Source organism: Schistocerca serialis, chromosome 2 (assembly GCF_023864345.2).
Source record: "Schistocerca serialis cubense isolate TAMUIC-IGC-003099 chromosome 2, iqSchSeri2.2, whole genome shotgun sequence".
Classification (NCBI taxonomy): Eukaryota; Metazoa; Arthropoda; class Insecta; order Orthoptera; family Acrididae; genus Schistocerca; species Schistocerca serialis.
In genome coordinates this window covers 1,060,413,703-1,060,557,881 of record NC_064639.1, presented here as the reverse complement: position 1 = coordinate 1,060,557,881, position 144,179 = coordinate 1,060,413,703, and the positions used below count along the sequence as shown (strand labels likewise).

Genomic DNA, 144,179 nt, shown 5'->3' with positions numbered 1-144,179 from the left:
ACGACATCCATAGAACACAAGTTGTCTACGGATGAATAAATAAATAAATAAATAAATATAAAATTTCTTAAACACTAAATGATTTCGATAAAAATGTGGTAGGGGAAGGCCCCCACTCTTGGGGATACGAGCATCGCTCGTGGTAGCTGGAGGCACAGAGACTGAACAATAGAATGGCCTGGGTAGTGTTGACGTGATCGGACGTGTGCTCACGCAGAAGTGATTGTGCAAGGGTGAAGAGGCGAATATCGTCGCCGTTTGTGGAGTAAAACGTGACAAATGGTTATCGAAGTCGCCTCTATGCCACTGGGGCTGATTGTAAGAGTTCCTGCCCCCAGATTTTATGGCGAACGTGCAGTAGCTTATACGAGTGTTACGGCTCATGGTTCCAGCCGCCATTACCTAAGGGCATGAGGCGTGAAGAGTTGCGTTATCCACATACATCTCACCACCAGCACCGGCACGTCTACCCAAGGCAAGACTGCTTGTAATTGTTAATTCGAACTTTATAGAAATGTAAAAGGAGCATACCAGTTGTTCTTTTTATGCAAATACAAAGGACAGAATACAGTTATGAGTAAAATTATGACGCATGTTGTTCATTGTAAAGTGTAGTAACCTCAAACATAGTATAGTGAAATCAGACTGACGCCACCATCGCTTCTTTCATTTACAATTCTTTTTGCTGTAGAATATTTTAGCGTATAAGAATGTTGAAAAGAGCAATGGTCACACCAGAATGAGTCGCCATTTTATAGTTAACTTTAAATTTTTCTGGGTAACTTTTTAAGTAACGTCACTTAAGTAATTCTATATCAGTTGTTCAAAGAGTAATATCCAAAATCATTACATAAAGTTGAAGGATAGAATTTTGTCAACCCAAGTTGCATAAATAGCATTGGTAGTAATTACCGAGTCAACACGCAGAAATTGAAAGAGTATTTGCTTTGTTGAATCACCTTGAATGATCAGTAATAGTAATATTCAAAATTAAGTTTAAATTCAACTCAAGCCGTTTCACTTTTAAACGAGCCAAAAATTGATTTATTCTTTTGCTCCTTCAGAGCTGGCGACTGTAGTTATAAGTATTTTCAGGAGGATTCGACGGTAAGTCTGCTGCTCTCGTCATGCTGATAGGTTAAGTGGGTCAGGTAGGCAGGTAGGCAGTGTTACTGTGTGAACTGTAGGCCGTGGATCGAACCCGTTCAATCATCACAGCTCTTTGGGAAATAGTCCGGTTAGGAGTGTGCTTTAATCATTAGGTAAATACTGGCGAGTAACGGTCAAAATGTACACGCAAGTGAATGTAATAGCTTAGCAAGGTGCAAGTAGCACATAGTCAATGTTGTGCAATGGCGAGTGTAGGACCAGAGTAAAAGTGAACTGAGCGTGTGGCAGCTGTGCTGTATTCAAATATTAACAACTTGAATTCACTACTACCTCTTACCATTAGGGCTGAGCTATTTACTGTTAAAATACGTAGCAGTAAGTGCAAAGGCGTGACAGCTACAAGTCCGCACTGGTGATATACATACGGAATTAGGAAGTGGGTCATTCTGTCAGTGGAGGGGGTTAAAACAGCCGAGTCAGTTGAGAACATACCCCATTTACTGACGGAAAGATTCGGCAGTTCGGTCGCAGGTTGTATACATGGGAGAAGCCTGGAGATACTGACAGGTTTCAGATAGATTATATAATGGTAAGACAGAGATTCAGGAACCAGGTTTTAAATTGTAATACATTTCCAGGGGCAGATGTGGACTCTGACCAGAATCTGTTGGTTATGAACTGCAGATTAAAACTGAAGAAACTGCAAAAAGGTGGGAATTTAAGGAGATGGGACCTGGATAAATTGACTAAACCAGAGGTTGTACAGAGTTTCAGGGAGAGCATTAGGGAACAATTGACAGGAATGGGGGAAAGAAATACAGTAGAAGAACAATGGGTAGCTTTGAGGGACGAAGTAGTGACAGCAGCAGAGTGAGGCGTAGCGCCTTCACATCGCTCCTGTCACTTGTTAGGATGATATCGTTATAGGCATGAGTCATTGACAGATGTCACCAGCTGACATAGACCTGAGTTACAAAGCTGCACATAATTGTACTAGTAGGCGGCAGAGGTCAGCAGTTGACGGACAGTGCTAGCAGTCGTAGCCAAAACAATGCTGTAAAGTTATGTTTGATTAATATTTAATGTATTTGCTTAATTATAATTGATTTATATGTGTAGTAATTAGCAGTGTGAGTGTTGTATGAGTGAAGAAGAACAGAAGTAAATGAAAATTGTTTTGTTTTCATGAAGTACCAGTTAAATTATACAGGGGATTTACTATAATTAAATGTGCAGTCAGTTTATGGTATTAATAAATCGTGAGTAGAACACAAATTAATTGGTAATTTCAGAAGGAGTAATTTTATATTCGATACTTTTCTAAATTTATTTATTTAGCAATTGCCATAGAAAGAAATGTTTTACTATGATTGGTCATTGAAGTAAAGTGCGGGTTAATGCAGGATAGTGCTGCAACCTGATTTGCTGTTTGTGATATCAGCCAATCAGAAAAATGCAGGCTCGCGCCAATCTATGCTGGGAACAAAGCCTTTGGTGTGATCTAGGGGGGTCGGGGCTGAGGGTTCGAACTAGTAACATCTCATTGAGAGCAGCTCCGACGAAAGTACTGTAAAATCGCGGTAAAATGCTAATTACGAGTTCACGAAGTAGTGCAAAGTGTATTTAAGTCAACGGTATAGTGGAAGTTGTGTGGAATTTCGGACGGAATATCAAAATTATTGCTTTTGACTGTTAGTTAAAACCACGTGGCGTGTTGTGCAATCTAAGACTGGAACAGGTATTACATGTAGAGCAGAGTGCACAACATTTGAGCGAGCATTTTCATAATTAAACGATCTAGTGAACTCTATTAACTTCGGTAACGGGTGTAAATACCATAAACTGGCTACGTGTGTGATTGTGGTGTGCGTGTGAACTTTACATTGTGTTGCCACTTAGTACGGACTTGGCAGTATTAACTGTGATCTTTATTGTAGAAATACACCTGAAAATTTACACTACCAAGTTAAAACTTTTATTTCAGTAGCTAGCTACATCCCATTTACAGTACAATTCTATGTATGTTGCGACCAGCAACAGACAGTAGTGGTCTAGTATTTTCTACTACAGCTTTTAGCTAGACAAATGAACATTGCTGGACACTGGCAGGGCGGTAAAAAAAGGAACGTGTCATGCCGCAAGAGGATCAAGTAGGTAAAAAGACAAGGGCTAGTAGAAATCCTTGGGTAACAGAAGAGATATTGAATTTAATTGATGAAAGGAGAAAATATAAAAATGCAGAAATGAAGCAGGCAAAAAGGAATACAAACGTCTCAAAAATGAGATCAACAGAAAGTGCAAAATGGCTAAGCAGGCGTGGCTAGAAGACAAATGTAAGGATGTAGAGGCTTATCTCACTAGGGATAAGATAGATACTGCCTACAGGAAAATTAAAGAGACCTCTGGAGAAAAGAGAGCCACTTGTATGAATATCAAGAGCTCAGATGGATATCCAGTTCTAACCAAAGAAGGGAAAGCAGAAAGGTGGAAGGAGTATTCAGAAGGTCTATACAAGGGCGATGTACTTGAGGACAATATTATGGAAATGGAAGAGGATGTAGACCAAGATGAAATGGGAGATATGATACTGTGTGAAGAGTTTGAGAGAGCACTGAAAGACCTAAATCGAAACAAGGCCCCAGAAGTAGACAACATTCCATTAGAACTACTGACAGCCTTGGGAGATCCAGTTCTGACAAATCTCTACCATCTGGTGAGCAAAATGTATGAGCCAGGCGAAATACCCTCAGACTTCAAGAAGAATATAATAATTCCAATCCCAAAGAAAGCAGGTGTTGACAGATGTGAAAATTACCTAACTATCAGTTTAATAAGTCATGGCTGCAAAATACTAACGCGAATTCTTTACAGACGAATGGAAAAAACTGGTAGAAGCCGACCTCGAGGAAGATCAGTTTGGATTCCGTAGAAATATCGGAACACGTGAGGCAATACTGACCCTAAGACTTATCTTAGAAGCTAGCTTTCTCTAAGTATACAAATGCTAGAAACGTAGGTTTCTAGCATTTGTAGACTGAGAGAGCTCTTGACAATGTTGACTGGAATACTCTCTTTCAAATTCTGAAGGTGGCAGGGGTGAAATACAGTGAGCAAAAGGCTATTTACAATTTGTACAGAAACCAGATGGCTGTTATAAGAGTAGAGGGACATGAAAGGGAAGCAGGGGTTCTGAAGGGAGTGAGGCAGGGTTGTAGCCTATCGCCGATGTTATTCAATCTGTATATTGAGCAAGCAGTAAAGGAAACAAAAGAAAAATTCGGAGTAGGTATTAAAATCCATGGAGAAGAAATAAAAGCTTTAAGGTTCGCCGATGACATTGTAATTCTGTCAGAGACAGCAAAGGACTTGGAAGAGCAGTTGAACGGAATGGACAGTGTCTTGAAAGGAGGATATAAGATGAACATTAACAAAAGCAAAACGAGGATAATGGAATGTAGTCGAATTACGTCGGGTGATGCTGAGGGAATTAGATTTGGAAATGAGACACTTAAAGTAGTACAGGAGTTTTGCTATTTGGAGAGCAAAATAACTGATGATGGTCGAAGTAGAGAGGATATAAAATGTAGACTGGCAATGGCAAGGAAAGGAAAGCGTTTCTGAAGAAGAGAAATTTGTTAACTTCGAGTATAGATTTAAGTGTCAGGAAGTTGTTTCTAAAAGTAGTTGTATGGATTGTAGCCATGTTTGGAAGTGAAACGTGGACGATAAATAGTTTGGACAAGAAGAGCATAGACGCTTTCGAAATGTGGTGCTACAGAAGAATGCTCAAGATTAGATGGGTAGATCACATAACTAATGAGGAGGTATTGAATAGAATTGGGGAGAAGTGGAGTTTGTGCCACAACTTGACAAAAAGAAGGGATCGGCTGGTAGGACATGTTCTGAGGCATCAAGGGATCACAAACTTAGCATTGGAGGGCAGCGTGGAGGGTTAAAATCGTAGAGGGAGACCAAGCGATGAATACACTAAGCAGATTCAGAAGGATGTAGGTTGCAGTAGGTACTGGGAGATGAAGAAGCTTGCACAGGGTAGAGTAGCATGGAGAGCTGCATCAAACCAGTCTCAGGACTGAAGACCACAACAAAAACATTTAACTACGCATTGTAATGATGTAATTTGATGATTTACAAGGAAAAATGAATCTAGCACCACTGACAAACCTAAGAAACTATAGACTAATTCAACGCGCATGTAAAAACATCAATATTAAAGACAGACTCTGAAGACATTTGAATATTACAAAAACCAAGTGCGCAACCCATCGTCCACTGCCGGACAATCTTACTCTCTTTTTATCTCCTGTGCAATATGGATGCAACATTACACAGGCGTCATTGTAAGATATGTAATTTGTTTAAATCTATTGAGGAGTACAGTTACTTTGTTGCATGTGAGACTAGTATGTGTGAAAAACAAAGAGTGGTTAATGAATGGACATTTCTACGTGATTTATAAACTTTTATGGACATAACAAACCACTCAAGCTCCGTCATTGTTACTGACATAAGTGTCAACATGTTATATGTATGTTTGGGGAACGAGAACTCCTACTGGATTCTTGTGACCCACAGACTCCAGGAAAAGAAAAAGGAAATGAGACACGTGAAACACAAGGGAGCAGTTCAGGACATCCACCAGAGACTGACACAATAATATCACTACCAGATGATAATTTGAAACTACTGGCATACTTGTGGTCTGTTTAAATAATGCCAGAACATTCGTAATTTCGCGCCAATGGTGTGTGTCAGAGCAAATTGTGGTTAGAATCCCTGCATATGCCTATGTTTAATGTGTAACTGCTGGAAGTTTCATTGTTGTATGTCTGTTAGTTAATGTTCAGCACTGTACTGAGTAGAGTGTTGTGCCACACAGTTTGCGAACTTCAAGGTGGCAAAATGAGAGGAGCAACATGTCTGCATTAAATTCATGTGAAGTTCAACACTCGTTCAGAATGCCCTTCAACATTTACTGATAGCACTGATGTCAGCAACATCAACGAAATTGTGCATGCCAATCAAGGGCTGGCTGTTTGAGAGATTGCAGAAGAATGTACATTTCAATTGGATCGTGTCATGAAATCCTGACGTAGCACCTTGCAAGGCATTGTGTTGTTGGCAAGTTTATCCCACAGCTCAGAAGATCTTCACCTAGCAACCTGTGAAGAGCTTTTGGATTGCGCAAATGAGAACAAGATGTTCCTTACGAGAATCATAACTGTTGATGAGACGTGGGTCTACAGTTACGAGACCAAGGTTCAATCTCCACAATGGGTCCGGGAAGGTTCTCCAAGACGAAACAATGTTCATCAGGTCAGGTCAAATGTCAAACTATGCTAATAGTTTTACTTGACTTTTAAGGATTAGTTCATTCTGGATTCGTGTCACAGGGACAAACTGTTAATCAATGGTACCATTGGGATGTGTTGTGACACCTGTAAAAAAATGTGAGAAGGAGATGGCCTGAAATGTTGCGAAACACTTCATGGCTCTTGTATCAAGCTAAAACAACTGCACATTCATCGGTATCAGTGTATGACTATTGCACAAAAAATGTAATCACTGCACTGCCTTATCCTCCATATTCTCCAGAGCTGGCACCTGTGGTCTTTTTTTCTATTTCCGAAGTTGATTTGCAATGACAGATAAGATAGAAGAAAATTTGCAGACGGCCCTTCGCGTGATCCAGCAAGAAGTATACCGAGACTGCTTACGGAAGTGGAAATGGTGGTGCAACGGTGTATCAGTTGTGGAGAAGATTATTATGAAGGAGACCATGCACAATATCTAAAAGGTAAGCACAAAAAAAAAAAAAAAAAAGAAATTATGGACAAAGTTACAAAAATGGATAAGACCTTCTTGCAAGAGAGACATGAAAGAAAAAGGAATGATGCAAGCTACTGCAGAAAAAGAAAAAGGAATGATGCAAGGAACTCCAGGAGGAGAGAAAGAATGATGCAAGGGAATGCAAAGTACTCCAGGAACAGAAAAGGGAATGATACTGGTGAACCACAAGACCCACCAGAGGTTGGCAGAATAACATCACTATCAGATGACAATTTGTATCTATTGGCATATACAGAGTCGGCATCACAACATATGGATTAGACTCATTGTGAGTCCCTGCCTCCATTTGTTGCAAAGGGCTCCGGGAGAAGACAAAGAAATGATGCCACGGGGTGCAGGAGAAGAAAAGGAATCATACAGGTGAACCACAAGAGATTGGCATGATAGTATCATTATCAGATGATAATTTGTATCTACTTCATATATATAGACAGGGCATCACAACAAATGGATAAGATGCTTTCCGAATGCCTCCTCCAATTGAAGGGCTTGGAGCAAGACAGTGCTAAGCCACATTTTCCTCTTAACTGAATTGGTAGTTTCCTCATTGTCACCAATCTCTGTTAGTTTCTCATATTAGGCTACGGATAGCTGCACAGGTACTCAAGCTTCTTATTGCCTCAAAGAGATCACACTGAATATGTCACCAAGAGCAACAAAAGCTTTTTAAAGATTTCTGTCAAATAACTAAAATTTTATTTGAAGATAAAAAGAATAACATGACTTATGGCGTCAAGGCTGCTCCCAAGAACTGAGACACTGCATTTCTAATGTTTCCAAAATTCCGATTGAACCTGAATGAAAAAAAAATCACCATTATGAAAAGAAAATAGTGAATGGGATGTGTAAGATACAACTTATTTGCAGACAAGAGCATATTTTACTTTATTTCCAGTTTTGTTATTTCACATAAATTAAGTGAATGATCAGTGCTGCAGTAGGTTCCCATGCTGGCTAGCGCAGGCAGTTGACCATCTGGCACTTCCACAGCAACTGAGATGAGGTGCTGATGCAGAAATCTCACATGCCACCAGGAGAGAGAGATGCAGGGAAAGTACATTTATTATGGTGCAAATCAAGTAATTGTTATTAACAAATATTTCATACCAAAAGTTTCCCTTGGCCACTCATGCATTAGGAGGGTCTACGTGTCATAAATACTATCTTCAGTAAGTTTGCAATGGCAGGAAACGTTGATATTAGTAAACAAATGAATAATTTTGGCATAACTGAGGATGTACAATCTTATAGGAACTATACTGCTTGTACGCTCAAGTTGCAGACTGTGCACCATAGTCAGCAGTCATCAATAGGATGGCTTTTGATCTAGTCATGTGGCAGACCATGCTCTCGTACCATTAATAGTTAGCTTACAATCTTTGTGAACAAGTTCATTTTACAGTGTTTCTTAAATAAATGCACCATAATGGCTCCTGTGTAAAAATTATCTGCACAAAAATTTCTTCCCGGTTCATTTCGTAAAGTGGAGAAATCTGAACATTTCTGACGTATTCCTCCGAGTTCAATAGAGGGGTGACAGCAGCGGAGACAGCCAGAAACATTTGTTCTGTGTATGAGTAAAAGCCACTGAACAGAGCATGGTAAGAAAACGATTTTATCATTTTGACACTAGTGGCCCACTGCATTCAGGATTACCTTTGGGGTTTGACAAAGATCGTTTAAATGCATTAATCCACTATCATCCACATTAGTGTGCTCAAAAATGTGATCATTCCACCATTGTCTGATATTTTCATGCTATGGGGAAGGTAAAGAAATTGGGTGTGTGGGTACTGCATACCCTAAGCTAAAATCACAAAAATCAGCAGCTGGTCATATGTGCATCTCTGCTTGCTCATCATCAATTTGTTCGTGACCAACACGGACCATTCCCATCTTGTATCATTACTGGTGATAAGATATGGTTCTCTATGCTAACATAAGAAAAAGAGAGGAATGGTTGAGTCCACACAAAGTAGCAATTCCCCGTACAAAGACTTGCGTGCATCCACAAAAGATAATGCTATGTATCTGGTGGAACCATGACAGTGTTGTGTGCTAAAAATTGCTTCCCCAAGGCACGACCATCACTGCTGACACTTATTGTCAACAACTGTGACCTCTTGCAGATGCAATCCAAGAACAATGACTAGGAAGACAGGGTGAAGTGATGCTACTCCACGATAACACACCCCTGCATTCTGCTAGACTGACAAAAAATACTATACAGGAGTTGTGTTGGGAAGTCACTCCACTCACACCTTATCCACCTGATCTTGCATCCTCAATTTTCACCTTTTCCACTCTCTATCGATCAATCTTCAAAGAACTTCCTTTCTGGATGAAAATGCGCTCCCAACATGGCTCGATGAGTTCTTTGCCTCAAAACCACATTTCTATGGTGACGGAATCGAAAAGTTAACTCAGTGTTGGCAAACTGTTGTCAATAGTGAAGGAGAATTTAAGTCTTTGTTATGTGTATCTGTTGTGTGTATTAAACTTATGGAAAAAATTTTACCAACTAATGGATAAACCCAACAGAAGATGGTTTTAATAATTACTTTTTAGGTTTGGGTCCAAGAGGTATCAGCTTACTGAAAGCTCAGAATGAGTTCAACTTGCATATGCTGTTCCATGATTGTATCTGACTACGAGTGAATTATGGGAGCTATGCCCACTTATTTAACTTTGGGAGCACTTGTTAGTGTTGTAATCAGCTTACTGTAGCCACTCTTTTTCAGAATAATGGTGTGTCTCTCATACAGGAGCAGAATCAAGATGAAGGTAGCAGTGCCACTTCACAATGTTTTATATATTAAGATAGTGGTGATAATGGATTAAAGCTCAGCCATGACATGGTACCCTAACCATCAGATGGCACCCACATGCACTTGCTTTTGTGGTGGCAACATGGCTTGTCACCTGTTGAAATATTACTGTATCTCATTGCTACCTATCAGAACCCCTTGGAGAGCATTAAAGATAAACACCAGTCATAACTGTCCAATGTGAATAACTAAATAACTGTTTCACATGCAGTCATTTCGACATAAAGAACAAAATGTAAAGTGACCTGTTTCTAAATTGCATACATAAATAACCACTGTGATATATAAGACATCGCTGTCATGATAAATGTAAATGTTTAATGTATAATATAGCATTTGTGGAAGGTAGAATTGGCCATATACAACATTTGCAACGCAGAGGTGGATCAGCTGGACTGTGAAATCGACAACGACGTGGTGGTGGAAAATAAACATCGCAATGTGGTGGTTTGAGCTGGAATCGCCTGAAACTGCAACTGATGCTGGCGGCAACCATCTCAACATGGTGGAGGAGCTGGGATCAAGTGGAAGACTGTGCACAGAACGACTCGCAAGAATTCCATGCACAAGAGGCAGACTGCGCCACGGACGACACCAGGAGCATAAGTGAAATTCTGGAAGGACATTGCGAATGGAACAGATAAGCACTCATTTTAATTGTTTTTATTTCAGTCGCAGACAATGTCCTACAATTTTTGTTTTGTTTTTGTTTCATTGCGTGTGTGTGACAATTTCACCTGATAGGCAGGAAAGTGTTTTGTCTAGTGTTTATCCTCTTTGATCAAAATGAGTGAAACTCAATTAAATCGAATAGGCATGACCACGTGGTCAGGCCGTCAATTTCAGGCTTCAACTCCAAATGTACACTTAAACAGTGAAGCAAATCCTGCGAGCAGTAGTTGTTCGCCTTTTCATGGTTTGTAGGGGGCAAATCAGCAACCGAATTTAATTGATCAGATATCTCAATTGTTGAATAATAAACTAGAACAACTGGCAACGCAAAACAACCAATTGGCAACGCAAAACAACCAATCGGCAACGCAAAACAACCAATTGGTAACGCAAAACAACCAATTGGTAACGCAAAATAACCAATTAGGTAGCGACATTAAAGAGGTCACAGAAAAGCTGGATCAAAATTTGAAATCATTGAGAGAAGAAATCAATGCAACAAATAACAAAGTACAAATTGTTGCATCATGTGACACAGAAAGGGTAGAAACCAAAGTTGACTGTTTGGAGGCTTTCACAATCTCCGAATTAAAAGAAACAAACAAAAGCATTGAATTAGTTAACGAACGTGTCAAAAACATGGAAGTAGTCGTTTTAAATGAATTAGTGAACCGAAAAGATGAGTTAAAAATGTTGCAGGAACTCTTTGTTTCAGAAAAAGAATTCGTAGAGGAAAGATTGAAATTAAATTCTGAAGTTGTTTCTGATAAGATATCTTGTATTGACGAGAAAGTAGTAAGTGTAACAATAGAACTGCAAACAGTCAGCTCTGAAGTTTCAAAATTGCAAAATAATATAATGTCCAATTTTGATTCAAACCAGATGTTTGTGCATAGTTGTAACAATGTTAGTTTAAAATGTTAACCAGGTGATGCGAAATTGCATCCAGTTGTCTTTGTGCATCAGTGCAAAGACAGTTTCCAACCTAACATGCCAGAGTATGCTAAAGTTGAACTTGCGAAACCTCTTTTGGATGGTGAAGCCCTTACATGGGCCAACCAAAACATTGACACAAATACTGCATCTTTTGCCGATTTTGAACGCCAATTCTTGGCAAAGTTTTGGTCGGAAAACTAACAAGCAAGAATAAAATCCGAATTTCTTAACGGTAGCAAATATCACAAAGGTCTTGCAATTAGCGTGCCAGAATTTTGTGAAAAATAATTAAGGACATTGTCACATTTGAGCAAACCTTTGGATGAACTGATACAGATTGATGCACTGAAACGGTGCCTACCACACCGTTTTCAGTGGGGACTTGTATATGGACCAGATATCAGTGTTAACGAATTTTTACGTTATGTAGACAAAATTTACCGTGCATGGCAGAATGATGACAGACAGTACAATTAAAACCTCAGAAACACTCACAATAGGAAAGGGGGGTCATAACAATATAATGGACACAGAAATAATAACTGGCGTGGTAACCAAAACAGTAGTTACAACAGACACGAAAACCATCAAGAACAGAGAAACAGTAACCAGCCTCACAATAGCAATTTCCACCAGGGAAACAGGTAACCACCTCATTGGGAGCCTGTCAATTTGAGGTGAATAATTATGGCACAAACCAGGCAAATAGGAGGTTAAAGAGATGGAAACGTAAAAGCAATCATAAATGTAATGTAAATAGGGACTACTACTTAGATGATACTAGTTATAAGCAAAACTTTTGGGATCACATGTTGAGTGAATTGAATAATGCACATACTCAAGCAGAACCTCAGTTTGAACTTAATGGACATGACACATTAACACCTGATTTAGACAGAACTTATGGTATGTATGGTATAACTAGCTTGTTTTCTGATGAAGGTAAGGATAATGAGGTATCTATATTAGCAGAAATTGGTAGCCAAAATGAGGAAATAACACCTGACTTCGATAATGAAACAGGTAGCGATTTCAGTAGTGTAACTTCAGATGTTGAACACTTAGTAGTTAAGGCAGATGTGCAAGCAGAGGCATCACCCTCAGATTATTCTGATGATGATTTTGGTAAAGGTAGTATTGTGAAGGATGATGTATTTGATGATATATGTACACAGGAGGAATTAGATGGCATTATTTGTGTTGAAGTTATTGATAATGGTGTTGCAGCTGAAAGTAACTCTGAATGCGAAGTTGGTTCATGTGAAGATATTAAGAGTGCAAACAATGTATTGGTACCAATTTGTATAAAAGAAATCTTAAGTAAATCTACTAATAAGCAGGAACAAGCTAAGTTGATAGGTGAGAAGATTTTGGAATCTATTATCAGTGAAAATGAAGTTTGTTTAGAAAATAATAAGGAAAGTGAAGTCATCAAATCAGATCCATCCATGAAAGATAATTTTAAGTCTAGTGAAAGTAAGGTATCTGCCTCATGTGTATTTGATTCCAGTCATAATGACACTCAATCTTGTGTTATTCTGACATTGAAACCTGTAGTGAATAAGTATGTAACAACATTGATACAACTGAATTAGAAAGTGACTTGTTGGCAGAGAATGTGAATAGTGACCCAAATATTACCTTAGGTAGCCCTTACGTAGAAATAAGCATTAATAATTGGTCAGGACTTTGTTTGAGTGACACTGGCAGTCCCATTAGTAGTATCTCAGACAAGTTGAGGAACAGGATAAAAGACACTGAACGTTACATCGAACTTCCAATCACAGGTGTACGGATTAAAGGTGCCACTGGCAAGTTTAGTAAGTTAATAAATAAACAAGCTTTAATTACATTTTCTGTTGACAACATTAATTTTGAACATGGTTGTTTAGTTATTCCAGATCTCAATGAGCGAATGATTTTAGGGATGGACTGGATAGTTAAAGCAAAAGTGAGTTTTGATTGGCAAAATTCAGAATTACTGTTCACTGAACCAAAGGCCAGTATTCAAGGAAAAGTAGTGACCCAGTTTAATTCAAGTACAAACAGTAGTAACCATATTAGGGAAATAGTTTATCCAGAGTGTAGCCATTACATGGAGGAAGCAGAAAATAGGGATCACAACAACCAGAATTTGGTTGATGATAGTTACTCCCTAACCATATCAGAAAATGTAAAAGAAGCAAATAACTTGACTGAGTCTGAAAAGCAGGAATTAGAAAATTTTCTCTGGGAAAACTGAAACATTTTTAGTGATCAACCTGGTAGAGTCAAAGATTATGAATGTCATTTGAAGTTAAAGCCACACGAACCCTTTTTCATTAAGCCTTATGGGGTACCCATCTGTAAAAGGAAAGAAGTGGAGAGGGAACTCCAGAAAACGCAAAAATGGAGAATAGTAGAGACAAGTCACAGCCCATATAACAGCCCGATGGTCTGTGTTTCAAAAAAGGATGGTGGTGTTAGGCTGGTATTGGATTCACATCACCTAAATAAGTGTGTAGAAAGAGAAACAGATCATCCTGAATCCATGGAGAAATTCTTGTACAAATTCAATGATACAAAATATTTTTCTAGCCTGGATTTGACCTCAGGTTTTCATCAAATCACGTTAGCACAGGATTCGAGGCAGTACACAGACTTTTTATATAATGGTAAATGTTTTCATTATTGTGTTGTTCCGTTTGGGCTGAATGTGTCTGTAGCTGAGTTTATTCGAGCTTTGGATCATGTGACTGGAAGTGAACTACTATCTAAAATAATTATTTACTTGGATGATATATTAGTAACAGCAAAACTTGGGAGGAACACCTTGATACTTTGTACAAATTAGCCAATAAGTTCAGGCAAGGCGGCATGACTCTTAATTAAAGTAAATGCAAATTTGGAGTATCAGACTTGAAGTTTTTAGGCCACATAATTAACAAAGAACACATTCTACCTGACAGTGATAAAATTTCTGCAATTGTCCAGTTTCCATGTCCAAAGAATAAGAAACAGCTGAGGTCATTTTATGATCTATGTAATTTTTATCGTAAGTATGTCAGCACCCAAGCTTTAAATGCACCGTGTTTGAGAGAGTTATTAAAAAAGAACACCATATGGGAATGGGCAGATCAGTGTCAAGCAGCATTCGATGAGATCAAATAACAACTAAATAACAGTCAATTACTCCACAGACCTGACCTTTCACTACCATTTTGCCTAATGACAGATGGTTCAGATTATGGACTGGGTGTACATTTGTTTCAACAGAAGGAAATTGATGGAAAAATAGAACATCTTTCAATCAGTTTTGCCAGCCGAGGTCTGCAGAAACATGAACGTAATTACACAGTCACTGAGAAGGAACTACTTGCCATTGTATGGGGTTTCACTAAATACAGGAACTATCTAGCAGGCCATAGCCATAAAGTCATAGTTTTCACGAATCACAAAGCTCTATGTAATATTCAAGACTGTAAACTTTTCAATAGCAGATTAACCAGGTGGGCCATATTTTTGCAACAATTTGATTATAGCATTCAGTATATAAAAGTGAATCAGAATATAATTGCTGATGCTTTGTCTAGATTACCTGTGTGTGTGTGTGTGTGTGTGTGTGTGTGTGTGTGTGTGTGTGTGTGTGTGTGTGTGTGGGGGGGGGGGGGGGGGGGTCAGGAAGAAGAACTATTGGATAACGAAGTGTTTAAAATATAATAGAGGGAAACATTCCATGTGGGAAAAATATATCTAAAAACAAAGATGATGTGACTTACCAAACGAAAGCACTGGCAGGTCGATAGACACACAAACAAACACAAACATACACACAAAATTCTAGCTTTCGCAACCAATCGTTGCTTCATCAGGAAAGAGGGAAGGAGAGGGAAAGACGAAAGGATGTGGGTTTTAAGGGAGAGGGTAAGGCGTCATTCCAATCCCGGGAGCGAAAAGACTTACCTTAGGGGGAAAAAAGGACAGGTATACACTCGCATACACACACATATCCATCCGCACATACACAGACACAAGCAGACATTTGTAAAGGCAAAGAGTTTGGGCAGAGATGTCAGTCGAGGCGGAAGTACATAGGCAAAGATGATGTTGAATGACAGGTGAGGTATGAGCGGCGGCAATTTGAAATTAGCGGAGGTTGAGGCCTGGCGGGTAACGAGAAGAGAGGATATACTGAAGGGCAAGTTCCCATCTCCGGAGTTCTGACAGGTTGGTGTTAGTGGGAAGTATCCAGATAACCCGGACGGTGTAACACTGTGCCAAGATGTGCTGGCCGTGCACCAAGGCATGTTTAGCCACAGTGTGATCCTCATTACCAACAAACACTGTCTGCCTGTATCCATTCATGCGAATGGACAGTTTGTTGCTGGTCATTCCCACATAGAAAGCTTCACAGTGTAGGCAGGTCAGTTGGTCAATCACGTGGGTGCTTTCACACTGGGCTTTGCCTTTGATCGTGTACACCTTCCGGGTTACAGGACTGTAGGGCGCTCAGTTCATCCCTATGAAATCCCCAAACCACCTTCCCTACCCTCTGGCTCCTACCGTTGTAACTGCCCCCGGTGTAAAACCTGTCCCATACACCCTCCTACCACCACCTACTCCAGTCCTGTAACCCGGAAGGTGTACACGATCAAAGGCAAAGCCTAGTGTGAAAGCACCCACGTGATTTACCAACTGACCTGCCTACACTGTGAAGCTTTCTATGTGGGAATGACCAGCAACAAACTGTCCATTCACATGAATGGACACAGGCAGACAGTGTTTGTTGGTAATGAGGATCACCCTGTGGCTAAACATGTCTTGGTGCACGGCCAGCACATCTTGGCACAGTGTTACACCATCCGGGTTATCTGGATACTTCCCACTAACACCAACCTGTCAGAACTCCGGAGATGGGAACTTGCCCTTCAGTATATCCTCTCTTCTCGTTACCCGCCAGGCCCACCTCCGCTAATTTCAAGTTGCCGCCGCTCATACCTCACCTGTCATTCAACATCTTTGCCTATGTACTTCCACCTCGACTGACATCTCTGCCCAAACTCTTTGCCTTTACAAATGTCTGCTTGTGTCTGTGTATGTGCGGATGGATATGTGTGTGTATGCGAGTGTATACCTGTCCTTTTTTCCCCCTAAGGTAAGTCTTTCCGCTCCCGGGATTGGAATGATGCCTTACCCTCTCCCTTAAAACCCACTTCCTTTCGTCTTCCCCTCTCCTTCCCTCTTTCCTGATGAAGCAACCTTTGGTTGTGAAAGCTAGTATTTTGTGTGTATCTTTGTGTTTGTTTTGTGTCTATCGACCTGCCAGTGCTTTCGTTTGGTAAGTCACATCATCTTTGTTTTTAGAAGTGTTTAAAATAATTTACATGAGAGGGATTAAGGGTGAAAAGGAAATTACTAACATTTGCAGTCAGCTTAGGAGATACCAGAACCAGGATGATGATTTGAAACTTGTGAAAAGCCTTATTGGTAAACAGGGTTATGAAAAGGTTGGCATGTATTATCAAAATTTTAAAGGTATTTTATTCAGGAGACGTAACACTGACTCTGACATCTGGAAGGTTTGTTGGCCTATAAAATGTGTTGACATTTTAATTAAGTACACACATGAGAGCTATGGACACTGTGGAATCATGAAATGCGCTGACAAGCTTAAGGAAAATGTCTATTTTAATAATATATTTAGAAGAGTAAGACAGGTTATACAAAAATGTGATCGGTGTCAAAGAGTAAAAGTCACAAATCAGAAATACCAAGGTTATTTACAAAGTATTGGGCCAAAAGGCAAATTGGAACTGATAGGGATTGATTTGTTTGGCCAAGTGCCGAGAACTAAAGAGGGTTATACATATTTGTTTGTAGTTGTTGACTGATTCACTAAACTAGTAAAATTGTATCCACTAAAGAAGGCAACAAGCAGGAAAATTTTAAACTGTTTCTGTAATGATTACTTCACACAGATTAGAAAACCAAAACCCATTCTTTCAGACAATGGGAGCCAATTTACATCTAACGTTTGGAAAGATTTCATGAAAGATGAAGACATTAAGCACGTTCTTATTTCCTTTTACTCTCCATTTTGTAACCCAACTGAGCGTTATATGTGTGAAATAGGCAGGCTTTGTAGAACTTACTGCTCTAAAGATCATACAAATTGGTTCAATTTACATATGTGATTTTGAAGAGGTTTTGAACACCTTACAACATACAACAACTGGCTTTACGCCTTATGAAGTCCATTTTAACAAACACCCACCAAACATCTGGTATGAATTGATCAATCCCTGTCTGTAATGAGTTAACACCGGACAAGAGAATGGAAATAGTAAAGAAAAATATTGAAACACACTGTGCCAAGAGAAAGCTTAAACATGATCCAAAAGGAAAGTTTACACAGTACAATGTAGGTGAACTAGTCTTAACCAAAAGTTATGAGACATCCAAGGCAATCAATAGAGAGATCAAGAAATTTTCCGATATTTATATTGGTCCATTTGAAGTTTATGAGAAACCACATCCAAACGCCTACCGACTTATCTATCCCAAATCAAAAAAGCTATTTGGTTTAAGAAATGTCACTCAGTTGAAACCTTATGTGCAATAATTGCAATCTCTCAGGGGAGTACACAATCTTTGTGTACTATGCGTGTGGCTTGCGCAAGGTGCCCTAGCTAATATGACATTTACTTCTCAGAAACACTGATGTCATGTTCAGCAACACTCTTCTAACACACAACTATGAAACACACACACACACACACACACACACACACACACACACACACACACACACATACACTGCAAGTAATTTTTCTTGGATTTGTCATGGCTTGCAATGTAATACCTTTGAGTTTTCTCATGTGCTAATTTAGGTAGAAACCCTCGAGGGGGTACACAATCTTTGTGTACTTTGCGTGTGGCTTATGCAAGGTGCCCTAGCTAATGTGATATTTTCTTCTCAAAAACACTGATGCCACATTCCAAGATACCTTTCTGACACACAAACTTCCAACAATACATACATTTTTTTGGTACCTATGTTTGCTTATATTTGTTATGTAAGATATTTTCATGTGATTTAATTTGTGGTATAAGACAAAGAAAAAAAAGAAACTGAGAAAAAAATAACACCAAAAAATAAAAAAGTAAAAAACTAAATAAAAAAAAAGTAAAATAAAAAAACAAAAAAGAAGATAAAAATTTGAATTTATTAAAAAAGTAAAAAGAAGAAAAAAGTAATTGTCCAATGTAAAAAAAAAAGCAAATAAATTCCAAACCACAGTGCAGTTTTAATACCAATATATTTCCAGGACTCTGGTGTCCGAGCCTGGTGAACTGTACCCGTTACATCCATCACATGTACACCAAAAGTTGACATCAAACGACACAGAGTTCACGCCACAAGTCAACAAACGAGTGAGCCTACAATACATGTGATCGTAACCATAGCCAAAAAACGAGTGCAAACCCCCCCCCCCCCCCAACTGGCGCCTGCGTGACCTGTATTTATACTTTTGTTAACAATTACATACAATGAAAATTACAGCTTTATGTAAAATCATAATTAGAAGTTAAACAGAATATGAGATACATATTGCTAAAAATTTACAATCTCAGTGCTGAACAAGGTGAACATATTTTCAACTTAGTTACGAGTTAATATAACATTTTCTGACCAATTATGTTACAGATAACAACTACATTTCTAAATTTGTTTATAACAAATCAGCTAGTGCCTAAATTTTAGTGCTAACATATATCGGAGATTCAATTAACGTGCTTTATTTATATGTTCTATTTAATTTGCTGTAGTAATTTTATAATTATAGGTTTACTGGTACATCCTGACCATGTGCTCGATTTCTTTTGATTAGTTACACTATTAATTTCACATTTATATTGTGTTTCTCACAAAAGAACAATGTTAAATGCTTCTGGCACATTCAAAATACACACGGTGGCTTTTACACACATGGTTTCAGCAAAGCATCGTTTTCGAATTATATGTATACTGAAATAGAATGTTGTATCTGGTCAATTCTACCTTCCACAAATGCTATATTACACATTAAACATTTACATTTATCATGACAGCATGTTTTATATATCACAGTGGTTATTTATGTATGTAATTTGGAAACAATGATTTCCAGATAAGATAAACTGCGAAAAACCTTATGTGGCTTCAAAGCAACAGTGGAATTGAGTGGAAATTCCGTAATATAATGCCTCGCTTTACAAATCTACTGATGTAGGTGTTTGAAATTTTGCTTTGCAGGTATAAAATCACATTCTAGACATTTTTTAAATATTGCGTCACTATGTCTGGCTTTTTGACTGATGCTGACCTAGAATATATTATGAATTTATCCGACAATGAGTCCAATGCATACATTGATGTCCCTGATGGGGATATATCAGATGTTGGGGACGAAGATAAAGATGAAACTGTCGAAATTGATGAAAGTTCTCAAGCTATTTCCAAAGCAGCTATCATGAATTTCATTCAGATGGTGGAAAAGGAGGATGGAGCTGAAATTTCGGCAATTAGAGAGGAGCAAGAGATAGAATATGAATTTCCAAAGGTAGGGATCACTAACAGAAGTAACAATATTGAGAAAGTACATAAGTATAACTATAATTACGTATTTTAGACGTCAATATCTTTAAATTTCAGGCTGATGCAGTCAGGAGTGGTAAAGTTATTGATTCTCAGCCAAAATCAGATGTAAGTGACAACAATACAAATGAAGGAACACCATCTACACGTGAGCAGCAGCAGCAGCAGCAGCAGCAGCAGCAAGTAAAACATAGATGCAAGCGTAGTGATTATAAATTTAGAAAAACTGATTTTGTGGTACAAGACACAGAATGGAAAGGATCGCTTCCACCACCACCAGTACAGGAAATGCACCTTTGCAATATTATAAAATATTTATGAATGATGACGTATTTGAACTCATTGCTGAGGAGTCCAATATCTATGCTTTGCAGAAAGATTCAGTTTCTTTGCAGACGAGCAAAAATGAAATGGAGCAGTTTGTTGGTATTTTACTGCACATGGGCATAATCAAAATGCCTTCCATGGATTTATACTGGTTGAATGAGTGCAGGTATTCTCCAATAGCTGATGTGATGAGCAGAACTCGCTTCTTCCAGCTACTGTGGTATTTTCATGTTGTCAATAATCAAGACTTGCCTGAAGCTAATAGTAATCGTGACAAACTCTTCAAGATTCGCCCACTTTTATCTGCATTGCAGTCATAATTGAAGACACTCCCTCCAGAAGAATACCAGGCTGTTGATGAACAGATAATACCATTCAAGGGTAGAAGCGGTTTGAAACAGTACGTAAGAAATAAGCCTCACAAGTGGGGCTACAAATCTTTTACGAGACCTGGTGCTTCAGGCATGATGTATGATTTTGAAATTTATGTTTGCAAAAACACCTGCAGTGATAGAGGATTAGGTTTGTCTGGGGATATTGTTTTGGCATTGCTAGAAACACTGCCAGAGAAACAGCTTTTCAAAGTGTTTGCTGATAGTTGGTTTTCGTCTATACCATTAGCAATTGCCCTGAAAGAAAGGGTCATTGAATTCTGTGGTACTATCAGGACAGACAGGATGGGGAAATGTTCCTTGAAAACTGAAGTGGAACTCAAGAAAACTGGACGTGGCTCCTGTGACTAGAGAGTGGAGACAACAAACAATGTAGCTTTAGTACGCTGGTTTGACAGAAAATGCATAAATTTCGTGTCAACATATGCTTGTGTTGAGCCCATGGCAACATGTAGACACTATTCTGCATCTGAAAAGAAATTCATTGATGTACCTAGACCTTACATAGTGGAAAAGAACAACAAACATATGGGGGGGTGTGGACCTTGGTGCCATGTTGATAGAACTATACCATATCAACTTGAGGTCACGGAAGTGGTATATGCACATTGTGTACTGGTGTTTGTAGCAGTTGTCAATGGATGGCTACTCCACCGACGTCATATGGTCCAACGTGGCAAAACCTCAAAGACATCACTCCTGCAGTTCCAAGGTAATATTGCTGCAGGTCTACTGCTTGCGGTGAAATCAGCTTCCCAAAAGAAGAGAGGAAGACCAAGTTCTGAAATGTTGACAAGGTCTCCTGCAGCAAAAAGGACTGTATGTGCAGCTCCAGTTATGGATGTGCGTTTTGATGGGTTCGAACACTTTGCAGATATGGTAGAGAAGAAAGGTCGATGTAAAATTTGCATTAAGTCTACTACACAAATTTTTTGCACCAAGTGTAAAGTGCATCAGTGTCTAACAGTAAATAAGAAGTGTTTCCACATCTTTCATGGAATATAATAACTTCATAAGGAGAAGATTCAACACACACTGATGTCTGACAAGATATGTGAAAGTAAAACAGTGAAATGTTTGCAGTACAAAAATTTCATATTTTTAATAATACACAGAGTAGAATTTGTTAATTACTCAAAGGAAAATTAGTCATCATCACACTGTCAATAATAAAAATGCTGTGCATAGACTTCTAAGATGTAAAATGTGATGTATAAACCAATATTTTGCTTAAATGAACCCATGTTTATTGAATTTTGTTTCTATGATGTCACTTCCTGTAAGAACCACTGTTGCTTAAAAGCAACATTCAAAAATTTTTGGAATAAAACATATATAAAAAAAGATTATATCATATTTTACATTTATGCACCTAAATAAGTGTAAAAACGAATGTGTGTGTGTGTGTGTGTGTCTATATATATATATATATATATATATATATATATATATATATATATATATATATATAATGGAAGGAAACATTCCACGTGGGAAAAATTATATATAAAAACAAAGATGAGGTGACTTACCGAACAAAAGCGCTGGCAGGTCGATAGACACACAAACAAACACAAACATACACACAAAATTCAAGCTTTCGCAACAAACTGTTGCCTCATCAGGAAAGACTCCCGGGATTGGAATGACTCCTTACCCTCTCCCTTAAAACCCACTTCCTTTCGTCTTCCCCTCTCCTTCCCTCTTTCCTGATGAGGCAACAGTTTGTTGCGAAAGCTTGAATTTTGTGTGTATGTTTGTGTTTGTTTGTGTGTCTATCGACCTGCCAGCGCTTTTGTTCGGTAAGTCACCTCATCTTTGTTTTTATATATATATATATATATATATATATATATATATATATATATATATATATATATATATATATATATATAATGGAAGGAAACATTCCACGTGGGAAAAATGAGTGGGAAAATGAGTCTTTAAATATGTCTGCTTGTGTCTGTATGTGTGGATGGATATGTGCGTGTGCGCGAGTGTATACCTGTCCTTTTTTCCCCCTAAGGTAAGTCTTTCCGCTCCCGGGATTGGAATGACTCCTTACCCTCTCCCTTAAAACCCACTTCCTTTCGTCTTCCCCTCTCCTTCCCTCTTTCCTGATGAGGCAACAGTTTGTTGCGAAAGCTTGAATTTTGTGTGTATGTGTTTGTTTGTGTGTCTATCGACCTGCCAGCGCTTTTGTTCGGTAAGTCACCTCATATATATATATATATATATATATGTGTGTGTGTGTGTGTGTGTGTGTGTGTGTGTGTGTGTGTGTGTGTGTGTGTGTGTGTGTGTGTGTCTGCCTGTGTCTGTATGTGTGGATGGATATGTGTGTGTGTGTGTGTGTGTGTGCGCGCGCGAGTGTATACCTGTCCTTTTTTCCCCCTAAGGTAAGTCTTTCCGCTCCCGGGATTGGAATGACTCCTTACCCTCTCCCTTAAAACCCACATCCTATATATATATTTTTCTCCTTAAAACTTCTAAATTCGGTAAAGAAAGGGTTAAACAGCTTGTGAGACTTCTATTACTCCTAACAAACACAAATATCATACTTGTGAACTTCAGCCACAGCGTCAACCTGCCTGAATACTCACCCACAAACAAAGAAATTCGTAGAATAAATGATAAACTCAAGAGCACATGTAAGATGTTCAGTAATGTGGAACTAATAGATGTCAGCTCACCTAACAGAACATGCTTCACCAGACATGGACTTCACTTGAATAGTAAAGGAAATTGCAAATTAGGAAAACTGATAAGTGAACTAATTAAAAGTAAGTCCCAAAAGACAGTCAGAGAACTAGGGTGGTATGAACCTTGTGTACGATCAACAACAGCAGCCCCTTCAACAGAGGACAACAGCAGTGCACCAGCTAGAACTGCTGATACAGCCACATCAACAGCCACGAGGAACGATAGAGCTGTCACTTGCTTATCTACAAGTAGTAAGAATGTGAGTAGCTGCAGTGAAGATTTTTTTATGGACTATCATCCCTCAGCCAGTGCCACAAAAACTGTAAATATAGAAGCATCTAATTCTTTGCCTATCCTTCTCAAAAACAGAACTTTAATTATGCACCTAAATGTACAATCAATCAAAAACAAAATAGATGAAATCGATGTGTTCCTAAGTTCAAAGCCAGGCCATGTTTTCTGTGTAAATGAACACTGGTTCACACCAGCTGAAATTGCTCTGTATAACCCAGAAGGATTTGAATTAGCAAGCTCATATTGTAGAACCAAAAGTAGTCATGGAGGAGTCGCTATTTTTATAAAGAGAAACTCTAACATTGAATATGTAGCACAAAAAGTTGATCATTTTTGCAAAGAGCAACTTTTTGAAATTGCTGCATTATTGCTTCCCAAACTTAAATTAGTGATCATCTCTATTTATCACATCCCTAGCTCTGATATTCATCAGTTTATTGACCAAATGGAGACTTTAAATAAGTACCTGCTGGTAAAATACAGACACCATAAGATAGCATATATTGGTGACATTAATATAGACATACGACTAAAAACACCAACTGTCACCCACTTTCAAAACATGTTAAGGTCTAACAACTTGTACTGTATAAATAACAAGCCAACCAGATTAGATGCCTGCCTAGATAACAATCTCCAATTTGACAGAAGACAAGTGTCAGTACGGAGTGATAAATCCAGTATTATCTGACCATGACAGCCTATGGCTAATGGTCAACTGTGAAAACTATCCTACTCAGCAACCTGAACACATTAAGATGATCAGATTATTATATCTGACAGCATTACAAAGTTAAGGCAAAAATTATCAGAACCTGAGTGGGACAGAGTATATAATTGTAATAACAATGATAATGCTTTTAACTTGTTCACGAACATACTAATGAGCTTAGTTCAAAACTGTTGCCCACAAATAATCAAAAACATGAAAATAGATGGTGCACCAAATAGAAAAAAGAAGCACAACTGGTTCACTCCTGAAATGCATGACCTGAGAAACACACTTATTGCCCTACATAAAATGGTTAAAACTGGTAACCTAGAATCGAAGCAGAGGTATAAAGAAGCCATGGAAGAAATATAGGACTGAAATACAGACAGCAAAGCAGAGATGCTTTCATTGAAAACTCCAGCAACAAATGCAAAGCAGCGTGGCAGGTAATAAACAAAATAGCAGGGAAGCATAAAAACAGGCGAGAAATTCCAATAGTGCCTGAAAAATTAAATGAATTTTTTGTTAAAAGTACTAAGTTCGAAGCTACTGCTACCTCTGCACAAGATGATGCAACTTCTGAAAGTTTTACCTACAACATTACTGACCTAAGTAACTTATCCTTTAAATGGAAACAGGTGACCTGCCAAACTGTAAACAAAGTCGTCACAAACCTATATGGCTCATACAGTGAAGACCTCTATGGCATCTCCAAAACTGAAACAAATAATTGACATTATTGTTGCCCCTCTTACCTTTCTGATCAATAGTACTTTTACAGCTGGAAAATTTCCCAATCCATAAAAAAGGAGGAAAAAACACCTGAAAGTTACCGTCCAATATCCCCCATACCTATATTACCCAAGATAATAGAATGCTGCATTAAAACACAACTTTGCAACTACTTTGCTGAACAAAATCTTTTTTCCTCCTCACTCTTTGGTTTTAAGCCAGGATTGTCTACAATAAATGCAGTAGAAACTCTTGTGACAGACATACTTGATGGCTTCGAGAACAATTCCATCACTTGTGCTGCACTACTAAATCTGAGTAAAGCATTTGATACTGTATCCGATGAAATACTAATAAATAAACTAAAGTGCTAGGCTGTCAAAAATAACGAACTGGCACTAATCAGATCATACCTGACAAACAGAATTCAGGTAATTATAGTAAATAGCCAGCAATCAAATGCTCTACCAGTTGTAAGAGGCATGCCACAAGGCTCAGTGCTTGGACCTTTTCTCTTCCTGGTATACGTGAATGACGCCTACTTTCATGCTTCACAAGTCAATAATATATGCTGACGACACAACCCTGATTACCTCAGATAACAAATTGGAGTAAGTGAAGAAACAAACAAAAGTAATGCTTGAAAAGACTGTCATATGGCTCCACAGTAACAAGACTGAAACTATGTATTTTTTCTTGCACAATCTACAGGAAAAATTAAATGAGTCTGACTCTGTAAGACTTCTAGGAATCCACCTGGACCCGAAATTAACATGGAACACCCACACGGAACTGTTATGTACCAGACTATCTAGAGTAGTCTTTTTGTTAAGGAAACTAAAAACATTAGTTAGCAGAAAACTACTTTTATCTTCTTACTATGCCTTCTTTGAATCTCACTTGCAGTACGGAATAAAATTATGGGGCAACTAATCTGGTGCTCAGACAGTGTTCACGTGTCAGAAGAAAGCAATTAGAGCAATTACAGGTATTAAAAGCCAAGAATCATGTCGAAAGCACTTTAAGGAATTTAACATCTTAACATTACCTTCTCTGTATATAAAAATGTGTCTTCTTTCCATAAGAAAACAAATACATACCTTACCTTACAGAACAGATGTTCATTCACATGATACCATGTAGGGAAGCAGCCTACTCACACCTTATAAAATTCACATCAGTCTTTCCATTGTGTGCCAGCCCAGTCCGCTGTAACTAGCTCTGACGTCATAAATATTGCGCAATACTTTAAAATGAAGTAAATAACCTGAAACGTTTCTAGCATGTCAGGAGTAATACAAAATCAATATGTGTTGAATATCAGCTCAATAACTTCAACCATTTTCGAAATTTGGACTTTTTCTGTAAAAATCATTGGCGCAACAGAAAAAAGCTAGAAACTTAAAAATTTATATTTAGATTCTTTTGCATAATAATTTAGTATAAACAGTATTCTGGATCTCACAAATTAAAATTTTAGTTGAAATTCATGATTTTCTGGTTTTTATCTTAAAAATTAAGGAAGCAAGTTAGATTAAGTAGGCGAATAAATAAAGCTAGGATGTTTAAATTTAAGTAGAAGGGAGGTCCGCTATAATCATAAAGATGTGAGAAGTTTCAACTGAATAACTATAAAACTATAGCGATAGCGTATCTCCAAAGGGCAAGTTCAGAGCTCGTCTACTGCGTGTAGTGTAATTAAATTAATTCTCTCGCCCAAAATATTTGACTTAGGCACATCAGACTTTTATTATGATTACTTACTTGTGTGCTGATTGCACAATTAAATTGAAAGCTTCATCGGCCATCAGCAAAGGAAGCAATGATTTATTCGATAACTTAAAGTGGTGCATTACTAGCCCAGCGGCTAGTCGGGAGAGCAGATTCGATCAGGCGTTCCCTTAGCCGTCTGGACCGCGGCTTTATATGTAAGAATGCTGCGCGAGAGAAAGGAAGGCCCCAGTTCTCTCCAGACGCTGATTAGCGCACCACCTGTGCCGGGAGTCGCGTCGCGTCGGTATCATTGATATAAACAGCCTCAGATGCAGTAATAAGTTACTCGGGATACGCGTAACCATGAAATCGTTTTCGAGTGAAGTGTTGCTTTTGGGAGGACGTTAATGATCTATCTTTAGTTTGCGTATGTCGTATTTTCACGTGCCGCCGCAGGACAGACATTCTACCATTATTAGCCTGGCATTTGATGAACATTATCATCAAATTATGGCGAGCATTCACTTAAACATTTAATTTGAACAGTTATAGTGGTATCAGCGCATTAGACTATGAACTGCTCTGGTAGTTGGATTGTGTGGATTCTTTTTGGTCTGTGACTTTCAGAATATAGTGAACATTTTAGAGAGAATGGTTTTTGATTATGAATCCCAGACAATCTCCTAATTCCTCAGAGCTATAAGCTGTAGCTATAAATGTATTTCTCAGATGAAGTGGGCACTAGGAATTCTAATTACAGGCTTCACGTTTTGCTAATCATTTTCTGGTTGCCAATATTGTAGTTAGAGCGCCAGTGTTGAGAACGGCAAACAACAGCGTTAAATAAATAATAGGAACATTAACAATTATGCCACCTGCCGCCCCACAACCAGATATAAAAACAATCTTGATGTAGACTTTACTAGGCTGTCTAAGGTCCAAAATAGGTTTAAACAAACAGGATTAAAATTATATAACAAGTTACCACCATCACTGAAAGACCTACAAGGTGATGCCTTCAAGAAGCAGCTGCACAAATTGTTCATTGATAAGTGTATCTATGATGTAAAGGAATTGGAATGTAGTAGAGAGTGAGAGTAGCTATGATGTTAAGGAATTGGAAAGTAGTAGAGAGTAACTATGATGTTAAGGAATTATAATGTAGAGAATAACTCTTCTATCCTCATGTAATGTAATCTGAATGAACATAGTTTCGCAATTTTAGATTCACTATCAAATGTAATGTCAAAACTGTCTATTTCAACAAATGTTGGCTAATGACAAGTAAATAAATAAATAAATAAATAAATTCTGGAGAATCACTATATTATTCCTTTTTAGTTGATTTGTATGGATATTCTGTACATATTGTGGTATCCTCTTTAAAATGTTACTAATGTTCTATTGGTTTCTTTACGGTTTAACAATATGTATAGTTATCACATTTGGCTGTAATTTTTCAGATGCACCTGAAGATGGGATGTTGTCCTGAAACCTGGGGGGGTTGTGCTCTCTTTTTATTGGAAAATAACGTTGAGTATAACTGTGTGTGGATCTTATCAGTCGTGAACAACATATTTTATGAATTAGGAGGAACTTTTGTTATCTGTTTGTAAAAAATTTACACTTAAAAGTTGTTTCTTAACACTCACTTCAGAGCTTTAAGAGCTTTCTCCCCAATTTTACGAGCCACAGTTTTATGCTCAGCCAAAACAGCTGCAAGATATTCTCGTTTATTAATAGACAATGAAGGACCAATTTTCTGTATAACAGTAATCAGCAACTGTCCAAATTTTGCACTAGATGACAATCCACTACCAGCCTTTAAAAGAAGTGTAATTATTTTCTCATTTAGTATCTCATCTGTTGAAGGAACAATTGCTACCTGTAGAAGTGTTGCTTGCCACTCAGTTAACTGCATGGAACCACTCTCAACAACAGCCCTGAAAAGAAGAGGAGGAAAAAATATGTTTCAGAAGTAATAGAAAAGTGTTTGTATATGACAGAATATCACATCAAATTAACCACACTGAGACTTCGGCACCCACTGGAAGTTAACCATATGATGAAATGAGACACATCTGACACAAAAATATAAATGAGAACAGCATTAAAAAAGAATCACATTAATATGTTGCATGAATACCATTAGTTACCAATACATGTTGAAAGGTAGCCAGTTAACGTATTCCTTAACATAATTCATACAGGGATAATGCTGCAAATCTACAAACAAATATGTAACATAGAGCTGAGTACATACAACAGTTAAAATACTTAAATTAACAAGCAACAGTTCCCAAATTATTAGCATGCTTTCAGTTGTCCAACAGACTTGTCAATTCCACTGTTCTGGTGAGGGAGGGGTGAACACTTGGCTGGGTAACCGAAAGTACACTATGAATCAATCTTGCTGAGGAAAACCGAGAAACCACAGTGGTAAGCAAGTTATTCTTTTGTGCTACCTGTGCTTCAAGCTTACAAATACAAATTCATCGACAGAACAGGAATAATGACCAAGGAAAATTTTTTTTAAAGCTAACAAAGTTAACTTGCTGACAGTCATGCAATTTGCACCACCACGAGGCAAATGTTCATAAATTTTATCGTAGCAAAATTCAGTCATTTCTGAATAAATAACAGCTTCAATACACAGTAATGAAGATTATTTCTTTATTTAATATTTGATTACAGATACTGCTGTTAATTTCGAGCACAAACGTACTTCGAGTACACAGTTTTCCACAAATTGCTTACACCAGCATATTACTCCCCAAAACATTAACAAATTACAACAGGCAAATTTGTTAAATTAGTGATTTGACTTCCTCACAGATATCCAATGACACTAAATACAAAGGTTGTCAAACCTAGTTAGTCAAAAAATTTCAGAATGTGTTTCTTTCAGTTTAAGTTCTTCCTTTACCTAAAAAGGGATGACACTCTTTGCAGGAAACTGTCAGCTCTTTAAAAAGTATTATTTACTCTTTTCTTCGCTGCAGCACATCTTGAAAGAGTCCCCTACAAAAAGTCTGTTTTATTTTTATTTTTTCAATTTTTATAATAAACGTAGTCATTCAAATGTATAGGTACCAGTAGATCTACTGTCCATCCATCTGGAACATTACCGAAGACTTCACTCCATTCAGAGAACTCTCCAGTGCCCATTAACAGACTTACATTGCGCAATTTTTCAACTCTTTTTGTTTAAAATGACGCAAATCAGTTATTTTCTACGAAATTAGTACTACAAAACTCTGATTTTTAAAAAAAAGGCACAACTTATACAGGTAAAAACTTTATAAATTTAATGTTATATGTATTTGACATACATATAACACAATCAGCATCATGTTACATTAGTAGTACAGTAGCTGATTACAGCAAATTTATGTTACTGTCATAGCCTGATAGACTAGACAGGTTACTGACATGAACCACTTAGCATGTGAAACCCAGATGAACATAAAGTTCAGCACCAAAAACACAGTAGCGAGAAAACTATAAAGCTGCAAATAACATGAGCAGTTCAAATCAGTACCAATGAACAAAGCAAGAATCAACATAAATCAACACATACAATCAAGAGTTCCAAGATCACAGCAAAGCAACAGTCATATTTGTATATCAGCTTAAAAAGGCTTCACTGGTGAGATACAAACTGCTAATTCTGCTGCTGGATTGAGATGTTGTAGAGGATCAATGGGTATACTCAAGTGACATTTTTACAATGACCTCTGGAGTCACACCCCTTAGAAGCAGAACAATCTTCTACGCAGAAAATATCTACCCCACTCTCATTCAGTTTCCACTTTGCTTGAGTGGCAGGATATAAGAGAAAGTAAATACAGGCCATATGGAAGTTGGTAATTATGTGTGTGCTTTTAGAAAGTCAATGGTTATTCACTGCATTTTCTGATGTAATATGTTAGGAAACTGGTGTTTCAATTTGCTTAATTTCTCTAAGTTATTTGCCAAATACCATACCTGCCATGGAAGGAAAAAAATGTTATGTAAATCACCTTCTAGCATCACATGAACAAGATGGGGGAGTCTCTAATGGATTTGTTATACAAGTGACAGTGGAAATTTCTGATACTTTTGGGGAGGTCACAAAAAAAGTTTTGTGATAATATTCTGTTTTTGATTATTGTAGTATTTAGGGAATAAAGCGTGAATGGTATTCTTCAGTTATCTGTCCTCCTCTAATCTCAACAATGACTTACTACATAATACATCATTATTATTAAGGTGCGATACTATTTTTTAGAAATGTTACTTTGTCAAATATTTTTAAAAATTTCAGTACTGAAGATGTTTACATACTTTAAGGTTCTACGGAGTGAGCAAGAGATTGTTTTCATCAGCTAGTACATTATTTGTTAAGTGAGAGCACTTTCTGAACATTCTGTTGGAAGTACCATGCACAGCATATGAGCTGTATGTGTGGGACTAAGAAAACAATGCAAAAAGTAAACCAGTGAAATAGAAAACACGCATGTTTAACTCTGGACTGTAAACTAAAAAATTAAAAATCTAAGGTGTGCAATATCGATGTTACGTGTAAATGAATAATAGATTACAGACAAACAGACAAAGCCTCTGACTACTGACAGAATAAAAGCAGTCTGGCGTAAGGAGGTTTTCAAACTTGGATTTAAAAATCTGTGGATTATCAGTAAAATTTTTCAGTTCTGTTGGAAATATCTTGAAAATGAAAGTTGTGAAGCAGTGTCTTTATGACAGTGGTTAAAGGAAGTTCTATGCAGATTCAAACTGTTGCTCTGTTGAGCATCTATGCAAAAGGGGGGGGGGGGGGGGGGAGAAGAATCACAATGCAATGAACTGTCTCTCAAATCAGTTTTAGATATCAAAAGGACAGAAAGGTAGAGAAACGTGAGTATCCAACTATGACACTGCTCATATAATTTAGGAACTATTTATTGGGGCACATTAATACAGCTTTCTAATACTTTTTTCTGCCCTTTAATTCTTTTTGTACGATATGAAAAGTTTGTACAATATTATTCAATTGACGTTTTGGCAGTGGTGGAAAAGCTGTTTACCACATAAGTGTTCTAGTAATATGCCTGATATCTACACCCATATCTACACTCAGAAAGCCCCCTTACAGTGAACTCCCTGCACAGACTAATGCAAAATAAGGAGCAGAAATGCTTTGGGGCAGTGCGAGCATTAAATCCAAATGTGTGTGGACCATACTTTGAATGTAACTATTATTAACGGATCGTATTTGGGAAGGGTACACATTTGCAGCACCAGTTTCATATTTTTTATGTTGACTTCTTACAACACATTTTATTGCAGACCACAAAACATCTTGTACAGTACATTGCTCTTCCTCTGTCAATGAGTTGTTCAAACATGTTGAAACTTCTTACAAAGTAAGAACATGATTCAAATATGTAAACAGTTGTGCACCAACACCTCATGACTAAAAGTTCCATAGTAATGTGAGACTGTTTAGTACCTTTGTGTTGATGTCATGGGACAACAGCTGAATACGTTAAGTTAAGAAGAAATGTTATAGATTATGAAAACAAGTGGTGAAACAATGCACAATTATTGCACCAGGAAAGATGGACCTCAAGGAATTTTCATCACCAGCTGGAAGGAGAAAGAGTAGCTCTCATACCAGAAGAACACAGTTTTCAGGAGGAGAAGACAAAATAAATTGATCAGTTACAGAATATCACCAAGTTCAGTCTCAGTTTGAGCCAAGACACCGAAAGTATCTTGATTAGAAGGTTTCAGTCCTGACATTCCACACTAGCTCACTCTCCCGTGAGAAATTCTACATGATGTAGGAATTAAGATTTTCGGATAGTTGGCACTTATGCTTGCTCAAATTGCATGGAGCATGTACTTTTTTTGTGAAACCCAGCTTTTCCACTTTTCAAAGGATTTAAAAAAAATGGTGTAAAATTCAGCAAAATGTAAAATGAGGGAAATAACATTTTAAACAGTAAAAGTTATGTGTAGGAAACCCCCTTTCACTTTTGCATTTTACGTATGTGCACATAATAGACATCAAAATACTCATGTCAGGGACTTGTTTATCATCTAATAATGGTTTATTATCTAATAAAAACTACTAATATCATGGGAAGCAGAAACATTTGACTCAATTTCATACATTATTATTGATGTTTTTGGAATGCCTGCAGCAGTCACTCATTACTCAAATAACGAAACACTGTGTCAGTTATATATTTTTTCATGCTTAGCACAGTGCGTTTCCAGAATTTTTTCTCGATATCAATAGCAAAAATATACATAAGTATTTTGTTTGGTGTTTGCACATGCATTGTTATGCGTCTCTTGAACTGTAGTCGTCTTCTCGAGGTACTGTGCTTCCTCAGTTATGTAGAAAACCACACATACGCAAACTATCACTCAATTTTTTTTTTTTTTTTTTTTTTTTGTGTAACATCACAATAAATACATAAGTAAATATTGCACTTAACAATGACAATAAATCTTTCAAACACATTTTGCTCAGCATGACAATACATAATTCTCACTGTGTTTAAACCAAAAACATGTCAACAACGCAAACTGAATGAAGGTGTCAACTAGCACTACGATCGGCCCAAAGATGAAACACACTAAATATGATTCAACAGAGGTGTGACGACGATTACAACAATCACATAACTGCACATGTGCTGCAGAGGCAGTTTGGAAATGGTTGTGATTCATCATGATACTTTATTCGTACGAACCTAGTTACTCCTAGCAGTCAACATGCAGAGTAGAGTCTGGCAGTGACAGGAGATACAGCACGAATTGTTCCAACTTTTACATGTTTACCAGTTTAAATCCGCTTAGTAGAGCACCCTGGTGTCAAGAAGCCTAACCACATAATCTTTGTAAACACTACTTGATGGCCAACATCATTTTATGTCAGATATTTTTTCCACAAACATTTTTTCACAAAGTGTAAATCTCAGGAAAATTATAAATATATTGGTGCAAAATAGGGTGTGAATTAACATTGTGGACATACGAAATTTGACAGGAGTGATAAAAAAATGTCCTAAATGGCAGGAAAATGTTAAGTCCAGAAATGTAAAAGTGGGTTATCCTGTAGTTACATAGAAGTCAGGCAGATGTCAATGTAAGTGTTTGGGACACAGTGAGGAACTTCTTCCTTTCTTACCTCTTAGAGCATCCCGATGCTCAAATGGCCCAACTGTCTTATCTCTTTTCCCAATCACCATTCAGTCGCCTGGCACCAGATCATGGTACAGGAAAATAAGGAGAGAGCTAAAGTGAAGGTTGATTTGATAGAACATATCCTGAGTGCGAAAGACAATGGCCATAGCAGTTTCTGGCAGAAATGTTCATTAGCGACTGATCAGGAGAGAAACTGTGTTGGCTACTTGCACTGTGGCAGCTGTTGTACATTCTTCTTACATAGATCCAAATCTGAAGGCAAGTCTGTAGAACATGACAAAGTGCTAAGTTCAGAGGCATTACCATCTACAGTAAAAGATGAAAGTCTTTTTAGTTACCTGAAACATGCATAAAAAAAGTGTGCCAGAGACCTTTGCTCATTCATATTAATATCACATGGAGGATTTCCGAGTTTATGTCAGGAGCCTGTAAACAACGTTTCAGAGTTTGAACAAGTCGATATCCCTAACGTTCTGCCTCATTCTACAACAGTATCGTGAAACACTGAAAGACAAGTCAATAAAATATGAGCAAATATGATGCCCAGTGTTGTGCACGCCATAGATGTGAATGCATGTGTATGTACACTAGCATTATACTTGCCTGTCGTCTACATAACAGCCACCGACTGCAGCAAAATGGATCCGTCACCTCCTCCACAGGAGAGAGATGTCACCTATGGTCGAGCCATCAACCTCACAGCGGTGTACCATAGGTTGCCACCAGTAACTCAACTGAAGATGATCACACCACCAGCAGCTACCACAATACCAGGTAGTGCTATGTTCACTGCACTTAGTGTTGCTATCATTCGCACTAGGCCGCCTCTTCCATATTACATGCCCCCACCACAGTTTCCCATTGTTGTTCTGCTGGAGGGCTTTATAGGTTGCCACCTACTTACTATCCAGGAGTCGACATCAGAAGTTCACAGTTTGTGGTTCTCTGGGCTTAATGACAAGCACGCAAGTTCTCTGTGCTTAATGTCAACCACACAAGTGGTCCCTCAATCAAAGTTTCATTCACTAAGGGCACAATACACTCATGGATTTATGTGGGCCGAATCCACGGTTCACCAGTCTGAACCCCTCTGAATCGCATGCCACATTCAAAACCACTAAGTTATCACAGCTGCATCAACAATGGACGATGTCCATGTGCAAAACTTTCCTGGCCAAGTCAATGATACCCTGTTAGAACAGACAGCAAACTTACTATAGTGACAACAGTTAGTATAAATGAAACAGCTTGTATCTTCAAAGAAACTGTTACTGTCCAATGTTTTATCCATATCAGATCATTACTTTGAACTTGCTTGATATGTAGTGTAAATAATGTTCCACTGTTCTTTGGCTGTGTGGGCACACCCATTCATTAGTAGTGTTCAGCACCCACAATGGGACTTACCACAGCAGGTATGTGGACCAATCCGTATAAGAAAAAGTGCTGCCTATTTATTAGTGCACAGTTTGTTGATCAAGATCGGTCTCTACAAAAGATAGTACCAGCAACAACTCACTTTCCTAAGAAGTTGAGGAAGAAGAAGAAGAAGAAGAAGAAGAAGAAAGGAGGGGAGGGGGGGAATTTATTAAGGACCTTCTTGAGGAAATATTGTTTAATTTAGAAGTCCTCAGAATTTTAATAAGATATTAATTGTCACTAGCTGTGGTGCTAGTATATGTAAAACATTGCTATTATTCCAGCATTATTCATGCATTACACATTTTGAATACATTTCTGCACATATTTTCAATGACGATTATTTGAAAAACGAGGTTTTAGTGGTTTATCCCATTATTTACACTGGATTCCAGGAAGAAGAATAGTCACATGAATTTTTATGGATAACTTTAAAACAATAAATTGTGACTAGGTGGTACAGCTTGTTTAGTACGCTACAGTGCGATTTAGGCAGTAGGATAAATTCATGGAAATACTTGTGCAGAAAGGTGTCACTGAAAAACTTACCTGTTATGACAGCAAGACTTCAAAGGGCTCTTGACTTTGTAGAGCCATTAGAAGATGCAATACAAGTGTTTGAAGGCAATCCTATAATACATATCCTATCCTATAATACATTGAAATTAATTCACTGACTGCAAATTCCTTGACATCAGCTGAATTAGGTATAGATCTACTACCCAATAGTGACACATGAAAATTTGTGCTGTACTAGGACTCAAACCCGGATTTCCTGCTCATCATGAGCTATCACCTTAACCACTTAGACTACCAATGCATTCTCTCTGGACCAGCCGAAACATTCACATGTCACATTGTCTCTGTCCTTATGTCAGCACCTTTCGAAGTATTTCCTGCAATTATGGCTCATCAACAGTGTCTGTTCTTTCAGACATGCATGTAAGTTGCACAATGTCGTTGGTTTTGTTATAGATGCATAAACTGAAAAATCATTACAACACAAAGACAGGTGATATATATGTACATTTATTTAAAAGACTGTTAATCCAGTTTTCTCAGTCAATTAGTGTTTCATGTCCTATGGATCATCTGCACGATCAATCACTATGATTTGGAACAAGTCATTTTATATTCACATCACAAATTATTATTATTATTATTATTATTATTATTATTATTATTATTATTATTATTATTCTCCCTCCATATGTCCGGTAAATGAAAATTGTATTTAGTTAAAAAAAGACTAGTTTTAGTATCACTGGTGTTTGACAGCAAAGCAAAACTGTTGTATTATTGTCTGGTAACTGTAGGTAATGAAAGTGCTGTGTGTGTATCTCATGGAGAAGGCCCAAAATTAGACATTGCACAAAATAACATTTATGCAGCTGCCCTTCTAGCTGCTAAAAATGATGTCCATTGCTAACAAAAATGGGATGTTAAATACTGTGCATCAAATTTATGATGAAATATCAGTTTGAGGTAAGCTAGAATAAAATTTTAATATGACAATGATCCCTCTTTCTTCCCCCCCCCCCCCCTTTCTCTGATAATATTTTTTTTATGCTGCTTACAGTACGCCAGAGTACAGCAGCTGCACTCCTCAGGCAAAAAAAGGAAGTCTGTTTTCAGAGTGGCTTGACTGTGTGTCACATGATACTCAATCTACCAATGAGGTTGACCTGCAGTTGGCCCGAGCACATGGTGATGAAGATGAGTATATGTGGCCCACAGTCAAGCCACTCTGAAAACAGAGACTTCATTTTTTGCCTCAGGAGTGGATCTGACGTACTCTGACATACTCTAGGCAGCCTGAAATAAATATTTTCAGAGAGAGAGAGAAAGAGAGAAAAGGGAGGGGGGGCAGGGGGGAGGGTTATCGTCATATTAAAATTTTATTCTAGCTTACCTTGAACTGATATTTCATCATAAATTTGATGCACAGCATTTAACATCTTGCCTTTTTCAGCAATGGGTATCATTTTAGTAACTGGAAGGGTGGCCACAGAAATGATGTTATTTTGTGCAATGTCTGAAACTGAGTCTTCAACTCCATGAGACGGAGACATTATTATTGATCGTGCAGATGATCCATGGAACATGAAACTGCCTAATTAACTAAGAAAACTGATTTCACACTCATTTAAAGAAATGTATTTACATGTCATCGGTCTCTGTGTTGTAATGGGTTTTCAGTTTATGCATCTATAACAAAACTAACAGCATTGTACAACTTACACGCATGTCTGAAAGAACAGGCACTGTTGATGATCCATAACTATACAAAATATTTCAACAGGTGTTGAATTTAGTGGACTACAATACAAGGACAGAGACAGTGTGACATGTTGAAGTTTGGGTTGGTCCAGGGTGCTGATAGTGGTTAAGATGACAGCTCATGATAAGCACAAAATGCGGATTTGAGTCTTGGCCCTGCATAAATTTCATGTGTCACTATTTGGTAGTAGATCTATATCTAATTCAGCTGATATCAAGGAACTCACAGTCAGTGAATTAATTTTGATGTATTGTGGGGTACTTCTTGCTTTCAAATACTTGTGTTGCATCTTTGAACAGCTCTAAAAAGAGAGAGTCCTTTTGAAGTTTTGCTGTCATAACTGGTAACTTTTTCTGCAACACCTTTCTGCACAAATATTTACATGGATTTATCATAACTACACACTGTAGCATTCTAAACAAGCTCTACCAGCCAGGCACCATCTATTGCTTCAAAGTTGTCTATAACAAATTCATGAAACCAGCTACCTTCCTGAAACACAGCATAAATAATGGAATAAACCACTACAAGCTCATTTTTCACATAATCGTCATCCCAAATGTGTGAAGAAATGTATTCAAAATGTGTAATGCATGAGTAATGTTGGAAGGATTGTGATGTCTTATATCTTTAGTGCAGGGTCATAAGGGTATAAGTCACTTTTTGGTCATTTTTGGTTTATTAAACAACATTGAAAAGGAAAACACAAGCTTTAGTGGTGGTCACTGTGCCTTAAGTCATATTTGCTAACGTTTGTTTTGTATTAAAGGCTTACGTCGACTCATGCCCTGTGTGTGATAAACTGAACAAGTTTTATGTTGACTTATGCCCTTAGTAGCACTAAACATTTTAAACTTATATTTGTTATTCTGTAATCTTTCCCAGGGTTGGCAATATTGTATTATTAAGGAAGCTTGTGCTATAAATATGTGCATTGTTGTCGCATTGTGAAAGAGGCAAGATTAACATTCACTGATTATTGAACATGTTTGAAAATGTTTACTGCTGGAAGGAAATGGTTCATTCACTGCAGGAACAGACTGGCATTAACACAAGTAAGTGGATCTTTAAACTGATTTACAAGACTAAATAAAATGTAGTCATCTAGGCCTCTTTATAAATCTTGTGTCAAATTGCACTTCTTGTAAAACTACAGAGACAATAATTAAGGATACTGAATATGAAACCCTATTACTTTCTACAAAACATTTTATTGTTTATTTTTAGATGAATGCAGTGATAACAATTTAATATTGTCTCCACCACTATCCGAACAAGATAAAATACAGGAGATATTGGAGGGAGCCCCTGACAAACCATCAATGAACAAACTAGCATCTTCACTGTCAGATATTTTGGATTATGATAATGACGTGATCAAGAAGAGATATATGCACCAGGTTCAGAAAAGGCAACAGCCTAGATGATGAAATAATAATGAGAAGAAAAAGTCATGTTATTAAAAAACTAAAAGTCCCTCTTGATGATTCAGATTAGCAGCAAGAATACATTGCGCAAAATGTTCCTGCAGACCCTGTGGTGGAGACATCTCTTTCAAGAGATGGAACTGAGCAGCCTTCCACATCTGTAGTGCTTCAAGAATTTTGGGGTAAATGCTAGAAACACTTGACTCTCCACCGTCTCGAACACCCGGTATTTTAATGACGAGGGTGAGAGCGCCTTTTTACTTCACCACACATATCTGTGTGTGCAGGGGGAACAGCTGTCACGAGAAGCCAGGAGCTGCATCAGACAAGCGGCCCTGACAAGTGGTTACCAGCAGCACCTTGGAATTTATATCAAAAAGTCAAATAGTGTTTGCATAATTGTGGTATCGATAGCTAAGATGCCACGGCGTAGGGGCAAGTTCATAGGTTGGCACTTCAACACCGATGACAATGCCCTCTAGTGGCGCTGTTCAGCTCTACGAGCGCCGCTGCAGATTCAGCCTATTGGACCACGAGCAGATGGCTGGGACACTTTGCTTCATATATAGACTTTGCACTACTTATGACGGGTCTAAGACCTCGCACCTATGTGCTCATCTGAACAAAGTTATGTATGCCTCTGTATATATTCAAGCACCAGTAAACCACTTTTACGAGGTGCATTCAAGTTCTAAGGCCTCCGATTTTTTTTCTAATTAACTACTCACCTGAAATCGATGAAACTGGTGTTACTTCTCGACGTAATCGCCCTGCAGACGTACACATTTTTCACAACGCTGATGCCATGATTCCATGGCAGCGGCGAAGGCTTCTTTAGGAGTCTGTTTTGACCACTGGAAAATCGCTGAGGCAATAGCAGCACGGCTGGTGAACGTGCGGCCACGGAGAGTGTCTTCCATTGTTGGAAAAAGCCAAAAGTCACTAGGAGCCAGGTCAGGTGAGTAGGGAGCATGAGGAATCACTTCAAAGTTGTTATCACGAAGAAACTGTTGCGTAACGTTAGCTCGATGTGCAGGTGCGTTGTCTTGGTGAAACAGCACACGCGCAGCCCTTCCCGGACATTTTTGTTGCAGTGCAGGAAGGAATTTGTTCTTCAAAACATTTTTGTAGGATGCACCTGTTACCGTAGTGCCCTTTGGAACGCAATGGGTAAGGATTACGCCCTCGCTGTCCCAGAACATGGACACCATCATTTTTTCAGCACTGGCGGTTACCCGAAAATTTTTTGGTGGTGGTGAATCTGTGTGCTTCCATTGAGCTGACTGGCACTTTGTTTCTGGATTTAAAAATGGCATTCACATCTCATCCATTGTCACAACCGCCGAAAAGAAAGTCCCATTCATGCTGTCGTTGCGCGTCAACATTGCTTGGCAACATGTCACACGGGCAGCCATGTGGTCGTCCGTCAGCATTCGTGACACCCACCTGGATGACACTTTTCGCATTTTCAGGTCATCATGCTGGATTATGTGCACAGAACCCACAGAAATGCCAACTCTGGAGGCGATCTGTTCAACAGTCATTCGGCAATCCCCCAAAACAATTCTCTCCACTTTCTCGATCATGTCGTCAGACCGACTTGTGCGAGCCCGAGGTTGTTTCGCTTTGTTGTCACACGATGTTCTGCCTTCATTAAACTGTCGCACCCACGAACGCACTTTCGACACATCCATAACTCCATCACCACATGTCTCCTTCAACTGTCGATGAATTTCAATTGGTTTCACACCAAGCAAATTCAGAAAACGAATGATTGCACGCTGTTCAAGTAAGGAAAACGTCGCCATTTTAAGTATTTAAAACAGTTCTCATTCTCGCCGCTGGCGGTAAAATTCCATCTGCCGTACAGTGCTGCCATCTCTGGGACGTATTGACAATGAACGCGGCCTCATTTTAAAACAATGCGCATGTTTCTCTCTCTTTCCAGTCCGGAGAAAAAAAATCGGAGGCCTTAGAACTTGAATGCACCTTGTACTTACTTGCAGTACTAACGTGTTTTACCTCACCTGCTCCTACTTGCTTTCTTCATTCAGCCAAACTTTCAGCTTTCAGGGGCAGACCCACACGCTGCCTTCCAGTTAGAATACAAAAATAATGTTCCGAGGTTTTTGGTGTCATGAGGATTGTTACACAGAAATATGAAGTGTGTATTGTATAGAGACTATTGGCTCTGCACGAGGCAGCATGTATGAAATTGTATGGATGTTTTGTTGATTCTGACATTTATCTTGAAACCAGTTGGCTTGCTGAAGCTTGTACAGAATAATTGTTACTTTTGGGATGAGAGTTGAAAATATATTGTTTTTGAATGGAAAATATTCTATGAGTACACGATTTATTTCAAGACTAGAGAGCTGGTTGATACTACTCCCTTTAATCTGATACAGTTTTCGGAGAAGAATTAAACAGTGAGAGCGACATAGCTGATGACCCAAAGAAGAGGACTGGCTGCACACACAACGTATGAGTCAACTGGAAGATAAAATTAAGGATATGTTGGAGGGAGCCCCTGACAAACCATCAATGAACAAACTAGCATCTTCACTGTCAGATATTTTGGATTATGATGATGACAGTGATCAAGAAAAGACATATGTACCAGGTTCAGAAAGTGAAAGCAGCCTAGATGATGAAATAATAATGAGAAGAAAAAGTCACATTATTAAAAAACTAAAAGTCCCTCTTGATGATTCAGATCAGCAGCAAGAATACATTGTGCAAAATGTTCCTGCAGACCCTGTGGTGGAGACATCTCTTTCAAGAGATGGAATTGCACAGCCTTCTACAAGCAATGGCAATTGTGAAGGTACAGTTATTCAACAAGGTTGGGCTACAGCATTGCGCAAAGAATGAACTGTTCTTTTGCATACTCGACAGTCATACATTAATGTTAATGTGAAGGAAGTAGATGCTAGAAAGATGAAACCTCTTAAACAGTGCAAAAAGAAATTTTTTCTCATTCTGGAAAATGATATTTGCAAAACTATTTTTTCAGAACACTAGGGATTCGACACACATGATGAAAGAGTTGCGTTTATAGCAAAGCATGTGGCAACCGGGAGACACAGAAAAGAAACACGTTACAGAATTAAACCAAGATCAGTTTAATGACTATGCTAGACTGCTCAAATCTAGTTTGATTTCTAGAAAGAAAAACACAGATGGAGAACATTACTCATGGCATGCTGTTCAATGGCTCCAGTATACTGACAATGAAGGAATGATCAACTATAAGAATTCCTTGGGTGACGAACCTTTCAAGATGCTGAGTTTCAGTAGAAGGGGCAGGCCATCAATGGACCAAGTGGAAAGGAAAAACAAATCACTTATGCCTACATCTAACGAAAAGAAGAAGGATTTACTTGACCTGCTGCCTCTTATACCACCAGTGTTTTACAACTTTAAGCGTCTTCCTACAGAACCTGATGCAACTGCGCAAGATCCAGATCTAACTGAAACTGAGTTAGAGTAGCATTCTTATTGTATCCTGTTTGGTTTATTTATAACATCAGACTGATTTCTGGAATAATTGAATCCACAATATTGTCTTGTTCATAACATTAATAATGTGTTGTTATATAAATATTTACACAGTATGTACTTTCTTGTTTAATATTTAGTGCTACTCATATAATGTTGCCTGAATGTAGTAATTATTTGCAAATAAAGTTGTTTCATGTAATACTCATTTAGGTCATAAAATTATTATGCAAATGAGCTGGAGCACATATCTACGTTTATGGGATGAAATGGTGGGGAAAAATAAATTTAAGAAACCAAGAAAATTTGGGCCGTAAAATAGCGAATATTTACTATGTAATAATGTACTGTTAATTTAAATATACACACATTTGGATTTCAGAGGGAGAGCAGCTGGGTGGCGACCTGTAAAGCAATCCACGAGAAGAATACTGGGAAAACATGGTGATGGCAAGTAACTCAAAGAGGTGAGCTAGTGCGAATGGTAGCAGCACTGAATACCTGGTACCACGAGGGCTGGTGGTGGTGTGATGATCTTCCAATTGTGTTACTGGTGCATTGGAAGAGGGTAACCCATGGTAAATTGCTGTGAGGTTGATGGCTCGACCATAGGTGACGTCTGTCTTCTATGGAGGAGGTGGCGGAGCCAATTTGCTGCAGCTGGCAGCTGTGACACAGGCAACAGCCAAGTATAATGCTAGTGTACATGCACATTGATCCACATCTATGGTCTGCACAATACTGGGCATCATATTTGCTCACATTTTATTGACTTGTCTTTCAGTGTTTCATGCTATTGTTGTAGTGTTAGGAATATCCACTTGTTGAAACTCTGAAATGTTGTTTACAGGCTCCTGACAAATTCTGACATTCTCCACCTGATATTAGTATAAATGAGCAAAGACCTCTGGCACATCTTTTCTACGCATATTTTAGGCAACTAAAAGGACTTATTTTTTACTGATGCTGGTAATGCTTCAGAACTCACACTGTCATGTTCTGCAGATGTGCATTCAGATGCCCCATCATGGGTGTGTGAAACAGAAGAGAACAACACCTGACAGTACATACAGCCAACAAAATTTCTATCCTGACCAGTCACAAATGAAAATTTCTCTCTGAAATTGCTACAACCGCACTGTTTTGCACTTAGAATACATTCTATCAAATCAATCTTCACTTTAACACTCTCCTGATTTTCATGTTCTTGAGCAACAATCTTGTGCCACGTGACTGAGTGGCGACTGAGTAATAAGATCAGATGGTTGGGCAACTTGACCATGGGATGCTCTAACAGGTAAGAAAGAATCTAGTTGCCTGCTGTGCCCCATGCAGTTACATTCACGTCTACCTCACTTCTGTGGAACAACATGCTTAGAGCAAGCATAAGTGCCAGATGCAGACCTCTACTTACACCAAGTATCCGAAAATCCCTGCATCATGTGTAGAATTTTTCACGGGAGAGTGAGCTAGTGTGGAAAGTCAGGACTGAAACCTTCTAATCAAGATACTTTCGGTGTCTTGGCTCAAACTGAGACTGAACTTGGTGATATTCTGTAACTGATCAGTTTCTTTGTCTTCTCCACCTGAAAACCGTCTCCTTCTGGTATGAGAGCTTCTCTTGTCCTCCCAACTCGTGATAAAGAGTTCTTGAGGTCAGTCTTTCCTCGTGCAATAATTGTGCATTGTTTCACCATTTGTTTCCACAATCTAAAAGATTTCCTCCTAACTTCACGTATTCAGTTGTTGTCCCATGATATCAACACAAAGGTACTAAACAGTCTCACATTACTATGGAACTTTTAGTCTTGAGGTGTTGGTGCACAACTGTTTACAAATTTGAATCATGTTCTTACTTTGTAAGAAGTTTCAACATGTTTGAACAACTCAGTGGCAGAGGAAGAGCAATGTACTGTACAAGATGTTTTGTGGTCTGCAATAAAATGTGTTGTAAGAAGTCAACATAAAAAATATGAAACTGGTGCTGCAAATGTGTAACCTTCCCAAATACGACCCGTTAATAATAGTTACATTCAAAGTATGGTCCACACACATTTGGATTTAATTCTTGCACTGCCCCAAAGCATTTCTGCTCCTTATTTTGCGTTAGTCTGTGCAGGAAGTTCACTGTAAGGGGCTTTCTGAGTAGATGTGGGTGTAGATATCAGGCATATTACTAGAACACTTATGTGGTAAACAGCTTTGCCACCACTGCCAAACCATCAATTGAATAATATTGTACAAACTTGTCATATCGTACAAACAGAGTTAAAGGGAGAAAACAGTAAAATATGTGCCCAATAAATAGCTCCTAAATTATATGAACAGTGTCATTTCTACTGTGTCATAGTTGGACACTCATGTTTCTCTACCTTTCTCTTCTTTTGACACCTAAAACTGATTCCAGAAACTTCATGCTGTAAAACTAGTTCCCTCTTGTGGTGCTTGCAGAAACTGGTGTCTAGAGGAAGAATCCAGATGGCACATGTGGTGTAACAGGCATCAAGGTCATGACTGTAATGTTGTGTAGCATGCTCTGCAACAGGATTTTGTGTTGCCTTTACGCAGCCTCTGCCTATACCCATTCATCCTAACTGATAATCTAATGGTAGCGTTTACATTACACAAATAGCTCTCAAATATATGTGTAGTTTCACCGGTGGCTCTCCCTTTGATAGCAAATGTTCTGCCAGTAACGGGACTGGCATAGGTGGTGGTAGGTGGGTGCATCTTAGTGCAAGTCTTACAGTGCAGACAGTAATAGATACAAGAGCCATAGGTACAGAAATGGGCACAAAAGGAGCAGAGGGTTTGACCAGAATACTGTGGAGATGGGAAGGGCAACGGAAAGCCATTCTAGGTGTGGTGGGCAAAGTCTCTGACAGAATAGACCTCATTTCAGGGCATCATTTTAGGAAGTCATATCCTTGTTGAAGTAGCCACACCTAGGATCACTTTCTGTCACCCACCCAATCTCTACAATATCATTATTAGACCCTATGGCTCCTTATGCACTTACTTCCTTACCCTATTGCCCCTACTCCTGAGACCATCCCCAGAGTAAGATTTGCCCTATGCATCCTCCTATCAACTTTACCATCTCTGTAATTCGCAAAACATATACTATCAAAGGCAGAGCCGTCTATGAAATGACACGTCTTGAACAAGCTGTTATGTAAACACTGTTCGGACTTCTACATTGCTGCTACAATGTGACAGTCGGGAACTCAGTGCCTGTTTCACCACACATGCCACCTGGTTCATAAATTTGAAAGGTAATAATTTCACTATGAAAGAAACAATATATGTGGCAGGTATAAACTGAGAATGTGCAAGGCAAAATTGTCTTGTTCCAGCCTTGAACTGACTTACCCAGACAGCTACAGGGGTATGGATTCTGACCCATTGTGCAGTTTGATATTTTTCATGCTAACATTGTCAGATGTGAAAGAAATAGTAAGTGACAGACAAATATCCCAAGACTGGCTGGTAATCGAACCTGTGACCTATTATGGATCCATCGTCTGTCACCTTACAGCTGAATAACCAAGCCACACAATAGTAAGATAAGTACCTTTGTTCATTTGTTTTACTTCGTTTGAATTTGTGGTGAAATTATTTCGTGTGGTCACAATAATAACAACAGAAGTAAAAATAGAACTAGATGTGAATGGACAGGACAAGTGTGTATCAGATTTGGACTAATCGATGTACCTAATATTGTAGTAGCTGTAGGCTCGGCTAAATCTGTAAACCTGCCAACAGAGCAGGAATGCACGGTTCTTGCACTATAGGCAAGGGGATTTCTGCACCGAAGGGTTTCAGTAGTATTGTTGAAAACGTGATAAAACGGTGCACTCACAGCAGCACTGCTATCCTGTATAAATAGTTGCCATTGTGATGGCACACGCATTCCCAATCCAACAATTCTACCAGGATGTGGGGGTTATGCAAGAGAAGGAAGCAGCATGGAGCCACCACCAGCAGCAATCACGAGCACAGGTCTCCGTGATGGTACCTGCCTCCTGGACTGCCACACCACAGGCCAATGGCTGTTTGGTGCAGTCATTCCTCACAGAGCTGAGTACCATACCACAACAACGTCGTTATATGCTGCTGATCCAAAGTGCTTGTTGCATGACTCATGCAATGGCGCTGCATGCTACACACTGAGCACAGGTAACAGCAAAACTGGATGCGCATGTTGCAGCAAGCTGACTGGACAGAGGCTATCATCTTGCGAGGTCACCCGGCCCCTTCCATGTGCAGTGGGGGAAGGCATAGTCGCTACCCCACACCAAAAAGCACAGATGTATGAATATAATAAAAGTGTTAATTTTGACAGCTGAATCTCTTTGGGCCATCTCTGGCCTGCAATCGTGCATCAACCTTCCAGTGCCGGTCATACTGCACAGCAGTTACTACCCCCCCCCCCCCCCCCCACCCCCACCTTTCCATCTGCCCTAGGGTTGGCTATGCAAGGAAAAAAATTAGGGGTTTAACCTCCTATCTACAATGAGATAGAGATGGAGCAATAGCTCAGATTGTTTCAAAGATTGGGGAGGAAATCAGCTATGCCATTTCAGAGGAACAATCCTGTCATCCTGTCATTATCCAGGAGCAATTTAGGGAAATCATAGAAAATCTAAATCTGGATGGCTGGACAAAGATCTGAACCACTGTCCTCTCATATGCATGTCCAGTGTGCTAATCACTGGCTACTTCACTTTTAATGATACTTGTCAGATATTTTGACATTAGAAGGTTTTTGCAAACATGCTGTTTCTCTCATGTGTAAATGTTTCATGCACTAATTAACTGTTGCCCACAGCCTTTGCTTTTGTCTTCGTCTATCTGTAAATATAATTCTCTAGTTTACTGCAATATGAAAATCTGCCTGTGAAAATTTACTTTGCTCCTTTTGGGAGTTGTTCACTAAATATGCTTATTTTTCAGGTCCTTACTCAGAATTGTGGAGTTAACGTCTCTTTTAAAAAAGTGGCCTGAAAGAATTTTATCCTCACCAACTACTAATGTCAAAAAACCATTCTTTGTAAAACCAGAAAAATACTGTGCTAAGAAAAGATGTACTTGACAATAAGTTGAAAATTGTTATTCTGAATCGAATGAAGTATTTGCCTGTTCTTTGTATATTAAAAGATTGCAGTAATATATCTAAAAACACAGATGATGTGACTTACCGAACGAAAGTGCTGGCAGGTCGATAGACACACAAACAAACACAAACATACACATGAAATTCAAGCTTTCGCAACAAACTGTTGCCTCATCAGGAAAGAGGGAAGGAGAGGGAAAGACGAAAGGATGTGGGTTTTAAGGGAGAGGGTAAGGAGTCATTCCAATCCCGGGAGCGGAAAGACTTACCTTAGGGAAAAAAAAGGGGTATACACTCGCGCACACACACACGCATCCATCCGCACATACACAGACACAAGCAGACATTTGTAAAGGCAAAGAGTTTGGACAGAGATGTCAGGCGAGGCGGAAGAACAGAGGCAAAGATGTTGTTGAAAGACAGGTGAGGTATGAGCGGCGGCAAATTGAAATTAGCGGAGATTGAGGCCTGGCGGGTAACGAGAAGAGAGAATATACTGAAGGGCAAGTTCCCATTTCCGGAGTTCTGACAGGTTGGTGTTAGTGGGAAGTATCCAGATAACCTGGACGGTGTAACACTGTGCCAAGACGTGCTGGCCGTGCACCAAGGCATGTTTAGCCACAGGGTGATCCTCACTACCAACAAACACTGTCTGCCTGCGTCCATTCATGCGAGTGGACAGTTTGTTGCTGGTCATTCCCACATAGAAAGCTTCACAGTGTAGGCAGGTCAGTTGGTAAATCACGTGGGTGCTTTCACACGTGGCTCTGCCTTTGATTGTGTACACCTTCCGGGTTACAGGACTGGAGTAGGTGGTGGTGGGAGGGTGCATGGGACAGGTTTTACACCGGCAGCAGTTACAAGGGTAGGAGCCAGAGGGTAGGGAAGGTGGTTTGGGGATTTCATAGGGATGAACTAAGAGGTTACGAAGGTTAGGTGGACGGCGGAAAGACACCCTTGGTGGAGTGGGGAGGATTTCATGAAGGATGGATCTCATTTCAGGGCAGGATTTGAGGAAGTCGTATCCCTGCTGGAGAGCCACATTCAGAGTCTGATCCAGTCCCGGAAAGTATCCTGTCACAAGTGGGGCACTTTTGGGGTTCTTCTGTGGGAGGTTCTGGGTTTGAGGAGATGAGGAAGTGGCTCTGGTTATTTGCTTCTGTACCAGGTCGGGAGGGTAGTTGCGGGATGCGAAAGCTGTTTTCAGGTTGTTGGTGTAATGGTTCAGGGATTCCGGACTGGAGCAGATTCGTTTGCCACGAAGACCTAGGCTGTAGGGAAGGGACCGTTTCATGTGGAATGGGTGGCAGCTGTCATAATGGGGGTACTGTTGCTTGTTGGTGGGTTTGATGTGGACGGACGTGTGAAGCTGGCCATTGGACAGGTGGAGGTCAACGTCAAGGAAAGTGGCATGGGATTTGGAGTAGGACCAGGTGAATCTGATGGAACCAAAGGAGTTGAGGCTGGAGAGGAAATTCTGGAGTTCTTCTTCACTGTGCGTCCAGATCATGAAGATGTCATCAATAAATCTGTACCAAACTTTGGGTTGGCAGGCCTGGGTAACCAAGAAGGCTTCCTCTAAGCAACCAATGAATTGGTTGGCGTACGAGGGAGCCATCCTGGTGCCCATGGCTGTTCCCTTTAATTGTTGGTATGTCTGGCCTTCGAAAGTGAAGAAGTTGTGGGTCAGGATGAGGAAAGAGGTTTTCGGTAGGGTGGCAGGTGATCGGTGTGAAAGGAAGTGCTCCATTGCAGCGAGGCCCTGGACGTGCGGAATATTTGTGTATAAGGAAGTGGCATCAATGGTTACAAGGATGGTTTCCGGGGGTAACAGACTGGGTAGGGTTTCCAGGCGTTCGAGAAAGTGGTTGGTGTCTTTGATGAAGGATGGGAGACTGCATGTAATGGGTTGAAGGTGTTGATCTACGTAGGCAGAGACACGTTCTGTGGGGGCTTGGTAGCCAGCTACAATGGGACGGCTGGGATGATTGGGTTTGTGAATTTTAGGAAGAAGGTAGAAGGTAGGGGTGTGGGGTGTTGGTGGGGTCAGGAGGTTGATGGAGTCAGGTGAAAGGTTTTGTAGGGGGCCTAAGGTTCTGAGGATTCCTTGAAGCTCTGCCTGGACATCAGGAATGGGATTACCTTGGCAAACTTTGTATGTAGTGTCGTCTGAAAGCTGACGCAGTCCCTCAGCCACATACTCCCGACGATCAAGTACCACAGTTGTGGAACCCTTGTCCGCCGGAAGAATGACGATGGATCGGTCAGCCTTCAGATCACGGATAGCTTGGGCTTCAGCAGTGGTGATGTTGGGAGTACAATTAAGGTTTTTCAAGAAGGATTGAGAGGCAAGGCTGGAAGTCAGAAATTCTTGGAAAGTTTGGAGAGAGTGATTTTGAGGAAGAGGAGGTGGGTCCCGCTGTGACGGAGGACGGAACTGTTCCAGGCAGGGTTCAATTTGGATAGTGTCTTGGGGAGTTGGACCATTAGGAGTAGGATTAGGATCATTTTTCTTCGTGGCAAAGTGATACTTCCAGCAGAGAGTACGGGTGTAGGACAGTATGACAAGGGCTGTTTGGTTGAATCTGGGAGTGGGGCTGAAGGTGAGGCCTTTGGGTAGGACGGAGGTTTCGGATTGGGAGAGAGGTTTGGAGGAAAGGTTAACTACTGAATTAGGGTGTTGTGGTTCCAGATTGCGTTGATTGGACTGTCCTACACCCGTACTCTCTGCTGGAAATATCACTTTGCCACGAAGAAAAATGATCCTAATCCTACTCCTAATGGTCCAACTCCCCAAGACACTATCCAAATTGAACCCTGCCTGGAACAGTTCCATCCTCCGTCACAGCGGGACCCACATCCTCTTCCTCAAAATCACCCTCTCCAAACTTTCCAAGAATTTCTGACTTCCAGCCTTGCCTCTCAATCCTTCTTGAAAAACCTTAATCCTACTCCCAACATCACCACTGCTGAAGCCCAGGCTATCCGTGATCTGAAGGCTGACCGATCCATCGTCATTCTTCCGGCAGACAAGGGTTCCACAACCGTGGTACTTGATCGTCGGGAGTATGTGGCTGAGGGACTGCGTCAGCTTTCAGACGACACTACATACAAAGTTTGCCAAGGTAATCCCATTCCTGATGTCCAGGCAGAGCTTCAAGGAATCCTCAGAACCTTAGGCCCCCTACAAAACTTTTCACCTGACTCCATCAACCTCCTGACCCCACCAACACCCCACACCCCTACCTTCTACCTTCTTCCTAAAATTCACAAACCCAATCATCCCAGCCGTCCCATTGTAGCTGGCTACCAAGCCCCCACAGAACGTGTCTCTGCCTACGTAGATCAACACCTTCAACCCATTACATGCAGTCTCCCATCCTTCATCAAAGACACCAACCACTTTCTCGAACGCCTGGAAACCCTACCCAGTCTGTTACCCCCGGAAACCATCCTTGTAACCATTGATGCCACTTCCTTATACACAAATATTCCGCACGTCCAGGGCCTCGCTGCAATGGAGCACTTCCTTTCACACCGATCACCTGCCACCCTACCAAAAACCTCTTTCTTCATCCTGACCCACAACTTCTTCACTTTCGAAGGCCAGACATACCAACAATTAAAGGGAACAGCCATGGGCACCAGGATGGCCCCCTCGTACGCCAACCAATTCATGGGTTGCTTAGAGGAAGCCTTCTTGGTTACCCAGGCCTGCCAACCCAAAGTTTGGTACAGATTTATTGATGACATCTTCATGATCTGGACGCACAGTGAAGAAGAACTCCAGAATTTCCTCTCCAGCCTCAACTCCTTTGGTTCCATCAGATTCACCTGGTCCTACTCCAAATCCCATGCCACTTTCCTTGACGTTGACCTCCACCTGTCCAATGGCCAGCTTCACACGTCCGTCCACATCAAACCCACCAACAAGCAACAGTACCCCCATTATGACAGCTGCCACCCATTCCACATGAAACGGTCCCTTCCCTACAGCCTCGGTCTTCGTGGCAAACTAATCTGCTCCAGTCCGCAATCCCTGAACCATTACACCAACAACCTGAAAACAGCTTTCGCATCCCGCAACTACCCTCCCGACCTGGTACAGAAGCAAATACCCAGAGCCACTTCCTCATCTCCTCAAACCCAGAACCTCCCACAGAAGAACCCCAAAAGTGCCCCACTTGTGACAGGATACTTTCCGGGACTGGATCAGACTCTGAATGTGGCTCTCCAGCAGGGATACGACTTCCTCAAATCCTGCCCTGAAATGAGATCCATCCTTCATGAAATCCTCCCCACTCCACCAAGGGTGTCTTTCCGCCGTCCACCTAACCTTCGTAACCTCTTAGTTCATCCCTATGAAATCCCCAAACCACCTTCCCTACCCTCTGGCTCCTACCCTTGTAACCGCTGCCGGTGTAAAACCTGTCCCATGCACCCTCCCACCACCACCTACTCCAGTCCTGTAACCCGGAAGGTGTACACAATCAAAGGCAGAGCCACGTGTGAAAGCACCCACGTGATTTACCAACTGACCTGCCTACACTGTGAAGCTTTCTATGTGGGAATGACCAGCAACAAACTGTCCACTCGCATGAATGGACACAGGCAGACAGTGTTTGTTGGTAGTGAGGATCACCCTGTGGCTAAACATGCCTTGGTGCACGGCCAGCACGTCTTGGCACAGTGTTACACCGTCCAGGTTATCTGGATACTTCCCACTAACACCAACCTGTCAGAACTCTGGAGATGGGAACTTGCTCTTCAGTATATCCTCTCTTCTCGTTACCCGCCAGGCCTCAATCTCCGCTAATTTCAATTTGCCGCCGCTCATACCTCACCTGTCTTTCAACAACATCTTTGCCTCTGTACTTCCGCCTCGCCTGACATCTCTGCCCAAACTCTTTGCCTTTACAAATGTCTGCTTGTGTCTGTGTATGTGCGGATGGATGCGTGTGTGTGTGCGCGAGTGTATACCCCTTTTTTTCCCTAAGGTAAGTCTTTCCGCTCCCGGGATTGGAATGACTCCTTACACTCTCCCTTAAAACCCACAGCCTTTCGTCTTTCCCTCTCCTTCCCTCTCTCCTGATGAGGCAACAGTTTGTTGCGAAAGCTTGAATTTCATGTGTATGTTTGTGTTTGTTTGTGTGTCTATCGACCTGCCAGCACTTTCGTTCGGTAAGTCACATCATCTGTGTTTTTAGATATATTTTTCCCACGTGGAATGTTTCCCTCTATTATATTCAAAAGATTGTAGTAACAGTAACAGTGCAAGTTTGTCATTGTAACAATTATGTTACCTGGGCAATGTTAGGGATGAGAATAGAATTCTGTGCATAATGTTGTATTAAGCAACAAAGAGGTTCATTGAGATGCTGAGGAATGAAGTAGTACTGAAGATATTATATGGTATGAAGCATTGGTATGTTGCTGTTCTAATTTGTGGGCATCTTAAAATGGCTGCTATGTACTACTGGGAAAAGAGAGAGAGGACAGTGTCTATAATCCTTAGGTCTCTACTACCTAGTTTAATTATAACTGTAGATTATTAAATTAACAATATTATGAAAAGAAACTTGCCACTCAGCATATAGCGGAGATGCTGAGTCACAGATAGGCACAACAAAAAGGCTCTCACAAATAAAGCTTTCAGTCCATGAGGCCATTGTCAAAAATATATAGACGCGCGCACACACACACACACACACACACACACACACACACACACACACACAAACACACACGCGCGGCTGCAGTCTCAGAGAAGAGTAGCCACACTGCCAGTGTGGATTTTTGTCAGTGTGACTACAGTTGCCTGAGACTGCAGTCATGTGTGTGCAGGGTGTATAGGGGGACAAGGAAAAAAAATTCCCAGATTATTCCCGGATCTCCCGTTTAAAAAATATGCTTTTTTCCCGGGCGAAAATACACTTTTTCTGTGCTAAGTGACAGTAGGTTTTCCGTAGATTTTCCCTCGGAACTGTAAAACTTATCAATCCTTTGAATGGTTAACATTTTATACAATCGTGCAGAACTTCCCGGAAAAAAAAAAGAAAAGACGGGGCAGAGAAGTTTCGGACAGACTTTTAATTTAAAAAAAAGGAGAGAAGTTTTGGAAAGACCTTTGATTTGCAGCAACATATACGCTGCACATTTTCGTATTACGAAAGTATAAATTCGAATTGCACCAAACACAGCGCGTTAGTTTCCGGAGCGTTGAAACCGAGGTTGCGATGTCCTTTTGTAAGCTAGTCATATCTCAAGCCACGAGATCTCGCCAGCCGATGACAGCAGCTATTCAGAGCATAGGACACATGTTATACAGTCAGCCAATAGCAAGATCACTGGTTACATAGCGCGAACACGCAAGAGGAAAAGTTAACGGTATACATTAATGTACACAGTACCGTATAAGCTTTCACATATAATTTTGGTCTCTAAGATTAACACGCTACAACAGAAGCTAAGTTTTCACATGTAATATTGATTATACACTCCTGGAAATTGAAATAAGAACACCGTGAATTCATTGTCACAGGAAGGGGAAACTTTATTGACACATTCCTGGGGTCAGATACATCACATGATCACACTGACAGAACCACAGGCACATAGACACAGGCAACAGAGCATGCACAATGTCGGCACTAGTACAGTGTATATCCACCTTTCGCAGCAATGCAGGCTGCTATTCTCCCATGGAGACGATCGTAGAGATGCTGGATGTAGTCCTGTGGAATGGCTTGCCATGCCATTTCCACCTGGCGCCTCAGTTAGACCAGCGTTCGTGCTGGACGTGCAGACCGCGTGAGACGACGCTTCATCCAGTCCCAAACATGCTCAATGGGGGACAGATCCGGAGATCTTGCTGGCCAGGGTAGTTGACTTACACCTTCTAGAACACGTTGGGTGGCACGGGATACATGCGGACGTGCATTGTCCTGTTGGAACAGCAAGTTCCCTTGCCGGTCTAGGAATGGTAGAACGATGGGTTCGATGACGGTTTGGATGTACCGTGCACTATTCAGTGTCCCCTCGACGATCACCAGTGGTGTACGGCCAGTGTAGGAGATCGCTCCCCACACCATGATGCCGGGTGTTGGCCCTGTGTGCCTCGGTCGTATGCAGTCCTTATTGTGGCGCTCACCTGCATGGCGCCAAACACACATACGACCATCATTGGCACCAAGGCAGAAGCGACTCTCATCGCTGAAGACGACACGTCTCCATTCGTCCCTCCATTCACGCCTGTCGCGACACCACTGGAGGCGGGCTGCACGATGTTGGGGTTGTGAGCGGAAGACGGCCTAACGGTGTGCGGGACCGTAGCCCAGCTTCATGGAGACGGTTGCGAATGGTCCTCGCTGATACCCCAGGAGCAACAGTGTCCCTAATTTGCTGGGAAGTGGCGGTGCGGTCCCCTACGGCACTGCATAGGATCCTACGGACTTGGCGTGCATCCGTGCGTCGCTGCGGTCCGGTCCCAGGTCGACGGGCACGTGCACCTTCCGCCGACCACTGGCGACAACATCGATGTACTGTGGAGACCTCACGCCCCACGTGTTGAGCAATTCGGCGGTACGTCCACCCGGCCTCTCGCATGCCCACTATACGCCCTCGCTCAAAGTCCGTCAACTGCACATACTGTTCACGTCCACGCTGTCGCGGCATGCTACCAGTGTTAAAGACTGCGATGGAGCTCCGTATGCCACGGCAAACTGGCTGACACTGACGGCGGCGGTGCACAAATGCTGCGCAGCTAGCGCCATTCGACGGCCAACACCGCGGTTCCTGGTGTGTCCGCTGTGCCGTGTGTGTGATCATTGCTTGTACAGCCCTCTCGCAGTGTCTGGAGCAAGTATGGTGGGTCTGACACACTGGTGTCAATGTGTTCTTTTTTCCATTTGCAGGAGTATATATATATATATATATATATATATATATATATATATATATATATATATAAAAAACAAAGATGAGGTGACTTACCGAACGAAAGCGCTGGCAGGTTGATAGACACACAAACAAACACAAACACACACACAAAATTCAAGCTTTCGCAACACACTGTTGCCTCATCAGGAAAGAGGGAAGGAGAGGGGAAGACGAAAGGAAGTGGGTTTTAAAGGAGAGGGTAAGGAGTCATTCCAATCCCGGGAGCGGAAAGACTTACCTTTGGGGGAAAAAAGGACAGGTATACACTCGCACACACGCACATATCCATCCACACATACAGATGGATATGTGCGTGTGTGCGAGTGTATACCTGTCCTTTTTTCCCCCAAAGGTAAGTCTTTCCGCTCCCGGGATTGGAATGACTCCTTACCCTCTCCCTTAAAACCCACTTCCTTTCGTCTTCCCCTCTCCTTCCCTCTTTCCTGATGAGGCAACAGTGTGTTGCGAAAGCTTGAATTTTGTGTGTGTGTTTGTGTTTGTGTGTCTATCGACCTGCCAGCGCTTTCGTTCGGTAAGTCACCTCATCTTTGTTTTTATATATAATTTTTTCCCACGTGGAATGTTTCCTTCTATTATATATATATATATATATATATATATATATATATATATATATATATATATATATATATATATATATATATATATATATATATATATATATATATTTTTTTTTTGCGTGTGTTATATTGCGTGTGTTATACTTTAAGATACATCACACAAATGTGCCAGTAAATTTAAAATTCTGACATTCATGTCTCGGCTAGAAATTCTTGTAAGTGACTGGTCCTCAAACTGTTCAGTTTCGAATGCTTTGTGATTTAGATATCCATCCCACTTTCTCACACGTAACATAATTCATCTTGCGTAAAAAGAAATTTACTTTGAAAGTAACGCTTTTCTAACCACCGTTCGCAATACTATCCGGAGACTGTTAGAAATAGGTTCGATTTACCAGTTGCCAGAGAGCGCCAGAAAAACAGGCATTATTGTGCGTGTGCAACTGTATTGGTGTAGGAAGCCCGCATGTTCGTGTGTATTAAGCTTGTCAGTGTGGTTTTTGGGATGTAAATTTTCTTAGTGTGCCAGTACTCTGCGCTTTCACTTTCGGTTCTTTATTATGGCATAATGCCATATATGGCAGAAGATGATAACGTGCACTTGAAATTCAGCTTCGCTTGGAACTAGGCAATACTGTAGAATGAAACACTTCGTTTCAAATAAAATGACTGCCTCAGCGGAAAGATTAATAAAGCCAAATTTCTTTAGCGAACTTGCAAAATTAACTTCACTGTTCTGCAAGGGGATTAATGCTTGACTGCTACAAACTTGGAAATAAAATAAAATCAGAAAACTGAAATTAATAATATATTTTTGCCCTCCGTAATTATGTGAATGTATTTTAATTCACTTGATAACTTCCTGCCACATAAATCCGTTTTGTTTTCATTTGATGTGGGAGCTGTACACGAAGAGAAGCAGCGAAATCACTTAACGTAAACACGGGTCACGTGGAGAACCCCCTCCCCACTACAACTCTGTGCAAGCGTGAATCTGGCAGCTAGGGCGCGGGAGAAAAATTTTTCTCGTTTGCATCTGGCTGCTTGCTGCTACTACCGATGCAGCTAACAGCCAAACTTCAAGTAGCGGGAGAAGGTACTGCTTATACGCGAGTCAAATGCGCATGCGCAACAGACCGCTGGCAATTGGTCAAACGAACCTTACGTGAACAGTTGTGACGTCATGCTCAAAGCAAGCCGTTTATTGTTACGAAGAATTAGTCTGCGCCCTATGGCCTTTGACATATTTTTGCTATTTGCAGATGCTTGTGCGTGCACGGTGTTTTGTTGTTGTAAATTGCACATTTCCTTTGCCACTTAAGTTTTATTTTTTCCCTCTCGTTTATATTTTCTTGCTGCAGTATCATTCTCCAGTAGCAGGATACAATAACATTCTTTGCTAGAGAATCAATTCTGCAGTCAAAATTACAAAAATTTAACTGAAAGCTAAAACAATGAAAATTCCCGGAATTCCGAAAAATTCCCAGGTTTTTCCCTGTTTTCTCCCGGATGAAAAAATTCCCGGGTTTTTCCCAGATTTTCTGGTCGTAGACACCCTGGTGTGACGTGTGTGTGTGTGTGTGTGTGTGTGTGTGTGTGTGTGTGTGTGTGTGACGAAGGCCTTTTGGGCCAAAAACTTTATTTGTGACACTCTTTTTGTTGTGCCTATCTGTGACTCAGCATCTCCGCTATATGGTGAGTGTCAACTTTCCTTTTCATAATACTGTTACATTCCATTCTGGATTTTCCATTGATTGATTATTAAATTAATGTTGTTGTTTCCTTTATGCAGCTAAAATGAATTGCAACAAGTAATGAAAGCTGAAACCACTGGAGAAAATTATTTTACCAAACTGAAGAGATGCATTTAAGAATACAGAAAAGGCCAAGAGACAAATCGTTTGTCAGCTTTACAGGAAGAAAATAGTGATTCACTACAAAAAAGGTCACATTCACTATTAGTATTATTACAAATGAAAAAAATGTTAAAAAATGGCATACCATGCATGGAATTCCCCTTCCAGACAATTCAATGTAACAAGGGGACCACACATCAAACAGATTTTTGTAATTTTTTTATATTTATGGTACATGAAGTTCAGAACTCAAATACCAATCTTGGAAAGCAGTCTGATGCACCTCTCAAAAATTGTTGAGGAAAAAATTCTGAAATTCTCCCAGTGACTTTAGTTCACTAAATGTAGCTATTATTGACCGTAGCGCTCAACACAAGTAAACGCTGGATCACTGGTTCGCGTCTCGTTCCTGTCTCCTTTTTTTTCCACGTGATTCAACTCGAATACCTATGTCATTTACAAATAAAATTCATCACATATATGCCAATTAACATGTATCTAATTATGTTATATGAAAATGCAGAACTTCATATTTCTATTTATGGTACACGTCATCAAAAACATTTTCTTTGTCCACACTGTTGAACATAATGAACTCATCGTATGTTACAACATATTAAGTCTTCTATTAGTAGCATTGCTACTTCAGGAATACTGCCAATGGTGTTACTTTGATGAGTTTATTTCCTGTGAGAATTTGCTCGTAATGTACAAGGGCATCAATAATGCATATATTGAAGCTTCACTGCATAAGGAATCTTCAACACCATCATCCTGTAACATTGAAGGACCTGGCAAATTGTCATTGTCCACATCTGACATTACAGTCTTTCTGCTGTATAAGAGGCCTTTCATGCACAATACCACAAAACACTATCTGCTGCTTCAGCAATGCTGAAAACCTATTACAGCCACAACTGTCTCTTGCAACAGACATCATATCCCTTCCAAATATTGCGGAATTCGCTGAAAGAAGCTGTGGTCCGCTCCACAGTGCGAGTGTGTGTGTGTGCGACTGTTGAGCCGGTGGCATGGGACCCCAGTTTCAGCAACTGTTATCAACATTGACAACTAATTTTAACATGCATGCTGCAAAGTTTCTAAACACTCACTGATAACAAGTACTGTTAAATCTCCCCATAACCTAGTATCACCTTTGTCCTCAGCTCACAAGCAATCTCCATAAAAATGATAATCAAATATGCATTAACTATCATGTATTTAATGAATTATATATTTAAATGACATAAGTTTCTGAAATGAACAGAAAATAATCTAACGACTGAAACAAGATGCAATCCAGCAATTACCACTCTCGAGCATTACTGACAGCATGCCAAAAACTGCCCTATCTTCAGTGGAATTCAAATTGCTGAAAGAACTTAAAACTTGATTTTCTCGAGAATTTTTGAGAGTCGCATTTAACAAGTTTGGAATATTGATATTTTTCTCTGAACTTCATGTACTGTAGATATTAAAAAATTATAAAAATTAGACTGCTGTGTGGCCCCCTAGGAAGATGATATTACTAATAATAGAAGTTACAGACTGAAAACAACAAAAATAAAGTTGTACATGGGCAAATACTCTTGTGGACAGCCACAGGTGACGCTCTTGTTGTCGTCTGTTGTTGTGTTGTTCAGTCAAAAGGCTGGTTTGATGCAACTCTCCATGCTACTCTATCCTGTGCAAGCCTCACCATCTCCGAGTAACTACTGCAACCTATGTTCTTCTGAATCTGCTTGCTGTATTCATCTATTGGTCTCCATCTACAATTTTTACCCTTCACACTTCCCTCCAGTACTAAATTGGTAATCCCTTGATGCCTCAGAATGTGTCCTGCCAACCATTCCCTTCTTCTAGTAAAGCTGTGCCACAAATTCCTCTTTTTCCAAATTCTATTTGGCACTTCCTCATTAGTTACATTATCTACCAATCTAATCTTCAGCATTCTTCTGTAGAACCACATTTCGAAAGCTTCTATTCTCTCCTTGTCTACACAGTTTATCATCCATGTTTCGCACCCATACATGGCTACACTCCACACAAGTACTTTCAAAAAAGACTTTCTGACACTTAAATCTACATTTGATGTTAACATCTCTCTCTTCTTCAGGAACGCTTTTCTTGCTGTAGCCAGTCTACATTGTTTATCCTCCCAACTTTGACCATCATCAGTTACTTTGTTTCTGAAATGGCAAATTTCATCTACTACTAAAGTGTCTCATTTCCTAATATAGTTCCCTCAACATCACCTGATTTAATTCAACTACATTCCGTTATCCACGTTTTGCTTTCATTGATGTTCATCTTATATTCTTCTTTTAAGACACTGTCCATTCCATTCAACTGCTCTTCCAAGTCCTTTGCTGCCTCTGGCAGAATTACAATGTCATTGGCAAACCTCAAAAGTTTTTATTTATTCTTCCTGGACTTTAATTCCTACACCAAATTGTTCTTTTGTTTCCTTTACTGCTGTGCAATGTACAAATTGAATAACATAGGGGATAGGCTACATCCCTGTCTCACTTCCTTCTCAACCACTGCTTCCCTTTCCTGCCCCTCAACTCCTACAACTGCCATCTGGTTTCCGTACAAATTGTAAATACCCCTCCCACCTTTAGAATTTGAAAGAGAATATTCTGGTCAACACTGTCGAAAGCTTTCTCTAAATCTTACAAATGCTATGAATGTAGGTTTGCCTTTCCTTAACCTATCTTCTACGAGAAGTCATGGGGGTTAGTATTGCCTCATGTGTTCCCACATTTCTCTGGAATCCAAACTGATCTTCCCTTTGGTTGACTTCTACCAGTTTTCCCATTCATCTGTCAAGACTTCATGTTAGTATTTATGAAACTGATAGTTCGGTAATTTTCACATCTGTCATCACCTGCTTTCATTGCAATTGGTATTATTATATTCTTCTTGAAGTATGAGGGTATTTCACCTGTCTCATACATCTTGCTCACCAGATGCAAGAGCTTTGTCATGGCTGGCTCTTGCAAGGCTATCAGTAGTTCTAAAAGAACGTTATCTATTCTGGTGGCCTTGTTTTGACTTGGATCTTTCAGTGTTCTGTCAAATTCTTCACAAATTATCATATCTCCCATTTCATCTTCATCTACATCCTCTTCCATTTCCATAATATTGCCCTCAAGTACAATCTCTATATACCCCTTCCACCTTCCTGTTTTCCCTTCTTTGCTTAGGACTCATTTTCCATTTGAGTTCTTGATATTCACACAGGTGGTTCTCCTTTGTCCAAAGGTGTCTCTAATTTTCCTGTAGGCGGCATCTTTCTTATCCCTAGTGATATATGTTTCCGCATCATTACACTTGTCCTCTAGCCATTCCTGCTTAGCCATTTTGCACTTCTTGTTGATCTCATTTTTGAGACATTTGTATTCCCTTTCACCTGTACATTAACTGCAGTTTTACATTTTCTCCTTTCATCAATTAAATTAAATATCTCTTGTCTTACCCAAGGATTTCTACTAGCCCTTGTCTTTTCACCTACTTGATCCTCTGCTGTCTTCAGTATTTCATCTCTCAAAGCTAGCTGTTCTTCTTCTACTGTATTCCTTTCACCTGTTCTTGTCAATCGTACCTAATGGTCTCTCTGAAGCTCTCTACAATCTCTGGTTCTTTCAGTTTATTCAGGTACCATCTCCTAAATTCCTACCTTTTTGCAGTTTCTTCATTGTTAATCTACGGTTCATAACCAATAAATTGTGGTTAGAGTCCACATCTGCCCCTGGAAATGTCTTACAATTTGAAACCTTGTTCCTAAATCTCTGTCTAACATCACATAATCAATCTGAAACCTTCCAGTGTCTCCAGATCTCTTCCACATATACAACCTCCTTTCATGATTTTTAAACCAAGTGTTAGCTATGATTAAATCATACTCTGTGCTTTTGTAGAAGTGCATATAATTCAGCAAGAAAAGATATAGTCACTCACTTGAAATTTCATGCCTTTTTATGTTATTCAATATGTATATGCATCCCACAAGTTTCAGATTAGATTAGATGTACTTTTCATTCCAATGGATCGATAGAAAGGAGATTCTACAGGATGCAGAGCTTGTCAGAAAAACAAGAATACACAAATATTCCCAAAGAAAACCAAATCTGATAATGTACCTTCCACATATCCCAAGTGAAATGGTCCTCACAGATAAAAAATAAATAAAAAACTTGAGCATATTTTAATTTCAAAGGTAATAAGAAACTTGTTAAACACACAAATGTTCAATACACGAGGAGCACATGATAATTCTCAGACTATTTTGTGGCCACATATCTCCAACTAAAAAAATCTTTTTCACCTTTTTACAATGATTGCATTGCTAGACCAAACTGAGAAATCTGAATGTATTAATACTGACATTATTAACAACATATACCCACCAGTTGGTTCCCCTAAGAAATTCATCAGTGCAGTGGATGATGTTGACCTCCAATAAATCCTTTTGGATCCTCTTAAACTGAACTTTATTAGTGGTTAAACTTTTTATTGCTGCTGGTCAGTTATTGAAAATGTCTTCCCCTGAGTAATGAACACCATTCTGGACCAGAGTCAATAACTTTGAATCTCTTATTTCTAGTACCGATTCCATGAACTGAGTTATTTGTTTGAGAAAGAGAGGTACTTTTAATGACAAATTTCATTATGGAAGAAATATATTGGGAAGCAATAGTTAATATCTCTAGCTGGCGACAGAGGTCTCTGCAGGATGTTCTTGAGTTCACACCACAAATAATGCTTAGTATACATTTTTGGATGTGGAAGACTTTAGCTTGGCTTGATGATTACCACAGAACATAATCCTGTATGACAATATGGAATGAAAGTAAGCATAGTACGCTAGCTTTTTTATTTTTATATCCCCTACATCAGACAAGGTAAATATTGCAAATACAGATCTGTTTAGGTGCCTCAGCAGTTCCGTGGTATGCTCCTCCCAGCTGAATTTATTATCAAGTTGTAATCTCAAGAATTTAACACTGTCAGTAGACTACTTCAGTCTGTTTATCCTTAACTTTGGGCACATATTGGTGGGAAACCACTTCCAAGTTCTGAACGGCATGCAGTGTGTTTTTTAAACGTTTCATGACAAAGAACTTGTTAGGAAACATTTACTAATGTCCATAACAATTTCATTAACTCATCTTTCCAAAACTATACTTGATATGTAATTTATTGTTTGTATCATCCGCAAACAAAATAAACTTGGTTACTGGTAATGTTGCAGATAAAGAGGGTCATTAACACACCCAAGAAAAAGTAGTGACTGTAAGATGGAACCTTATGGGAAACCAAATATAACTAGTTCCCAGTTGGATGACGCACAACTGGTATAATGGGGCATATCCTCTGCCATACTCCTTGTGGTGGTTTGCAAAGTACAGATAGTGTAATACATGTCTCTTTCCCAATGATACCCCTTATTTCCTATCAGTGATGTAGGATTTCAACCAATTTGCAGTACTTCCTGTTACCCTCAATACTAATTTATTTCAAAGGATTTTGTGATTTATAATGAATATCAACAATGTAGCAAAAGATATATTGCTACTTGCCACAAAGAAGACAAGTTAAGTTGCAGACAGGCAGAATTAAAAGACACTTTCATAAAGCTTTTGGCCACAGCCTTCATCGGCAAAAGAGAAACACACACCATTCATAAAAACAACATACATTCCGGCCCAAGATGCTGGAGTTGGTGGTCACAGGTGCATGAGGTGTGTGTTTCTCTTTTCCTGGTGAAGACTGTGGCCAAAAGCTTAATGTGTCTTAATTGTGCCTGTCTGCAACTTTCCTTATTTTTGTTTATTTACAATATTACGATGGTATTCCTGTCAGCATAATTATATCACTAACAAAAAAATGACTACGTAATAACATATTTTGTGAGGTGCTGTACCTGATGACACTGGTCTTATGTTGTGGAGCTAAAGTCACAATTATTGGTGAAAGTATCTGCTGGTGGTCCACTGTACCAATGATGAGGGGGCCCAATAAATGAGTGCTAACTTCTGCTGGATATGTGCTTGTCAACTGTTTCATAGCCTCCAGGATACTTCGTGAGCATGATCTTGTAGTATCGTTTAACTAAAACATGGAAAAGAGAAGAAAAACAGTTAATCTTTTTAATTCCTGATTGCTCAACTCTAAAATTACTGCTCTGAGGATATTATAAAACCCAAATCTGGCAACATTTACAAACAAACACAAATAAAACTGTTCCACAATAAATTACAGGTAATCATCTGCAACTATTAAATAACTGAACAACACATGGATGAATTTAAAGAGAGAAAATTTGAATATAAACATATCCTGAATAGACAGAATGTAGAAATTGTAAAACATAATGGATGTTTGTGGAGAGGTCAAAGGATGCTGACAGCTATCAAATGTACAAAAGAAAGAGGGTAGTCAATAAGAAAGACAGGTCAAACAGAGAAGAAGAGAAGCTAAATAGTGGAATGGAACTGATCATTGGTTTTCCTTCCCAACTACCTGAAAAGACACTCTTAGTTCAATAACAGAAACCTTTCGCTTTCCACTAAGATTTCCTTCGCACTTACTACTTTCTCTGGTGCTATTTGTTGGAAAGACACACTTTGGCATGACATCAAAATGTGCTGGCATTATTTTTAAGAGCAAGTGACTGGCACGATGGTCACTCGCCTGTTTGGAGATTAATTTCTTGATTACATGCTTATCTCATAAAACAATACAGTGCCTGATGGCTTGTGATTGGCAGTGATTATAAACAGCTGATGACATTAGATAAATTGCGAAGTGGATTAAGACACTTTCACATAGGGAGCAAAAATACTAAATTTCGAATGTACTATGTCAAACAGCAAAATATTTTTGTCCAGGAGGTTGTATCTTCTGCAATTGTCCGTGGGATGGTACAATACATCAACTGAGTTATGTGAAGAGTAGATATATCTAAAGTAGTAGAGGAAGTATTGTACCTTCAATACAAGTTTCACCAGGAAAGCATGGTGCACAATATTATATCTCAGAATCAGGAGTGGTACTTATTATTTGTTTAAACAGGCACCTTTACATAGATCTAGCTCTCATGGAAGTATTACCAACATTTATAAAGAACTATCCACCACAGATTGTTTTAAAATTTAGATTACACCAGAGGTAGCTTTGATGAATAATAGATTGCATTTCACATCAAAATCATAGAAGATGATGCATTTGCAGTCTATCAAACAAATGGTGTAGGGATTATGGGGGTTATACTAACCATTCTGCAGCCAACAGTACAAAATGTGGTCAGAAAAATTACTACAGTCCAAGTAAATTATACACATTTTGAATCAATGTGGTATGAGAATGGCTTATCCTGAAATGAGTGCGACCATGACAAAAGTTTGGATTCTGTTCTGAACATGACATAAGATGAAGCTAATCATTCGCCATGTATATGAGTACGAACTAGTGAAATCAGAGCTTCAAAAGTAAGTTAATTTGTTTTAAAAATAAATGATCTCTCTTATCAATCATTTTCACTTACATAGGAATTTGTACACACTTCACACATTATCAATAACACAACTTTTTAAGAAAGAGAAAGAATTACACATTTTACACAGGTGCTTACCCACGGCAAAAATACATCCGTACACATAAGAACGGCAAGTTCTCCATTTCTCAGCTTGCAAACAATTTCAGACATGTTAAGTAGGGCAAAGTCTGAGAGTAGTGGTAGAAATTTTTTTATTTTATTTTTTGGAATTTCCTTCAGACACTCAGGATTTAGTTTTCCATCTTCCAGTGCCTGGATTACATCTTGAGCAGCCAAACCTTTCATCATAAAATAAGAATGTGAGTACTTCATTTATTTGACTCATAAAATTACTTACTAAGGTCTACTTACTAAGGTCTATGCCAGCTGTCTGACACCTCTACATACAGAGTCTGCCATCAAGATCCCATCCCTGTGACTCAAACTGACCTGTAGTCCCTCCTTAAAACCTCAGGCTCCTCACAGGGTCTAACACCTAAATCCTTAGAATTTCTTACCCCACCCAAACCATGCACGCCCACTTTTACCTTCTTCCTATGATCCATAAACCCAATCATCTTGACCGTCCTATAGCTGCTGGCTTCAAAGCATCCACTGAACGTATATCTGTGTTTGTTGATCAACACCTGCAACCCATAGTACAAAAACTCCCCTCCTAGATTGTCTGAAATCAGTGCCCGTCCCACTCCCATCACACACCTTGATGGTCACCATTGATACCACTTCCCTCTATACCAACATTCCCCGCATACATGGTCTGTCTGCTGCTGAAAATTTCCTGTCAGTGCCCACCTGATTCCAAACCTATGACATCCTTCCTACTCACCTTAATCAACTTTATACTTACAAACAACTACTTCATCTTTGATGGGCAGATAAACAAACACATCAGAGGTACAGCCATGGGAGCCGGCCGGAGTGGCCGCGCGGTTCTAGGTGCTTCATTCTGGAACCGCGCGACTACTACGGTCGCAGGTTCGAATCCTGCCTTGGGCATGGATGTGTGTGATGTCCTTAGGTTAGTTAGGTTTAAGTAGTTCTAAGTTCTAGGGGACTGATGACCTCAGATGTTAAGTCCCATAGTGCTCAGAGCCAGCCATGGGAACCAGGATGGCTGCTTCCTATGCCAACCTTTTCATGGGTCACTAGGAGATGCTTTCCCAGGATCCATATGTCTTCAACCAGTTTTGATTTAGATACATTGATGACATCTTTACCATATGGACTTATAGTGAGGCTGACCTCCTAAAATTCCTGGAATCTCTGAATCTCTCCTCCCAATTAAATTTCAGGTGGTCCTATTCCGAATCCCACCCCCCTTTCCTTGATGTTGATCTTGTCCTCACTGAAGGCCAGCTACACACTCCCGTCCACATTAAACCTACGAACAAACAACAGTACTTACATTTTGACAGTTGCCATCCTTTCCATGTCAAACATTCTCTCCCATACAGCCTTGGCATCTGAGGCAAACATATTTGTTTGGATGCAGACACTCTACAGCAATACACCACCATTCTCACCTCAGCCTTCACTGCATGTAATTACCCCACCAGTCTAGTTAAAAAGCAGATTTCCCAGGCCATCACATCCAATCCTGATACTGCTTGATCCTTCCACAAAACAGCTTCAGAGCACACCATTGGTGACTCAGTATTATCCTGGTCTGGAATGTGTTAATCAGCTACTTCTATAGGGCCATGACTTCCTAAAATTATGCCCTGGAAAGAGATCCATTCTGTCTGAAATTTTGCCCACTTCACCTAGAATAGCTTTCCATCGCCCTCCCAATCTTCGCAATATTCTTGTCAGATCCTCTGCTCCTTCTGCACCCATCTCGCTACCATATGGCTCCTACCTCTGTGACCGTCCCTGCTGCAAGACTTGCCCCATGCACCCTCCTACCACCACCTATGATAGCTCTGTAACTGGTAAAAGACATACTATTAAAGGGACAGCCACCTGTGAAACGACACGTCATATACCAGCTATTACGTAAACACTATTCAGCCTTCTCCATTGGCATGATTACCCGCAAATTATAAATTAGGATAAATGGACATCGGCATGACAGCCAACAAATTATCAATTAGGATGAATGGGCAAAGGCAGAGGGTACATACTGGCAAACTCGCAATATCCTGTTGCAGAGCATGCTCTATAACATGACATTCGTGACCTTGGTGCTTGTTTCACCACACGCGCCATCTGGATTCTTCCCCCAGACACCAGTTTCCCAGAACTCTGCAGGTAGGAACTAGCACTACAACATGTCCAACATGTCCTTGTTTCTCGCCACTCACCTGGCCTCAATTTACATTAATTTATTCCATCTCAGCTTTTCTTCACTGTAACTACTCTCTGCTTCACTCCATTTTAGTTTTCTACATCTTTCATTGTCTTTCCTATCTACTTTTCATCACCGCCTCCCACCTCTGTTACGTACACACCACTCAGCTTCTCACACTTATTAACTCATGCAGGATGTTTTGGTAGTAATCTATGTCTTGCATAATAACCTGTCTTCCACCTTTAAGCTATCAGGTTTTCAAATCTCATCTGATGCAGTCCCCAACAACCAGTCTTTCCTTCTCATCCTGTACGCTAAGTCTCCCCTGACCCACAGCTCTGGGTGACTTTCCCAAAATCTGCCCCTTTTCCTAGACCTCTCCAGTATTTTTGATTCACCCTCCTTCCTTCCACTTCAATTCTTCTGCCTGAAGGAGCCACTGGCTTTGAAAGCTTGCCAATCACAACAGTGTTTTATCCGCGTGTTCTGCCGCTGCTTGGTGAGTAGATTTTTTATCCATCCAATTAAATAATTTTATCAATAATTGATTGTTTTAATTATTATGTTTGCTATATTAATGGTAATTTCATTAGAGTGAGAGATAATGAAACAACAAAGTACAGGATATTTTATATAGATTCATCCAACTTCACAAAACTGTACCTTCGACATGAATAAAGATAGAATCCTGGGGTGAATTTTCATACACACATCGAAACTAAAAATTTACCTGGGCATCAGCTGTGATTTACTGGTTCACATGGTAGCTGGTAAGGGTCTCTCTGGTGCAGCTAGCTTGCTTGCTCATTATCCAGTGCATACCGAGTCGACATGGCAACAACACAGCAATAAAAAGTGTTTAGTGTTTTCCAGACCTGCAGGAGCAATTAAGTTACAACTGAGCGGTGTGATTTTTGTCAAGAGTTTGGCACTGTAGCTTCAACAGCTCAAAGCTTTCAACAATCACACCAGTATTGCTTTTGAGGTCACCTGATCTGATGTACAAGATTTTATTTTATTTTTTTATTTTTATTTTTTATGTGAAAGAGTATCTACATGCTTCCCCTTTCAGCAACTTTTGGTGAACTGCAATGCTGCATAGTAACATCAGTGAATTCAGTAACTGTAGACATGATCTCAAAAGTATGATATGAGTTTGACTATAGTCTAGTTGTTAGTTGTATGTCCAGTAGAGGCCACATTGAACACTTCTGAAAGGCTAATCAAAATTTTTACCCTAAATGCAATTGTATAGAAGGTATCACAAATTTTTATGTGCATGCTCTCATGAAATGGAATGAATCTTTTTGACATAGCTTGAGTTTAGTTATCTTCTCCCTTATGAGAAACAACAATATCTTCACAATGAAGCTATATGTACTGCAGCTTGACAATCTGATTAATAGTTATGTAAAAACTATATTTTGCTACATAAATTAATTGAAAAAGCAGAACAAAGTAAGATGATGTAATAATATGACACAGGAAACAAATCTCAGTAACTGCTGCATCTGGAGGACTGATCGAGGGGTTCAAAAGAAACTGTCCTGAATGTGAGTTTAGTGTACTATTACTTTGCACAGTTACAGGTGTCTACTAAGTTGGTTCACATGATTACTAACAGCATTCAATGCCGTTATTCTGTTTGTGACAATCTGTTCCACAGACCTCGACTGAAACTTTGTACCTCCATTTTTGTGTCAATTTCTTACTGGTATATGGTCATACACTAATCTTATCTGACTATTTTATTTTATTCACCAAACAAACCTATAACTGTAACACTCATTCATACAGACGTGAAAAATGTGCCCCCCCCCCCCTCTTTCTTTTACCGATTTTTAAGAAATTGAGGAATGATAAGCTAGTAGGTAAATGTAAGAATAAAGGCCCAAAACACCTGACAATGTTAGAATTTTTTTTTGAGATTTGTGTGTAAACCAAATTTTGAAAGCAGATTGAAAGGGAAAAAGTGTCCGGAAAACACACAGATGAACTAGTTTAACGCAGGAACTGGAAAATCTGTGATCAGATTTTTTACTTATTTGTATACCAACAAAAAATATTGCAGGAATGTAGAAAAAAAATACTCCGATTCATTACTAATTTTGAAAAACTAAATGTATTTTTTTTTTTAAATTGGCTCACTCATCCATCTCAAAATAGTTCTATTTACTTTATATATGTATTCCATAGATGCATTAGTGCATGTTGATGCAACAATGTCGAATGATTCAAAACATGTATTTTATTACCTTCACGTCACATACATAACATTAATTTAAGTACAAATTATTTTGTAGTCATTAATAAACAGGGACCTGATGATGGGTTATAGAACCTAATTAAGTGATCACATAAACATCCAGATTCATTTATTTGCATTTAAGAATACATAGTAATGGCTATGATTCATTTTCAACTTACTCTGAGAGGACTGTGACATCTGGGAAGGTTGGATATCTGGCACAATGACATCTTGGTGACTGGACTCCTCGAAGACATCAATATCCATTTCTTCGAGACCAGAATTTTGTGGCTGATAATGGGCGACACACTTCATTTAATGTAGCCAAGTATTTAAAAACATACTTTATTATGTCACTAAACAAACTTCCCTTTTCAACAAAGATTTCAAGCCCTCTGTTTCTGTTCACACTACTATGACACAACACCAAGGTTGGTTACAACCCCCCCCCCCCCTCCCCCCTCTTTTCCAGCTAGGAACAGGATCAATATAAAACAGCACCACCTAGGCTTTTCTACAGCCAAACTAATTTCAACTAATTTTTTCAGAAAAAATGTGATCAAATTATGTAACAGTAACAAGAAAGCACAATATGTCTCTGATGTACAGTGTATTGCATGATGAAGAGTACTCAGTACTCCAAAAGTTTACATTCTTCCTGCAGCAAGCACATAAAAATAATTTGCAAAAGGATTTGCCAATCTTTTGTACACCGGGCAGCTGATTTATCATGTAATTATGTTACAATATGATTACATACTTAAAAACTAAAATAAACTTGAAACTGAATTTGAAGATCTGTGAAAATTTCCTGATTTTCTTACAAAATCATTATATATGAGGGCAAAGCACAACCAGAAAAGCAAAAACCAGTTATAAGTGTGCAGATCACAAAATTCCAAAGAGAATGATACTGCAAATACCAGTCATAGACATAAAACTATGATCCATAGTGCCATAAGTGTAGGTAACCCAAGTACACTTGGACTTACCATGTGAATCAGGATGAAGTATAGGTGTCACTGCTGATGAGATGGAGTGTACAAAGAAAATAGACCCAGATCCACTGGACCTACTTGGCAATTCCCATACAGGCTGACAACTAGTTATAAATGCTCATTTTCAATATACCTTAACAAATTGATATATTTAAGGAAAAAATGCAGCAGTATCAAAACCCCCTATATTTTATGTTTTAAAGCACCGTTTTTGTGATGGCCATGAACATCCAGTCTATCTCTGTTACATCTCCATATGGTGCCTTCTGCCTGTCTGGAAAGCTGTGCCTTCTGCCTGTCTGGAAAGCTGTCTGTGAGGGAGATGTTGAGCTCACAAAAATTGTGACAGTAGTATTATGCATCACCAAACTTCAGTTTAAGACTTTCTCATTGCAGTATAAACATATATCATAATATGACGGCTTTGGGAAACAAGTACAATGGATAGCTAACAGCAGGTGTGAGTCAAAACCAGAAGCTGGAGATAGTGGGACTGTTTATAAACCAAGCTCGTGAACCACCTATCTGGGCAAGCTGTCATACTTTTATGCAACAGCCATCAAAAAAGTTTTGATGATTTAAAATACTTTGTTACCTAGATGTGTCAAAATGTATAAAAATAATTAACCTTGAGTTTGAACTTCCTCAGTTCAATTGTTTCATAAAAATTTAAGTTTTAAGAAAGTTTTAAATACTCTGAAATCTGAACATACAAAGTTGAAATTTTGATAGGGTAGTGTTTTGATATACTAGATAAGGTTTCTGTAGAGTTATTTTAAATATTTTCCAAGTTATTGATGATTTACTGAAATTTCACATCTACTGAAATTTGAAGCTACAGAGCTGAAATTGTAATAGTATGTGTGTTGCAAAAAAAAAAAAAAAAAAAAAAAAAAAAAAAAAAAAAAAAAAAAAGAATCATTTCGAAGTTTGTTGTGTTACGGGCAATATTTTTCAGGTTTTCCCAAAGTTGTTAAATTTGGCCTAGAATACCATAAACTGAAACAAATGATGTACCCTTTAGAATTAAATAATAACATAGCTATTACTGCACCGTATTCTAGCTGTAAAATGATAAGAATGTACCAAATTTCAAGTGAATTGATCTGTACAGCGAAAACTGAAAGCACACTTCTAGATCGAAAGTTATATAAGCCATATTCATTAAAATAGAGAAAAAATTTAAAGACAGTATATCCTTTAAGCATCTGTCTATTGTAGGAAAAATTAGGAAGCAGATATTATTACAACTGGGAGAGCTTATTAGAAATTTAATGGAGCAAGTATGGTGCATTCCAAGCATGTTCTGTTTGTTGCATGCACTGCTGGAATATAATTATATAAGCAATCCCAGTAGAGTATTAAGGGACAGTGTGTCACATTCAGTCATGGAATCAGTGTTGGTCAGTTGGAGCCTTGCAATGTATTTGTTTGTGACAGGGGTTGCAACTGCGAGTGTGAGTCTCGAATAGCTCTGTACAACAGAACTTTGTCAAAGACTATGGTAGTATTTAACTGGGACTGAATCTTTGTGAGTACATTACACAAATATTTGCCTCATTCACTGTAGTTTAGCACGATGTTGTGTGCCATTCATATCCAGAAACCAAGTGGTGAGTAGAGCATTAAACTTCCCACTTTTAGAAAAATTAAACATTTGCCTCTCAACAAAGCGTTCTGATATTTTATCAATGACAACAATGTTGCTATCATACGCAGCAAGAAATTTTTTCTCTCCTTGTCTTGAGTTGGGAAGGTTGGACCAACTTACTAGAAAGGCTAAGTGTACTGCCTTACAGAATGGAAGTGATCATCTCATAAAATCTGTTTACTGTATATTAAAGCCTCAAGTCAGGCATCCTTAGGCTGCAATACATAATAAAAAGCAATTTAATAGAGTAATTCATAGTCTGTACTGTGATTTCATGGGTATTTACACATCTACAATCAGTGTATATTAAAAAAAAAAAATCATCAAAGCATACCCTTTAGAACAGTATTTTCAAGGGCCTACGACACACATACTGAATCTAGTTCTGTTCCCAGAGTCCAAACTACTTCGGAACAATATTGCCTTTAAAAGTGTAAAGTGACGGAGAATGCTCTTAGACCAACTGAATGCAGGCTAGTGAGGAGTTGTACAATAATTTCTGAATGATTGAGTATTTCAGACACTTGAGAATGATGCTTGATACACAAGCACACATTGTATTCCATCACCATCGAGGTACGAAGCACCCTGAGCAGAAAGATAGAGAGTTTTGCAGCATTCAGTCATATGACTGGTTTGATGTGACCCGCCATGAATTCCTCACCTGTGTCAACCTCTTCATCTCAGAGTAGCACTTGAAACCTACGTCCTCAATTACTTGCTGAATATACTCCAGTCTCTGTCATCCTCTATAGTTATTACCCTCTACACCCCCCTCTAGTACCATGGAAGTTATTCCACGATGTCTTACCAGATGCCCTACCATCTTGTCTTTTCTTCCTACCAGTGTTTCCATTTATTCCTTTCCTCACTGACACTGCAAAGAACCTCCAGACTGCATATCTTATCAGTCCACTTCACTTTCAACATTCTTTTCTTAGCACAACATCTCAAATGCTTCGATTCTCTTCTTTTAAGTTTTTCCCACAGTCCATGTTTCACTACCATACAATGCTGTACTCCAAACATATATTCTCAGAAATTTCTTCCTCAAATGAAGGCCTATGTTTCATATTAGCAGACTTCTCTTGGCCAGGAATGCCTTTACTCCCAGTGATAGTCTGCTTTTTATGTCCTCCTTGCTCTGTCCATTTTGGGTTATTTTGCTGCCAAAGTAGCAAAATTCCTTAATTTCATCTGCTTCATGGTCATCAATCCTGATCTCAAGATTCTCACTGTTCTCATTACTTTCACCTTTATTTGATTTACTCTCAATCCACAATCTTAAGACAGTTCATTCCATTCAGCAGATCCGGTATTTCTTCTTCACTTACACTGAGCATAGCAATGTCATCAGTGAATCTTATCACTGATAGATATTCTTTCACCTTGAATTTTAATTCCACTCTTGATCCTTTCTTTTATTTACACCTTTGCCTCTTTGATGTATAGATTGAACAGAAGGGGCGAAAGACTACATCCCTGTCTTACAGCCTATCTAATCTGAGCATTTCTTCTTGCTCTTCCACTCTTATTGTTCCCTCTTGGCTCTTGTACATCCTGAGTATTACGCATCATTCCCTGTAGCTTATGCCTATTTTTCTCAGAATTTCAAACATCTTACACCATTGTTGAAGGCGTTTTCCTGGTTGACAAATCCTATGAACGTGACTTGACTTCTGTTTAGTCTTGCTTCCATTATCGAACGCACTGTCAGAACTGCCTCTCTGGGGTCCTTACCTTTGCTGAAGCCAAGCTGATCATCTAACATATCCTCAGTTTTCTTTTTCATTCTTCTGTATATTATTCTTGTCAGCAACTTGGATAAGTGACTATAAAGCTGACTGGACAATAATTCTTGCACTTGTCAGCTCTTGCAGTCTTTAGAACTGTGTGGATGATGTTTTTACGAAAGTCAGATGGTGTATTGCCAGACTCATACATTCCACACACCAAACTGAAAACTTATTTTGCTGTCATTTGCCTCAGTGATTTTAGAAATTCCGATGGAATGTAACCTGCCTCTTCTGTCTTATATGATGCTAAGTCTTCCAAAGATTTTTGAAATTCTGATTCTAATACTGGATTCACTAGGTCTTCTGTATTGAATCTTGTTCCTTCTTCTATCATGTCACCAGGCAAATCTTCTCCCTCATAGAGACCTTTAATGTACTCTTTCCACCTGTCCTCTCTCTCTTCTGCATTTAACAGTGGAATTCCCATTGCACTCTTAACGTTATCACCCTTACTTTTAATTTCACTGAATGCTGAACTCATTTTCCTATATGCTGCATTGGTCCTTGCAATAATCATTTCTTTTTTTTATTTCTTCACATTTTTCATGCAGCCATGTCACTTTAGCTTCCCTGCACTTCCGATTTACGTAATTCCTAAGTGAGTTGCATTTCTGTATCCCTGAATCTCCCTGAACATTTTTGTATTTCCTTCTTTCAATCAATAAACTCAAGAATTTCTTCTGTTACCCACTGTTCTTCGCAATTACCTTCTTTGTTCCCGTTTTTCTGTCCAACTTCTGTGCTTGCTCTTTTTAGAGATGTCCATTTCTCTTCAACTGAACTGCCTCCTGAGCTATTCCTTATCACAGTATCTATAGCCTTAGAGAACATCAAGCGTATCTCTTCATTCCGTAGTACCTTCGTATCCCACTTTGTGTAATGATTCCTTCATTCTAGTCTCAAACTCCAACCCTGTCCTCATCATTACTAAACTGTGATCCGAGTCTATACCTGCTTCTGGGTATGCCTTACAATTCAGTATCTGATTTCAGAATCTCTGTCTGACTATGATGTAATCTAACTGAACTCTTCCCATATCCTCTGGCCTTTTCTAAGTATACTTCCTACTCTTGTCATTCAGAGTATTCGCTATTACTAGCTGATATTTACTGCAGAACTCAGCCTTTCTCATGTCTCATCCCTAGTACCAAGCCCATATTCTTCTGTCACCCATTATTCTACTAGTTCCCCTATGACAGAATTCCAGTCCCCCATGACTATTAGATTTTCATCTCCCTTTATGTATCAATTCACCCTTCCAATATCCGCATAAACTTTCTCCATCTCCTCATCTTTTGCTTGCAAGATTGGCATGTATATCTGAACTATTGTTGGTCATTGGACTGTTCATAGTAACACACACTCTGCCCCATCTTTCGATTCATACCAAATCCTACTCCCGTTGCACCATTTTCTACGGCTGTTGATATTACCCTATAGTTGTCCAACGAGAAATTCTTTTCTTCTTCCCATTTTACTTCAATGATCCCCTCCCCCCCATTATATATCGACTGAGTCACTTCACTCCCCTTTACAGATTTTCTAGCTTCCCTACCACATTCAAACTGCTGGCATTGCATGCCCCAACTTGTAGAACATTAGCATTTTGTTGGTTATTTAATCTTTTTTCTCATGGTCATCTCCCTCTTGACAGTCCCTTCCTGGAGATCTGAGTGGGGAACAGAGTGATCATCATGACACTTTTCCAATTACAGGTCACAGGTCCTGTGGATACACAATATGTGTCTTTAAAGCTGTGGCTTCCATTGCCTTCTGCATCCTCATGCCATTAATCACTGCTGATTCTTGTGCCTTTTAGGGACAGTTTCCCAACCGAAGGGCAAGAGAGTGCTCTGAACCTCCGTCCGCTCCTTCGTCCTCTCTGACACAGTCACTGGCTGAATGAGAGTGACTTCTTATGCAGGAAGCCTTTGGCCACCGTTGCTGATGATTTTTTAATCAAAATTTAAGCAGTGGCAGGATTGAACCACGGACTGAGGATGTTTTGATTATGAATAAAAGACGCTACCGTTAGATCATGAGTTACACACATAATGAATTGGTAATTACTCACGGTCAACTAGTTCCATATTTTCTGTTAAATCAATGTTTATCTGGTACATAGTTTACAAGTTGCAACTCTAACATCCAGATTACACTTTAAATAGTAATGTGGAAAGCAATTTTCTGTGCCACTTCCTGGTTAACACGTGGTATTATCAATGACTAACACACTGCATACTTATTATGTAACACCATCTTATGGGAGTATGACTTTTCATATGTTGATGGAGTACTTTGAGAATGTTCCTTTGGCACCAAGACCAGATTATATCTAGGCCTACTTGCAATTAACTGGAGCTTCCACACATTCCTCACAATCAGCAATAATTTTCCTCAGTAGAGGTTATATGTGTGATGGTGTTGCGTAGCCACCAGTCACTCAACTCAACTAGACTATTGGCCATGGGGTTGGTGACCCAAGCCTATACACAAAAAGTACAGAGTAGCAGTTGGATTCTAATGTTTCACATGAAAATTCTCAAGTTAAAGGTGAATTCAGAGCCCACTCAAACATCTGAGAATGAATTCTCTTATTCTGTACAGAGTATACACCACAATGATTGTGTGTACTATATACAACTGTAGTTTATAGGATCAAATATCATTTTATAATAATAAATTCAGTGTTGTTTTACATCAGTCAACATTTCACTCAGTATCCACAAACTAAACAGGGGACAACCAGCACACCATGCATCTTGATCTTTTTGCAGCTTAATAAATCATCCATCAAATTTAAAGAGTGCAGCCACAAAACTTTTATTCTCCTTTTGCTAGTATTTTGGCTGTATATCTTCTGGTCATCTTCAGGGTGTGTCAAATGAAGCTACAGTAGTTGTTCCATCATTTTAAACCAAAGAAAACACAAGTGCCAGAAACGTTGATTGACAGCAAAGAATATGTATCAATTGAGTCTATGGCTATGTGGTCAATCTATGCCGGGATATTGATGTGTCACTATTAGCTGCATTGTAGTGACATCTTTGTACGATTATGAAAGAAAGTGCTGGATTCCATGATTTATCTACATTGAATCTTTGTTAATAAAAGCTTTCGCCAAAGACATTACTACAGTGCAGCTAATAATGACAAACTGATATTCCAGCATGGACTGACCGCACAGCCACAGATTGAATTTATGCATTCTCTTTGCTGCCAATCGACATCTCTGGCACTCATGTTTTCTATGGTTTAAAATGACAGAACAAGTACTGTAGCTTCAGTTGTCACATTGAAGTTGGCTGGCAGATGTGTGGTTGAAATACAAGAAAAAGAAGAAATAAAGTTGCTGCGCTTGCACTCCCAAAATTTAATATATGGATTATTACAAGGTGAAAAAATCAAGATGCATATCAAGTACCTCTTTGATGAGGAGACAGAGTCAAGATTTCGATGACTGGCTACGTTATGACATTCGCAAGTGAGATTATGGAGCTCTAAGTTTTGAATTAAGATGCCAGAACCATGGCATAATTTCAAAATTTGCCAGATTAGTATATTTTAGAAAATCAGTCTCTATGAATAAGATTTTAAGAAAGGCTAGTTCTGTTGTTACAAAGAGGATACAGTTATGCAACAGAGAGGAGTGTGGTTTAAGTAATCAGCAAGGCATGATGCTGAATAAATGTCTTCACCTGCTGTGGGTGCTGCCTTTTATGTTTTGACATTGTGGCTTGCAATGTCTTGATTGTCAAGGAGCAGACAATCTCCCCAAGAATGTAAACACCAATGAACAAAGGAACATATATAATGAAGTGTCACTCACTTCTTGTCGAGCCTCCAATGCTGATGTTCTATATAATGTATACTGTATCTAATCCAAGTTACAAAGTAACTATGATCTGTACACCCACTGAACCAAATACAATACAGTCAATGATGAAATGCTGATGCCATTTCATAATTGGAGTAGATATCATTTTCCCTTCCACCAATAACAGCTGCAAAGGAGAAGAGTTCATGTCTCCCCAGGGCTGTAAATGGTTTTATGGAGATACTGCTTTGCAAGACCTCCACAGAAAGAAGACAATTAAAAGCAACTGAGTTACATTAAAGGTAAATTAACACACAATACATCAGGTGACAGATCAAATGTGAGACTCAGCACCCAACACATAAGCAGAGGGTCAAAAACACTTCAAGGGGTACACTACATAAACTTTGTCAGAATACTCAGATGGTGGTTCTTCCAGCTGATAAAGATAATGTTACTGTTTTATTGTCTCGTGACGGCAATCATGATAAAATGAACAGTTTATCAAGTGATAGTACTCATCATAAAATCGGTGAAGTTGCCACCAACCCTGTGGTAAGGAAGAATGTGTTTCTGAATGCTTCCCCCTTTCTGATATAAATTGTGTGAAGATTGAATCACGTGAAATGGTTCCTCGTGGGCTTTACAGGTTTCCAGAAATCCATACAAAAGATGTTCCTAAGCAAAAAATACTGAGTAACATTGGCTCTTCAAATTACGACATTGCCAAACAAAGACCTCTTGTGGGAAAATGTGCTCATGACACATGCAATTCTATGGACTTAACTCCCTGAGACTAAACAGAATGTGGATTTATTCGTCAGCTTTGATACAGATTCCTTATCCACCAGCTTTCCCACTTTAGAATCTTTATCTCTTATTTCCAAAGTCAATTACGATGTGCTTTCTATTTAATAACAAAATTTTTTAACAAGAGTGATGGTGTTGCATCCGTTGTCACTTGGTGGTCCATACATTCGTGGAGGACTCCGAGGAAAAGGCACTGGTGTCTGTCTGTTTGAAACCAACAGTAATTTTGGAAATATGATTATGACTGTTTGTAGTGTAGCCACATGGTGTCAAATTACAAAAATTTTCAAACCATGTAAATTCTACCATGAAAAATTTCAGTTTACAGTGGAAATCAAAAAGGAGGAATGTGTTCTATTTCTGTATTTTTTAGTTTGTCACAATGATGATGGTACCTTAGACATGCAGTTTACTGGAAGCCAAATCATGTACCTTAATATTTACATGCAAATAACTGACACCATTTATTCCAGGCAATGAGTATCCTCGGAACTTTAGCTTGTAAAACACACAGCACTGCTAATGAGAACAGTCTGTAGTACAACATCCTATACTTACTGTTTTTGAAGCAAAGTGGTATTGTCAATAGCGGACACACAAGACACTATGAATAAAACAGAAAATGGAAATAAAGAATGAACAAGAAGTCACAGAAAGATTTAAATGCATGGCTTTCTTGCTGTATTTAGAAACATGTCATTAAAAGTATGTCGGACCATGACCAAATACGAAGTTAAAGTGATTTTTCACCCTCCGTTGAAGACAGCAGCACTTTTGGGTTCAGTCAAAGATGATTTGCTGTTCTGCAAGGCTGGGGTTTACAAGATTCCCTATGAGCATTGCCTTTTGTATATTGGGCACAAGATCCATGTACGTCAGAATCCTATAGCCCAATAAAATAGCTGAAGCAGAACAGAGCACTGATACTGGTCAAGGAAAAAGTAGTTGTTTGAGTCCTAGTTTAGCACTTAGTTTCTATCTGTCATGGCTTCATAATGTTATATCTGCTATGGCACAGTAAGACACTGTTTGCCTACATACTTTTCATAGTCTGATGATAGTGGCATATACATACTTCCTTAATAAAAGATCTTTGTTTTATATATACAAGGCAGTTCAGAAAAGTTGTTTCAAATGGTTATGAAAAAATTACAAGTATATAAGAATACAAAACTGGGGCAGCAATTATTTTCTAGTTTTTTGAAGTGAAAGAAGTAATGAAAAACAGGTGTAGCTCAACATACTTTCAAATAGTCAATATTAACTTTCAGATAAGTGGATATAAATGTACAAAGTCAACACATATGTACAGGTTTGTGTATGGTGATCATGTCACTATGGTCAGCAGATGAAGAGTACCATTAGAAAGAACCAAGACTCTTTTGGAATAAGCAGCTAAGCTCAGGACAATCTAAGACAATGAGGATGAATAATAACTATGATAAGACTCTCAGTAGCAGATTTCAATTCTGATAAAGTACACAGTTTTCAATACTTTACATTCCCATAGCAATAACCATAAGTGAAATAAATGCCTATATATTAAGTACAAAAACATGCCAGTATTCCTTTAGAAAATTAATGTCTTGCATGATTTTACATCAAAAAATTAAATTTATGATTAGGCCTCCTGCCACCTCAGGAAGTGAACCATGGATGTTCCACAGCTGTTTCACAGAGGAGGACCGCACTGCAGTCCCTTCTCTAAATCCTCGCACAAACGAAAAAATGGCCGACATCGAAATAAGTGTCCAAGGAATAGAAAAGCAACTGAAATCACTCAACAGAGGAAAGTCCACTGGACCTGACGGGATATCAATTCGATTCTACACAGAGTACGTGAAAGAACTTGCCCCCCTTCTAACAGCCATGTACCGCAAGCCTCTAGAGGAACGGAAGGTTCCAAATGATTGGAAAAGAGCACAGGGAGCACAGGTAGTCCCAGTTTTCAAGAAGGGTTGTCAAGCAGATGTGCAAAACTATAGGCCTATATCTCTGACATCGATCTGTTGTAGAATTTTAGAACATGTTTTTTGCTCGCGTATCGTGTCATTTCTGGAAACCCAGAATCTACTCTGTAGGAATCAACACGGATTCCGGAAACAGCAATCGTGTGAGACCCAACTCTCTTTATTTATTCATGAGACCCAGAAAATATTAGATACAGGCTCCCAGGTAGATGCTATTTTCCTTGACTTCCGGAAGGCGTTCGATACAGTTCCACACTGTCGCCTGATAAAGTAAGAGCCTACGGAATATCAGACCAGCTGTGTGCCTGGATTGAAGAGTTTGTAGCAAACAGAACACAGCATGTTGTTCTCAATGCAGAGACGTCTACAGATGTTAAAGTAACCTTTGGCGTGCCCCAGGGGAGTGTTATGGGACCATTGTTTTTCACGATATATATAAATGACCTAGTAGATAGTGCCAGAAGTTCCATGCGACTTTTTGCGGATGATGCTGTTGTATACAGAGAAGTTGCAGCATTAGAAAATTGCAGCGAAATTCAGGAAGATCTGCAGCAGATAGGCACTTGGTGCAGGGAGTGGCAACTGACCCTTAAAATAGACAAATGTAATGTATTGCGAATACATAGAAAGAAGGGTCCTTTATTGTATGATTATATGATAGCAGAACAAACACTGGTAGCAGTTACTTCTGTAAAATATCTGGGAGTATGCTTGCGGTACGATTTGAAGTGAAATGATCATATAAAATTAATTGTTGGTAAGGCGGGTACCAGGTTGAGTTTCATTGGGAGAGTCCTTAGAAAATGTAGTCCATCAACAAAGGAGGTGGCTTACAAAACACTCGTTTGACCTATACTTAAGTATTGCTCATCAGTGTGGGATCTGTACCAGGTTGGGTTGACAGAGGAGATAGAGAAGATCCAAAGAAGAATGGCGCGTTTCGTCACAGGGTTATTTGGTAAGCGTGATAGTGTTATGGAGATGTTTAGCAAACTCAAGTAGCAGACTCTGCAAGAGAGACGCTCTGCATCGCGGTGTAGCTTGCTGTCCAGGTTTTGAGAGGGTGCGTTTCTGGATGAGGTATCTAACATATTGCTTCCCCCTACTTATACCTCCCAAGGAGATCACGAATGTAAAATTAGAGAGATTAGAGCGTGCACGGAGGCTTTCAGACAGTCGTTCTTCCCGCGAACCATATGCGACTGGAACAGGAAAGGGAGGTAATGACAGTGGCACGTAAAGTGCCCTCCGCCACACAAACTATATAAGCTGATAAAATGAGCAGACAGTACAAGGTTAATGAAGAGCAGGAGAACAGCACATACAGGGTGATTCAGGAGGAATGTCACATAATTTGTGATGTGATTCTACATGTGAAAATAAACTGAAAAAGTCCTATGAACATGTCCGATTTTTGATCAGTATGGAACTGGAATAGATTGAAGAATAAACACACCCACAAATAAATATGAAGAAAAGTGTGATTATTACTTACCAAAATGCTGTGTAGGTGCTGTGGTGGACAGAATAATGGAAAGACAGATGAGTGATCCATCTTATAAGAGGTGTGAGAGTTCTCCAACAGATGGCAGCACTGTGATGTCACACTGAAGCAACAGTGTGCAATTTGATTAGTGACCAGTCATGAGGACTGTGTGTATACTTGAGTGTTGTATATTTGATAAGTCCATTGTATCTGTGAATGCCAACATGCCAGACACACATACCTATGCAGAATATTAAGACATGTGTTCATGCACGGTACTGTAATGGCAGTGCCTCTGCATCTGTGACAGAATACCAGGGACCTTCCCCTGATTGATAAACCCCCTGTTCAAAGGTATTTCCCAGTGTTTTACAAACTATGTGAATCCTGAACGCTACCCAGTGTACACATAACATCACAATGTTGGGGAAAGGGATGACATTATTGCAATGGTACAACAGAGTCCCACCACGAGCACACAAATTTTCAATTATTACTTTATGACTACTCCAATTAGAAGTAAGTTAAACATGAATATTTTGAGACAGATCTGTTTTAACTAAATTATCCATGATTGTTTAGTTAAAACCATCTACATTAAACATACCTTCTCTTTAGAGTATACTAGTGGTATTTTTGAGGCATATTCCTCTGGAAGGGGTTCCGTCTCCAAGCAAGTCTTCTCAAATTTTTCTAAGGCATCTCTCAGTTGAGGACTGAACTCCCATTTGCCCCAAGGCTGTTTCTTGACATTGTTCTGGTGAATGGAAGTTAAGAAAACACCGAAATTAACAAAACTTGATTGAAATAATCATCCAAACACATCAATACATAAACTGCACTAGAAAGTAAAGCCATGTGGATTGTTCAGCAGACTAATGGGGAAGGTTTTCTTTCTTAGCACAGTATAGAAACTTTGCTTTTGTGAACTGTGTTTTGTATTATTGTATTCGTCCATTGTAGTTGACTCTGATGACTGCTTGTCGAGTTTAGTGTCATATTATGTTGTTGGTGACAGAGGGAAATGGGGTGGGTGACACCTGTTGCTGGCTTATAGCCTAACCCACTTAAATACTGCCAAGGGGGCCATCAAAATTAACATTTTCATCTAATGGATTTATCACCACAAATAGTTTAATATCTCACTACTCTACAAATCACGAATGAGAGATTTGTAATTTAACCCTTATGATAGTTTAAAGTCTAGTAATTAGGAACAGTCAGACATCTCCTCTCCTCCCCTTGTTGGCCACATGTTGGTGATGAAAATTTCTTTCACTTATCTCTCAGACGATCACCTTTGTAATAAGTTGCTCATTGTATATTACTTGGCAGAAGCAGAATACTGAGCACTCTTATAAGAAATTTGCTCTCTATTTTAAAGAAACTACTGTAGGTCAAGAAGATGAGTTCACTCACTTTAATTACACATTCATATGGTGCTGTGCAATAAGAAATTTCAGTGTACAGAACACCGAAATAATTATGCCCACCATTTTTATGATACAAAACATTATGAAGAAGCCCACAGCTCTCATGTCCATGAACTATTAGCAAATTTGGGCACATAGCATACTTTTGCACTGATAATACACAACTGTTGTGATGTGAGAAACATTTCTTCTTTTTCATACTCCATTGCCTCAAAGACAAAGGTGTTTTACAATAGTATGAGTTAAATTTACTATTTCAAAATAATCATTGAGCATGATGAAACTACAGTATTCACGGCAAGCAATCAAAATGTTTTGGTGTCCACAGATAAGAACAAGAGGGCTGTGGAGTGCCTGGAGCCGGAAACATACAACTATTGCAATGAAGAAGTATGATTACAAGCACAGAGGAGTGCTCTTATGGATTCATCTGGGTTCAAGGTAGCCCTGTGGGTCATCTACAACAACAACAACAACAACTGTACAGTATGGCAGTTGAAAGTCTTCACTATTTAGCAAGCACTGGACTGAAAGCGAAGAAGCATAATCCGGTAAATCCAGGTTTTATTCTATGTGGTTTAACATTTCTTTACTGAACAGACTACATGGTGGGTAACTACAAGTAAGCAGAAAATATTTAAATTTTCATATAATGACTGTTTTCAATGTGTACAGCATTTCACTGAAGACATTTCTGAAGGATTCTGAAAATTAATGTCATAATGCAAACTTTTCCTATTGGTGTCTGCTAGACATGTTGAGAACTAAACAACAGTACAAAAGGAATAGATACTGTAAGAACAACAGTGCAAGTGTAGCTGAGTACAAAATCTCTAAGCAATATAAATTCTCAAAATCCTTGAAATTACAGATGCTAAATTAAGCTTAAACACTGACCAGCCAGAACATATGACCATTGACCTACCATCAATACAAACCTGTTCAGGTAAAAGCAGCATCACCGGGCAAGGAATGGCTGCTATTAATACACATGCATGATGTATCAGTGAGCATGCTGGCCATGTGCAGAATGGAGCAGATGTTACAATCTGACTTTGACTGAGGGCAGATTGTGATGGCCCAGAGACTTGGTACAGGACAGGAAGCGAACTGTGGCATAACTAACATCAGACTTCAATGCTGGGTAAAGTAAATGTTTCTCTGAACATGCAGTGCACTAAACACCCCTAATGATGGGCCTCCACAGCCAACCACAAATGTGTGTGCCAATGTTAACACTATGACATCAGCATCTATGACTGAAATGGGCACATGACCATCGGCACTGGACATTGGTGCACTGGCAGAGCCTTGCATGGTCTGATGAATGTCGATACTTTATTCGTCGTGCTGATGGGAGGGTGCAAACCCGTTTTCTTCCAGGGGAACAGCTCCTAGACACCTGCACTGTGGGACAGAGACAAGCTTGCAGCCACTCCATAATGCTCTGGAGAATATTCAAGTGTGCATCCATCAGTCCAGTCACACTTGTGCAAGGCACCATGATGGCCAGGGAGTATCATACACTGGTTGGAATCCACATACACCCCCTCATGATGATCATGTTTCCAAAGGGAGTGGCATTTTTCACCAAGATAATGCGTCAGGCCGGGAGTGTGATGGAGTGGTTCAAGAAACACAATGGTGAGTTCTGACTGATGTACTGGACCACCCCTCCCCCCCACCCCCCAACTCACTAGAGCTTAACTCGACTGAACACATCTGGGATGTGATATAACATGGCATCAGAGCTCATCATCCCTCTCCCCAGAAGTTATGGGAATTAGGTGAATTGTTTGTGCAGATGTGATGTTAACTCCCTCCAGCGACCTACCAAGACCTCATTGCTTCCATGCCACAACGTGTTGCTACTGTTATCTGTGCCGAAGGTGGGCATACTAGCTATTAGGTAGGTTGTCATTATGTTCTAACTGATCAGTGCATATTATTGACATTGTAAAACACCAAAACTGTATATTAACTTACATATAACTATTGATAACTGGAACTGGGCACTTCTGAAATATCTTTTTATTTCCATGAAATAGTTTTCAAGCCTCTTCAGGCTCAGATTCAGATGAGATTGTGAGATGATTTGCAACAGATTTACCTTGATGAACCCCATTTCAGTTTGCTACAAGAGCGGCTGCTTATTACAGACAATACTGATCACCACCTACAGCAGGGTATTAGCTATTACCATGATGCAGTTTCTACCCCAATGAACCATGGACCTTGCCATTGGTTGGGAGGCTTGCGTGTCTAAACGCTACAGATAGCCGTACCGTAGGTGCAACCACAACGGAGGGTTATCTGTTGAGAGGCCAGACAAATGTGTGGTTTCTGAAGAGGGGCAGCAGCCTTTTCAGTAGTTGCAGGGGCAACAGTCTGGATGATTGACTGATCTGGCCTTGTAACACTAACCAAAATGACCTTGCTGTGCTGGTACTGTGAACGGCTGAAAGCAAGGGGAAACTACAGCCGTAATTTTTCCCGAGGGCATGCAGCTTTACTGTACGGTTAAATGATGATGGCGTCCTCTTGGGTAAAACATTCCGGAGGTAAAATAGTCCCCCATTCGGATCTCCGGGCAGGGACTATTCAGGAGGATGTCATTATCAGGAGAAAGAAAACTGGCGTTCTACGGATCGGAGCGTGGAATGTCAGATCACTTAATCGGGCAGGTATGTTAGGAAATTTAAAAATGGAAATGGATAGGTTAAAGTTAGATATAGTGGGAATTAGTGATTTTCGGTGGCAGGAGGAACAAGACTTCTGGTCAGGTGACTACAGGGTTATAAACACAAAATCAAATAGGTGTAATGCAGCAGTAGATTTAATAATGAATAGGAAAATCGGAATGCAGGTAAGCTACTACAAACAGCATAGTGAACGCATTATTGTGGCCAAGATAGATAAGAAGCCCACGCCTCACACAGTAGTACAAGTTTATATGCCAACTAACTCTGCAGATGACGAAGAAACTGAAGAAATGTATGATGAAATAAGGGAGATGAAAATTTAATAGTGATGGGTGACTGGAATTCGTCAGTAGGAAAAGGGAGAGAAGGAAACATAGTAGGTGAATATGGATTGGGGGTAAGAAATGAAAGAGGAAGCTGCCTGGTAGATTTTGCACAGAGCACAACCTAATTATAGCTAACACTTGGTTCAAGAATCATAAAAGAAGATTGTATACATGGGAGAAGCCTAGAGATACTGACAGGTTTCAGATAGATTATATAATGGTATGACAGATTTAGGAACCGGGTTTTAAATTGTAGGACATTTCCAGGGGCAGATGTGGACTCTGACCACAATCTATTGGTTATGAACTGTAGATTAAAACTGAAGAAACTGCAAAAAGGTGGGAATTTAAGGAGATGGGACATGGATAAACTGAAAGAACCAGAGGTTGTACAGAGTTTCAGGGAGAGCATAAGGGTACAATTGACAAGAATGGGGGTAAGAAATACAGTAGAAGAAGAATGGGTAGCTTTGAGGGATGAAGTGGTGAAGGCAGCATAGGATCAAGTAGGTAAAAAGACGAGGGCTAGTAGAAATCCTTGGGTAACAGAAGAAATATTGAATTTAATTGATTAAAGGAGGAAATATAAAAATGCAGTAAATGAAGCAGGCAAAAAGGAATACAAACGTCTCAAAAATGGGATCGACAGGAAGTGCAAAACGGCTAAGCAGGCATGGCTAGAGGACAAATGTAAGGATGTAGAGGCTTATCTCACTAGAGGTAAGATAGATACTGCCTACAGGAAAATTAATGAGACCTTTTGGAGAAAAGAGAGCCATTTGTATGAATATCAAGAGCTCAGATGGAAACCCAGTTCTACGCAAAGAAGGGAAAGCACAAAATTGGAAGGAGTATATAGAGGGTCTATACAAGGGCGATGTTCTTGAGGACAATATTATGGAAATGGAAGAGGATGTAGATGAAGACGAAATGGGAGATATGATACTGCGTGAAGAGTTTGACAGAGCACTGAAAGACCCGAGTTGAAACAAAGCTCCGGGAGTAGACAACATTCTATTAGAACTACTGACAGCCTTGGGAGAGCCAGTCCTGACAAGACTATACCATCTGGTGAGCAAGATGTATGAGACAGGCGAAATACCCTCAGACTTCAAGAAGAATATAATAATTCCAATCCCAAAGAAAGCAGGTGTTGACAGATGTGAAAATTACCGATCTATCAGTTTAATAAGTCACGGCTGCAAAATACTAACACGAATTCTTTACAGACGAATGGAAAAACTAGTAGAAGCCGACCTCGGGGAAGATCAGTTTGGATTCTGTAGAAATGTTGGAACACGTGAGGCAATACTGACCCTACGACTTACTTTAGAAGCTAGATTAAGGAAAGGCAAACCTACGTTTCTAGCATTTGTAGATGTAGAGAAAGCTTTTGACAATGTTGACTGGAATACTCTCTTTCAAATTCTGAAGGTGGCAGGGGTAAAATACAGGGAGCGAAAAGCTATTTACAATTTGTACCGAAACCAGATGGCAGTTTTAAGAGTCGAGGGGCATGAAAGGGAAGCAGTGGTTGGGAAGGGAGTGAGACAGGGTTGTAGCCTATCCCCAGTATTATTCAGTCTGTATTTTGAGCAAGCAGTAAAGGAAACAAAAGAAAAATTCGGAGTAGGAATTCAAGTCCATGGAGGAGAAATAAAAACTTTGAGGTTCGCCGATGACATTGTAATTCTGTCAGAGACAACAAAGGACTTGGAAGAGCAGTTGAACGGAATGGATAGTGTCTTGAAAGGAGGATATAAGATGAACATCAACAAAAGCAAAACAAGGATAATGGAATGTAGTCGAATTAAGTCGGGTGATGCTGAGGGAATTAGATTAGGAAATGAGACACTTAAATTAGTAAAGGAGTTTTGCTATTTGGGGAGCAAAATAACTGATGATGGTCGAAGTAGAGATGATATCAAATGTAGATTGGCAATGGCAAGGAAAGCATTTCTGAAGAAGAGAAATTTGTTAACATCGAGTATAGATTTAAGTGTCAGGAAGTTGTTTCTGAAAGTATTTGTATGGAGTGTAGCCATGTATGGAAGTGAAACATGGACGATAACTAGTTTAGACAAGAAGAGAATAGAAGCTTTCGAAATGTGGTGCTACAGAAGAATGCTGAAGATTAGATGGGTAGATTACATAACTAATGAGGAAGTATTGAATAGGATTGGGGAGAAGAGAAATTTGTGGCACAACTTGACTAGAAGAAGGGATCGGTTGGTAGGACATGTTCTGAGTCATCGAGGGATCACCAGTTTAGTATTGGAGGGCAGTGTGGAGGGTAAAAATCATAGAGGGAGACCAAGAGATGAATACACTACGCAGATTCAGAAGGATGTAGGTTGCAGTAGGTACTGGGAGATGATGAAGCTTGCACAGGATAGAGTAGCATGGAGAGCTGCATCAAACCAGTCTCAGGACTGAAGACCAAAACAACAACAACAACAACAACAACATGATGCAGTTCATCAGTAAAGCCCACAGTGGTGGTCTGCCTTGAAGCCATTCTAGTGTTTATATATGTCAGGAGAACTACACTTGCCCACACCTCGTAAGTAAAATTCTAAATCTGTACCTATGTTCAGCAAGATACCTTACACCTGTGAGTGGTGGAGAGTACTTTGTGTACCAGTGTCCGCATATGTAAGAGGAAGCAATACACTGTTTGACTGCCCTAAAAATAAACTTTCTTGGAATTTTAGCAGTGAACATGCCTCTATTGTAACTCTTTATTGGCTGTATTTTATCTGCCAATACTACCGGATAACAGACCAGATTGAGGACCAATGCTCGAGAATCAGTCAACAATGGTTTAATAAGCTATACCCTTCATGGGTGGACAACTGGAACAGGAAAGGGATTTATTACTGACACAGGTACTCTCCACCATATACAGTAAGGTGACTTGCTGAATAAAGGTAGAGATTTCAAACTTGTGACGAGTGGATAAGTGTAGTCATCCTGGGGATTCTTTCAATGAATCTCACACTTTTCCAAAACTAGTTTTACACAGTTGTGTCACATTAAAGTTTCATCCCTAAATGACAAACATCATTCCAGTAACCTACCCATTCACTAAATATGTTGCTTCATGAACAAATTTAGATTCTGAGATAGTTGTTTAATATCTAGTACTGCTGACCATTGTCTTCAGATACAAGATATCTGCAATTTCTCATTTACACATTCAAAGAATGAGCAATTCAGTGCCAAAGCTCTTATTACTGTCAATTTCAGACTGAGAAAATAGTGACAGCAGACCAGTTATCTTAATCTTAATCACTTCATTGCATTACTTATAGTCTTTTCAAAATTACTTTAGGGATCAAAAGCTAAGAAGGAAATAGTGGGGGTGAGGCTCACATAGCAGGTATGGCACACATTCAGCCCACATAAGGAGAATATGTGTCCAGCCAGCACTATGTAACAGCAGGTGTGTGCATGCGTGCTTGCGTGTGTGCGTAAAGCTGGCAAGTTTTCTTTCTTTCGTGTCTCCTTGTCAGTAACTACGACTTTTCTTTTTCAATGAGTGGACTCCCTTATCCCTGAAGTATTTGTGTTAATTTTTTTTATCTTTAAAATGATTCTGTAAACTGAGAAGCATTAAACAACTGTGATGATAATCATCACCCACAACCCTTATAATGAACAGTAATTCAGTGTGAAATGGTTCTTAGGATAGACATTATTTACCACTAATGAATGAAAAATCTACATGAAGACTTAATCAGAACTGTCAGTGGAAAAGAAGTTGATTCTACAGAAACACAACACATAGGGTACAATACTCTCAGTGGCAGCACATACCAAACGGGTTGGAGAAATTATTCAGAAGAAACTATTCTTCTTTTCACTGACCACTTAGAAAATTCTGATACCCAGCTCACAGTAAAGTATGCAAGTCAACATTAAGTGTGCAATAAAGAGGCATTTTACCATTTCATAGATTCAATTGTCAAGTAAGACAGATGGAAATGAGTATTCATATACAGGTACTGCAATTTTTAATGATTACAAGAAGGTCAGTTAATGAGTCTATGTTAGTTCAACTGAAATCTGAGAAATTTTTGACCAAAATTATTGTCCTGCTGGAGAATGTCATGTCCAATCAGGAAGATATACATCTCAAAGGAATGTACACAATTAAAAACAGCATGATGAAACTCATAGCTTTTATTGTATCTTCTGTTGCGACAGCAACCATTGTGTACAGGAAGAAGACCCACACAAACCTGTGCCTGCTTGCAACAAACTGCTACTATCTAGCACAGTGGCAGACAGTTTTAATCACCCAGGTAGATTGTGCAAACATTGTGTGTGACAAGGTAAGCCTCGCAGCCGAAGTTTTCCATAAAAATTGCTACAGTGGAGCACTGACTAGAAGGGCATTCAAGGAAAGAGGCAGGAAGACGGAGAGAGGAGAAAGGAGGCAAGAGACTCACTCTCCTTTGTTACTCTGGACCAATCTCAGTCAAAAGTTGCAGGGTTGCTTGGAAAATACACCATCAGAACCATCTTTGAACCGCCGCCTAAGATGAAAGAGTTTTTTTGGCTCTGTGAAATGTATGGGGAGATACAGTATTCCTACTGAATGCAGACTAATATATTGACCAAATGCATCACTGTATCTTCAGATGCCCTAACGAACAACTCAAATGTGTATGACTGAGACACAAAGTGAGAGAGCATAGACAATCAAAACTTTCATTTTCAGAACACCAAGCCAACGTGCCAAGCAACTGGCTATTTGGCCAGCATTATAGAGGAATCCATAAAAATTAGGATTTACAAGAATAGGGATAGAAAGTTACCAACTTAGTTTGTTGTGGAATCCTGTGATAGCAGAATCTGATGACAGCGCACCCAGCATGTCAAGCACACACCTGGAATGCCCAGGAAGAGACTCGAGTGCGTCCTCCACGCCACCAACCATCCCCACCACTGCAGTCCCACCCCCTCTCTGCGGAACACCCAGCTGGTCACAGCCAGGTGGAGGGGCACACCACTAGTACACACACTGGAAAATCTACAGTATCTCATTACTTCACCAGAAGATGACGGGTATGCCACTTGCAAAAATGTGGTATTTTAGATTTGCCTCATGGCTAGAAACCCAAGAACTTTTTATTAACAAGGACTAGGTTTTTACACATAACCTGAAAATTATATAAAAAAATTAGTCACAAATTTAATACTACTTATGAGTGATTTGGACTACACAACATACAATAAAATAACAAAATAGAATGAAAATATCATTGTAAAATGTTTGCATGTATCAACAAACTTTTAACCTCAACCATCATGCACAATTACAAGTTTTTACAAAGTTTTTTCTCTGGAGCCAAATACCTATAAACCTCCCTTTGTTAACAAGTATTGTTTTAAACTGTATTTATAAATCCTTCAGTTGAGGAAAACTCCTGTCTTGAAACACTGTCACAAAAACACACAATTTAATAAGCAGATTAAGTAACAATAGCATGAAGGTACATTTTGTTTCACAAGATAAGTATTTTAATGGTTCTAATTCTTTAACAATTCAGTGACTCAAATCTCTATTTGCAGTTAATTCTAAAAGTTCAAACAAATCAAATTACTTAAAAAATTTGCTTCCTTGTTTGCCTGAAAGAAAAATATCTGAATTCACACATAATTTTTCAAATTTCTTCTTCAATCATATTCAGGATATGTAAAGAAATTTTGTAAATTGTCAAACTTCACTATGTTGAATTTAATACCGGCTGGAGAGTTAGAAAATTAAAAAGGGAAATGGATAAGTCGACATTAGATATAGTGGGAATTAGTGAAATGTGGTGGTGGGAAGAACATGACTTAGTCATTGCAGGGTTACAAACCACAAAATCAAATAGGGTACTGCAAGAAAGATGTATAAGAAAACCGGAATTCATGTACAATACTACGAACAGTACAATGAACACATTACTGTAGCCAAGGTAAACACAAAGCCAAAAACCACCACAGCAGTACAAGTTTATGTGCCAACTAGCTCTGCAGACGATGAAGAGATTGAAAGAATGTACAATGAGATAAAGGAAATTAGCCACTGTGATTGGTGACTGGATTTCGGCAGTAGGAAAATGAAGAGTAGGAAAGATAACAGAACATGGACAGGCGGAAACATATGAAAGTTTGTGTCTCTTTGTAGAATTTTGTGCAGAGTGTAATTTCATCATTGCTAACACTTGGGCTAAGGATCATGAAAGGAGGTGCCATACATGAAGGAGACTTAGCAACACTGAAAGGTTTCAGACTGATCACGTAATGGTAAAACAGATTTTAAAACCAGATTTACATTGCAAGACATTTCCAGGGGCAGATATGGCTGTAAATAATTGACTGGTTACTGACTGCAAATTAAAGCTAGAGAAATTGCGAAAAGGTAAGAAATCAAGGAGATGGGACCTGAATAAATTGTAAGAACCAGAGGTCACTGAGAGTTTCGGTGGGAGCATTCGGCAATGTTGGACTGAGGGAAAGGAACATAACAGAAGAGTTATGACTAACTTTGAGAGATGAAATAATGAAGGAAGCAAAGGATCACACAGATAAAGGGAAAGATAAAGGCCTAGTAGATATCTGTGGTTTACACGGGAGACATTGAATTTAACTGACAAAAAGAGAAAACACAAAAACGCAGCAAATGAAGCTGATGAAAGAGTTCTTCTTCTTCTTCTTCTTCTTCCTGTAGGTCTGTCCTCAGGCAGGTATCAGCTGCGCATCATCCGTATCTCTCTGCCCTAAGCATCCTCTTTCATTTGCTTGCTCTTAACATCTGTTAGCATTCCAAATTTTCTTCTTCCTCTTCTTCTTCTCCACGTTTTTGCTTCTATTTTTCCCTTCACAATCCCCTTTAGTAGACACTACCTCCATGATGTGTGTCCCATCCAAGATGTTTTCCTCTTCTGTATTGTCTTCAAGAAGTTCCTCCCCTCTCCTACCCTGATCAGCATAATCTCATTTCTCATTCTGTTTACCATTTCACTTTCTCCACAACCGTATTTCAAAACTTCCTAAATATCTTTGTTATTTGTCTGACTGTCCACATTTCAGAACCACAGGACACCACACAAAATATTTGGTGAACCTATTCCTTAGCGTAATCGGGATGGCTTCTGGCTGTCAGCAAACCTTTCGCACTCTAAAAAGCTCCCTGTCGCATGGAAATGCCACATCTCACTTCCTCTGTACAACTTCCACTGGACTTTATCAAGCTCCCCAAGTACTGCAATGACTGAATCTGTTCTAATACCATTCCATCCAGTGACATATTAAGTGTATCATCACCTTTTCTGATTCTCACCACCTTGGTCTTGCCAATGTTCAGTTTCTTTCCAATCTCTTTAATCACACTTGCAACATTCTCCATTATTACCTTGAGCCCTCCCTCTGTTTCTGCTAGCACATTGATATCATCAATGTACTTAATAGTTTTATTATTTCTCCTCCAACTGCAAGTTCTTTTGACTTTACCAAGACCTTAGTGATTACTTAAAGTGCTGGCGATGTACAGCAACCCTGTCTCACATCCAACATCATCTCCTACCCCAAGTACCACTTTCTACTTTATTAACTTCCTATCCTTACAATCTATACCAGTATCTTTCAAAATCTTCAACAGCACACACAAATCAATTATGTCAAATGTCTTTTCCCAGTTGACAAAACAGATGTACATACATACATTCCTCTATCAACTTCCAAAAATCTTTCTGCCATCATCCTCAGGCACCTAATTGAATCTCTGGCCCTATTCCTTTTCTAAATCTGAACTCATCTTCTCCTATATTCCCCTTTATTTTCCTTTTAGATTAGATTAGATTAGTTTTTCGTTCCATAGATCCATGCTGAGGAGATCCTCGTTCGTCAATGGAGTAAAAGGAGTTGGCCACTAGTAAGTCTTTCGGGCTCCTTTTAAACTGATCTTTATTTGTAACTAAATTTTTTATGTTTGCTGGCAAATTATTGAAGATGAGTGTTCCTGAGTAGTGGACCCTTTTATGAATTTAAGTAAGTGCTTTTAAGTCCTTGTGCAGATCATTTTTGTTCCTGGTATTGTATGTATGAACTGAACTGTTTGTTGGAAAAAGAGATATATTATTTAGGACGGATTTCATTAAGGAGTAAATATACTGAGAGGCAGTAGTTAGTATACCCAGTTCTTTGAAGAAGTTTCTAGAGGACGTCCGTGAATTTACTCCACAAATAATACGTATTACACGCTTTTGGACTCTGAAAACTTTTGTTTGGCTTGAAGAATTACCCCAAAATATTATAGCATATGACATTATGGAATGAAAGTAGGTAAAGTATGCAAGCTTTTTCATTTTTATGTCATCTATGTCAGCTAACACTCGAATTGCAAATACAGATTTGTTAAGGTGTTTCTGCAGTTCTGTGGTGTGCTCCTCCCAACTGAATTTATTATCAAGTTGTAATCCCAGGAATTTAAGACTGTCAACCTTTTCTATCTGCTCTTCTTCATACTTTATGCATATGCTGGGTGGAAATCTCTTACAGGCTCTAAATTGCATATAGTGAGTCTTTTCGACGTTTAATGTCCGTGAGTTGGCTATAAACCACTTACTAATATCCATGAAAATATCATTAGCAGATCTTTCTAGAACTACACTTGACATACTATTTATTGTAATACTTGTGTCATCTGCAAACAAAACGAACTCTGCTTCTGGCAGTGTAACTGATGAGAGATCATTAATGTACACAAGAAAAAGCAATGGCCCTAAGAGAGATCCTTGTGGGACACCACATGTAATTTCTTCCCATTCTGATGACTTAATTCACTAGTCCCTTGCACTGACCCCTTTGTTTCCTGTTAGCGAGGTATGACTTGAACCATTTTGCAGCCCATGACACCACAGAATTCTAATTTATTTAAAATGATGTTGTGGTCCACACAATCAAATGCCTTTGACAAATCACGGAAAATACCTGCTGCTTCTAATTCGTTATTTAATGAATTAAGTACATTTTCACTGTAGGTGTAAATAGCCTTCTCGATATCAGAACCCTTCATAAATCCAAACAGTGTTCTTGATAATATGTTATTTGCGGTCAGATGGTTGAGAAGCTGCCTGTACATTACTTTTTCTAAAAATTTTGAGAATGCCGGCAAAAGTGAAATCGGTCTGTAGTTTGATGGTATCTCTTTATCCTCTTTCTTGAATAGAGGCTTAACATCTGCATATTTTAGCCAGTCAGGAAATGTCCCAGTTATAACTGATTGGTTACACAAGTACCTTAGAATTGTACTAAACTCACAAGAACATGCCTTAATTAACTTTCTTGATATTTCATCATAACCACTAGAATGCTTTGTTTTTAAAGATTTTATTATGGAAGTTATTTCTTTTGGTGAAGTGAGTGATATACTCATGTACTTGAAGCTATTTGTGAATGCTAGTTTCAGATATTCAAGGGCATTATTTACTGATCCTGACAATCCCATTCTACCAGTAACTTGTTAAATAGATTTGCCACACTATACCCATCAGTTACTAATGTGTCATCTACCCTTAATGCTATTTGCTCCTTTTCCTTTCTGGTTCTACCAGTCTCCTCTTTCACTATATCCCATATTGCTTTTATTTTGTTCCCTGACATTGCTATCTTCTTCTCATAGTGCATTTGTTTAGATGTTTGAATTACTTTTTTTTTACATTTTACAGTATTCCTTGTATTTAGCTAAATCACCAGCATTGGAGCTACTCTTGGTCGACAGATACATTTTCCTTTTTATATTACAGGAAATCTTTATTCCTTGTGTAATCCATGGTTTTATCATAGACTTCTGTTTAATTTGAGTAACTTTTAGAGGAAAACAGTTTTCAAACATGGTACTCACATTGTTCATGAATGTGTTATTTTTTTCATTCATGTCATGAGCACTATAAACATCTTTCCAGTTCATATCTTGGAGCAGTTTTGTAAAATACTCAATTTTTGGTTGATTGACTACTCTCCTGTACTCAGATTTAGCAGTCTTGATAATCTGCTTAGAATTTACATCTAAAACAAGGAGCTACATGTCATGAACTGATAGCCCATTTATTACAGGTTTTATGATTGGATTTTGTTCCTTTGATTTGTCTATAAAAATGTTATCAATGGCTGTCCTTGAGGATTTAGTGATCCTAGTTGGAAAGTTTACAGTTTGACTGAGACTGAAAGATTGCATTAGAAAATCTGTATTAAAGTCACCAGCAATCAAAATTTCTTTGTTTCTTCCTGTTAAGTAACCAAAAAGAGCTTCTACATGATTTATGAATAGATTATAATTTCCTGCAGGTGCTTGGTAAACAGTTACTATTATATAGGATCTGTTATGGAACTCTACTTCTGTTGCACATACTTCTAGATGCTGCTCTAAACAGAATTTATTAATGTCAATGTTCTTGAATTTATGGCAGTTTTTAATAAATGTGGCAACTCCTCCTCCATCCATACCTACTCTGCAGAAGTAGGAAGCTAGCTTAAATCCTGAAATGTCTAACATATCTATACCAGGGGTCACTTGATGTTCAGAGAGGCAGATTATGTAAATTTGGTTAGATGAATTCATTTCAATACAAATGAGTGGTTCATCAACTTTATTTCTGAGTCCCGGAATGTTCTGGTGTAATAAAGATAACTGATATTGCATACTAATGGGATTATAACTGCTTTGGCGAAGATGAACTGACAGTTTCTGATTACTTTCTGTTAAACATTGTTTAAATGGAGGCTGTATGCTAAAATCTGACTCCTGTTCATCTGTCTTCTCAAACTGAATGTGTCTGCCAATCTCTCTTAAAACTTGTTTTCTTTCCCTCTTCCCTATCCTAAAAGAGGCATTCCTCTGACACCTGTGACCACTGGTATTTTACCACTTGTGACAGAGTTCCCACAAGTTTTCTGCCATCAACCCAGACAGTTTTCCCTTCCCTTTCCTATTGAGGTGAAGGCCATGCCTCGTGTACTCCCACCTATCAATAGCATCCACAGGAATCAAACCAATATGGGACCCTATATCCGTCCTAAGCAGCCACTCCAACTCCAAGTTCACCCTCCCGACGGTAGAGTTCAAATGAGGCTGAACATGGCGTCTCAACACAGACACAAATTCCACACTCGTATGCTTCATTGCTGATGCTATCTTCACCAGGTCACTCTCTATGGAATATTCAGAGTCTCTGTCAATGCTATTTCCCAGACCACCCACTATAACCATGGCATCTTCCTTTGTGAAATCCTTGCATGAAGAACCTACATCCTCTGTTACCTGACCCAGATCTGCACTAGGCTTGAAAAAGTTTGTGACCTGGTACTCTGGACCTAGATTTTGCTGCAGTAGTTGGCCAACACTTCTACCATGGGAGCTCCCTAACAACAGAACTTTCTTTCTCTTTACGAATTTCCCTACCTTTTTCAAGTCCTTGAAAGCTTGTTGTGCCCCTTCTACAGCTTCAGCTACATGAGGCTCATCTGATTCTGACTGAGGCAACAGGTCAAATCTATTTTCAAGATTTATGATAAAGCTGTCTGATGCTCTCCTTTGCCTGTTTCCCTATTACCTGTTGCCACTTCCCACCTCTGTTCACCCTTCTCCCTCTTTAACCTGTCCAGATCCTCCCTTGCCTTGTCTAAGTCAGCTTGAAGAGCTGCAATTTTCCCTTCCTGTTCCAGTATTTTCCTATTTCTACTGCAGACCCTACAATACCACTGGTGCGCCTCATTTATGTCCTCATTTCCCACGCCACTACATTCGCCCCAATGAAAGAAACTATAGCACCCATCACACCACATCCCGGAACTAACGATCCTATGGCATGTCACACACTTCTCACTCATGGTAGAAACAGAAATCGTATAAACTGATTTAAGTACTGACTAAAACGTAAACAAAGGACCCTAGAAACTATTCAGGCAGATATAAATAGATTGAAAGAGTACTGAATAAAAAACTGATGATTACATATAAGTTTAAGTCACTGTTTACTTATGATACGTGCATGTGAAATTAAGCCTAAAATCCGTGCTATATGTGCGAGAAGGAAAATGCGCTTCTTACCCCGTTTAATCTTATTTTGTACTTCACTAACACTTCCACTAATTTAAAAACACTTAGATTATATTTATAACAGCTCTAAAAGTTTAAAAACAGCTTAATAACAACACTTCTTATAATTATTTATTGCAGCAAATACTCGAAGAGTCCACGTCGGCGCAGTTTATTCTTTTCAGCACAATTGTGGTCACAGCCTTGGTAACATAGCTGTCTAATTATGTTTACACAGAAGGCAATGCATTTCCTTGGTAAGGGAACCATTATGGTCTTAAGGAGATCTTCAGGCCAAATACATTTATCATATATTCCATGGATCAGATTTGTAATTCTACTTATGGCATCATTTCCTAAGGTCTTCAGTGCTTCAGACAGTATTGGATCACAGCCAATTGCTTTTGTTTCCATAGGATCCTGGATCATTTTCTCCGTCTCCCATTTTTCTATTATTGGTCACCAGAGAGTTTTATCATGTATTTTTGTTCATCCTCTCAGGCTAAGCTTTCATGATCAGCCACTGGATTATAGAGGTCTTCTATGTAGACCTTCCAGACATGTTTGTTTTCTTCGGTATTCATTGTAACCTTTCCTGCTTGTTTGGCATTCCTTACTTGCTGCAGTTCCTTCATTATTATAAACTTTGCAACTCTGTATATTTCATCTGTTTTTCCTTGCCTTGTTCTATTTCCTCACACTGCTTTTTCATCGAGTCTTGTCTTACTTTGTCAGTAGACCACCTGAAATCATTGTTCAGTTTTCTATATTGTCATTTTCCTTCTTCTAAAGAGTAATTTTCCGTTTTCTCCACTCATCATTTTATCTAACACATTCTGTGTGATCCATTCCTTTTTATTCCTCCTTTTTTCCACTCTTCCAACTTCTTTCTCTAAAGTATCCAGCACTGCATCTTTGATCATAGCCCAATCTTCTGATGCATCCAGACTGTCTCACCCTTACCAAGTTTTCATCCATACTATTTGTAAGAGGTTGGCATTTTCATTTCTCAGTTTTGTCACAGTCCACTTCTTTGCAAGCTGTTTCTTTTTAATATGCTCTCCTAGTTCTTATGTCTGCTATAAGAAAGTTGTGATCTGTATTGGTATCTGTTCCAGGGAAAGTTTTGGACATCCTGATGCCATTTCTGAATCTTTGCTTGGTTAAAATTTAATCTACATCTATACTCTGCAAACCACCATGAGGTGCATGGCAGAGGATATATCCCATTGTACCAGTTATTAGGGTCCCTTCCCATTCCATTCATATGTGGAACACAGGAAGAACGATTGAATGTGTGTGTGTGTGTGTGTGTGTGTGTGTGTGTGTGTGTGTGTGCAGTAATTATTCTAGTCTTAACCTCACAATCCCTATGTGAGAGATATGTAGGGGACTGTAGCATATTCCTCGCTTTATCATTTAAAGCTGGTTCTTGAAACTTTGTTAACAGATTTTCCTGGGATAGTTTATGTCTATCATCAACAGTCTTCCAGTTCAGTTCCTTCAGTATCTCTGTAACACTCTCCCATGGATTAAACAAACCTGTGACCATTCATTTTGGCTTCCTCTGTATATATTCAATATCTCCCATTAGTCCTATTTGGTACGGGTTCCATACACTTGAGCATTATTCTAGAACCAACTGCATGAGTGATTTGTAAGCAATTTCCTTTGTAGACTGATTGCATGTCCCCAGTATTCTACCAATAAACCATAGTCTACCACCTGTTTTACCCACAATTGAGCCTATGTGATCATTCCACTTTCATATTCCTACAAAGTGTTACACCCAAGTATTTGTACGAGTTGGCCAACTCGAACAGTGATTCATTGATATTATAGTCACAGGATACTATGTTTCTTTTCTATTTTTTTGTTAAGCGCTAATTTTACAATTCTGTGCATTTTAACAAGCTGTGAACTTTCATACCACTTGAAATCTTATCAAGATCTGACTTAATATTTTTCAGACAATACTTCATTATAGATAACTGCTTCATTTGTGAATAGTCTGAGGTTACTATTAATATTGTCTGCAAGGTCTTTAATATACAACATGAACAGCAATGGTCCCAACACACTTTCCTGGGACACACCTGAAGTTACTTCTACACCTGACGATGACTCTCCATCCATGATAACATGATGTGTCCTCCCTACCAAGAAGTCCTCAATCCAGCTGCAAATTTCACTTGGTACCCCATATGATCATACTTTTGACAATTTATCTGTTATCTGGCTACACGACCAGGTCTTTTCCATGTCTACAGTCTTTGTGATTCTGAAGCAGGTGTTGGCAATCCAAAAGCCAAGACTCTCACAACACCCTACCAGTTTATCTACTATTTCATTCCATTGTCTTAGTTCATAATCTACAACATTTCCATGCCTACACCTCCCCACCATGAAGGTCCATTCTCCCATCACCACTGTCCTTATTTGATCTTTTCCATGTTCTTCAAACACCTGTTCTATCTGTTCATGTATCTTATTCACCTCTTCCTCATCCGCTTCCGATGTAGGCCTGTACACATAAAAACATAAGGTATCCAAAGGATCACTCAATATTTTCATTGGTGTCACCCTATCATTGAGCGGCATTATCTCGATGATGTTCATATCCTGATTCTTCTTGAACAAAAAGCCACCTTCTCCTCCTCCTCTGCTACCTCCGCCCTTATTATATTCTCCTTCTACTTCCTATCACTCTTCAAAAATTCCTAAACATGATGATGTAACTCTTCATCTGATTCTTCACATTTTCTAGTTTACATTTCTCATTCAATGTTCTCACATTCCAAGTGCCCATCCTCAATCCAGAAATTTCAGTCTTCTTCTTTTTTAATCTTTCAGCATACTTTCTCTGGGATAGTGCCCACCAGGAGCTTTTATTATGGGAATATTACTCTGGAATATTTCTCCTCATTCCATGAAGGGTTTTGTCCAGTGGGTCTAGGGATACCACAAGGGTATTTAATGCAGTGGTCTGCCCTTGCTTTCCACATCCTATGCCATTGACAACCAATAGGTTCTTCCGTTTTCAGAAGTGATTTTTCGTTTCAAGAGTATTAGGGTGCCTTGGATTTCCACCCACTCATCCACGCTCCATAAGGCTGTTGGCGCTTGATGGAGTGCGACTGTTTACACTGGTGGAAATACAAATGTCTAAAAAGTGAGTCCAACAAAAAATACAAAATGGCCAAGCAGGAATGGCTACAGGACAAATGCAAGACTGTAGAAACATGCATGACTAGGGAAAAGAGATATGCCATTTACAGGAAAATTAAAGAATCTTTGGAGAAGAGAAAAGCAGCTGCAGGAGTGTCAATAGCTAAGATGGCAAGCCAGAAGCAAGCAAAGAAGGTAAAACTAAAAGGTAGAAGGAATACACAGAGGATCTATATAAGGAAAACAAAGTTGAAGAAAATGCTACAACAAGAGAAGAGGAAGAGAGTGCGGATGGGACGGAAGATATGATATCATGTGAAGAGTTTGACAGAGCATTGAAAACTTCATGTTGAAACAAGGCCCCTGGAGTAGATGCCTAAGATCCCTGGAAGACGCAGCCATGACAAAATTACTCCACCTTGTGTGCAAGATATGTAAGACAGGCGAAATACCAACAAACTTCAACAAAAATGTAATTATTCCAATTCCAGAGAAGGTAGACACTGGGTACTAATTATTTCCCAAAGAATGGAAAAATTAGTAGAAGCCTACTTCAGGGAAGATCAATTTGATTTCTGGAGAAATGTAGGAACATGTGAGGCAATACTGACGCTAAAGCTTGTCCTAGAGGATAGGTTGAATAAAGGTGAACCTACATTTGTAGAAGTTGTGGAGTCAGCGGAAGCTTTTGACAATGCTGACTGGACTAAACTCTTTGAAATCCTTAAAGTGGCAGTGATAAAATACATGAAGTGAAACATTTGTAACTGAAGTCTGGTTTCTGTACAGATTGTAAATAGAGTCAAAAGCCATGAAATGGAAGCAATAGTTGAGAAAGGAATGAGACAGGGTTGTAGTCAACACCCTAAGTTATTCAATCTGTCATTGAGGTAGATGTGAAGGAGACCAAGGAGACATCTGGGAGCAGAGTTAAAGTTCAGGGAAAGAAATACAAACTTTGAAATTTGCTGATGATGTCTGAATTCTGTCAGAGATGGTAAAGGACTTTAAGAGAAGTTGAATGGAATGGTACAGTAAAGGATTTGAAAGAGAAGTTGAATGGAATGGAAATTGTCTTTTAAAAATAGGTTGTAAGATAAACATCAACAAAAATAAAACAAAGGTAATGGAATGTAGTCACATGTGCTGACTCCATGGGGCCTGAGGGAGCCCGAGCCCCTCAAAAATTTGTTTGGGCGGGGTGGGGTGGGGGGAGTGGGGGTGGGGGGGGGGGAGTGGGCCCCCCCCCCATAATTTAAGAAAATTATTATATTATGCTTTGTAAAATCACAAAATTATGTTGGAATTTTTTGTTTTCCTCATTTGACAACAGTTACCTTTTCAAATACATTCAGTAATGAGTTGAAACAAATAATTATTACAGTAGTAAGCAGGTTAACTGAAAACGAATGGTGTGAATCATGATAGTGTTACGGTGCTGCGGACACACTTAGAATTTGTCCCGATGCATGAGCCTTAGGGTAAAGTCTGGCACCGGTGGGCCAGCATTACGGCCGCGGCAACATCAAAAGGACAGGAGCAGAAGCGCCTGGAACCCTCTGCCTCGCGTTGCCTTGACACTTCGAGATGTTACGACGCCACGGCTATATAAAGCCCACCCAGCTATCGCAGTCATTCAGTATGGATAGTTTCGTTCAGTGCAATGCTGCAGAACAGTTTAGTGTTCCGACTTTAGTGTCCAGTGGACTATTTTATATGACTATATTTTATTCGTTTACTTTAGTCTCTTAGTGTATTGTGAATTAAGTTTGCAATGGATAAATTTGCTACCAAAAAAAGGCGCACTGGGACGTTGATGATACTGCAAGTCAACCTCCAACAATTACTGTTGTCAACTGCTTCTTCGTCTTCAGCCGAGAACCATTCACAGCCGAAACCTGGACAATCCGCAAGGGAAGATCATTTCACAAGTCTTGGTTGATCAAATATACATGGCTAGAAAATGAAGCATCTACTGAAAAAGTTTTTTGCAAAACTTGCAGAGAGGAAAATGATAAAAATCTACTACAATTTTCTTCAAAAAAGAAGAAGAAGAAGAAGAAGATGCATTTACTTCCGTACGGTTTTCCAACTGGAAAAAGGCTTTGGAAAAATTCTGTCTTCATGACAATACATTTACACATAAAGAAGGTGTTCGGAAACTAAATTTTATCACTAACTGAAGTGTGGCCTCCCAATTGAATGAAGTTAGATAGCGATATGAAGAAATGCTGTTTAGCTCTTGAGACAATGTTTACTACCATGCAATTTCTGTGCCGCCAAGGGCTAGCAATTAGAGGGCACAAAGACGTAAACTCAAATTTTTTTCAATTGTTGGAACTCCGAAAGAATAACATACCCGAGTTTAAAGACGTCCCACAATATTCAAAACAAGATCATTGATCTACTAGGAAAGTATGTGTTGAAAAAGGTATTAGCTTCAATCAAGAAGACTGAACATTTTTCTATTATGGTTGACAAAATAAGCGATCCTTCAATTCATGAACAAGTGTCATTTTGTTGTTTGTTTTGTCATGGTTTTAGGGCACAAAACTGCTACAGTCATCAGCGCCTGTTCTGTGGCTTAGGGAAGGGTTTTTTTAAAAAAAAAAAAAAAAAAAAAAAAAAAAAAAAAAAAAAAAAAAATGGAAATCAGCGGCAATGGGAGTAAAACTCAAAAAGCGGGGAAACTAAAAAAACAGAAGGGAAGCTTAGAAAACCACTATAGAAGGTGGGGTTGTTTTCTCCAAAAAGAGCTTCAAAGGACCAACGTCATCTCACCAACACTGATAAACTCGAGGATGCGATTGGCTGAGCCTGTGTCATCTGCTAAAATGGAAGATATATCAGGCGACAGCTGTAAACGGGTGTGTAGCGGAGTAAAATAGGGGCACTGAAATAAAAGGTGTCTCACCGTCCACAGTTGAGAACAGTGGGGACAAAGGGGGGAAAATCGCCACTTAAAAGATGTCGATGGCTAAAAAGACAGTGTCCTATCTGGAGTCCATTTAAAATTACCTCCTCCCGACGAGTTCGGGAGGAAGAGGTCCTAGCACAGGGAAAAGCTGTCATGTCCCACACTTTATTATTGGGAAGTGTAGACCAATGTGCATGCCAAAAAAGAGCAACACAACGACATAAAACACAATGAAGATCGGCAAAGGGAATCATGCGAACAGCAGACTGAGGAAGAGAGACTGTAGCCCTGGCCGCTACATTGGCCACCTCGTTTCCACGGATACCAACGTGTCCTGGGATCCAGAGGAATGCCACAGAGACGCCCCCCAATTGGAGCAAGTGGCGGCAGCCCTTAATCTGGTGGACCAGAGGGTGGACAGGGTAAAGAGCTTGGAGCCTGAGGAGAGCTGAGCGAACCTGAGCATATAACACACTGTATCCGCTGATGGCGATGGACGTATAGGACAGCCTGGAGAACAGCGTAAAGCTCCGCAGTAAAAACTGAACACTGGTCGGGAAGCCGAAATCTATTAGGGGTGTTGCCAACAATATAGGCACTCCCAACACCAAATGATGTTTTTGAGCCGTCAGTGTAAATAAATGTGGCATCCTTCATTTGTGCGCATAGAGCAGCAAATGCCCGACGATAAACGAGAGAAGGGGTACCATCCTTGGGAAGCTGACAAAGGTCATGGAGCAGGCAGGTCTGGGGGCGGAGCCAAGGCGGTGCTGTACCCCCAGTTGACAAGAAAGTTTTGGGAAAGTGGAAGGAAAGAGAACGTAGCAGCTGACGGAAGCAGACTCCCGGTGGTAGTAGAGAGGAAGGGCTGCCTACATACCCTAAATCCAAGGAAGCGTAAAAAAAAGGTCACGAGCCAGATTAGCAGGCATGGAAGACAGATGGCTAGCATAATGACTCAGAAGGACACCTCGCCGACTGGACGGTGGAGGTTCAGCAGCCTCAGCATAAAGGCTTTCCACAGGGCTGGTGTAAAAAGCTCCAGACACTAAACGCAATCCACGGTGGTGGACAGAGTCGAGGCACCGAAGAATAGACGGTCGAGCAGGGGAATGAACTATACTTCCATAGTCCAATTTCGAGCACAATAAGGCGTGAATAGGTGGAGGAGGACCACCCGGTCCGCTCCCCAGGAGGTACCATTCAGAACACGGAGGGTGTTGACGGATCACAGACAGCGAGCCAAAAGATATGAAACGTGGGAGGACCAGCACAGTTTTCTGTCAATCATAAGTACCAAGAATTTAGCGACATCCGTGAACGGAAGGTCGACAGGTCCTAGATGTAGGGAAGGTGGATGAAACTCCGTATGACACCAAAAATTGACACAAACAGTCATACTGGGAGAAAAGCGGAAGACGGTTTCGATGCTTCAAGAGTGGAGGCGATCGAGACATCCTTGAAGACATCGTTCAAGGAGACTGGTCCGTTAAGAGCTGTAGTAGATCACAAAATCGTCCACAAAGAGGGAGCCCGAGACATCGGGAAGGAGACAATCCATAACAGGATTTATGGCGATGGCAAACAGCACAACACTTAGCACAGAGCCCTGGGGCACCCCGTTTTCTTGGGAGAAAGTACGGGAGAGAATAGTGTTCACCCACACGTGTGCTCTGTCATAAATTCATGAATAACAAGGGGTAGCCGACCCTGAAGAGAACAGTGTGCGGAGGATGCCTGTCCTCCAACAGGTATCGTATGCTCTCTGCAGATCGAAAAATATTGCTACTGTTTGGCATTTCCTGAGAAAATTGGTTCATGATATAAGTGGAGAGAGCAACAAAATGGTCAACTGCAGAACGATGCTTTTGGAAACTGCATTGGGCAGGTGTTAAAAGGCTTCGGGACTCCAGCCACCAGGTTAAACGGCAATTCACCATACGCTCCAAAACCTTACATACACTACTTGTGAGAGAGATGGAGCGATAGCTAGAGGGGAGATGTTTGTCCTCTCTGGGTTTTGGAACAGGAACGATGATAGCTTCCTGCCATCTTCTGAGGAAAGTACTGTCGGTCCAAATTCGATTATAAAGGCAAAGGAGGTAACACAGACTATGGTATGATAAATGCAGCAACATTTGGACATGGACACCATCCCGTCCTGGTGCGGAAGAGCAAGAAGAGGAGAGTGAGTGTTGGAGTTCCCGCATAGAGAAAACAGTATTATAGCTTTTGCTATTTTGAGAGGAGAAAGCAAGAGGTCGCACTTCTGCCACATGTTTCTTCGGGAGAAAGGGTGGTGGGTAATTTGAAGAGCTCGAAATCTCAGCAAAGTGTTGACCCAAAGAGTTAGAAATTTCGACTGGGTCCACTAAGGTATCATGCGAGTCCGTGAGCCCAGAGATTGGGGAGAAACTAGGCGCACCAGATAACTGTCGAATTCGACTCCAAACTTCTGAGGAGGGAGTGAAGGTGTTAAAAGAGCTAGTAAAGAAGTCCCAGCTTGCCTTCTTGCTATCGCAGGTGACATGACGGCATTGCGCACGTAACTGCTTATAGCGGATACAGTTGGCCAAAGTAGGATGGTGGCGGACAAAGCGAAGAGCATGTCTCCGCTCGCGTATTGCGTCACGGCACGCCTCGTTCCATTAAGGAACTGGGGGTACCGCGGCAAATCGGAGGTGCGAGGTATTGAACGTTCCACGGCTGTAAGAATAACTTCTGTAAAATGAGTGACCTGATCGTCGACGCTAGGAAAGTGATGGTCATTGAATGTCGCTAGAGACGAAAAAAGTGTCAATTCGGCTTGGGCAAACTTTCAGCATCTCGGGCGCATAGATGGTAGTTGTAGCTGCAATCGAAGGACACATGAAAAATGATCACTCGAATGTGTATCAGCAAGAGCGAACCATTCAAAGCACCGAGCTAGCTGAACTGTACTGACCGAAAGGTCCAAATGAGAGAAATTTGTCATGGAGGCAGACAAAAATGTAGGTTCCCCAGTGTTGAGGCAAACAAGACCTGCTTGTTGGAAGAGGGCAATAAATAGAGACCCTCGCGGACAAGGACGCGGAGATCCCCAAAGCGGGTGGTGGGCATTGAAGTCCCCAACCAGCAAATAGGGTGGCGGGAGCTGACCAAGGAGATGAAGAAGATCAGCTCTTGCCATCGGTGTGGACGATGGAATGTATACGGTACAAAGAGAGAAGGTGTATCCAGAAAGGGAAAGACAGACAGCAACAGCTTGGGAGGAACTGTTTAAGGCTATTGGGTGATAACGGACAGTATCATGGAGAAGATTCATAAGTCCCCTGTCTGCTAGAGGGGAGATCAAACCAGACTGACTGGGAATGAGGGAAAACAAAGCGATCGTGGGGACGCAGTATTGTTTCCTATAGACAGAAGATGACCAGCGAGTAGGAACGTAAGAGGATCGACAATTCATCCCGATTGGCTCTAATACCACGGATATTCTATGGATAATGGACATAGGGTGGACAGAAAAGGGAAGAATCTTACCACGGTTGCTCTCAACTCAATGACTGCTGAAAGCCGGCGGTCGACAGTGTGGAACAGCATTCAGCCAAAGGCAGAAGATCCTGATCCATAGGTTGTTCAGGGGCAGCTCCTGCCACCAGTGATTGGCTGGTTGATCAACTGCCAGCAGTGCGCCTCGCCAACACAGAAGACGGCCGAGGGTGGTTACCGCCAGATGGCGCTGTAGATGAGACATGCCGGGGCGGAAAAGGAGAGGAACTTTGTTTCTTATGAGCCTTCTTGGAAACAGTATGTTGAGATGACGGAGGAATCGATGGTTGTGAAGTCGGGGTACGTACAAAATCTTTGCGAGTAGGCTCTTTTATGGAAGTCCGGGTGTGAGTCATTCCATGTCAAATCAACACACTTTAAATAAAAATTTTACCTCACCCTCTTAGATTTTGCTGAAAGTTGGTACACTTATAGACGGTGCTGAAACTAAGAAAAATACCAAATTTCAATTTTTTACCTCAAACCATTCCTGAAATATGGTCGTGTAAACATTTCAAAAACTGGACAAAAATGTGTGAACGGACTTTTTTAAAATTGCCCTTGGAGCTGCCCTAATTGAGCTAGAGAACTGGGAAAGGTGTCATTTTTCATGCTCTTTCCAGTGATAGACAAAAAACAAAGCTTCTAATTAATAACCTTTTTCAAAATGGTAATTAATATTTTGATTTAATTTTTTTACGAAAAGTACATAATTGAAAATTTTCAAAATATTTCCATAACTACTTCACACTGTTGTAAATCACATGGAAAAAAATAAATGTGGGATGATGATGGTTCATTGTTAAAAAAAATTATTCCGGACTCTTGTTTTTCACTAACGGCCCTAGTTTGACCAAACTGACCTTTAAGGTAGTACGTCAGTAGAGAACCGTATACATAGGGCTTGATATCTGTAAAATAATTCAGAGACTGGAGCCATTGTTGAGATGATGTAGTCTGCATTATTACCTTATAAGGCTTTGTGTGCCTACAGCATTATTGTGCACTGTGGTTTTAGTGCAAATCAATTGTTACCTCTGTATTGACCAGTCTGTATCTATTATATTTAATAGTTCATTTTCAAGTAAATCTATACATTGAATGACAGTTTATAAGTGGTTTTTGTATAAAAATGGAACCAAGTAAAAAGTGTAGTGCTGTAAGAGTGCAGTGTTGTAATCCATTGAAGAAGTCAAATCATTTTATTAGAGACAGAAAAAAACTGAGAAATGTCACAACATGGATGCCCAATTATTTCCTCAAATACCAAGTGGTGCCAAGATTTGTGATAAATGTAGGAAAGATGTAACCAAATTGAAAAATACACCAAGCCCATCAGTGATGAAAGTGTTGAAGCAGAATCTTCTGGATCAGAGATAATCATCTGAAACCAAGACCCTGACTTCACTCCAACTTCAGTAGCTGTTAAAACATTTAACACAACACTTCAAGAACTAGGTGAGTCCCCAATTGACAAGAGAAAACTAACATCTAGGCATTACGCCAAATCGAAAGTGAAGAAATCTCATCAATGACATGTAAACTTTTTGTTGCTCCTGAAACTTCATCAGATACTGATACTGATGAATCTGTTCTTGAAAATCTTAAAAGAAACTTTAAAAATTCTATAAGTACAGCTAAAAACTAATGATTCTTACAAGTTTACCTGAAAAGTGGAGTGTCAGGAAAATAATGAGGGAATTTAATGCTCCTAATTACATTGTTCGGCAGTCCAAAAAAAATTTGAAAGAGAAAGGATTCATGGAAGGTCCAAACCCAAAACCAGGGAAGTGTTTACCAACAGAAACTGTCAAAACTGTACATTCATTTTATGAAAATGATGAAGTTAGCAGGGCAATGCCAGGTATTAAAGATTGTGTGACAGTTACAGAAACAAGTGGAAATAAAACAAAAATATCAAAAAGACTTATTTTGTGTAACCTTAAAGAAGCTTACAAGCATTTTAAAGACAAGTTTCCTAACATAAAAATGGGTTTCTCTGAATTTGCTGAGTTGAGACCAAAACATTGTGTATTAGCTGGCCGGAGTGGCACACACACTGTCTGTGTGTGCACAACTCACCAAAACATAAAATTAATGATAGAAAATGCCAAACTAAATACAGTAACAAAAAACAGCAACTAAAACAATTATAAGCAGTGCATTGCAAAAATGCTTTGCAACCCATCAACAGTTGATTGCAACATGGGAAACTGTGAATACTGCCCAGGAGAAACGGTCATACGTAAAATTTTAAAAGACTCTTTTCATGAAAACTTAATTGAACAAGTTCAGTTCCAACTGTGGATGTCAGTTGACCAATGTAATCTGGAGATTGTTCAGAAAACTTCTGAAGAATTCATAGATTTATTTTGTAGTAAGATGTAGACTTTGATTCGGCATGACTTCATTGCCAAGCAACAACGAACATTCCTTAACTCCACAACAGAAAACCTTATGGAATCTGAACTTGTTATCATATGTGATTTTTCAGAAAATTATAGTATAGATCTACAGGATGAAACTCAGAGTTTCCACTGGACAAGACAACCGATTACCATTCATCCTTTTGTTATATATTACAAACAGGAAGAAAAAATTGAGCATGTGAGCTTTGTCATTGTTTCTGATTGCCTGGAGCACATACAACTGCGGTTTACACCTTTCAAAAGAAGCTAATTTCATATCTAACAAATAAATTTCAAAAGATTCCAAAAAAGATATACTATTATTCTGACGCTTCTGTCGCTCAGTATAAAAATAAGAAAAACTTCCTGAACCTTTGCCTTCATGAGGAAGACTTCAACATAAAAGCTGAGTGGCACTTTTCAGCCACAGCACATGGGAAAGGGCCTTGTGATGGAGTAGGGGGTTCAGTAAAGAGAATGGCAGCTCGTGCAAGTTTGCAAAGGCCATACCAAAATGAGATCCAAACCGCACGAGATCTATTTGAGAGGGCAGTAGATATCACAAATGTTGATTTTGCATATTCCACTCAAGAAGACTATGCCGCTTCAGAAATATTCTTAAAAAGCCGACTTGAAGAGGCATTGACAATCACAGGAACACAGCAATTTCACACTTTCATTCCCAACACTACATCAAAATTAATAGTCAAATACTTCTCAGGTGATATGCAGAGTTGGGAGAGGGAAGTCAGCTAAGTCATTCTCTTATCCTGCACATGCAGATGTCCTGTGGGTGTCAGTTGTGGATGTTCTCACAAAAGTGAATCCATTTACTCCATCACGGAGAACATACATTCTTAATGAAAGTGATGTAAATCAAACCCGGTCAGCTTTATTAAAACGCCATATGTGAAGTTCCAAGACAATTTATTAGGAAACTGCTTTCAACTCAAAACTTAATTTTTGTCTCAGGTTAGTGTTAATGTATATTTTATAGAAAGTTGTTTCAAAATTATTGTTAGTACCTATTGTGTTAAATTTAGCTATGCACAGATACCTGTTACTCAAAAACAAGCATTACGTATTTAATTTGTTTAATAGTTCCATTTCAAACATCATGGACCAGAACTATTATGTAAATACTTGTACTTATTCATACTTTATTTCAGTTTGTAGTTAAATGCTCAATTTCTTGTTTTTGTTATATTGGTTAATATACTGTTAGTGAAGTTGTATGAAATTAAATTAAGGAATCAACTTAATTATAAAATATGCTGATTAGTTTTGGTTTAATAAGGTGATGTTTTGATATTTTTAATACTTTTTTTACTTACCTTTCAGTATATTTTAAAGAAATTCCTGTTTGTTAAAGGTCAATTTGGCCAAACTAGGGCCGTTAGTGAAAAACATGAGTCTGGAATAATTTTTTTTAACAATGAACCCATCATCATCCCAGACTTATATTTTGCCATGTGATTTACAATAGTATGAAGTAGTTACAGAAATATTTTGAAAATTTTCAATTATGTACTTTTTGTAATAAAATTAAATCAAAATATTAATTAGTATTTTGAAAAAGGTTATTAATTAGAAGATATGTTTTGTTGTATATCCCTGGAAAGAGCATGCAAAATGCTGCAAAATGACACCTTTCTCAGTTCTCTAGCTCAATTAGGGCAGCTCCTAGGACAATTTAAAGAAAGTCCATTCACACATTTTTGGCTGGTTTTTGAAAAGTTTATATAGCCATATTTCAGGAATGGTTTGAGATAAAAAATTGAAATTTGGTATTTTTCTTAGTCTCAGTGCCCACTATAAGTATACCAACTTTCAGCAAAATCTAAGAGGGTGAGGTAAAATAGGTGTGTTGATTTGACTTGGAATGACTCGTGTCTGATTTTGGGGCTCGTGATTTAGCAGGAGCCGGTGAAGGGTGAGCTGTAGAGTGAGCAGGTGATAGTGGGGAGGTTGAACGGGCAATCTTGGCGCTGGCCAATCTGAGAGCCATGACACTAAAGGTGAGATCACAAGTCTGCGTGGCTGCCTCCTTAGTAGGCTGAGGAGATGCAAGGACAGTGCTATATTTACCTGCTGGGGGCACAGTGGGCTTCCGACTGGCAAATAACTTACGGGCAGCAAATGTAGACACCTTTTCCTTCACTCTGATTTCCTGAATAAGCCATTCATCTTTGAAAATGGGGCAATCTCTAGAGGAAGCAGCATGGTCACCCATACAGTTGATGCAACGAGGAGATGGAGGTGGACAAGCACCCTCATGGGCATCCTTGGCACACGTAACGCATTTGGCCGGATCGGTATGATTAAACCGCTGACACCGATAGCAACGCATAGGCTTGGGGATGTAAGGGCAAACTGAAATTATCTCATAGCCCACTTTAATGTTCGATGGAAGTTGAACTCTGTCAAATGTCAAGAAGATAGTACGGGTTGGTACCAAGTCCTTGTCAACCCTTTTCATGACTCGATGTACAGCTGTTACGCCCAGCTCAGACAGGTAGTTTTGAATTTCCTCGTTGGACAATCCGTAGAGTGAGTGTGTATAAACCACCCCGTGTGATGAATTTAAAGTGCGGTGAAATTCCACCCGGACAGGGAAGATGTGTAGCAGTGGAGTTCGCAGAAATTTGTACCTGAACGGCACTGACTGTTTCTAACAACAAGGTGCCATTTCGTAATCGGGAACTAGACTTTACAGGACCTGCAACTTCATCGACACCTTTCTGAATAATGAAAGGATTGACTGTGGAGAAGTCTTGACCTTCATCCAACCGAGAAACAACAAGGAACTGTGGCACTGATAGAAAAATTGTCCGTGGCTGAGACTCATTTAATTTTCGCTTGTGAGCAGAAATTGTAGATGTAGAGGAAACCATTGTGGAGGTATCCCCCACGAATACTGGTGTCTCCAATGGTGCACTCCTTCCTTGTGGGTGCCCTCTCTGAGGGCACTCCCGCCTTAGGTGATTGTTCACACCTCGGGTCACACCTCCTGAGAAACGGATGGAGGGACCAATTGGCACGCTCGGAAGGTACCAGCTCGGGTAATCACCCCTCCCTGGGCCTGGCCATTACAAGGAGGTATGTACGTGTCCTACCTGTCTACCTGGGGCGGGGAATTATGTGTTACCCTGTCACCAGCTATGCGTGGGAACGGGTGGGTCGGCCTTCAGACACACACAGGGAGGAAAGAAACAGAAAGGGAGCAAGAAAGAAGAGAGGTCTCAAACGCTGCAGCGGAGAAGAGGGTAAAGAGAAGAGGCAAGGAAAAGAGAAGGACAAAGGGAGGACAGGGACTGTCAAGCATAGATAGCAAAGAAGAGAGACTATGAATTAGTTACAAGCGTCCGTCTCCGGACATAGGCACGAAACATACTCCCATATGGGGAGAAGGGGAAGGGAAGAGGTGGAGGTGGGAGAGAGGGGGGGAGGAGGATGGGGGATGGGGAAGGATATGGAAAAGAAAAGTATGCAGCCCGGAAAGGAAAGAGAGCCGCACTAGCTCGGGGTTCTGTGCTCGCCACGCACGTATCCACAAAAGAGTTATGGACCCCCTGGGGGAAGTATCATTTTGTGTTCGTACTTTCAATGATTCCTTAATCATAAACAAAGACTTTATTGGCTTATATGAGACTCCCAACACTGAATAACCAACTCTGTTTAGTATTTTAAAAGACGTTTTTGCTCGTCTTCATTTGTCAATGGATAATTTAAGAGGACAGTGCTATGATGGTGCCTCGAATATGAGAGGTAAGTTCAAAGGAGGAAAAAGTTAGTTTTGGATGTACAACCAAAAGCACGTTCTGTGCACTGCACAGCACTGCTCACAGTTTAGACTTGGCAGTTGTAGACAGTCTCCGCCATATTATGTCTACGAGGGACATTATGGCTTTAGCCAAGGACTTAATAAACACCGGAAGGGAATCCAACAAAAGGATAGACTTTTCAGAAGCATTCGCTGCGAGAGCGTCAATGACCAAGCTGGTCTATGACCCCTTTGTCCGACTCGATGGACTATGTGAGCTTCCAGTATCTTGAGAATATTGAAAAACTTTGAAGAACTTCTAGAGTTCTTTGAAACACTTTCTGCAGAGGACAAAACAGAGGCAGGTTACAAATGTGCAGGCTATTTTTGAGTCAATGTTACAATTCAAGACTTATTTCTTTTTGCATCTTTATTGCCATGCAATGAACCCAGTAGAGGATGTCAATGAAAAAATTCAGTGCCCTCATCCAAGTGTTGCTGATCTGGAAAAAAATATAAGAAGGCTCGATTTGTATATTGAATGGAAGGCGTGATAATTTTGAACACTTTTGGGAATTGTGTTTAAAAGAAGAACCTTAACAAGCTGATGATCCTTCGCTTCCTCGGAATCGAAGTATACCAAATAAATATGAAAACAACAAAGCCAGCTCACCGCACACTTTCAAAACCCCAAAGGAATACTACAAAGCTATTTACATTGAAGTTTGTGAAATGGTGCAATCTTGCATTACTGAGTTGTTTGCTTCAACTGGACTCACACAGGTCATTGCAGTTGAACAAGAGTGCTTGCTTTTAGTAAACAGAGGTCATAAGACATTTTTGAGGGGCTCGGGTTCCCTCAGGCCCCATGGAGTCGGCGCCTGCGACTACATTCCATTACCTTTGTTATATTTTCGTTGAAGTCTATCTTACAACCTATTTTTAAAAGACAATAATATCCTCAGTCAACAATCTTATAGAGCTGCTGATCCTGTCTGCAGTTGGAGAAATGTTATGTGAAGTAGAGAAGTCCATTAAACTTCTCCAAGTAGTTCCAATCAAGACAGCAACAGCAGAACAGTCATTTAGTGCCCTTGGACGTCTGTAGTTGTATCATATTCCAAACCAACAACCTCCTTCCTAGTCTCAATGACCAACTATATCCACACCCACAATTACTTCTCCTTTGAAGGCATTACATACAAACAAATCCATGGTAGGGCTATGGGCACCCGCATAGCACCATCCTATGCTAACCTATTCATGGGCCATCTAGAGGAACCCTTCCTAAAAACCCGGAATCCTAAACCCCTCACCTGGTTCAGATTCATTGATGACATCTTTGCTATTTGGATTGAAGGCGAGGACACCTTATTCACAGTCCTCCAGAACCTCAACCACTTCTCCCCCATTTGCTTCACTTGGTCCTACTCAACCCAACAAGCCACCTTTCTAGATGCTGGCCTCCCACCTCAAGAGATGGCTACCTCAGTACCTCCGTCCATATCAAACCTACTAACCACCGGCAATACCTCCACTTCCACAGCTGCCACCCATTCCATACCAAGAAGTCCCTTCCGTACAGCCTAGCCACCAGTGGTCATCGCATCTGCAGTGACGAGCAGTCCCTCTCACAATATACCGAGGGTCTCACTGACCGTAATTATCCTCCCATCCTTGTACAAAAACAAATCTCCTGTGCCTTATCATTCCAGACTCCCACCACCTTCCAAAGTCCCACAGTCCGGCCACAGAGGAACACTCCCCTCGTTAACTCAGTACCATCCGGGACTGGAGCAACTGAATTACATTCTCCACCAGGGTTACAATTACCTCTCATCGGGCGATTAAATGAGAAATGTCCTGCCCACTATCCTTCCCACCCATCCTACCACGATATTCCACCATCCACCGAACCTACACAATATACTCATCCATCCTTACACAACTCCTGCTCCCAGTCCTTTACTTCATGGCTCATACCCTTGTAATAGACCTAGATGCAAGACCTGTCCCATACATCCTCCTACCACCGCCTACTCCAGTCCCATCACTAACATCACCTATCCCATCAAAGGCAGGGATACCTGTGGAACCAGTCATGTGATTCACAGGCTAAGCTGCAACCACTGTGCTGCATTCTATGTAGGCATGACAACCAACAAGCTGTCTGTCCACATGAACGGCCACAGACAAACTGTGGCCAAAAAACAAGTGGACCACCTTGTTGCTGAACAAGCTGCCAAACATGATATCCCTCATCTCAATGACTGCTTCACAGCCTGTGTCATATGGATCCTTCCCACCAACACCAGCTTTTCTGACTTGCACAGGTGGAAACTTTCCCTGCAATACATCCTACATTCCAGTAACCCTCCTGGCCTCATCCTTCATTAGTCACTGTCTTCACCCATCCAGCCCCCACCCTGTTCCCATACCAGCACTACACAGCCGTCATTTCACTGCCACACCCAGTCTTTTATCTTCATTTTATTTCTCTCCTTTCCGCTACTTACCCCCGTCGCCGCTCCACACCTTCTCTCCTGTCCTCCGTCTAAACTGCAACACTTCATTGCCTGCCACTCCCACCACACTATCCCTCCGCCTCCCTGCCCCAGCCTCCTCCTTACCCACACCCAGTCGTCACTCCCATCATGCACTGGCGCTGCTGCTCACAGTGTGGTTTCAGGTCTCTGAGACTGCAGACATGTGTGCTAGTTGCGTTTGTGTGTGTGTGTGTGTGTGTGTGTGTGTGTGTGTGTGTGTGTGTGTGTGTGTACTGCTGATAAAGCTATAATTGTGTGAATCTTTTTGTTGTGCCTATCACGACTCAGCATCTCTGCTATTTGGTGAGTAGCAACTTTCCTTCTCTGGTATTGTTACATTCTATCCTGGATTTTCTATTGTTTAACTTTATTAACAGTATTAAAGCATTAACTTTGAGATATTGGTTTTATTTAATGAACCCTGAGCCTTATTCAAAGCAAGCTTAAATTAGCTATTTCAATTATTAATCAAAGTTCCATTACTGTGTGACAGCAATATTTTATGTTTTATTCTTTTAATGATAGTTTGTTATATATTTAAATATAATTTCAGTGTTTTCAGAGCTATTTATTCACTGATCATATGACTCAAAAATACTTACAAAAACTTTAAAACTCACTATTTTTCATCTAAAATTTAGAAAATTTCCCGGGGCAAAACCCCAGTATAGCCCCCCCCCCCTCCCCATATTTTTTATAAGTAGCGCCCCTGAACGTAGCTGAACTAAATAGGACAATGTTGAAAAATTAGATTAGGAAATGAGAGACTAGAGGTATAATCTGCTATTTGAACAGCAAAATAACTGATGATGCTAAAGTTGAGAGGGTATAAAATGCACAATGGGTATAGCACGAAAAGAAATTTTGAAAAAGAGGAATTTTTTAACATCTTATTTAAATTTAAGTGTTACAAATCTGTTGTAAAGTTATCTGTTTAGAGTGTAGACATGTGAAAGTGAAATGTGGATGATATGCAGTGGACAAGAAGAACCTAGAAGTTTTTTAAATGTGGTGCTGCAGTAGAGTGTTGAAAACTGGATGAGTGTATCGAGTAACTAATGTAGAGCTAATAAACTACAATGGAGGAAGAAGAAATTCATAGCACAACATGATTAAGAGAAAAGATCCAGTGATAGGACATATCCTGAGACATCACAGAATAGTTAATTTGGTAATTAGGGAAGTGTGGGAGATGAAATTGTAGTGGGAGATCTGTTGTTGTTGTGGTCTTCAGTCCTGAGACTGGCTTGATGCAGCTCTCTATGCTACTCTATCCTGTGCAAGCTTCTTCATCTCCCAGTACCTACTGCAACCTACATCCTTCTGAATCTGCTTAGTGCATTCATCTCTTGGTCTCCCTCTACGATTTTTACCCTCCACGCAGCCCTCCAGTAGTAAATTGCCGATCCCTTGAAGCCTCAGAATATGCCCTACCAACCAATCCCTTCTTCTAAACAAGTTGTGCAACAAATTTCTCTTCTCTCCAATTCTATTCAATACCTCCTCATTAGTTATGTGATCTACCCATCTAATCTTCAGCATTCTTCTGTAGTATCACATTTCGAAAGTTTCTATTCTCTTCTTATCTAAACTATTTATCGTCCATGTTTCACTGCCATACATGGCTACACTCCATACAAATACTTTCAGAAACAACTTCCTGACACTTAAATCTATACTCGATGTCAACAAATTTCTCTTCTTCCGAAATGCTTTCCTTGCCATTGCCAGTCTAAATTTTATATCCTCTCTACTTCGATCATCATCAGTTATTTTGCTCCCAAAATAGCAAAACTCATTTACTACTTTAAGCGTCTCATATCCTAATCTAAATCCCACAGCATCACCTGACTTAATTCGACTACATTCCACTATTCTCGTTTTGCTTTTGTTGATGTTCGTCTTATATCTTCATTTCAAGACACTGTCCATTCCGTTCAGCTGTTCTTCCAGGTTCTTTGCTGTCTCTGACAGAATTACAATGTCATCGGCAAACCTCAAAGTTTTTATTTCTTCTCCATGGATTTTAATTCCACTCCAAATTTTTCTTTGTTTCCTTTACTGCTTGCTCAATATACAGATTGAATAACATCTGGGATAGGCTACAACCCTGTCTCACTCCCTTCCCAACCACTGCTTCCCTTTCATGCCCCTCAACTCTTATAACTGCCATTTGCTTCCTATACAAATTGTAAATAGCCTTTCGCTCCCTGTATTTTACTCCTGCCACCTTCAGAATTTGAAATAGAGTATTCCAGTCAACATTGTCAAAAGCTTTCTCTAAGTCTACAAATGCCAGAAATGTGGGTTTGCCTTTCCTTAATCTAGCTTCTAAGATAAGTCGTAGGGTCAGTATTGCCTCACGTGTTCCGATATTTCTACGGAATCCAAACTGATCTTCCCCAAGGTCGGCTTCTATCAGTTTTTCCATTCGTCTGTAAAGAATTCGCGTTAGTATTTTGCAGCCGTGACTTATTAAACTGATAGTTCGATAATTTTCACATCTGTCAACACGTGCGTTTTTTGGGATTGGAATTACTATATTCTTCTTGAAGCCTCAGGGTATTTCGCCTGTCTCATACATCTTGCTCACTAGATGGTAGAGTTTTGTCAGGACTGGCTCTCCCAAGGCTGTCATTAGTTCTAATGGGATGTTCTCTACTCCCGGGGCCTCGTTTCAGCTCAGGTCTTTCAGTGCTCTGTCAAACTCTTCACGCAGTATCATATCTCCCATTTCTTCTTCATCTACACCCTCTTCCATTTCCATAATACTGTCCTCAAGTACATCGCCCTTGTGTAGACATACTATATACTCCTTCCACCTTTCTGCTTTCCCTTCTTTGCTTAGAACTGGGTTTCCATCTGAGCTCTTGATATTCATGCAGATGGTTCTCTTTCTTCCAAAGGTCTCATTAATTTTCCTGCAGGCAGTATCTATCTTACTCCTAGTGAGATAAGCCTCTACATCCTTACATTTGTCCTCTAGCCATGCCTGCTTAGCCATTTTGCACTTCCTGTCGATCTCTTTTTTGAGACATTTGTATTCCTTTTTACCTGCTTCATTTACTGCATTTTTATATTTTCTCTTTTCATCAATTAAATTCAATATGTCTTCTGTTACCCAAGGATTTCTACTAGCCCTCGTCTTTTTACCTACTTGATCGTCTGCTGCCTTCACTATTTCATCTCTCAAAGCTACCCATTCTTCTTCTACTGTATTTCTTTCCCCCATTCTTGTCAATCGTTCCCTAATGCTCACCCTGTAGTTCTCTACAACCCCTGGTTCTTTCAGTTTACCCAGCTTCCTTCTCCTCAAATTGCCACCTTTTTGCAGTTTCTTCAGTTTTAATCTACAGTTCATAACCAATAGATTGTGGTCAGAGTCCACATCCGCCCCTGGAAATGTCTTGCAATTTAAAACCTGGTTACTGAATCTCTGTCTTTCCATTATATAATTTATCTGATACCTTCTAGTATATCCAGGCTTCTTCCATGTATACAACCTTCTTTCATGATTCTAGCTATGATTAAGTTACGCTCTGTGCAAAATTTGCCAGACGGCTTCCTCTTTCATTTCTTCCCCCCAATCCATATTCATCCACTACTTTTCCTTCTCTCCCTTTTCTTACTATCGAATTCCAGTCACCCATGACTATTAATTTTGCGTCTCCCTTCACTATCTGAATAATTTCTTTTATCTCATCATACATTTCATCAATCTCTTCATCATCTGCGGAGCTAGTTGCCATATAAACTTGTACTACTGTGGGAGGTGTGGGCTTCGTATCTATCTTGGCCACAATAATGCCTTCACTATGCTGTTTGTAGTGCCTTACCCACATTCCTATTTTCCTATTCATTATTAAACCTACTCCAGCATTATCCCTATTTTATTTTGAAGTTATAGCCTGTATTCACCTGACCAGAAGTCTTGTTCCTCCTGCCACCGAACTTCACTAATTCCCACTATATCTAACTTTAACCTATCCACTTCCCATTTCAAATTTTCTAACCTACCTGCTCGATAAAGGGATCTGACATTCCACGCTCCAATCTGTAGAACGCCTGTTTTCTTTCTCCTGATAACAACCTCCTCCTGAGTAGCCCCACCTGGAGATCCGAAAGGGGGACTATTTTACGTTCGGAATATTTTACCCAAGAGGACGCCATCATCATTTAACCATACAGTAAAGCTGCATCCCCTCAGGAAAAATTACGGCTGTAGTTTCCCCTTGCTTTCAGCCGTTCGCAGAGAGAAGGTAATAAATTGCTATACAGTACAAGTCACTTTAAGAAGAGAGAATGTTGCGAAACAGAGACAACTACATTCACGCTACTACTAATGCATCCATAGGAAGGGCTGTTGCGAAGTATACAGTAATTTTTACTATCACATACTGGCGAAAGATCTATCAGAAAAATCTGTTAAGTTCTGGTCATACATAAGGTCATTTAATGGGTCCAAACATTCCGTCAGTCTCTTGTGAATGGCACTGAACTGAGTACAGCAGACAGAACGCAGAAATTTTAAATTCCACGTTTAAAAGTGTATTCATCCAACAGGATACCTCTGCACCAATGTCTGGCCATGGCACATTCTCTCAAATGGGAGGAGGTATCAATATTACCATCTCCAGAACTGAAAATTATTAAGGGCACTTCAAATGAATAAGGCACCAGGCATCAGCCTCTGATGGAATTCTAGTTAAATTTTACATTAATACATTGTGGAATTAGCTCCTTCCCTACCTTGTATTGATAGAAAACCTTTTGCATGACGAGTTCCATGTGACTGGAAAAGTGAGCAGATAACCCTGTTTACAAACTGGTAAAAGATATAACGAATATATAATTAATGACCAATATCCCATTTAGAGGATCCTCAAGTATATTTTAATCTCAAACATTATAATGTTTCTGGAGGAAAACAGCTTCTCTCAACAAATCAGCAAACATGCAGGAAACGCCACTTATGTGAAACACAGCTTGCTTTATTCATACAGATTTTGTAAGCAGCAGATGCAGGTGAACAGGTACATTCCGTCTACCTAGAATTCCTAAAGGCGTGCAATGTTGTATCACCTTGTTGACTACTACCCAATATACAGTCGTATGGGGTGCCATCGGAAATATAAGACTGGTTGAAGGAATATTTCACTGGAAAAAAAAGCCGTTATATTATAAGAGACAGAAAACAATTCTCAGAAATGAAAGTAAGTAAAAGAAGGATCTTTTATGTTTTCAGTATACATATCCACTTTTTCAGATAGGATCACAGCTCTATAAGATCGTTGACTGAGGAATACATGGACAAAAATCCCATTTGGTGTAATGAATAGCAACTCTCTTTAATGTGGATAAATTTAGAATAATGCCTATAACAAAGAGAAAGAACCAGATACAAGATCAGGGTTGCCACAAGTTTCCCCACGTGAAATTCCCTGATTTACAGACTAGTTCCAGCATTTTTCCCTGACAAATTCTGAGATCTCAAGGGTAATAAAGACGTATGTTGACAAAAAATGTAAGGACTTCTGCATTTCTCCCCAGTATGAGCAAAAATCTCAACTACTAACATCAACATCTTTTGTAATGAACTGTTTTTAGATGGAGATGATAAATGGTATATGTGTTTCATTAAGAAGCATTTCCTTGGAGTCACAAGACAGAGTTAAAATGCCTTCACTGATTTCAGAAATAACCTCAGAAGAAAGTAGGTCACTTGAAAGAAGTATACGCCAGGGAAGAGTTGCATAAACCGACACTATAGGTAACTGCCAATAAAATATTGGTTCCACTATGTTTGTTATTGTCAGCTATTACCCACAGTGATATAGCTATTGTTTTACAGGTATTATGTGATTTTTTCTTTCGAGAAATATATGAGTATATAGCGCACAAACTGCCAGCGACTGCCACAATTTTCTTCTTCTTACTGTCCATACTTTCTGAAATATAAACTGCTTTCAAAGTGCCAAAATGTACTACAATAAATAAAATGTCTATCAAATGCCAACTGTACAATATACTTGGGATGAGACAGTCACAATTCCTGAAATCCAACACCTGTGGTCTCTGACCTGCCGAGGAGTGCCTCAGTCCAGGGTCAGTGGATAAACTACAAAAATCCACCACATTATACCACAGAAACAGACCTGGCCTGCGGGCAGTTCAGTGAAACTTGATCCTAAGGGCATGGCCTGCATGTTAGTGGGAAACGATGGGCTTCAGATCAGCAGGGCCGATCCATTAGAGATACCAGCAGAAATGGCTATCTGTTTTGGCTCACTGCAGGAATCCACTTGTTTGGCCTGCTATTTATGTGTCACAGACAGCATGTTGATGAAATGAGACCGCACCGATCAACCCGTGCAACAGATAACTTGCGCAAATACTCCGAGAATCGATACTAACGAGGACAGGTAGCAACTCACTGTAAAGATGATCACTGAGCCACAGACAGGCATGTAGAATCACACTCTCACAACTAAATTTTCGGCCGTAGCCTATGTCATAAAACGAGAGCACACACACAATCACTCAGACACAACTCATGCACACAGGACCGTTGTCTCCGGCTGCTGCGTCAACAATCTCTGAGGATCAGATACAAACAAACCAGTCCTCATGTCTCCCTACCTCTCATCCACAGCTACTAGGCTAGTGGCAAGAAGGGGTAGCAGCACTGGCTGCAAGCTGAGGGGAGTGGCAGGAAGGGGAAAGCATCAAGAATGAGAGAGTAGGGAAGCGGCGCATGTTATCAACTGCATCCAGCCAGTGACTATGCCTGATATCTCAGTAACAAACCACTTCATCTACTGTGACAAAAACGAGATTTTCCAGTCCCCCCCCCCCCCCCCCCGGACACATTTGAAATTCCATGATATTCCCTGATTTCCAGAACTTGTGGCAACCCTGAAGATTAATGTATTGAGCATATCACATCATACAAGTATTTAGGGGTAATGCTAAGTAGCGTATGAAATGGGACAATCACTTTAAATCAGTGCTAGGGAAGGTGAATAGAAGACTTACACTTGTTGCAATGGTTCTAGGGAAGCATGGTGCACCTATAAAGAATATCGCATACAAAATGGTAGTGTGAGCAATTGCAGAATATTTTGCCGACATTAGCTATCCCAACAAGTAGGCATCGAACCAATTCAGAGATGTGATACTAGGGTTGTATGAGGTCTATGTAGCCTACATGGAAGTAACGAGAACACAATTCCCATAAAACCATTTGGATAGACGTGGAGAATCTGTGCTTGGTGAAGACTTTGAAACCATTACGTTGTCACTATCGTATATCTTATGCAGGGATCATGAGAATCGAGAGATCAGGGCACACACAGAGATATGCATATAGTTTTTTCCCCTCGCTTGGTATACAAATGGAGCAGGAAAGAAAAAAAAAATTAGTAACGCTGGCATGATTTAACATCTGCCATGAATTGTTCTGTAGCTTGTGTTCCTACATAGGTGGATGTAGGGACCCTAAGTTCTTATTTCGTTCAGAAATCTATTTATTTTCAATAACTGAAAGGAACCTGAAGACATCTGAAACCAAGAAAAATATGACGTACATCAAACAACTTAGTTTTTTACCATATTGTGGTCAAGGGAATATATTAAATGCAATTTATAGTAAATATGGTGACAACTGTTTTCATCTGGGCTAATTTTGAAATATTTTTACTTAAAAATTATCCCTTCAGGGAATGTGTGTCTTCTATATCAATTAATATGGACAAACCTGTAAGAAAAGAGAACAAAATAACCTATGGCATACTCTAGACAATTTACTTCAGAGATGAATCATCCCATGTTGTAATTTTCTGCAAATCATACTGGAATGGTCCATTCAAGCTCAAAAAGCAGTACTACTTCAACATACATACATAAATTGAGATTAAATATCCCGCAAAATTTTTCAACAAACAAAACTGTTGTCTCATATTTTCCATACAACTTCAACAAAATCATTGCCACTGCTAAAGTGCCACCGAACAATATACTTCCAAGATCATTCAGGCCTTAAGAAATCAACCATATTCTTAGTTTGACTACTTCCCTTTATGCTCTAGAAGCATTCGTGTGGATACAACAACACACAAGTTGTACATCCATGTTAATGGCTACTGCTAAAGTCATGCTAAACAATAACTGTCACTTAGTTGCTGAAAAATGATCCACATTGCAAAACTTAACACTTATGTGCCAGTTAAATAACTTGTCCTCCTCAACACCATCTCCTTAGGTGGGTAGTTTATCCAAAATACTCTCTATATAACCTCCTTGACACCTACACCATCATACATATTAGGCAAACAGCAGATACTGAACACTGACAACACAATATAACCAATAACATCCAGTTTTTTTTTGTTGTTGTTTTTTTTAAGTAGCAGCTTTCTTACTAAGAGTGTTATATTTGCTTGCAGTTGATTCAGGTATAAGTAGGTTACAGACTTTAATGACAGTTGTGTAAAATGCAGAGACTCACAATGGTATCATAGAAAAAATGTACTCCGGCTACCAGCCATATCAAGTGGTTAAAACATCATGAGCTTTCAACCAATCACCCCTTTGTCACTGTCAAATGGTATGACTGTCAGTCGCAGCTGGTATGCCCTTATACAGATTATACGGGCATACGCTGAGTTGGAGTTCAACGCAGCTGCTTCAGCCTCGCAATCAATGCATCCCAAGCCACACTGTTGTATGAAGGATGTTACTGGTTATTCTTCTTGATAGATTCTTTAATTACATAGTTGCAGAAGCCATTAGTGAGAGTCACAGCTGAAGTTTCATCAAATTCGATCCAGTAACGACTTTCCGGAGCATACACCAACCCAGAAGCCCATAATGTGAGCTGCAGAGGTTTCATCAAATATCATCCAATTACTAGAGCATGGTTCACACTAACAGTTTCAAGACTTTGTAATTAAAGAAATGATCAAAATACACATCAGTGATAACATCTTTATTAGAAATGAAGGCCTGGAGCTCAGCACAGAGTGGAATCCAGTGATCGTGAGGGTGGAGCAGGTGCATCGATGGTGACTCAAAGCATGCATATACAGCAATGATATGAGCACCAGTGACATCACAGCTAGCAGCTTGTGTATATAAGGGCATACCAGTAGTCCACTGGCAGTCACACCATTTGAAAATGCAAAAAAAAAAAAAAAAGCTTGCTTAAAAGATCATTGCATTTTAACCACTTGATAAGACCGTAAGCCAGAAATTTTTTATTTAATGATAGTTCACTGTTAATACATAGAACAGAGGTCTACAGATTTCTGCAGATGTTACTCACTCTGATCTATTTCTTGACTGTGTGCATATCCCTTCTGTGAAATGTAGACCAAGATGAACAACTGAAATGCTGAACAATACTGCTCCCTTTCCATGCACGATGGATAAAATATTCCCCCCCCCCCCCCCCCATACTCGCCTCTCACTGCCATACTACACAAACTAAATTTAGTTAGTAATTTTTTTTTCTTTGTCAGTGGTTTGTGGATAAATGTCTTTTGATAAAATACAAAGACTAACCCCATCTTGTCAATGTTGAGGTTATTATACAAGATGTCAACCAGAAAGTCTGAACTGGGCATGAATTGGTAAGGAAAATCAGCTGAGGTAATCTTTACATGAATTGAAAATTAATAACGAAGTTTCAAATTGTTGCCTACCAGAAATATACATGTTAACACTGAAATAGCTTGGTAATTTTCCAATAGTCACGGAAATAAGCATCTAATATCTCAACAATATTAACACTTGGGGGAAATATGGCTACAGAATTCATTTAACTTAGTTTCATGTTCCACAGATCATTTGCACAAAAAGATGTAAAGTGAGTAATTTTATTTTCACAAACTATTTTGTAACTATGGCCTACATAATGACTATTTAAAAGGCCTTAATTAATTTTTTTAAAAAAGAAGTACCTACACAGATGCAAGTTACTAATTCGTACCCAACATCTTTTTCACATTACAATAATAGAAATTCTAGTGAACAGGAGGAGATGTCAAGGAGAAATCTTTTCAGTTTACTTTCACATTTCACTTCGTTGACTGTCAAACAGTTTAGTTCACTGGGCAAGTGAACAAAAATTTTGGCTTCACCATTGTGCACCACTTCTTGTGCTAAAGACAATCTGAGTGTGTCATAATGAATGTCATTTTTCCTTCTGGTATTGTGATTATGTATATCATTGTTCCTTCTGAACTGCAGCGGATTATTTATGGCAAACTTCATGAGAGAATGTAGGCCTACTGAAGCAGTAGCGAAACGTCTAATTCCTTAAACAGGTGATTGTGAGTGAGTACCAAGTATTACCATTACAGCACATTTTTTGAGGAATGAAGACATTTTACACCAGGACTTTATTCGGTATGACATTATTGGAAAGTATGTAAACATACTTATTTGCCTCTTCTCAAGAACAACTATGATCCTAAGTGCTAATTTAGCTGAACTAGGTGGTTTTAGGAATTCCAAAAGATAACCGCCATTAAAAAACTGGAACTAATGCATTCAAGTTTTGGGAACCAGGCCAGATTATGCATTTCCAAAATCATTTTATTATAATCACTAGTACGGTCAGTTACATTTGGGGTAGGTCTTACAAGGAATCGATTGACAAAACACATTTACTTATATGTGGCCAGTTTACAAAACTGGCCAATGTTGGACATGAACCCTCTCTTAGAACTAAAACAAGCGGAAATACTGATCCAGGAATTCTAGTATAGCTATTTATGGGAAAAAAATGTAGAATTAATTCTATCATGTAAATCTAAAACGTAATCTCTTGTACAACTAAACAACAAAAACACACAAAGCATTCATTAGTTTGAAATGTTCTCATGCATTCAGCCGGGTGAAGCCAGGGAACATTCCAAAATAATCATACGCTGGGAAAGCCTAAAATGACATTTTAATTGCAGAGTAGGGCAGAAATCGCGTCACTGCTACAAGTTTAAGATCATACTTCACTTTGTCATAAACGCCACTTCCACATTCCAAGAGAAATATTCTGTTACGGCAGTGATCAAAGAGTGAGCAGCGGAAAGTTGAGGAGCAACTAATATCGTCAATCACTTACGATAAAAATTCCATCACATTAAAATCAAGAAGAAATATTATGTGCAAGTCGTGACGAAGATGACGTTTAAAATTATGTTACATTAACCTGCATGATTTTCGTCGAACACTTCATGCGTCCCAAGTTATGAAACAGCGTTCACACAATTCTGATATAACAAGGAATAATCCTTGATAGACAATATTTTGCAATCTGCTGTTTGACATATCTTGACAAGAATTCCCAATGTTCAAACAGGACGCTTCAAGTAACCAAAGATGTTTGTTTACTGTTTGGATTTCAAAATATGCCCACACCATAGATTATAGTATGTCCCATGGCCATATCTCTGCTCACCAGTGATCTCCATAGATATCACTGCTGCTCACCGTTCGAACCACTAGCAACTACGGGCCGACGTACACGATCTGAAGCAGCAAATGGATGCTTATAGTTAATATCAGCGCAGACACATCGTGGCAAGTAAACAGTAGATTTTCACAGATATGTGTGCAAACATGGAGTTAAAGTTCGAGGTTTTAACAAAATTGTTCAAATGTATGGGAGCAAATCACATCTGCGCACACAAATTGGAGTGCGTGGATAGGAGATAGTCTTAACTCTGGAGAACGAATCGTTTATGGGTCAGCTGTTTGTTCAGTATAGGGAATTCTAAAAGGTTTGATACTCCACAGAGTTTAAGGTAGTATGTTTGATTAAAGATGTATGTTTGATTAAAGATGGCGTCAAGTATTGAAGTGTTGATGAATCCCTCAGTGAAACTTAGTTTTGTAGCGTCGGTAAAGTGTGTATTGTGTAGTGAAATAGTTGAAAATGGAATAAGGATATGTTCCACTTTTCAAAAATGGTATTACACAGAGTGCTTCGGTGTTACAAATTTTCGTAACTTATTTTGTGAATGTGGAGTACGTACGTGTAACGGCCGTCAATCTGCAGTAGAAATGTACGCCGCTGAAATGAATGGAAATGTGTTGACGTCTCTTCAACGTGATGTGGACACATGGGAGCAGTATTTACATGTACTTAAAAAAGCCATGAAAAGTGCCACAAGTATTTCAAACACGTTCATTAACAAAATCGGTCATGAGTTCGAAAAGCCAAAGAAGGTTGTGCATCCTAAACAATCTGGAAAACATTAGTGCCTGCGGAGACATATAATCGATTCAATGTTCTGGACAACGAAATACGTACAGAAATAAGTGTAAACAATATAAACAAACATGTGCAGAAAGACTAAACAACAAGCCTAAAATCGCAAAGTGCCAAGCCTAAAGTTAATATACATTCAGACAGTCATGGACGTGGCCCAGCGGAAATTTTACATACAGATCATGGAATAAATGCTACTTCTTCTATACAGCCAGGTGCACCAACGGATGAGCTAACAAAAAACATAAAAGATGCAAAAACGTCTAATTCTAATCGATGTACTGTAATAATTGGGGGTGCCAATGACATATATAAAAATGAATTAATTAAAGCTACAAATAACTTGAAAGAAACCCTGAGTTGCTACAAGAATACATCAGTAGTTGTAGTTGGAATTCCACACAGACATGACCTGATAGAAAGTTCTTGTGTGGATGTAGAAATTGCTAAGACAGACAGACTGTTCAAAAAAATATGTAAAGCATTCCTCAACACACATTTCTTATCTGTTGATTTCTTGCAGGGAGAAGACGTTACTAAATATGGTTTGCATTTGCAAGCAAGTGGAATGTCACTCCTTGGACATATGATTGTACAATTGCTAGACAAAAAAAAGAATAATGAGGCCATTGCTATAGTGGGCAATCCAACATCAGCATCAGTACCTAATCCAGTAACAGTATAAACACCAAAAACTCAACCAACAATACAACCAACTTCATCGACAGCACCACCAACTGTGTCAGCAATGAGTAATCCACGAACAACAAGAACAGTCTTAACATCAACAGCAGAATCAGTAACCACTTCATCAGAAACAACAACAACAGCAGCAGCAATAATTTCTGGGCTACCAATTAGTCCAGTAACTGCAGATGCCCAACAAACAACACTATCAGCTTCATCTGCAGCATCAGTAATGAGTACTCCAGGAACTACTACAACAGTCTTAGCAACAACACCAGGAGCCCAACCAACACCACAACCAGCTTCTGTAACCACTTCATCAGAACCAACAGCAGCAATAATTTCTGGGCTACCAATTAGAATAAATGTGATGCAGATAAATCACCTCAAGGATTTTTTAGTGTCAAAGAGCCACAAGAAATCAGTGTTAAGACAAGTAATAATTTAATTAACTGTGTGTCTAATAATCAGTTTTCAGTCATAAATCAGAATGTACAAGGTTTATGTAATAAGTTGGGTGAACTTGGAGATTTGTTAAGTGACAGTTTTAACCAAGTATCTGTTGTACTCATATGTGTCAGCGACCAGTGATTACAAAACTCTCAAATATGTACAGCAGCCCTTCCCAAATTTAAAATCACAAGCAGTTTTTGCAGAAAAAGTACAGATGCGGAGATGTTTGTATTTATGTTAGAGACAATCTTAATTCTAAAGAAGTAAAGTTAAAGAAAGTAAAGAGTATAGAAAATTAATTTGAATACTGTGTCTGTGAACTAACTGACTGTGGTTTGGTAATTGTCTGTATATATATAGGTCACCTTCTGGGATATATTCCTTTATTTTTAAAAAATCTTGAGGATCTAATGAATGAATTGAGACTCAGGTCAAAATCAACATTTGTATTGGGTGATTTCAACGTCAATTTTAGAAGTAATAGTAATGCACACAAGGATCAATTGGTGTTGATTTTTCGAACTGGGGAACAATCAAGAATGGGGTGCCACAAGGTTCGGTCTTGGGTCCTCTGTTGTTCTTAATGTGCATTAATGATATGCCATTCTTTATTCGTGAAGATGAAAAACTGGTACTTTTGCCGATGATACAAGTATAGCTATCACACCCAACAGACAAGAATTAACTGATGAAATTGTAAGCAATGTTTTTCAGAAAATCATTAAGTAGTTCTCTGCAAATGGTCTCTCATTAAACTTTGGCAAAATACAGTATATACAGTTCCACACATTATATGGAATGACACCATTAATAAATATAGACTTCGACCAGAAATCGGTAGCTAAGGTAGAATATTCAAAATTTCTGGGTACATGCACTGATGAGGGGTTGAACAGTAAAAAACATACTGAGGGTCTGCTGAAACGTTTTGAGTTCAGCAACTTATGCTATTAGGGTCGTTGCAAATTTTGGCGATATACATCTCAGTAAATTAGCTTACCATGCCTATTTTCATTCTCTGCTTTTGTATCTCATCATATTCTGGGGTAACGCATCAATGAGTAAAAGAGAGTTCATTGCACAAAAGCGTGTAATCAGAATAATTGCTGGAGCACATCCAAGATCATCATGCAGACACTTATATAAAGAGCTAGAGATCTTCACTGTAGCCTCACAATATATATATTCACTTATGAAATTTGTTATTAACAATCCAAACGAATTCAAAAGTAATAGCAGTGTACATGGCTACAACACTAGGAGAAAGGATGATCTTCACTACTCAAGGTTAAATCTACCTTTGGCTCAGAAGGGGGTAAATTATGCTGCCACAAAAGTCTTAGGTCACTTACCTAATAGCATCAAAGTCTGACTGATAGCCATATAGCATTTAAAAGGAAATTAAAAGAATTTCTTAATGGCAACTCCTTCTACTCATTAGATGAATTTTTGGATATAGTAAGTGGGTAATTTCCCCAACCCCTACAAAAAAAATTAAGTGTCATGTAATATTTTGTGTAATGTAATATCTTGTATGGACACCTTTTATTAACCTGACACGTTCCACGTCATTACAAAGTGTCGTATTCATGATCTATGGAACAAGTACTAATCTAATCTAATCTAAATCTCTTCACCTCATGTAATTTAGAAGCTACAGTAACTGATATCACCAGGTATGGAGATGGGTGTGAGACAACAATTGATCAGGTGTTTATTAACAAAGAGACCTGTAGTTATCAGGTTGAAGTAACAGATACTGGTTTCTCTGACCACATGGGAATCAAGCTCTTATTAAAAAATATGGTTAGGAAAAAACATGGTAGTGGAAACTATATAGAAACAAGATATATTAATGAAAGTAGCCTTTGGAATTTTATTAGCATGTTGCATAGTGTTGAATGGGACAGAGACCCAAACAAACTGTAGACTCTAAAGATGAGTCATTTTTCTCTGATTATAAGTAATGTTTTGACGTCGTTTTCCCCCTCAAAAAAGTAAAAATCTCTCTCAAATCTAATTCATGGTTAACTGCAGGAATTAAGAAATCTGCAGGTACTCTCAGATATCTAGGTTGGCATTTAAAGCGTAATGCAGCTTTAAAACCGTATCTTAGATGCTACAGAAAAGTCTACAGAAAATTTATTCATGCAGCAAGAAAACTGAACAATGACTTAATTATCAGAAAAGGCACCAATAAAACTAAATCAGTTTGGAAGGTCATAAACCATAACATTGGTAAATCCAATGTGACAAACGATAATCTTATCATAAAAAAGGGAAGAAAAGTTGTTGAAGACCCTCGGTGTGTTGCCAGTATGTTCAATGACTACTACATTAACAGCGCACAAAATCTTATCAAGAACCTGGAGAACTCTAAAGGTAGTAAGTCAAAAGTTCCAGCAAATGAAAAGACAATGTTTTTGTACCCAGTTACGCATTCAGAAGTAAGAAATGCAATTAATCAGGTGAAAAATGAAATGTCCTGTGGATGTGATGGTATTCCTGATAAGGTCATAAAATATAGTGCAAACATAATAATAATTGAACTAGTTGGTATTATTAATACATCATTTAAACTGGTGAATTCCCTTCTGCACTTAAAAAAATCAATAGTAAAGCCACTTTATAAAAAAAGTGTCCACATACCATACAAAACTATAGACAATTGTCACAACTTTCAGGTTTTGCTAAAGTAATTGAGAGGATTATGTATGAGAGACTGTTGAGTTTCCTAAACAAATGCAAAATTCTAACCAATGCACAGATTGGATTCAGGAAAAACAGGTCTACAGAAACATCTGTATATCACTTCTTGGAACAGGTTTTAACTGCAATGGATAATGAGGACTTAAACTGAGGAATATTTCTAGATCTATCCAAGGCATTTGACCTCATCAGCCATGACATTTTGCTGGAGAAACTGTATTGTTATGGCGTACATGGAAAAGCACACAGCTGGTTTCAATCGTATCTGTGTAACAGATATCAAAGTGTTGAAATAATACATAATGGCACAAGTCAACTGTAGTGTACTCCAGGGTTCTGTTCTAGGCCCCCTGCTCTTCTTAGTTTTTATTAATGTTTTTTCCTAACCACCTAACATGAGCAGAACCAGTACTTTTTGCAGATGATATGAGCCTTTTCATTAAGGGACTTAGTAAAGCTGACCTACAAGAAAAAATAGCTTCAACAATGAATGAGGCAGCTGAACGGTTCAAGGACAATTACTTCATCATAAATGACAAAAAAACCACTTGGATGAACTTTAGGCACATAAGCAACAAAGTAAAAAATTACATAAGGGTAGAGACTGGGAAATGTCAAACAAACTTATTTTACAAAATTTTTAGGTGTATGGCTGGACAATAACTTGAGATCAGAAAAACATGTTGAACTATTGAATAAAAACTTAGTAAATACTGTTATATATTGTTGTTGTTGTGGTCTTCAGTCCTGAGACTGGTTTGATGCACCTCTCCACGCTACTCTAACCCGTGAAAGCTTCTTCATCCCCCAGTACCTATTGCAACCTACATCCTTCTGAATCTGCTTAGTGTATTCATCTCTTGGTCTCCCTCTACAATTTTTACCCTCCATGCTGCCCTCCAATACTAAATTTGTGGTCCCTTGATGCCTCTGAACATGTCCTTCCAACCGATCCCTTCTTCTAAACAAGTTGTGCCACAAACTCCTCTTCTCCCCAGTCCTATTCAGTACCTTCTCATTAGTTATGTGATCTACCCATCTAATCCTCAGCATTCTTCTGTAGCACCACATTTCGAAAGCTTCTATTCTCTTCTTGTCCAAACTATTTATTGTCCATGTTTCACTTCCATACATGGCTACATTACATACATGTACTTTCAGAAACGAATTCCTGACACTTAAATCTATACTCGATGTTAACAAATTTCTCTTCTTCAGAAACGCCCTCCTTGCCATTGCCAGTCTACATTTTATATCCGTTCTACTGCGATCATCATCAGTTATTTTGCTCCCCAAATAGCAAAATTCCATTCAACTGCTCTTCCAAGTCCTTTGCTGCCTCTGACAGAACTACAATGTCATTGGCGAACCTTAAAGTTTTTATTTCTTCTTCATGGATTTTAATACCTATTCCGAATTTTTCTTTTGTTTGCTTTACTGCTTGCTCAATATACAGATTGAATAACATTAGGGATACGCTACAACCCTCTCTCACTCCCTTCCCAATCGCTGCTTCCCTTTCATGTCCTTCAACTCTTAAAGCCTCCATCTGGTTTCTGTACAAATTGTAAATAGCCTTTCGCTCCCTGTATTTTACCACTGCCACCTTCAGAATTTGAAAGAGAGTATTCCAGTCAACATTGTCAAATGCTTTCTCTCAGTCTACAAATGCTAGAAAGGTAGATTTGCCTTTTCTTAATCTAGCTTCTAAGTTAAGTCGTAGGGTCAGTATTGCCTCACGTGTTCCCATATTTCTACAGAATCCAAACTGATCTTCCCCGAGGTCGGCTTCTACTAGTTTTTCCATTCATCTGTAAAGAATTCGCGTTAGTATTTTGCAGTTGTGACTTATTATACTGATAGTTGGGTAATTTTCACATCTGCCAACGCCTGCTTTTTTTGGGATAGGAATTATTATATTCTCTTGACGTCTGAGGGTATTTCGCCTGTCTCATACATCTTGCTCACTAGATGGTAGAGTTTTGTCAGGACTGGCTCTCCCAAGGCTGTCATTAGTTCTAATGGGATGTTCTCTACTCCCGGTGCCTTAGTTTCGACTCAGGTATTTCAGTGCCCTGTCAAACTCTTCACGCAGTATCATATCTCCCATTTCATCTTCATCTACATCCTCTTCCATTTCCATAATATTGTCCTCAAGTACATCACCCTTGTATAGACCCTCTATATACTCCTTCCACCTTTCTGCTTTCCCTTCTTTGCTTATAACTGGGTTTCCATCTGAGCTCTTGATATTCATAGAAGTGGCTCTCTTTTCTCCAAAGGTCTCTTTAATTTACCTGTAGGCAGTATCTATCTTACCTCTAGTGAGATAAGCCTCTATATCCTTACATTTGTCCTCTAGCCATGCCTGCTTAGCCATTTTGCACTTCCTGTCGATCTCATTTTTGAGACGTTTGTATTCCTTTTTGCCTGCTTGATTTGCTTCATTTTTATAATTTCTCCTTTCGTCAATTATATCCAATATTTCTTCTGTCACCCAAGGATTTCTATTAGCCCTTGTCTTTTTACCTACTTGATCGTCTGCTTTGCTGTGCTGCTTGCTGTGCTGGTACTGCGAACGGCTGAAGGCAAGGGGAAACTACAGCCGTAATTTTTCCCGAGGGCATGCAGCTTTACTGTATGATTAAATGATGATGGCGTCCTCTTGGGTAAAATATTCCAGAGGTAAAATAGTCCCCCATTCGGATCTCCGGGCGGGGACTACTCAAGAGGATGTCGTTATCAGGAGAAAGAAAACTGGCGTTCTACGGATCAGAGCGTGGAATGTCAGATCCCTTAATAGGGCAGGTAGGTCAGAAAATTTAAAAAGGGAAATGGATAGGTTGAAGTTAGATATAGTGGGAATTAGTGAAGTTCGGTGGCAAGAGGAACAAGACTTCTGGTCAGGTGACTACAGGGTTGTAAACACAAAATCAAATAGGGGTAACGCAGGAGTAGGTTTAATAATGAATAGGAAAATAGGAATGCGGGTAAGCTACTACAAACAGCATAGTGAACGCATTATCGTGGCCAAGATAGATACGAATCCCACACCTACTACAGTAGTACAAGTTTATATGCCAACTAGCTCTGCAGATGACGAAGAAATTGAAGAAATGTATGATGAAATAAAAGAAATTATTCAGATTGTGAAGGGAGACGAAAATTTAATAGTCATGGGTGACTGGAATTCTAGTGTAGGAAAAGGGAGAGAAGGAAACATAGTAGGTGGATATGGATTGGGGATAAGAAATGAAAGAGGAAGCCGCCTGGTAGAATTTTGCACAGAGCACAACATAATCATAGCTAACACTTGGTTTAAGAATCATGAAAGAAGGTTGTATACATGGAAGAACCCCAGAGATACTAAAAGGTATCAGATAGATTATATAATGGTAAGACAGAGATTTAGGAACCAGGTTTTAAATTGTAAGACATTTCCAGGGGCAGATGTGGACTCTGACCACAATCTATTGGTTATGAACTGTAGATTAAAACTGAAGAAACTGCGAAAAGGTGGGAATTTGAGGAGATGGAACCTGGATAAACTGAAAGAACCAGAGGTTGTACAGTGTTTCAGGGAGAGCATAAGGGAACAATTGACAAGAATGGGGGTAAGAAATACAGTAGAAGAAGAATGGGTAGCTTTGAGGGATGAAGTAGCGAAGGCAGCATAGGATCAAGTAGGTAAAAAGACGAGGGCTAGTAGAAATCCTTGGGTAAAAGAAGAAATATTGAATTTAATTGATGAAAGGAGAAAACATAAAAATGCAGTAAATGAAGCAGGCAAAAAGGAATACAAACGTCTCAAAAATGAGATCGACAGGAAGTGCAAAATGGCTAAGCAGGGATGGCTAGAGGACAAATGTAAAGATGTAGAGGCTTATCTCACTAGGGGTAAGATAGATACTGCCTACAGGAAAATTAAAGAGACCTTTCGAGATAAGAGAACGACTTGTATGAATATCAAGAGCTCAGATGGAAACCCAGTTCTAAGCAAAGAAGGGAAAGCAGAAAGGTGGAAGGAGTATATTGAGGGTCTATACAAGGGCGATGTACTTGAGGACAATATTATGGAAATGGGAGAGGATGTAGATGAAGATGAAATGGGAGATATGATACTGCGTGAAGAGTCGAAACAAGGCCACTGGAGTAGACAACATTCCATTAGAACTACTGACGGCCTTGGGAGAGCCAGTCCTGACAAATCTCTACCATCTGGTGAGCAAGATGTGTGAAACAGGCGAAATACCCTCAGACTTCAAGAAGAATATAATAATTCCAATCCTACAGAAAGCAGGTGTTGATAGATGTGAAAATTACCGATCTATCAGTTTAATAAGTCACAGCTGCAAAATACTAACACGAATTCTTTACAGACGAATGGAAAAACTTAGTAGAAGCCGACCTCGGGGAAGATCAGTTTGGATTCTGTAGAAACACTGGAACACGTGAGGCAATACTGACCTTACGACTTATCTTAGAAGAAAGATTAAGGAAAGGCAAACCTACGTTTCTAGCATTTGTAGACTTAAAGAAAGCTTTTGACAATGTCGACTGGAATACTCTCTTTCAAATTCTGAAGGTGGCAGGGGTAAAATACAGGGAGCGAAAGGCTATTTACAATTTGTACAGAAACCAGATGGCAGTTACAAGAGTCGAGGGACATGAAAGGGAAGCAGTGATTTGGAAGGGTGTAAGACAGGGTTGTCGCCTCTCCCCGATGTTGTTCAATCTGTATATTGAGCAAGCAGTAGAGGAAACAAAAGAAAAATTCGGAGTAGGTATTAAAATTCATGGAGAAGAAATAAAAGCTTTGAGGTTCGCCGATGACGTTGTAATTCTGTCAGAGACAGCGAAGGACTTGGAAGAGCAGTTGAATGGAATGGACAGTGTCTTGAAAGGAGGATATAAGATGAACATCAACAAAAGCAAAACAAGGATAATGGAATGTAGTCTAATTAAGTCGGGTGATGCTGAGGGAATTAGATTAGGAAATGAGACACTTAAAGTAGTAAAGGAGTTTTGCTATTTGGGGAGCAAAATAACTGATGATGGTCGAAGTAGAGATGATATCAAATGTAGATTGGCAATGGCAAGGAAAGCGTTTCTGAAGAAGAGAAATTTGTTAACATCGAGTATAGATTTAAGTGTCAGGAAGTCATTTCTGAAAGTATTTGTATGGAGTGTAGCCATGTATGGAAGTGAAACATGGATGATAAATAGTTTGGACAAGAAAAGAATAGAGGGTTTCGAAATGTGGTGCTACAGAAGAATGCTGAAGATTAGATGGGTAGATCACATAACTAATGAGGAAGTACTGAATAGGATTGGGGAGAAAAGACATTTGTGGCACAACTTGACTAGAAGAAGGGATCGGTTGGTAGGACATGTTCTGAGGCATCAAGGGATCACCAATTTAGTATTGGAGGGCAGCGTGGTGGGTAAAAATCGTAGAGGGAGACCAAGAGATGAATACATTAAGCAGATTCAGAAGGATGTAGGTTGCAATAAGTACTGGGAGATGAAAAAGCTTGCACAGGATAGAGTAGCATGGAGTGCTGTATCAAACCAGTCTCTGAAGACCACAACAACAACGACGATCGTCTGCTGCCTTCACTATTTCATCTCTCAAAGCTACCCATTCCTCTTCTACTGTATTTCTTTCCCCCATTATTGTCAATTGTTCCCTTATCCGCTCCCTGAAGCTCTGTGCAACCTCTGGTTTAGTCAGCTTATCCATGTCGCATCTCCTTAAATTCCCAACTTTTTGCAGTTTCTTCAGCTTTAATTTACAGTTCGTAACCAATAGATTGTGGTCAGAGTCCACATCTGCCGCTGGAAATGCCTTACAATTTAAAACCTGGTTCCTAAATCTCTGTCTTACCATTATCTAACCTATCTGAAACCTGTCAGAAACTCCAGGCTTCTTCCATGTATACAACCTTCTTTTATGATTTTTGAACCATGTGTTAGCTATGATTAAGTTGTGCTCTGTGCAAAATTCCACCAAGCGGCTTCCTCCTTCATTTCTTACCCCCAATCCACATTCACCTACTACGTTTCCTTCTCTCCCTTTTCCTATTACCGAATTCCAGTCACCCATCACTATTAAATTTTCGTCTCCCTTCACTATCTGAATAATTTCTTTTACTTCATCATACATTTCTTCAATTTCCTCGTCATCTGCAGAGCTAGTTGGCATATAAACTTGTACTACTGTTGCAGGCATGTGCTTCATGTCTATCTTGGCCATGACAATGCGTTTTCTGTGCTGTTTGTAGTAGCTTACCCGCATTCCTATTGTTTTATTCGTTATTAAACCTACTCCTGCACTATCTTTATTTGATTTTATATTTATAACCCTGTATTCACCTGACCAAAAGTCTTGTTCCTCCTGCCACCGAACTTTACTAATTCCCATTATATCCAACTTTAACCTATCCATTTCCATTTTTAAATTTTCTAACCTACCTGCCCGATTAAGGGATCTGACATTCCACGCTCCGATCCGTAGAACGCCAGTTTTCTTTCTCCTGATAACGACGTCCTCCTGAGTAGTCCCCACCCGGAGATCCAAATGGGGGACTAGTTTTCCTCCGGAATATTTTACCCAAGAGGACGCCATCATCATTTAATCATACAGTAAAGCTGCATGTCCTCGGGAAAAATTACGGCCGTAGTTTCCCCTTGCTTTCAGTTGTTCGCAGTAGCAGTACAGAAAGTCAGTTTTGGTTAGTGTTACAAGGCCAGATCAGTTAATTGTCCAGACTGTGCCCCTGCAACTACTGAAAAGGCTGCTGCCCCTCTTCATTAACCACACGTTTGTCTGGCCTCTCAACAGATACCCCTCCATTGTGGTTGCAACTATGGTACGGCTTTCTGTATCGCTGAGGCATGCAAGCCTCCCCACCAACGGCAAGGTCTATGGTTCATGGGGGGGGGGGGGGGGGTGGTGTTATATATTAAGAAAACTTAAAGAAAACTATGTGTTCATTACTCTTACATTCATAGTAATCTGAGATATGGTATTATATTTTGGGGGAATACAGGTTTCGCAAAAAGTTATTTTAAGCTCCAAAAGAGAGCTAGTCGTATTCTGAAGGGTGTTGCATGCAGAGCTCCATGTAGAGGACCCTTTAAGGAACTGAAAATTTTGACCCTCCCTAGTCTATTCATCTATGGATCAGTATGTTTCCTAAAGTCAAATCAAGATGGCTCTGAGCACTATGGGACTTAACATCTGTGGTCATCAGTCCCCAGTCAAATCGAGAATTCTCTTCTCTAAAGAGTGAAGTACACGACTATTAGACCAGAAACAGGCATGATTTCCATAGGAACATACATTCAAAATCCCTGTACCAAAATAGTGTGATGTATCTACCCAAAATAATGTTCAATGCCTTACCAAAAGAAATAAGAAGCATACAAAACCTACATATATTTAGAAAAGAATTAAAGAGGCTACTATTAGGTCAGAGTTTCTATAACATTGACGAATTTCTTTGCTATCTAAACGGATAGTGCTCATCCTTTGTTTTTTCTGCACAAGCCTTCATTTTTTCCTATTTGCATGTAAATAGAAGACAAAATATGTGAAGTTCAATTAAGAAAAATATTTGAGTGTAATTAAGAAAATGTTATTCCCCTTAATGGATTATTCTTGGTATGAATCTCGTAAATTTATTTTTCTCATCTTTCATGTAAAAAGAAGACAAAGTATGTAAAGTGTAACTAACAAAATGTTATTTTCCTTAATTGTTAAAAATAGAAATCATGCTCTCTCTCTCTCTTTCTTTCTATATGACAATTCCTATATCATGTATATGATAAAATGGATGATAATAAATTGAATTGAATTGAATTGCTTAATTTATTTTAGTAGATAGGAGTCTCACACGTTTGTGGTAAGTTAAGACGAAGGCATAGATGGGTCGAGATAAGAAGGCAGGTGCTTGTAATTGTGTAATATAAAAAAACAGGAGCAGTTGACACTACAGCAAACTCAGAAATTGTTATTTAAAAAAGTCGTCACAGACTTAGCCTAACAGCTCAGTTCTGAGGGCCCTGAACTTAAAACTCTCTCTCATTATGTTGATCAGCATAAGGAATTTCTAACATACTTCTAGTCAATACTATCCTATTCCATGATCTTTTATTACAGAGAATATAAAATCAAAGAGGTATTTATTCTACTGAAGAGTGTAGTTAAAATATTGTGCTTAACAGATAAAGGAACATCTTGCAGCAGGGTGCTCAGGGACATAAGGATTCCTCTACTTGTGTTCAGATCTCCATTGGTTATATACAAGGAGAATAACAAGTTATGGTTAGCACTCTGGACTCGCATTCGGGAGGACGACGGTTCAATCCCGTCTCCAGCCATCCTGATTTAGGTTTTCCGTGATTTTCCTAATTCGTTTCAGGAAAATGCTGGGATGGTTCCTTTGAAAGGGCACGGCCGATTTCCTTCCCCATCCTTCCCTAACCCGAGCTTGCGCTCCGTCTCTAATGACCTCGCTGTCGATGGGACGTTAAACAACACTAACCTAACCTAATCTAACAAGTTACATTTTTTCTTTGTATTTCCATAGTCTAACCCTTAAATTCCTTGTGCGCTTTGTGAGAGTTGTAGTCTCATGTTTTAGTAAATTTAAATGCAGACTCTCTTACTAAGTAACACATTTGTTATCTGTTTGTTTTGTATCATTTAGTAAGTCACCAGCGTCCATTGGTGGCACACAAGGAGAGTAGCTAGGTACATATTTAGCTTCCTCTGTTTCATTCTTAAGTGAGTAGTACTAGGATGGATAGGGCGTGTGCATGCTGTGTGCAGACTCAGGAGGAGCTGGTTGCAGTTTGTAGACAGTTGCAGTCATTTATTACTAATAATAAATGACAATACTTCGAGAAATACATAGATGTGTCGCAAGCAAAGGGCGACAGACAAAATAAGAAACCTCTTTAGTATAAGAATTCCAAGTTTGTGTTACATAAATGTACGAGCAAAGTAATGAGCTTTGACACTTCTATTCAGGTCGCTTGTCTTGAGGCCTCTGTAGAACTGGCTGTGGGCAATAAGGCACAGTGCTTATGTTCTCTTCACATAGATGCCACTGCTGTCGCATTGTCATCCTGGAGAAGGGTCAGTCAGTGTGCACTTGGCAGACATATTCTTCACAGCCCTCTCTGCTCTCACATTCCTGATTGGAGTGCCAGTGTTTGACTCTACACCATAACAGCAGCAGAATCCTGACCATTATGTTAAGGTAGCTAATAGTATGATTAAACTAAGTGAATTCAAATATGTGTCTCTGTCGTGATCCAATAAAATACAAATCATTCACGCAGGACAGTTTTACAGGAGTCTTGCTGTGAATTTAGAATCAAGACTGTTAACTACTCAGTCTTCTTACAGTGGAATGAACCAAGATTTGCAAATTAGTAGTAGCTATAATGATTTCCTCTGTGATTTTACAGTGTTAAGCCCATCTGAATTGCCCAGGAAGCTAGATATATAGTTCATCTCTGCAAACAATTTAGGATCTCAGATAGCAGAAGGAGTACAAAGAACACAGAAATATTCAAAGGAAGCCTGATTTTCTACCTCTGTTGCTTTATGCTTCAGATACTGTTGCTATATCAACAGCTGAATGTCAATACTCATTTAGCTCTATGAATGAGATTATAATCCCTTTAAGAAGAGCCCTTTTGGTGGATCATATGTCTGATTTGATATTCATCAGTTTAACTGAACTTCTTTTCTCTGAATTTGACCCACTGCAGTGTGTAGAAACTGGGAGGCTATCGGTAGAGGTAGTCCCCTGTCATAAAAAAAGACGACTGCAGAACAATATCCCTTTGAGCCTGTCTGGCAAATTTTGAAGGATTAGCTAAGTACTGGAGGCTTTAATTTTCTACCTAAGACCTTGGCCTTGCTTGTATGTAGATACATAAGAGGTAGCTAATATATAGAAACTCATTTTCAGTAATACCTTCCTTTTTACTGTAATATAATATCACCACTATCAGTTTTTATGTTGTTTCTATTTCAACAAAGCAAAGATCTGCCTACAAAAAAAAAGTGAGAGGGGTGGTATCTGTTCATCTACTAGTTTCTTAAATGTGTTGTGACTCGTACTTAATCCTATTCCCTTTCTCAATATTTGTCTATTTACGTTTTATTTGTACTTGGAATGCTCTCTGGCTTGTTTTTGGCCCCACTGCACACCACTTTGTTCATTGTACATGCTGGTGTACCTGCTTAATAATTGCTTCCATTTTAAGGCTCCATTGGCCTTTATCATTGCGGTTATGGATGGCA

The 144,179-nt window shown here is 39.4% G+C and overlaps 1 protein-coding gene across 1 annotated transcript; it reads right to left on the bottom strand.

Moving 5' to 3' along the window:
• Positions 1-28,222: 28,222 nt before the first annotated feature.
• LOC126456697 (uncharacterized) lies at positions 28,223-129,121 on the bottom strand. Its single transcript, XM_050092435.1, has 6 exons — positions 128,945-129,121; positions 83,461-83,610; positions 70,505-70,616; positions 65,863-66,065; positions 64,153-64,340; positions 28,223-28,847 (listed from the first exon to the last, which is right to left on the bottom strand). The coding sequence occupies exons 1-6, from the start codon at positions 128,969-128,971 to the stop codon at positions 28,553-28,555; spliced, it is 975 nt and encodes a 324-aa protein (XP_049948392.1). The 5' UTR covers positions 128,972-129,121; the 3' UTR covers positions 28,223-28,552.
• Between the last annotated feature and the right edge of the window lie 15,058 nt (positions 129,122-144,179).

Coding starts and splice junctions, on each gene's coding strand:
- LOC126456697 (XM_050092435.1), bottom strand. CDS start 128,971: ATGAAGTGTTCGACGAAAATCATGCAG. Junction 70,617..83,460: donor TAGTATACTCTAAAGAGAAG/GTATGTTTAATG, acceptor GCCCATTATCAG/CCACAAAATTCTGGTCTCGA. Junction 28,848..64,152: donor CATAAGACCAGTGTCATCAG/GTACAGCACCTC, acceptor TCTTCTTTTCAG/GGCTGTTGTTGAGAGTGGTT.